At 57.1% G+C, this 133423-nt stretch overlaps 40 protein-coding genes and 1 non-coding gene across 41 annotated transcripts in view; 20 read left to right on the forward strand and 21 right to left on the reverse strand.

Moving 5' to 3' along the window:
* Window positions 1-2658: 2658 nt before the first annotated feature.
* Window positions 2659-3774, reverse strand: HRG_04081 (malate/L-lactate dehydrogenase domain-containing protein; the record flags this gene model as incomplete). The annotated part of the gene is made up of 1 exon (XM_044862552.1): window positions 2659-3774. One exon carries the CDS (start codon window positions 3772-3774, stop codon window positions 2659-2661), a length of 1116 nt encoding a protein of 371 aa, XP_044723578.1.
* A 200-nt stretch (window positions 3775-3974) lies between these two features.
* HRG_04082 (thioesterase superfamily domain-containing protein) lies at window positions 3975-4499 on the reverse strand (the record flags this gene model as incomplete). The annotated part of the gene is made up of 1 exon (XM_044862553.1): window positions 3975-4499. One exon carries the CDS (start codon window positions 4497-4499, stop codon window positions 3975-3977), a length of 525 nt encoding a protein of 174 aa, XP_044723579.1.
* Window positions 4500-4852: 353 nt separating this feature from the next.
* HRG_04083 (CFEM domain-containing protein) lies at window positions 4853-7256 on the reverse strand (the record flags this gene model as incomplete). Its single annotated transcript, XM_044862554.1, has 3 exons — window positions 4853-5131; window positions 5216-7044; window positions 7094-7256. The coding sequence occupies 3 exons, from the start codon at window positions 7254-7256 to the stop codon at window positions 4853-4855; spliced, it is 2271 nt and encodes a 756-aa protein (XP_044723580.1).
* A 2100-nt stretch (window positions 7257-9356) lies between these two features.
* HRG_04084 (glyoxalase-like domain-containing protein) lies at window positions 9357-10160 on the forward strand (the record flags this gene model as incomplete). The annotated part of the gene is made up of 1 exon (XM_044862555.1): window positions 9357-10160. The coding sequence occupies one exon, from the start codon at window positions 9357-9359 to the stop codon at window positions 10158-10160; it is 804 nt and encodes a 267-aa protein (XP_044723581.1).
* Window positions 10161-10562: 402 nt separating this feature from the next.
* HRG_04085 (BTB/POZ domain-containing protein) lies at window positions 10563-11581 on the forward strand (the record flags this gene model as incomplete). The annotated part of the gene is made up of 3 exons (XM_044862556.1): window positions 10563-10874; window positions 10948-11383; window positions 11478-11581. 3 exons carry the CDS (start codon window positions 10563-10565, stop codon window positions 11579-11581), a joined length of 852 nt encoding a protein of 283 aa, XP_044723582.1.
* Window positions 11582-13525: 1944 nt separating this feature from the next.
* On the forward strand, window positions 13526-15003 carry HRG_04086 (methyltransferase domain-containing protein; the record flags this gene model as incomplete). The annotated part of the gene is made up of 5 exons (XM_044862557.1): window positions 13526-13937; window positions 14011-14028; window positions 14104-14305; window positions 14402-14806; window positions 14961-15003. 5 exons carry the CDS (start codon window positions 13526-13528, stop codon window positions 15001-15003), a joined length of 1080 nt encoding a protein of 359 aa, XP_044723583.1.
* A 2119-nt stretch (window positions 15004-17122) lies between these two features.
* Window positions 17123-17496, reverse strand: HRG_04087 (uncharacterized protein; the record flags this gene model as incomplete). Its single annotated transcript, XM_044862558.1, has 2 exons — window positions 17123-17243; window positions 17306-17496. 2 exons carry the CDS (start codon window positions 17494-17496, stop codon window positions 17123-17125), a joined length of 312 nt encoding a protein of 103 aa, XP_044723584.1.
* A 4484-nt stretch (window positions 17497-21980) lies between these two features.
* On the forward strand, window positions 21981-22906 carry HRG_04088 (uncharacterized protein; the record flags this gene model as incomplete). The annotated part of the gene is made up of 2 exons (XM_044862559.1): window positions 21981-22055; window positions 22112-22906. The coding sequence occupies 2 exons, from the start codon at window positions 21981-21983 to the stop codon at window positions 22904-22906; spliced, it is 870 nt and encodes a 289-aa protein (XP_044723585.1).
* A 1751-nt stretch (window positions 22907-24657) lies between these two features.
* HRG_04089 (uncharacterized protein) lies at window positions 24658-25335 on the reverse strand (the record flags this gene model as incomplete). The annotated part of the gene is made up of 1 exon (XM_044862560.1): window positions 24658-25335. The coding sequence occupies one exon, from the start codon at window positions 25333-25335 to the stop codon at window positions 24658-24660; it is 678 nt and encodes a 225-aa protein (XP_044723586.1).
* Window positions 25336-26059: 724 nt separating this feature from the next.
* On the reverse strand, window positions 26060-27760 carry HRG_04090 (aldehyde dehydrogenase family domain-containing protein; the record flags this gene model as incomplete). The annotated part of the gene is made up of 4 exons (XM_044862561.1): window positions 26060-26204; window positions 26266-26705; window positions 26815-27208; window positions 27297-27760. The coding sequence occupies 4 exons, from the start codon at window positions 27758-27760 to the stop codon at window positions 26060-26062; spliced, it is 1443 nt and encodes a 480-aa protein (XP_044723587.1).
* Window positions 27761-28733: 973 nt separating this feature from the next.
* On the forward strand, window positions 28734-30364 carry HRG_04091 (peptidase family m28 domain-containing protein; the record flags this gene model as incomplete). The annotated part of the gene is made up of 3 exons (XM_044862562.1): window positions 28734-28977; window positions 29031-30169; window positions 30239-30364. 3 exons carry the CDS (start codon window positions 28734-28736, stop codon window positions 30362-30364), a joined length of 1509 nt encoding a protein of 502 aa, XP_044723588.1.
* Window positions 30365-30441: 77 nt separating this feature from the next.
* On the reverse strand, window positions 30442-31845 carry HRG_04092 (fructosamine kinase domain-containing protein; the record flags this gene model as incomplete). Its single annotated transcript, XM_044862563.1, has 6 exons — window positions 30442-30559; window positions 30623-30713; window positions 30777-31269; window positions 31350-31526; window positions 31600-31625; window positions 31791-31845. 6 exons carry the CDS (start codon window positions 31843-31845, stop codon window positions 30442-30444), a joined length of 960 nt encoding a protein of 319 aa, XP_044723589.1.
* A 2360-nt stretch (window positions 31846-34205) lies between these two features.
* Window positions 34206-35414, forward strand: HRG_04093 (uncharacterized protein; the record flags this gene model as incomplete). Its single annotated transcript, XM_044862564.1, has 2 exons — window positions 34206-34657; window positions 34820-35414. The coding sequence occupies 2 exons, from the start codon at window positions 34206-34208 to the stop codon at window positions 35412-35414; spliced, it is 1047 nt and encodes a 348-aa protein (XP_044723590.1).
* Window positions 35415-35830: 416 nt separating this feature from the next.
* HRG_04094 (uncharacterized protein) lies at window positions 35831-36976 on the reverse strand (the record flags this gene model as incomplete). Its single annotated transcript, XM_044862565.1, has 3 exons — window positions 35831-36437; window positions 36529-36742; window positions 36805-36976. The coding sequence occupies 3 exons, from the start codon at window positions 36974-36976 to the stop codon at window positions 35831-35833; spliced, it is 993 nt and encodes a 330-aa protein (XP_044723591.1).
* A 2462-nt stretch (window positions 36977-39438) lies between these two features.
* HRG_04095 (pyridine nucleotide-disulfide oxidoreductase domain-containing protein) lies at window positions 39439-41163 on the reverse strand (the record flags this gene model as incomplete). The annotated part of the gene is made up of 3 exons (XM_044862566.1): window positions 39439-40384; window positions 40445-40782; window positions 40909-41163. The coding sequence occupies 3 exons, from the start codon at window positions 41161-41163 to the stop codon at window positions 39439-39441; spliced, it is 1539 nt and encodes a 512-aa protein (XP_044723592.1).
* A 743-nt stretch (window positions 41164-41906) lies between these two features.
* On the forward strand, window positions 41907-42741 carry HRG_04096 (flavin-binding monooxygenase-like protein; the record flags this gene model as incomplete). The annotated part of the gene is made up of 3 exons (XM_044862567.1): window positions 41907-41919; window positions 42018-42260; window positions 42356-42741. 3 exons carry the CDS (start codon window positions 41907-41909, stop codon window positions 42739-42741), a joined length of 642 nt encoding a protein of 213 aa, XP_044723593.1.
* Window positions 42742-43059: 318 nt separating this feature from the next.
* On the reverse strand, window positions 43060-49126 carry HRG_04097 (DEAD/DEAH box helicase domain-containing protein; the record flags this gene model as incomplete). Its single annotated transcript, XM_044862568.1, has 9 exons — window positions 43060-43498; window positions 43547-44350; window positions 44402-45048; window positions 45103-45990; window positions 46487-46533; window positions 46690-47386; window positions 47444-48395; window positions 48444-48627; window positions 48673-49126. 9 exons carry the CDS (start codon window positions 49124-49126, stop codon window positions 43060-43062), a joined length of 5112 nt encoding a protein of 1703 aa, XP_044723594.1.
* Window positions 49127-49796: 670 nt separating this feature from the next.
* Window positions 49797-50800, forward strand: HRG_04098 (calponin-like domain-containing protein; the record flags this gene model as incomplete). Its single annotated transcript, XM_044862569.1, has 4 exons — window positions 49797-49810; window positions 49883-49954; window positions 50091-50203; window positions 50268-50800. The coding sequence occupies 4 exons, from the start codon at window positions 49797-49799 to the stop codon at window positions 50798-50800; spliced, it is 732 nt and encodes a 243-aa protein (XP_044723595.1).
* Window positions 50801-52252: 1452 nt separating this feature from the next.
* On the forward strand, window positions 52253-53338 carry HRG_04099 (PX domain-containing protein; the record flags this gene model as incomplete). The annotated part of the gene is made up of 1 exon (XM_044862570.1): window positions 52253-53338. One exon carries the CDS (start codon window positions 52253-52255, stop codon window positions 53336-53338), a length of 1086 nt encoding a protein of 361 aa, XP_044723596.1.
* A 2798-nt stretch (window positions 53339-56136) lies between these two features.
* HRG_04100 (trans-sialidase-like protein) lies at window positions 56137-58158 on the forward strand (the record flags this gene model as incomplete). Its single annotated transcript, XM_044862571.1, has 1 exon — window positions 56137-58158. One exon carries the CDS (start codon window positions 56137-56139, stop codon window positions 58156-58158), a length of 2022 nt encoding a protein of 673 aa, XP_044723597.1.
* Window positions 58159-58993: 835 nt separating this feature from the next.
* On the forward strand, window positions 58994-59086 carry HRG_12071. The gene has a single exon. It is a non-coding gene; the product is annotated as a tRNA-Gln (tRNA).
* Window positions 59087-59417: 331 nt separating this feature from the next.
* Window positions 59418-61071, reverse strand: HRG_04101 (uncharacterized protein; the record flags this gene model as incomplete). Its single annotated transcript, XM_044862572.1, has 5 exons — window positions 59418-60003; window positions 60083-60459; window positions 60624-60694; window positions 60754-60810; window positions 60879-61071. The coding sequence occupies 5 exons, from the start codon at window positions 61069-61071 to the stop codon at window positions 59418-59420; spliced, it is 1284 nt and encodes a 427-aa protein (XP_044723598.1).
* A 4606-nt stretch (window positions 61072-65677) lies between these two features.
* On the reverse strand, window positions 65678-68096 carry HRG_04102 (ankyrin repeats (3 copies) domain-containing protein; the record flags this gene model as incomplete). The annotated part of the gene is made up of 5 exons (XM_044862573.1): window positions 65678-66315; window positions 66372-66484; window positions 66541-66899; window positions 66952-67761; window positions 67821-68096. The coding sequence occupies 5 exons, from the start codon at window positions 68094-68096 to the stop codon at window positions 65678-65680; spliced, it is 2196 nt and encodes a 731-aa protein (XP_044723599.1).
* A 697-nt stretch (window positions 68097-68793) lies between these two features.
* Window positions 68794-69657, forward strand: HRG_04103 (signal recognition particle receptor beta subunit domain-containing protein; the record flags this gene model as incomplete). The annotated part of the gene is made up of 1 exon (XM_044862574.1): window positions 68794-69657. One exon carries the CDS (start codon window positions 68794-68796, stop codon window positions 69655-69657), a length of 864 nt encoding a protein of 287 aa, XP_044723600.1.
* A 321-nt stretch (window positions 69658-69978) lies between these two features.
* HRG_04104 (pyridoxal-phosphate dependent enzyme domain-containing protein) lies at window positions 69979-71591 on the reverse strand (the record flags this gene model as incomplete). The annotated part of the gene is made up of 2 exons (XM_044862575.1): window positions 69979-71278; window positions 71326-71591. The coding sequence occupies 2 exons, from the start codon at window positions 71589-71591 to the stop codon at window positions 69979-69981; spliced, it is 1566 nt and encodes a 521-aa protein (XP_044723601.1).
* Window positions 71592-77872: 6281 nt separating this feature from the next.
* Window positions 77873-79259, forward strand: HRG_04105 (peptidase family m28 domain-containing protein; the record flags this gene model as incomplete). Its single annotated transcript, XM_044862576.1, has 2 exons — window positions 77873-78975; window positions 79046-79259. 2 exons carry the CDS (start codon window positions 77873-77875, stop codon window positions 79257-79259), a joined length of 1317 nt encoding a protein of 438 aa, XP_044723602.1.
* Window positions 79260-79488: 229 nt separating this feature from the next.
* On the reverse strand, window positions 79489-79983 carry HRG_04106 (uncharacterized protein; the record flags this gene model as incomplete). Its single annotated transcript, XM_044862577.1, has 1 exon — window positions 79489-79983. One exon carries the CDS (start codon window positions 79981-79983, stop codon window positions 79489-79491), a length of 495 nt encoding a protein of 164 aa, XP_044723603.1.
* Window positions 79984-80698: 715 nt separating this feature from the next.
* HRG_04107 (chitin synthase domain-containing protein) lies at window positions 80699-81093 on the reverse strand (the record flags this gene model as incomplete). The annotated part of the gene is made up of 2 exons (XM_044862578.1): window positions 80699-80929; window positions 80974-81093. The coding sequence occupies 2 exons, from the start codon at window positions 81091-81093 to the stop codon at window positions 80699-80701; spliced, it is 351 nt and encodes a 116-aa protein (XP_044723604.1).
* A 3619-nt stretch (window positions 81094-84712) lies between these two features.
* HRG_04108 (chitin synthase domain-containing protein) lies at window positions 84713-86336 on the reverse strand (the record flags this gene model as incomplete). Its single annotated transcript, XM_044862579.1, has 2 exons — window positions 84713-85948; window positions 86151-86336. The coding sequence occupies 2 exons, from the start codon at window positions 86334-86336 to the stop codon at window positions 84713-84715; spliced, it is 1422 nt and encodes a 473-aa protein (XP_044723605.1).
* Window positions 86337-88205: 1869 nt separating this feature from the next.
* HRG_04109 (polysaccharide deacetylase domain-containing protein) lies at window positions 88206-89312 on the reverse strand (the record flags this gene model as incomplete). Its single annotated transcript, XM_044862580.1, has 2 exons — window positions 88206-88968; window positions 89047-89312. The coding sequence occupies 2 exons, from the start codon at window positions 89310-89312 to the stop codon at window positions 88206-88208; spliced, it is 1029 nt and encodes a 342-aa protein (XP_044723606.1).
* A 1352-nt stretch (window positions 89313-90664) lies between these two features.
* HRG_04110 (UDP-glucose/GDP-mannose dehydrogenase family, central domain-containing protein) lies at window positions 90665-92041 on the forward strand (the record flags this gene model as incomplete). The annotated part of the gene is made up of 1 exon (XM_044862581.1): window positions 90665-92041. One exon carries the CDS (start codon window positions 90665-90667, stop codon window positions 92039-92041), a length of 1377 nt encoding a protein of 458 aa, XP_044723607.1.
* Window positions 92042-93174: 1133 nt separating this feature from the next.
* On the reverse strand, window positions 93175-94839 carry HRG_04111 (cytochrome p450 domain-containing protein; the record flags this gene model as incomplete). The annotated part of the gene is made up of 2 exons (XM_044862582.1): window positions 93175-94344; window positions 94429-94839. The coding sequence occupies 2 exons, from the start codon at window positions 94837-94839 to the stop codon at window positions 93175-93177; spliced, it is 1581 nt and encodes a 526-aa protein (XP_044723608.1).
* Window positions 94840-95318: 479 nt separating this feature from the next.
* HRG_04112 (d-xylulose 5-phosphate/D-fructose 6-phosphate phosphoketolase domain-containing protein) lies at window positions 95319-97985 on the reverse strand (the record flags this gene model as incomplete). The annotated part of the gene is made up of 6 exons (XM_044862583.1): window positions 95319-95359; window positions 95413-96342; window positions 96397-97169; window positions 97225-97615; window positions 97681-97755; window positions 97823-97985. The coding sequence occupies 6 exons, from the start codon at window positions 97983-97985 to the stop codon at window positions 95319-95321; spliced, it is 2373 nt and encodes a 790-aa protein (XP_044723609.1).
* Window positions 97986-103377: 5392 nt separating this feature from the next.
* Window positions 103378-104442, reverse strand: HRG_04113 (uncharacterized protein; the record flags this gene model as incomplete). Its single annotated transcript, XM_044862584.1, has 4 exons — window positions 103378-103395; window positions 103457-103475; window positions 103700-104111; window positions 104163-104442. The coding sequence occupies 4 exons, from the start codon at window positions 104440-104442 to the stop codon at window positions 103378-103380; spliced, it is 729 nt and encodes a 242-aa protein (XP_044723610.1).
* A 300-nt stretch (window positions 104443-104742) lies between these two features.
* HRG_04114 (uncharacterized protein) lies at window positions 104743-105802 on the forward strand (the record flags this gene model as incomplete). Its single annotated transcript, XM_044862585.1, has 4 exons — window positions 104743-105114; window positions 105177-105533; window positions 105588-105657; window positions 105726-105802. 4 exons carry the CDS (start codon window positions 104743-104745, stop codon window positions 105800-105802), a joined length of 876 nt encoding a protein of 291 aa, XP_044723611.1.
* A 2208-nt stretch (window positions 105803-108010) lies between these two features.
* HRG_04115 (uncharacterized protein) lies at window positions 108011-108427 on the reverse strand (the record flags this gene model as incomplete). Its single annotated transcript, XM_044862586.1, has 1 exon — window positions 108011-108427. One exon carries the CDS (start codon window positions 108425-108427, stop codon window positions 108011-108013), a length of 417 nt encoding a protein of 138 aa, XP_044723612.1.
* A 7852-nt stretch (window positions 108428-116279) lies between these two features.
* On the forward strand, window positions 116280-118853 carry HRG_04116 (OPT oligopeptide transporter protein; the record flags this gene model as incomplete). Its single annotated transcript, XM_044862587.1, has 1 exon — window positions 116280-118853. The coding sequence occupies one exon, from the start codon at window positions 116280-116282 to the stop codon at window positions 118851-118853; it is 2574 nt and encodes an 857-aa protein (XP_044723613.1).
* A 1196-nt stretch (window positions 118854-120049) lies between these two features.
* HRG_04117 (uncharacterized protein) lies at window positions 120050-120514 on the forward strand (the record flags this gene model as incomplete). The annotated part of the gene is made up of 1 exon (XM_044862588.1): window positions 120050-120514. The coding sequence occupies one exon, from the start codon at window positions 120050-120052 to the stop codon at window positions 120512-120514; it is 465 nt and encodes a 154-aa protein (XP_044723614.1).
* Window positions 120515-125455: 4941 nt separating this feature from the next.
* On the forward strand, window positions 125456-127594 carry HRG_04118 (thiamine pyrophosphate enzyme, central domain-containing protein; the record flags this gene model as incomplete). Its single annotated transcript, XM_044862589.1, has 3 exons — window positions 125456-125875; window positions 125949-127278; window positions 127335-127594. The coding sequence occupies 3 exons, from the start codon at window positions 125456-125458 to the stop codon at window positions 127592-127594; spliced, it is 2010 nt and encodes a 669-aa protein (XP_044723615.1).
* Window positions 127595-128991: 1397 nt separating this feature from the next.
* HRG_04119 (cyclin domain-containing protein) lies at window positions 128992-130107 on the forward strand (the record flags this gene model as incomplete). Its single annotated transcript, XM_044862590.1, has 1 exon — window positions 128992-130107. The coding sequence occupies one exon, from the start codon at window positions 128992-128994 to the stop codon at window positions 130105-130107; it is 1116 nt and encodes a 371-aa protein (XP_044723616.1).
* Window positions 130108-132157: 2050 nt separating this feature from the next.
* HRG_04120 (tyrosinase) overlaps window positions 132158-133423 on the forward strand; it is a gene marked incomplete at both ends in the record, with an annotated part of 1928 nt that continues 662 nt past the window's right edge. The window contains 5 exons of the mRNA XM_044862591.1: window positions 132158-132330; window positions 132387-132463; window positions 132519-132601; window positions 132656-133060; window positions 133120-133423. The exon at window positions 133120-133423 is cut by the window's right edge and continues 434 nt beyond it. Coding sequence (XP_044723617.1) covers window positions 132158-132330; window positions 132387-132463; window positions 132519-132601; window positions 132656-133060; window positions 133120-133423 — 1042 coding nt within the window. The remainder of the gene's footprint in view (window positions 132331-132386; window positions 132464-132518; window positions 132602-132655; window positions 133061-133119) is intronic.

The raw sequence follows: 133423 nt of genomic DNA on the forward strand, positions 1-133423 counted from the left end.
CAAGATTGGGAGTGTGGGGAGCCCGGGGCAGCGCCGTCGCCGTCGACAGTGGGTCTATGCACTGTAGTTCGTCAGCCCGCCCGCCGCTGCAGGCCCCACCAACAGGGAACAGGCCTGTCGATGATTTCATCCGTCGACCCCATGTTTGCCAACTTCGAGTCTTTCCAAAATCATCGGCCAGACCATCGACAAATCATGACACTTGGCAAGAGCCTCGACGGTGAGCTTCCTCTTTCTTCCCACCGTATTTCCCTCTCTGCTGCCCATTGTCGAGTGCCGTGCCCATTCTCTTCTGTACCTACGCTTCTTCCTCTTGATGCCTTCACCACGCCGGCATTGCTGATTGCTAACAACCAGCTCAGCTGTCTTGAACCCGTTCCATATTCGCGACCACAGCTTCTGCCAATCGGTAGCAATTGGCTGCAGGTACACCTTTGCCAGAGAAAAACTATCGACTTTCCGCCGTCCTGCAACCGGCACACCGAGAAGGCTGGCCTAGACGAGAAGCAAGTCGGCCCCATCGCGGAGATGTACCGCATGGCGGCCTTCTTTTGTCGTAGGGTTGTGGTTCTCAAAAGCGAGCTTTCAAGGGCAAGCAGAGCCTTCCAGTGTCGTGAACCGATGGGACTGCCTGTCGTCCCCTGGTCTCCCTGCGGAACCTAGAACTGCAAGACATCCAGGTACGCGTCAGGACGCTCGCAATTGGCCCATCTCTCCCAGGAGAATGAAGATGCAATGCCTCGATGACCTTTGTCCGGCTTGACCTATTCACACGTTAAATCAACACGTCAAGTCTCCATTTAGGAACGAAACAGACATACCGATACGATGCATGTCCCATCCGTCGTCCATAGAGGGGAGGTCGTAGCCGACGTGCATAACATTGCAGACGTCGAAGCCGCTCCATAACGCCAGCTGCGACAAGAACGGGCGCTTTCCCTGATCAGAACGCTCGCTCCGGAGCCCTCGCCTTTCCACTTGTCCTCCCGCTTGACCCCGACGGCCTTGTCGTCGCGCTGACTCCCAACCTTCCACGCCAGCAAGTGATTGAAAGGTCCCGAGAGAGTTGATATAAAAGGGAATGGTGTCGCCTTTAGGGTATTATATTAGCAAGACGTACGCGTTCACCGCTTTCGCCTCGGTGATCAGGGGGCCTCTCACCGAGTCAAGAACATGGCCCTTTTCTGAGATGGTGGATTCTCCCTTGAGTTAGACGCTTCGTGGGTCATCACCGAGTCCAAAGGGAGCCTTCTCATCATGGATCAAACTGAGCAATCCCAACTAGGAGTCCTCGATGCGAACGCATCCTGGCCATGTCCGAGTTGCTCCCCACCCAGCAACTCTCCCACGCGCGCGGCCCGCCTGACGACCTGAATTGATGGTGCATTCCATCAGAGTTGCCTGCTCTTGGCGCCATATAACAAATTGTCCACGGAAACGTGTGTCAGTGTGCTGCAGTACGGTTTGTCAGGACAGACTGTCCTATCGCTCGGGCTGCTTTCCTCCAAGAGAAAAGTTGGCGTCAGAGCGATTGACCTGTTGCCGTGTTCAATTAGCATATAAAGTCTCCGCGTTTATGATGGACAGACATACAGATATCATGCATATACTCTTCGATAGCTCTATATCCATGAAGGGGAGATTGTAGTTGACGACGTGCATGATGTTGCGAACGTCGATGCCACGCGCCATGACGCAGTGACAACAAGAACAGGCTCCTTGCCCAATTGGAGGATACGTCAGCAGTTGGCATCCGGAGCTGCGTCTTTAAGAGCCAGACGGCCCAGCTGCTCGACTCGAGGGATTCAAAGGCGGGATCTTGCTGCTGATGCCGTAGCGACTAGGAGAGTTGCCGTGAGCATCTTCCTGCTCGAGCAAGCCGATGGGCGAGGGGATTCTCCCCGTAAACGGAAGAAGCCGACGACGGACAGATGCATAAAGCTTTGAAGAAAAGAAAAACGAGTCCCGAGAGGGGAGGGCGACGAAGCGCGGGTACGCGAGCGTAGAGAAGAAAGGAAGAGGGGGGAGGAAGAAAAAGGGCCGAGGAGACTTCTGAAGCCACAAGGATATTACGAACGGCTGCCGTAAACCACTGGCTGCTGCAGATTAATGGGAGAGGCCTTCGTGAGTCTCTGACAGGTGAAGGGCATGCCTGCAGCACATCTGCCACTGCGTCGTAGTGAGAGCTGGGCCTCGAAAAGGAATGTTGGGCGAACCGGACCCTCGCAGGCAAGGGGGCCAGCACATCCAGTGTTGTGTCATGCGGCTCGGAGAAAACGCCGACAGCTAGGCGGTATTACAAGGGCTTCTCATCCCACGGGCCGATGCATCGTAACGACGCGTATGAAAATTTCTAGCTGGTGCAGCCACCCCCCCTCGTGCCAGTGTCGTGGGGATTGTCACGGCTGCGCCCAAGCGGTGCGTGTTGAGCAGACCTGTCCTGGTTCGAGCCTCCAAAGGGACAACGGCAATCGCGCGTTCCAAGACGAGCAAGACGAGACTTGAATCAAGGGCAAGTCGCGTCGTGACCATCCATAACGCATTAGCTCTGTTCTCAGCTGCTTTCCATGTACATGTGTTGGCTGGCTGCTTTCCCCTGCTGGCAAGGGCCGCGCGAGAACTCGCCCGAGGAACAGCAGGACTCAAGCTCACCATTGGCTAGCTCATCGTCTTCAGCGGCTCGGCGGAAACGCGCGCGGCCTCTTGGTTCAGCGCGTCAATCTCAGCCTGCACCAGGGGAATGCCAGACCGCTCACGCTCGCGCTGAGCCAGGTGCTCCAACTCGCCGGGGAAGTAAATGCGATCGACGCCGGCAGCGGGCTCGCAGTTGACGACGCGGTCGTACAAGTGGCGCATGCGGGCTCTGAAATCCTCGGCCGACATGAACAAGTCGGGTTTGATGGCGACGAGAAAGTGGCCCACGTCGGCCGGGCGGCTGGGGTCGTAGGGGTTTGTGACGTCGCCGGCAAAGGCAGAGCCAGACAGGACGCCCGAGAAGACGTCCATCATCAGGCTCAGGGCGCTGCCTTTGGGGCCTCCCATGGGCAGCATGACGCCGGCGAGGGCCTCGGTGGGATCCTCGGTGGGACGGCCCTGCGCGTCGAGGGCCCAGCCGGGGGGTATGCGCTCGTCGCGCCGTTGGGCCTTGTAGACCTTGCCCCTGGCCGCCACCGACGGGGCCATGTCGAGGATAAAGTCGGGGCCCCCGTCGCCGCCGCCGCCGCCGGGCGCCCCGCAGGCGATGGGCGAGACGCCGAGGAGCTTGGAGCGGCCACCCCATGGCGGCATGGCGGGACTGGAGTTGGTAAAGACGAGGCTCATCATGCCAGAATCGAGAGCCTGTTGTACAAGCCAAGCGCTCATGCCAAAGTGATTCGAGTGTTTGACAACGGCGAGGCCGATGCCGTAGACTCGGGCAGCCTCAATGGCCGCCGCCATGCCGGCGTGGGCCGCCACAAAGCCGAAGCCATTTTTGCCGTCGACCTGGGCCACAACCGGGGTTACCTGCTTGACCTCCGGGATGGCTGCCGGATCCAGCACGCCCTGACGGATGCGGCGACAATACGAAGGGACGCGGTTGATGCCATGCGTGTCCACGCCGCGCAGGTCGGCGGCCGTCAGGCACCGGGCCACCAGCGCCGCGTGCTCGGCCGACACGCCGTTGCCCCGGAGGGTGTCTTGGACCAGCCGGCGGGCCTCGGGAGCGGCGACGTGGATCCGGGGCGGCTCGTGTTCGGCGCCGTTGTCGTCGGTTTGGGGGGCGGCCGAGGTCATTGCTGAGAGCTAGTTGGAGGAGGGAGCTGAAGAGCTTAAGGGAATTGCGGAGAAAAAGAGATGCCTGAACAAGAAGAGGGAAAGAGGAGGAGGAAAGAGCGCATGCATGCGGGGATTGATTATCCGACGACCGGCCGTCCCGTGACTCGGCCAATTCTCCGACTTGCCTCCAGCACCAACAAGCCATCATCGCCAGTCCGTCAGCCCGTCGTCACCGCAGGCGCCGTCCCCCTCACGTATTTTGTATGCTGCGCCAGCACAACCACCTCGTCCGCTGCCCCACCCTCACCAACCCTCACAATGCTCACCGTCACGAAAGCCAAGCTCCCCCCAACCCGCTCCGCCCTCGCCTCGACCCTCACCCAGTCTCCCGCCCGCGCCGTCGCCAGATAACTCAGGTGCATGTCCACGCTGGCCCCCGTCGTCGCCCGCCCGTCCCACGACGCAATCGCCAGCCCCGTCACAAAGTCCACCACCGTTGCCGACACGGCCCCGTGCAGGCCGCCCTTGCTGTTGGCGTGCCGCTCCGTCAACCGCAGCCGCGTCGTCACCGAGCCCCGTGACACCGTCTCCAGCTCCATGGCCAACAGCGCGAATGAGTAGATGGGGCTGTTGGCCACGAGCCGCGCCAGCAGCGCTTGCACCTGCGCCCTCCGCATGCTCTGCTCGCTGCTGGCCTCGGCGCCTTCTCGCCCTGAGGCTGATATCGGGGCATGCGATGCCATTGTCGCGGAACCGTCCCCCCTGTCTTTGACCCTGCCTTTGTGTGTGCTTGTTTAGGTGTTGTGGCCCAGCGTCGTGACCAGCAATGAGTGATGTGAATCCGAACCAAGACTGATGGCAGTTGAAGAGCTTGCGCCTTTTGGGCTCTCGAATTCGAGACCCACCGAGCGGATCCCGGCGCCAAATGGCCTTCTAGAAAACGTGCACCGACAGTTCAAATGCAAAGTAAACATCATAAAACTACCGATAGAGGTTTGCATTCCAACGCTTCCCCTGTATACATTTCAGAACCAATACATGGGTTGCACGTGCACCGGCAATCTTCATCCACGATCCCACCCCTTTCAATACCCCCTCAGAGAGCAACGACCATCGCCCAGAAAGCGCCAAAAACGCATGCCATCAGGCTAATCTCGTACCGGCCGGCAGAGCCCGCCACGACCACGGCAGGAGCCGTCTCGCCGCCCGATGGCTGAGCGCCCGTCGGGCTGCCGCCTTGAGAAGGCTTGGGGGCGCCCTCGTCGCCACCGCAGTTGGGCTTGCCCTGGCAAGGGCTGCTGGGCTGCGTCTCGATGGGCTGAGGGGCCACTGGCTTGCCGCTGTTGCCACCTGCGGGCTTCTCGACTGCGGGCGGCTGGGGAGCAACATGATCATTGCCGCAGTTGGGCTTGCCCTGGCAAGGACTGCTAGGTTGGGTCTCGATAGGCTGAGGAACAACTGGTTTGCCACTGTCGCCGCCCGTGGGTTGCTCAACAGCTGGCGGCTGGGGAACGACATGCTCACTGCCGCAGTTAGGCTTGCCATGGCAAGGGCTGCTAGGCTGCGTTTCGATGGGCTGAGGAACAGTTGGCTTGCCGCTGTCGCCGCCCGTGGGCTTCTCGACTGCGGGTGGCTGGGGAGCAACATGATCGCCAGCGCAGTTGAGCTTGCCCTGGCAAGGATACTGAGGGCTGCTGGGCTGAGTCTCGATAGGCTGAGGAGCAACTGGCTTGCCGCTGTCGCCGCCTGTGGGCTTCTCGACCGCTGGCGGCTGGGGAACGACATGATCGCCGCCGCAGTTGGGCTTGCCATGGCAAGAAGGCTGAGGGTTGCCGGGCTGCGTCTCGATCGGCCGAGGTTGAGGAGCAACCGGGTTGCCGCCCGTAGGCCGACCACTTTCGGAAGGCTGAAGCTGCTCGCCGCCGCCACAACCAGGCTTCCCGTTGCACGGAACTCGAGGGCTTTCGCTAGGGAGTCCCGTTGGCTGCTCGTCGCTGCAGGAAGGCTCGGGGCCGACCTCACTGTAGCTTGCAGTCGGCTGCTCGCTGACCGGAGGCTTGGGCTCCGTCGGCTTCGAGTGTCCGCCGCAGTCAGATCCATTGCCGGGCTCGCACGGGCTGCGCGTGGGAACATCCGTGGGCTTGGACGGCTCAGGCGTCTCTGTCTCCTCGCAAGACGTCACGGTGGCAACATTGGTCTCCGTCTTGGTAAGAATTGGACCAGGCCCCTCGGAGGCCGTGCAGTCGCCGCCGGACGGCGGGGCCGTGGCGCAAGCGCAGACTTGGCTCGCGCCTTGAATGACGGACGGGATGGCCTCGGGAGGGCATTCAGTCGCGACGCACGGGACGAGCAGCTGGGTCAGGCTCTCCTGGGCGGCAGGCTGGCATTGGCAGGCATAGTTGTTCACGTCGCAGCCAATCTTGGGGACGTATGAGCTGAAGCACTTTTGCGCGCAGCTGGGCACGGCAGACGTGGCGATGGCTCCGCAGTCAGACGCAGTCCCGGGCACGCAAGGGGCCTCCGTCGTGCCGCCCGGCGCGGACGTGACGCTGGCGGGAGAGGTCTCAGTCCCCTTGGGGGTTGTGGCGGGCTCGCTGGATCCCGTAGGGGGGGGACGGCTGGAGCAGGGCGTAGTAGGGTTGGCCGAGACGCAGGAGCAGAGAGCGGACACGGCCGGAATCACTTCGAGTCCGGTCGTGATGCCGCAGCCAGAGACCACACAATCAAAGGCGGCGTTTTGAATAACATCGATAGCTTTGCACTGGCAGGCAAAGTCGGCCTTGTCGCACTTGGCCGCCGAAACCGCGGCCTTCTCGATACAAGCCTTTGCACATTGCGGAACAGCATCGGCGTTCTTCTGGCAGGGGGATGCCGCATCACAAGTCTCGCCGGGGCGGCTTGTAACGGGCTTGGCGCTCTCCTTTGATGATTCCGAGACTATCGGTGCTTGAGTAGTCTCGGAATGAGGCGCCTCGGAAGTCTGGCTGGGTAGTGACGAGCCTGTTTGCTTAGGAGGCTGAGAAGGTTCCTTGGAGGTCTCTTGGGGCGGCGTGGAAGAGTCTGAATGATGCGGCGGCTTTGACGTCACCTCGGGCGGAACGGAAGAGTTCGTAGGAGTGGTCTGGGACGTCGGAGACGCTGAAGCCGATGAGGGCGTGGCAGTCGCGAGACAAGCACAGATGGCTGATCCGGCGTCGATGGCCGGCAGGGCCTGTTCAATGCCGCATCCGATCACACAGCCCTGGGCGGTGGCGAGGATGGCCTGTGAACTGGCAGGCGTGCATTGGCCTGCGACGGTGAGCGGCTGCTCGTTACCAGTGGGCGATGGTCTGCTTACAGCCAAGGTCCTCGCTGTTGGTGCAGCCAACCTGAGAAGCGGCGCTCTTGACGCAAGACAGGGCACAGCTAGGAAAGGCTGACGTCAAGCTCTGGCACTGCGGGTTGGCAGCGGCGAAGCGCGCGAGAGCCAAAAGGCTCAACGCCCCAAATGAGTTCTTCATGACGGAAAGGGCCGTTGAGTCTAGAGCAAAAGACGGGCGATATCAAGTGCGTGGAATCCGGGCGTCGGGGAACTCGACGAAACCTGAAGAAACCAGTAGGCCAGCCGGGCAGAAAGAGGATGGCACAGCAGGCCAGATATATCCGTCGAGAGTCCCGAGGCCCGGATCCAGTTGCTGTCGTGTTTCCCGCCTGCGCCTCCGAGCGGCCCAAGATTCCAAATTGGGCGAGGGTCGAAGAAGATGTACATACATACGAGTGGTTGCCCTTGTAAGCTTTTCAGTACCTGGCAGATTGGCAGCCGACAGAGGATCCTTGGTTCATGGTGACTTCGACCTCATGTCGACAGGCTTCAGCATAAGGTTCCATGCATTACGCAGGTCCAACATGGGGACTGCAGATGGGCAGCATCAAGACACGGGGAATGCCCAAATCGAGAGAAGGTGGCCTGGGAAACTGAATCCCTGCGATCCCGAGATGACCTCGCACGGCGACGAGCCGTGAACAGGATGACGTTGCGTGTCAAACCTCGCTTTTCAGGCCAACCGAGAGGAAGCTGGGCGACCATGGAGCGGGGTTGACTCTGCCAAGCCACATGTCGAAAGTCAAGACTCAATGCTGTGTAAAATGACACCTGCTGCCCGATAGCATAACGCGTCGATAAACAGCGTGAAGAGCCAGTACGGCAGCTACGGGTGCAGTCTGGGGCGCCGAGTTCCGTGCTAGACCGCTTGATCGACCGATGTATAGACCCACACGATGCGGAGCAGTCGTTAGTTCATTGCGGAGTGCCAGGGTGCAGGGGGTTGTAGTATCGCGACCGGGCCAGCCCGTGAGTGGTGTTGGGCGCTGGTTCAGGATTGCTTCGAAGCGGCCATGTCGAATCTGGATAGCTGGCCCGAGCCGCGTCGGAGATTTCTGGAAAGTGTGTTGGTGGACAAGTCGTCGGCGACTTGGCGACTGTGAACAGCGACGACTGACAAGCAAAGCACGGGACGTCATTATCTCATGCCTATGTGTATGGTCCGCGAGGGGGTTGAGCCTCGGCTAAGCTGATGGAACTGCAACGGCCACGGTGAGCTCGGCCGTCTCCAGGCCTGTTGGAGACTAGCTCAAAGGCTTCGACGCGGCAGAGAGCAATGCTGCCAGAAGGTCAGGCGGAGCAGGTGTGGCCGATGATTTAATCGCAACAAAGAGCTCTGCTGGTCGGAGGTGAGTAGAAGTTCCATGCTCAAAGTCCCGCTCATCGATTGCGCCACACGTGAACGAGCTTGGCTTTGTTGGGCTGCCGGTGCTGTCGAGGCAGAGAATTGAGGGGCATGGCAGGCGAGCTGCAAGGGCGAGCTCAAGATGCTGTTAGTCATGGCCCCGGAAAGGCATGGCAGGTGTTGGTTTTCTTCGCAAGGCGCAGAGAGATGCAACGTCCCGACTTGGGTCAATGTCCGTCTGTTGCAGCGCTCATTGGAAGACGTGCAGGCCGCGGCAGGTTGATGGGCTGAGAAGAGGTGGCACGTCGGCCAGGGACGGGTCGCACGCATGCGGGTTGAGGTGGGTTGAGGTGCAGAATGCAGCAATCTCCAGATTGGGTGCAACGACAGCTGAGTTGTTGTGGACAACAGTCGAGTCGTCGTCGAACGATGCGCCTCTTGTCCGCCGCTCTGCCCGGCGTCATGGAAAATCTATGAGCCGGTCAGAGTCACTGCGGCAAGTCTTCTTGCTTGTCACTCACTCCAGGCGCGAGGGCAAAACGATGCCGATGCAGCAAGACGGCATCAAATGATGGGCGGCTCAACTTTACCGTTGTCCAACATTTGTTTCGCTCCTTGCAAGCGTGTACATTGTGGTCGGACGCAGACGAAAGACAGACGGTGTATGTACAAGTCAGGGATGGAAACCAAGCGGATTGGAGCATCAAGGCGACATTTGCACTCATGAAACCATTGGCCAGCACATGTCAGCGGCCCGCCCCGCCATGTTTTCCTCTCTGACTCCGATCATCTCATCCAACACCTATGACACAGAAAAGCCGAGTCAAGGCCTTGGCTGACGTGACGACGCACCGAGCCTGGCAGTGGTGGACACTGGAAGCAGCAGCACTCGCAATGTATGGCCAGACGGGAGCCCTCCCCATTCTCGACCACATTGTCATTCTCGTGGCCCATTCGACCCTCGAAAGCCTCCCGTCAAAGCTCTCGGGTTTTTTTGTCGTGGCTCGCGGCGGGTTTCATGCCGATGGGCTTACAGCCAACAAGCTCATCCTCTTCGAGGACGGTGCATACATTGAGCTCATTGCCTTTGTCGACGGCCTGGATCCAGACCAACGACGGCAGCACCGCTGGGGCCAGCTGCCGGAAGCCGCCATCATCGATTGGGCTTACACCTTGACGCACGAGGCCGAGTTTGCAGCGGTCCAGCAGAGAGTCGCCCAGTCGCGATCGGGCCTCGTCTACAGCGACCCAGTACCCGGCGGCAGGACAAAGCCTGACGGAACCACCATCAAGTGGGCGGTAGCTGCCGCGCGAGGCTCCGACGGGAATCCAGCTCCGCCTGGCAGCATGCCCTTCTGGTGTCTTGACCGCACACCTCGGAGTCTGCGTGTGCCATACGACCAAGAGCACCGGCTGACGCAGCATCCCTGCGGTGCCCAGGGCGTGTCGTCGCTCGCTGTGTCTGTGCCTGTACACGAGGTCGCGGCTCTGGGCGAGGCTTACGATGCGATTCACGGTTCTTCATCTGACGACGGCGGCGCGTGGAAATTCAAGGTCTTCTCAGGCTCGGCGATTGGCAAACACACGGTATCTGTATCTGTGAGCGAGAGAGCGCAGAGTATCGAGCTGGTGCTGCACGGGGACTCTGCGACTTGTGTCGAGGTGGTTGCAGGCGTGATATTGCGCGTCGAGACGTGAGGTTGGAAGGCCTCTGTAATTAATGGTAGAGTCAGTGGAATTACGTAGTGTGTACCCGCCTCGGTAGGTAGGTACAGTACGGAGTACGTACCTGGTCTCAGGGTCAAGCCGGGGAGCAGCGGAGCTCATTGATTGGCCTGCTGGTTGCCGGGTGGACCTGTGTAGGCGAAAGCTCACCCCACCAATGGCGGCATAGATGGACCGAAAAGAAAGCTCCATGGCTTAAAGGAGCTAAGCTCAGGTCGGCGCTGCTCCAGACTAATTCCATCTCTGCTTGCGTTGTATGTGTTTGACGAGCGCAAAGCTGGTGACGTTCTCTTCCAACGCTCGTTTTGTCGCGCGCTTCTCACCTTCCTCTCCCTTGAATCGGTTCTTTCTCCGGAAGAGCGTGCTCCCGTCGCCATGGCTCAAGATCCTTCCGAGACCCCCGTCGACGAGACCTCGACCAACCCAGGCGGCGATGTCGAGATGACCGAGGAGGGCGCCGCTCCCGAGGTGCAAGAGGTTGCGGCCGACGGGAGCGAGCTGCCGTTCGCCGGCGAGGCCCATGTCGTCCCCCCGCGCGTCAGCTTCATGGCCTACCTCGCCAGCCCCATTGTCCACCTTGTTGTCGGCCAGGGCGAGCAGCAGACTATGCTGGCGGCGCACCAAGCCCTCCTCGTCAAGAGCCCGTTTTTCGACTCGGCCTGCCAGAGCTTCGTCGACGACGGCAGCGTAAGCCTTGCACTCTCTGCTTTGGCGCCGCGTGATGCAATGCGCTTGTGCGACACGCGCTGACCACGGCTAGCCGCGCCAAATCGAGCTCCCCGACGAAGACATTGACGCCGTCGGCGGCTTCCTCGAGTACCTCTATACGGGCGAGTACTTCCCCAAGAAGCTCCCGGGCCAGCGCACCCTCGAGACCGACGCCAGCCTGCCCGCCGTCGACGACTCGGGCGACCAGCTCCTCAAGCACGCGCGCATCTACACCCTCGCCGAGAAGCTCGGCGTCTCCCCGCTCAAGTCGCTGGCCAGCTCAAAGATCCACTGCGTCAACTCGACGGCAAAGGGCGAGATCACCTACGCCCGCTACGTCTACGCCCACACAAGCTCCAACGACACGACAGTGCGCGCCCCCATTGCCAGCTTCTGGGCCACGCGCTCGCACATGCTGCGCTCCGAAGCCGAGGACGAGTTCAAGTCTCTGTGCCTCGAGTACCCCCAATTCGGATACGACGTTCTCAGTAAGCCCCCTCCAGTCCATCTGCCATGCTGGCTTTGCTTGCCTCGCGCTGCTGCATTGCTATGCAACTCCATCGCTGACCGTCACCTCTCCAGCCCGCGTCTTGGACGAGAAGCTCAAGAGGGAGCGCAGCGACAAGATGCACCCGGCTACGGCAAGCGCTCGCAAGCGCGCACGCCACAGTAGCGGCGCTGCCTAAACATTTCAATTTTTTTTTTCATGTATCAGTCAGTGCAGTGTGTAGCAGAGTCGAGTCTAAACTGGCCGGCTTGCGTCGTCGTTTAATTTCATTTGCCTGGCATCTTCTGGTCTTGCACGCTGTCCTCTTCCCGGTAAAGCACATGGGAAGAGTGGAGAGAGCAACTATGGATAATTCTAGGAACAGGTTAAATAGATTTGAAGCCAGGCGGCCGTTATGCTGCAAATCTGGAGTCCGATGGCCCTGGTTCGCTGGCGGCGCATATTGTTCATGCGAGTCAGCCAGAGCGTTGGTCGACCCTTTGCCGCGACTGACTGACCTACTAATTGACTATACAGTAACTTACATCTCGCCGGTCGTGCTGCGGGGAGCAGTTGCGAAACGACTCTCGGGGCCGGCCAGGACGCGTCTCGTCGCCCGACGTCTTGGCGCGGGGCGCGAAGGTCGAGGACTGGTCCATGCTCGTGCTGTGGGCAATGCCAATGCTCAAGGACGTGCTTCCCCAGACATTCACGCCCAATTCTTCTTGGCTCTTCGCAATCCGCGGCTGGCCGTTGACGACGATGTGGAGAGCACCTCTGCGACCGCGATGCTAGGTGCCACCGGCTGTCTATGCACTCTTTAGAAGCCGTATGTATGGAGAGCTGAGACCTTTTAGGGCTGACTCTGTCCTTGGCACAGACGGGGGTCGCGACGAGGGCTCGGCAGCTGCTACAGGCCGAGGAGGGAGTCTCGGCACCATGTCCCCGGCTCGCTCTTTCGGTGCTCTTGGTCGCCGCTGTCGCATGCTGCTCAATGTGGATAGGCGACTGTTGGGCCCAGACGGTCAGAATCAAAGGAGACGCCGCGCATCTTCTGCAAGTCCCGAAGTTGCAGTACTTGGTCGTCACCGGTGGTCTGTCCCTGGTGACGACAGGCACAGCGGACAAGCCATTTGTTGACTTGTTGGAGACGATGAGAGAGGGTCACGGCAAGGCCTGGGACTGGGCGAATTCGCGACTGATGTAATTAAATACTGTACAGTACGAATGACGGTTGGGGCTGGGCGCTCACTCCTGGCTCAGCTGCTCTGCATGTAGGTAATTAGGTGAGTTATTCTGCGGCCGCGCATGCAGGTATGAATAATGAGTGTGCGTATCCGTATAATTATCCGTATTCCGGATTGCTTTTCCCATCCGAGGCTTAGACCGAGCTGTGGACTGAGCAGGGCAGGGAAATCTGATTACATTGTCGTCACAACTCGGATCCAGCATTGGGCCTCGGGAACATGGACAGGATGACAGGTCATTTCAGCAACGGGCCCAACAATCGGTCCGGAAAGCTGTCGTGCACCGTCTCACCTGGCACGGAGACATGCGCCCTCTCTCACCCTGCTGCCGTGTAACATGCACGGGTGCGTGGGTGCATGGGCCATGCCTTGTGCTCAACAGCGGCGAGAGCGAGCCTCCAATGCGGCTGCAAAGTGCAAGCAAAAAAGTCCGAGTCGCCACCACCACCACCACCACCCCCCTTCTGCATCCATCTGCCATCCCTCCACGCGCACACTTATTACTCCGTACGTACATGCTGTACTCCGCAATACATACCTACCTACGTACTAGGTAACTTAGTATATACACATATGTATACAACACTGTATGCCCCGGCTGCTGCATCCCGAACCATTCGAAACCCACTCTCTCCTGTCTGCGTTGCGTTGGCTGAGGCCTGGGGGGCGAAAGGTACAGTACGGAGTACACCGGGCGTCGTTGCCGTGTCCGCCATGTTGGTCCTTTGCTCCCGCCTTGTGAGATGACGGTGTCGGGTGAAAAGAAAGCGCGACCCCGTTGTAGACTTGCATACCCATACGGCCCCTTCGCCGCCCCCTTTGTTCTTCTCCCTTCCCTCGGTAACATGTCCGACACAGCCCAAGACCACCTCCCTTTGACCTCGCTTCCGTCCGCCATGTCGCCGCCTTCTCCCCCCCGCTGCGCGTGTCCCGAGGCCAAAGACGATAGACCGGCCGACAAAGACGCTGCGCCGCCGGCGGTTCCGTCCTCGCCGACGATAGAAACGAGAGCGCCGGCCATCGATGTGGCGACGCAGCCCGGGGACGAAGACGAGTTCGACATAGACGACGAGCCCTTTGGCGGCGACGGCGTCACCAGCCTCACGTCGAGCGTCTACGCCTGCACCTTCGAGCGCGGCAGACGCTACCACTGCTTCAAGAACGCGCGCTATCCAATCCCAAACGACGACATCGAAAAGGACCGCGAGGACCTCAAGCACGCCATGCTCATGGAGCTGACCGACGGCGTCCTCTTCTACTCGCCCGTCACGAACCCGCAGCACATCATCGACTGCGGCACGGGCACTGGTAAAGCCGAGTCCGCCGCACTCCCGTGCACAACCATGGGGAGCTCACCTTGGCTGACACGAGCAGCGGACAGGCATCTGGGCGATTGAAGGTCTGTCACCGTCCCGGTCCCCATTGCCCAGCCGATTCTGCATCATGGTTGACACCTGTTCGTCTTACACACCAGTCGCCGATCGCTTTCCGAGCGCACACGTTCTCGGCATCGACCTGACGCCCATCCAGCCGCTCTGGGTACCGCCCAATGTCGAGTTTCTCGTCGACGACTGCTACCAAGATTGGCTTTCCGACGAGACCGCCGACCTTGTTCACTTCCGCTTCATGGCCATTGTCCTCCGAGATATTCCGTGCGTTCTGGCTCACGCCTACAAGTATGTGCAGGCTCATGTTCACTTCCCTGTTATCCCCCTTAACGCTGCTGCCCTTGCTCCTGTTTTCTATCGCCCTTCTGACCAAGCTTTGCTTAGAAGCCTACGGCCTGGTGGATGGATCGAGTTTCAGGAGCTACAAGGTTTGCCGTACTGCGACGATGGAACCATGAGTGACGATGACTCGTTCAAGCGGCTGTATGAAATAGCCAGGGAAGCCTACTCCAAGTTTGGCATGAGCACGACAATCGCAGCAGAGCTCGAGCCTTACCTGCGCGACGCTGGCTTCACCAATATCCACTGCAGAGTGCTGAAAGTTCCCATCGGCGTCTGGGCCAGGGACGAAACGATGCGGCTCATCGGCCTTTACCAGAAGACGGCCGTCGTCGAGTTCATCTCCACATTCGCCGGCCGCCCGTTCGAGGCCTTGGGGATACCGGCGGCCGAGATTCAGTTGACGCTGGCAATGGCACGAAAGGCACTCGAGGATACCAGCGTCCACCGGTATTTTACCTACCACTTCTGGTGGGCACAGAAGCCGGGGCACGACCGGGGCAGAGACGTACGCCGAGATGACTCACCGTAACCGAGTTAGTCTTGAACAGTTGAAACTCGGCGGGCGTCCTTGGGGTGCGTGTGACGTCTGGATGGACAACAGCCTGTCTCCGACTCTTGTGGTTGAGGGAGCAGACCCTGAGTAGAACAGGTGCAAGCACTGATGGGGTTGTGGCCAAGTGGCTCAACGTGGCCTGGTGGTGAATTGTGTGGCGGGCAGGAGAGCAGACGAGACCAAGGCAGGGACGAGACGTTGGGTGTTGACGCAGGCATTGAACAGCATGTCCAGTGGTCAACCTACTGTGATTTGAACTAAATACGTGCTTGAGCATGACCAGACAAAGCAATCTAAGGCGATTCATAGTTCACACACAACCGCTGCCGGATCCTCTCACATACACGAAGCAGCAAAGCATCCGTTATTCCTTGGCGCCCGAATCAAGATCAGCAGCTGCTTCATAAACCACTTCGGGGCACAAGCTTCTCACTGTTCACCACCTCACGAATATGAAACCCCCAGCCCGCGAGGATACGTTTCTTCTCTTCCACCTCGAGAAAGGATAACCCAAAGTCCGCCGCCTCTTTCCCTTCATTACAAACGCCCACCCAGACACACGCCAACACTCAACATGCAGTACGCCTGGGATACGATTGCCGGGGCTCGAGACGCAGTGACCAACGGGGTACAGGTTCGAGCCGCAATGCCCAGCAACTGGGTGGAGAGGTTCGGGCCGCGAGAACGAACAACACGGCAGGGTCTCGATCCGCGAGACCGAACAACACTGCAGGGACTGGGTCCGCGAGATCGAACGCCAGGCATGACATCGCCAAAAAAATTCACCACCTTTGCCCGGTTGACGAGATGGTCAACAAGTACGGCACTATGGACAGCGAAGGCCGGCTCACTATTCGGTTCAGTTGCGGCAGGTGTGGTTTGAAGGAAGTTGAAGCTCTGTGTCAATGAATCGGCGCCAACGATACAGGGCGAGCACCGCACAAACCTAAATGCCATGCTCCCACATCTTGTGCGGAGCCTGCATCGATGATCGCCCTACGGGACTCTCCGATGCCGCACATGTGAGACGAGGCTGGATTGCCATCTCTGTCTAGCCAGTACTCTGCTTGTTAAGTTGCCCAAATATGTTAAGGAGCCGGGCGGTGGCGATGGATGGTGGCACAAGGTGCCCAAGCAACATGCCACTCACCGCTCCGGCCTGAAGAAACGCCTTGGCTGCAGACGGTGCAAGGCCCGAGACGAGTTTGACGACAAGATCTTCAAGAAAACCAAGAAAGTTCGGCAAGGGAATCGATCTCTAAGAGTTCGCTCTGGTGCTTGTCCAAGCGATTCGTAATGTCGAAGTCAACGAGTAGTTCAAGAGGAACGCCAGCCACCACAACGTCAGCGGCTATTTGTGGGGCAGGGATGCCGTCAATGTCATGAGCGATGATCTCGTGACAATAAAGGATGTCACGCTCGAAGATCGGCCGGCAGATTCTCGCCTTCGCAAATAGAACATTGACTGCATGAGCCGTAACTGTTGCAGCGGCCCCTACGATCAGAATCAATTTCAGGACGTGATAACGTTTCTGTCAGGACAAGAAAGGGCCTATAATACGCGTTAGTAACACCTCTATCGGGGGTGCCCTCATTTTGCATGGTGTAGCGGTATTATACCAGCTTGACAGTTTCTGATGAGGGACATTGCTGGCATTCTCCCCAAGCTGATCAAGGCAAGAGACAAATTTGTACGGGACGCTCTTCATCCCAAGATCCAGAGCGGTGGGGTCGATGTGGTCACAGCCTATTGTGAAGCAGTTGGCTTCCCTCGACTTATGTTGGTGCCAAATGGTTTTCTTGTTTCGGGCAGAATTAGAGTTGCGTCTGCACGACTGAATAGAGTATCAAACACGAGAGGAAAATTTCAAAGTTGAGACTGTTATATCTGGTGTACGTTGTAGCAACAACCTAGCTTCAGCGGTAGGGCCTATGCCGTCCGTGGCTGGGGCAACTACACCAGCTCGCGGAGACACCCATGTTGTCCAGACACCAGGTTAAGCCGCACCGTAGCCAGGGTTGCCAAAGAGGCTTGCAGGCACCGGAAGAAACAGTCTGTGAGTGATAGACTAAGAGGCCTGCTCGAGCTGTCGGCAGCAAACAGAGTCCCCTTGATATGAATATTTATTCATTCGACAGTAGGCAAACCGGAATATGACTGTTGTTCTTTCATACATTGAACAGTTTCCGGCCATCGTAGCTCGATGCCCTTAGGCCTTGCACTTGCCCGTGAAGCAGAAACCGCAGTCCTCTCTCCCCTGACCCCTTGAAGCATCCAGGCCACCGCTTCCGTCCTTGTTCTTGGCGCAGCATTTGCCATCTCGATTTTTGCTAACAGTGAGCAGTGAGTAGACGGCTCCGCCAGTCAAACATGCCCTTGAACGTCGACGTACCAGTTGTGGAACGAGTTCTGCGGCCCCAGCCTCTTTCCGGAGCATTTATCTTCGCCATTGCGCTGGCCGCTGCAGCCCTTGCGAGGCTCAAGGATGTTATCCCGCGGACCAAGGTCCTCGGGCGAGGGATTCGCGGCGGTCAAGGTCGCCAAGGTCATGGCCAAGGTAGCAAGAGTGGCGGCGAGCTTCATTGTGGCGGAAAGTTGGTTGCAAAGATGACGGACGGCGAGACTGCACTTTAGCGTACGGATGCGAGTCTTCCGACAGTTCGACCCGTCCCTTTATATCTCTTCCCTGCTAACCGGGAACCCCCTAGCTCGTGTGCTCTGAGCCTTCCCTCGGCACTTGGAATCCCTGGCTTACAATCCATGTGCTGAACAAAGCGGTTCATTGGTAAGAGTGTCTCAGTTGAGGCGTACGGAGTAAGCGTGGCGGAACCGGTAGTTTGGAACATTGCATACGCAGCACATCGACACTGGAACACTCCGTCGCGGGAGAAGATTGAAAGTATTGGGTTCCAGCTAGCAAGCGAGATTTGCAATACCACGCACGCACTGGATATGGTACCGGCGAAGACAGTCCGGGATAGAACAGGCCTCCTTCAGTTTATCGGCACTGTGGCTTATGGCTTTCTTTTTTGTCAAGACACGTTCTGTGCACGGCTTGGGCTCACAGCAACTCATTCGCGGTCCCTTAAAGGCCGCGCCGAGACAGTGTCAGCTCTGTGGCTAGTCATCACATGCCCTCTCAAGTCAGAATGGCAAGGACCTACATGCCTCTGGTATTTCATAGATACTTTCACAGACCGGAACTTGACCTTGATCGGCTTAAGTCAAATGATTATTTCGGCCCGCCGGCTGTACCAGCTCCCTTGGGAATATAGGCAAACCTCATAAGGCACTGCTATAAACAGCAACCACAATAATAACGAGGGAGCATAATTGAACAATCGCAACTTTAATTGCCTCTGTCTAAGCCTGAAGACAGCTTATCTCATGTTAATAAGTCCCGTATACTTCGAGTCAAGGAAGTTGAGAAGTGATATTGTATATTGAGAGGGCGATGACAATCATCACGACCTATGTTGGTTGGAGGATGAGACTATTAGCTCCCCCTTATGTTACGGCTTCACGCCTTGCGTTCAGTTCTCAGAAATGACAGCTTCGGGCCAAGCAGGCATGTGAAGGTTTCTTTGCGTGACCCTGCGAGTGGCTCGTAGGTGGTATTGTGGCATAAGTATCATCCCTCATGGGGTCTCATGCTGCTGACGGTTAGCGAATGTCAGTGAAGAGGGTGATTCACGGCATCTACAGCGAGTGGACGCGCTATTCAGTGATGCGCAATCAATCAGCAACGGCTTCGACAGACAGGACGCTGAAAAGGGAATTCGATCGGCACAGCCACATAGTTAGATCTCGGGCTTTTCAAAGAATATCGTTTTGTTTCCTCGATAGCATTGCTCGGGAGATCATCCCGATCTGAAAACAGGTCTAGCTTTGCGTTTCATGGTATGGCGCAAACGACGCTCTTCATCATCATCGTCATCGAGTGCTGGCTTGAGGGCATGCCCAGGTCAACATGCGATTGCCTGATCCAGTCTTGCCGCCAGTGTACGCTTGCCCCCCCTTTTTTCGCGATATGACAAGCCATGCAAGCATCACCGTCGATGGATGTGGAAATAGCCGACTTGCAAAGCTTCCGCTAACGATAGCATTGCAAATGGGTCAATATATAAACGAGTAGCCACACCTGGACCCCGTGGCCTTGGACCTGCCCATAACTAGCAGATAGGTCCAACTCGAGCGAACCTTGATCTGTGGCAGGACGAGAGCCGTCTTTCAGATTGAACGACAAGACTTTCACAACGATCCCCTAATGAAGGGTCCGGGTGCAGAATGTCCCGAATTTTATCGGTTGCTGAGCTGGATACTAAGTGCTGAGCATCTGCCGAGAAACAAACCGAAAGGACCCTGTAATCGTAGCCCTCAAGCGCGCAGAGGCACGTGCCTGTATAATATCCTAGATCTCCACAGTCTGTCGTGCGAGGCTGAGACAGGCCGCTGTTCAGTTGCGGATATTGCGCTGGCCCTGATAAAGGTCCCGCGGACATCGACCCCTGCAGTGGCGGGGGGCAGGCACGAGTCGTATCATATCTAGGCGCTGTTGTCTCGGCCCCTCTTCAAAGGCTGAAGGAATCAAACGGTTATTTCGGGAAAGACGGCCCGCACGCAGTCGCCGTGGCCGACGAGTGTCACAAGGCACGAGCAAGACTGTCTACCTCAGACCCGGCCCGTGCCGTCCTTGGGAGACAACAGAATGAGCTTGCTGTCTACGGAGAAGCATGCACCACTGGCGCATTCATAAGCCGGCACTTGGATACATGATTGCGAGGTCACGCCACAGAGCCTAACAGTGCCATCGTGTGAATCCGAGACGAGTCACTGCCCGTTGGGTGAAAAGGCGACGGACGTGACCCAGGAGGTGTGGCGATGCAGTGCCACTAGACATCCGACCGAGGCTAGGTCCCGACTCCCGAATCTTGAGGGTTCCCTGTGACGAGGCAGACGCAAGTAGTCGGCCGCCAGGAGACCGTGCTAATGAAGTGACGTCGCCAATCTAGCGTGAGCTCTCCCCTTCTACTCTCGCTTCACTGTGGTTTTCGCGAACGCAGATCGACACGAAACGCCGTCATGGCAGCTTCCTGGGCTGTTGTCGAAATCTTCCAGGACGCTGTCTTGTCTATCAAAGTCTGTCCATACAGTGCTTGAGCTGAATAATGGTCTTGCTTGGCTCTTTGGTGGTCTTGAGAATCAAAATAGCAGAGCCTAAGCCGAGACGAACTGAGAAAGAGATGATACCCCAAAATTGATATCCCTCCGGGTGTGAATGGGCCTGCTGATGAACGAAAGTCCCAGACAGCTCGACATGGCCTGTAAGCGTTCTTTGTAGCTTCCTGTTCAAAGACCCAGTGCAACGAAAAGCTCGTTTCCGCAGATTAGATTTCTATGGCATGTACTTATGCTGTCTGTTGAAGCCGCAAGTGTTACAAACTACATATAGGTGCTGGCTTCGAGGCTTTGGGGATCTCATGCATTCTTTCACATGAAACGAGGTACATGAATGCCCGCCATTCCCTGTATCTGAGCAAGGGAGCTTCTTGCCTCCCTTTGCGCCTCGTGCCGCCAATTGTTTCTCGGTAGATTGATCCGCACAGTCACTACAACTGGTGCTCAATTCAAGACCTGGTATAGGCCCTCCTTCGACGCCAGGATCGTAAGCATGGACGTCTTCAAACTGGAACCTCTCTATGTGTTGTCGTTAACCCCGGTCATCCGAGAAAGCTGCAGCTGGGCGGTGAGCGGCATCTGGGGCACTGTGCAAGTGGGCATTAGCATGAATCTGGAACCCAGGGATTGATAATAGTAGGTTGAGGTATAAAATCGAGAACTATAGTCTGTATATTATCATCATCAATAACTGGGTTACTTTTACATGTTTATGCTAAGCTTTCTGCCAGCAGGACAAAGACTTATATTAACTATACCGATGACACCTCCACTTGGGCGTGCCCCTATTTTGCTGGTAGTCAAGTGGTATTTGCATGTTTGACACTTTCGTTATAGTTCGAACCTTTGACCGGCCATGGTCACGAACTGCTACCGGATACCCGGCAGTCCTTGACCCATTTTAAGCCCAAAGTGGACAGCTAGTTTAATTATGTTAGTCCCCGCACTTGGTGACACGGATAGGAAGGAGACCAGCAATTGGCTGAAGCAACGGGGAATAATGCTTGGTGTACGAGCATAGCTTATTCCCGGCACCTTCTGGTGACCGCATTGAGACTCTCCTGGCCATTCTGTCGAAATGGCTCCGAGATGCCCCAACTCCCGTCTTCCCCTCCTCATCTCTCCCCTTTAGCTATGCCTTCGAATACTTCTATACTCTCCCGGCCACTACGAGTCAAGACCCAGACAGGCATTTGGTGCGTAGGATCGTGGGTGTCACTGGAATTTTTCCACGCTCTGGATCATGCCTCACCCACGTGAACCACCATGGAATACCTAGCTGCGCCGTAAAAAAGTATTAAAGGGAGATGTCATCTGTCTTCCACCTCGTTACACTATACGCCACGCAAAGGTGTGCTATTGTAGCCGGATGTAGCCGTTTTAATACCGTTTATATTTAAGGAAGTGTGGGATACGTAGTAAGACTGTCTATAGTTTTAATCCGCTTTACCGAATGTAGGTCACTTTCGAGCCCAGCCACCATAGGGAGGACAGCGGAGCCATTCCAAAAAACATTACTCTCAAAACCGCCCTAAGAGGTTGACTTGATATAGTCAGACAAAGGGGTAGGGTATCCTACCGTTAGCCATAAAAAGACCTCTCAAGTCCGCTTCCTATTTAACGCGTTTTTCCTTGTCTAGCATCGAAGCAATAATCACCATCTACTACAGGCGCTCTTACACTCTAGCTTTACTTTGCCTCCTAATTCTTCTCCGAGATGAGGCGCAGTATTATCACGGCGGTTTTCCTTTTAGGGAATGGGCTTACCCTTGCCGCTAACGACCTAATAGCTCCTGAGAAGTATGCAGTCGAGGAAGTTGGACGCTCGGGTACTGCTCAGGGCTCTATTAACGACGATTTGACTTCTGGGCTCAGCGGGCTTGACGACTATGGCGACGACACTAGCTATTCTACCGGGCTCCCCCCGCCCGGCCCGGCTCCAACTGAGGGGTCATGTGCTGAAGGTAAGAAACAGTGCCATGGAAAGTGCGTCGGAAAAGCCACGGTGTGCTGTGGTAAGGGCAAAAAGAGGTGCGGCAAGAAGTGCATCTCAAAGAACGAGCTATGCTGTGGTAACGGCAAAAAGAAGTGCGGCAAGAAGTGCATCTCAAAGAACGAGCTATGCTGTGGTAACGGCAAAAAGAAGTGCGGCAAGAAGTGCATCTCAAAGCACGAGGTGTGCTGTGATCACGGCAAAAAGTTGTGCAACAATGAGTGCATCTCACACGGAGAGCTCTGCTGTGAGCACGGCGGAAAGAAGTGCGGCAAGGAGTGCATCCCACACGACGAGGTATGCTGTGGCTCCAGTGGGTTTCATTGTAGCGTCGAGAACCCATTCTGCACCGACAGCCCAAGAGGATGCTCCAAGTGTTCCAAGGGAACCAGTTGCTGCGCCGACGGGTCGACCTGTGAGGGGGATACGCCTCAGTGCACCGTCGACAGCGAGGGCCAGACGATGTGTTGTGCCAACGGCCAAGTTGGATGCAGAGGGAAATGCATTCCCAAGGGATCTACTTGCTGTGCCAACGGGTCGGTCTGTGGGGGGTATACGCCTCAGTGCACAATCGACGTCAGTGTCTTCGTTGACACTTCCGGCGGCGCCGTGTCCCAGACGGTCTGCTGCGCATTTGGGCAGAAAGCTCTGGGCGGCAAATGCTATGCCGGCAATGCAAAGCTTATGCCGTGCTACCAGAATCCTGTGTGCGATTGGGGCGCCGGGTACTATTGTGCATGGAACCAGGGCAATGCGGATTCGAAGTGCTGCAAGCTGAACGAATACTACAAGGGCACCCAATGTGTTCCGAAGCCTTATTGATCGCCTTGGCTTGGCTGGGTAAATGGCAATTGGTAAGGGCAGCCCTCTTTAGGGGTCAGCCCGTCTTCGTCAGCCTATACGGGCCTGAGCTCCAGAGGCTCGGGCATATACATATAGTGCTTGTAGGTAGTTAGCTATCTTTGTATTCGTTTTGCCCTTTGTTGGGTTAGGAGTCCTTATAAACCTCTACGCTTTGCTTGAGGGGATTACCGTTACAGACTAAGGCGTAGGGATAGCTTATAGGCTAAACGCTAAAAGGCGTATCTATAGGTAGAGAATAACGGTAATAAAAGCAGCCAAAGAAATCAAAGCTAGCAGTTAATATATAAGCCATGTAGAGCATTATATATAGTTTGAAGTATCTGTTGGCGCTTCCAGCTCCTCGATGAGCTAGGACTGACGGTGGTCAAAGCCAATATATCACTGCCACCAAGAGGCTCTACTGTGGAGCATGTTATGTTCCTTTTGGCGGCAATTCAGCAGAGCAAAAGGCCGAGACAGTCATGGGTCCAAACAGCCCATCAACCACGGATAAGAAGCCCTCCACTGAACCGAAACAAGACAATGGCAACAACAGGGAGTCCGATGCTCCCCTCCAGAATGGGCGGCTTCCATTCACCTGGAGGCATAGAATCCCGGTATTGCAAGAACTTGAAGCACGCCACGGCCGTACTCCAAAATTGAGGCGTTGTTGGTACAATGGCAGCACACAAGTGCCGCTGGCCGACCAACGACGAGGGGAATATAGATGCCGAAAGCTTTGATGTCTGCATGAGTAGGCTTACAAGCTTCCATCTCCCCACCGGCGAAGCCGCCAGGTAGGAACGACTCTGTTTCCGGTTTGAACCCGAAGAGTGCGGGACCTATGTCGCAGATTACCGTGGCGACAAGACCAATGCGACGGACGCTAATCGTCTCGCTACTTTGAAAGATGTCCTATAGGTCTTTGCAGATGATTCGCCGGTTTCTGTCAGCAGGTGAGCGCTGGTAAAACGCAAATTTGGGTTTGATTCTCAGTTTTGGCATGAGGAACTGGCTTGGAGGACTCTGTGCTTTTAGACATATCGATAGCAGGTCGGACTGACAAATTCATATACAGCTTCGTTGTTGCTCGCGACTACCCCCGAAACTGCAAATAGTGTTTTATGTTTGAAAACACCGTAATTGAATTGAAAGCCTGATCAAACCCTTGTGGGGAGTATGGGGTGCTTGCTTGCCACATGTGAAGGACAACATCTCATCACGACAAGAGGCGGTTGTGCCGAGACAATAACAGGTCGACATCATCTACATGATGTGTCTGTGTGGTTGGTCAGGCGGGTTTAGTGTGGTTTTGCCTGGCAGAAACCAGGGGTATGGCATGAGAATTTCAGTTGGATAAATTCGTTATTCATACAAGTTCGTCACATGTGTGGCAAATTCGACCCCAAAGCAGGCCATTTGCGGAAGCATGAGCAGGGCAGCAGCGTTATCGGTGGAATTACTAAATTGAACCAAGCTGACGGTAAACGCCTATTCCTGGCCTTGCACCCGTCCTCATAATTATTATTGCTCCTCCATCTCAAAGGCAGAAGGTGAGCCTCGCAAGACTCCTTCATCTCATAAGGGACACCAGAAGAAACCAGGCAACAGCAGCCCTTTCGAAGAAGCGGTAACGGGAGCCTCGTTTATCAGCCACATTAATCCATTCGGCATCTGATCTTGATCTCGTAACGCGTGCAACGCGGGTAAGCGGTTCGAAAACGCGCGTCCTAACCGGGGTAGGGGCCGGGGCCGTTGGAGCACTCGGGGCGCTTATCACCATGTCGGCAGGGCCGGGGAGTGGGCCGGCACTCGGGGCGCTTGTCACCATGTCGACAGGGCCGGGGACGGGGCCGGCACTCGGGCCGGTCGTCGTCTTCGCCGCAAGGCCGGGGACGGGGCCGGCATTCGGGCCGCTTGTCGCCAGCTCGGCAGGGCCGGGGACGGGGCCGGCACTCGGGCCGGTCGTCGTCTTCGCCGCAAGGCCGGGGACGCGGCCGGCATTCGGGCCGCTTGTCGCCAGCTCGGCAGGGCCGGGGACGGGGCCGGCACTCGGGCCCGTCGTCGTCTTCGCCGCAAGGGCGAGGCCGAGGGGGGCGGGGCGTACCGCAGTTGATAAGACCCTTGAGGAGGCAAATCTTGCAGAGAGTCGCGGCGGCCTCGGCGTCCTCGACCTGCTCGGTGCCTTCGACCTGCATGAAGTCCTCGACGGACTCGAGGTTGCGCTTGAACTTGCAGCAGATGTGGGCCTTCAACTTGCACAGAGTCTGGCTCTCCTGGTCCGACATACCGCTGAGCTGCTGAGCGGTGTAGCGTTGGGCATTGACCGAGGTGGCGTCCATGTTCTCGGGCGAGGCCATGGTGCCGGCCACGAAGGCGACGGCCATTGCAAGTGCCTCAATCTTCATATTGACGTTCGGGGGTTGGTATTGCGGTTTAGTGGAAAGGGCCAAGGGATGCTTGTGGATTGAGGGCTGATGGATGAAGTTGTTCGTCAGATCAGGCGAGGACAAGATCTTTATACCTTGCGTATCGGTGCCGAGTTGGTGGGGATACTGCACACCAGCATCCGCGAGCCGCTTCATACATGCCATTGCGTGGCAACAACACGTCATAATTTTCTGATATGGACCAAGATTTTCAAGTCTCAACCTTATTGAGTGTAGGGCAAAACAAAGGCTTGAATACAAGGCGAATCACATGGGTATACCGTACTAGACCCCCAGCCAGAGCGCAAGCCTCCGTTTGTCGACTGGTAAGTAATACTCAGGATTGAACCAGTTTGCTGAAATTCCAGACTACCAGCAACGTCTCACCATTCTCGTGCTGGACAGGAACTTTGGCTCGGAAGTCGCTCGTCCTATCGGCGGCACATCGTTGAGACACACGGTCAGGAGGATTGTCTCGACCAAGACACTCATCACTTTGACGTCCTCGGGCTTGTCAACCAGGCGAAAGAAAGGATAGCTCAGCAAAAGTGGAATGCAGACTCCAAAAACGGTGGCTGCTGGCGTACTTGCACTGCTATGGACCCCGGGTCAATAAGCATTGAAGCCGATAGGACCTCAAAATCGGCGAACATGTACAGGCTCCTGCTCGGGCTCTGTTGCCGGACAACCAGGGCAAGCTTGCCTAGTCGTCCCAGGTTACGCACTTGGTGACGAGAAACTCCTCCATGCCCTCGGCGGCGTTGAAGCGGCCCCAGCCGCTGCGGTTGACGCCGCCAAACGGCAGCGCAACCTCATCTTGAACCGTCATGCTGTTGATGTGTACCGCACTACAGCCAGGCACATTCCGTCAGCGAAAGGCGCCTTGGTCTACCAGAACAGGCCACCTACCCGCACTCGAGCTTCTTGGCTAGGGCGAACCCCTTGCGAAGATCCCTAGTGAAGACCGAGGCCGACAGCCCGTACCCCGAGCCATTCGTCACCTCGACGGCCTCTTCCTCGCTTGTTACGGTGACGTAGCCCATCAGCGGGCCAAAGTTCTCCTCCCTGGAAGCATCCATGTCGCTGGAAAGGCCGCCGAGCACCGTCGGGGCGAAGTGTGCAGCTTTGCCAGGGGGATTCGGGCCTCCCGAAAAGACGTGGGCCCCCCTGGCTTGCGCGTCGGCGACCACTGACCCGAGACGCGCTGCCGAGGCTGCCGAGGCTACCAGAGGAAGAGACGGACTGGCTGCCTGGGCAGCGGCGAGGCTCTTCTTGAGGACCTGGAGGAACTCGGGTGCGATGTCTGCGTGGATGATCAAGCGATCCGTGGACATGCAGATCTGACCAGCCTGAGCTCGCATCTCGAATCAGCCGGACACGGCTATCCACGACGGATTCAGGGGTAACGACGGGCTCGGGGGTGAAGCCGGATGCAGCATTTCTTCCGCTCCCACATACATTGGCAAAACCCCCCACGATGCATGCCCTGGCGGCCTTTTCCAGGTCGGCATCCGGCAAGATGATGGCGCTATTCTTGCCCCCGAGCTCGAGCAGGACGGGCTTGAGGTTGTCACTGCAGAGGCGGGCCACTTTTCGCCCGACGGTGGCACTGCCGGTGAAGTTGATCTTTTTCACGGCCGGATGCTCGACCATGGCTCTGGCCAGATCGGGGGCGTCTGACGGACAGCTCGAGATGATGTTGACGACGCCGGCCGGCGCTCCGGCGTCGTGCAGGATCTTGCCCAGGGCCCAGTAGCAGCGCGGCGTCATCTCCGAGGCCTTGAGGACCGTCGTGTTGCCTGTTGCCATGGCCGTGGCGGCCGCGCGAACGCCAAAGACGTACGGGGCGTTCCTATCGTCGTCATCATCATCTTGGCCGTCATGGGTCCGGCACGCCTTGAAACTCCCGACCAGGCACCGTCGGGATGGAGCTCACTCACCAGGGCACAATCCCCAACACAACGCCGTACGGCTCCTTCCACACCATGGCACTCTGGCCCTCGGTCTCGACGGCCTGCACGCTGCCGCAGACGGTGGGTGCGCGGGCGGCGCAGTCGCGCAACATGGCGATGGCCAGCTCAAGCACAAGGTGGCGGGCGAAAGCGGCGTCGGCGCCCATCTCGGTGCTCATGTAGCCGCTTAGCTCGTCGGCGCGCTCCTCCATGAGGGCGGCGGCCCGGAGCAGGATGGCCCGGCGCCGCATCGGCTTGGAGGCCTTCCACGCGGGCAGCGCCGCCGCGGCGGCTTCGACGGCGAGGAGGGCATCGGCGGGCGAGGCCGAGGCGGCGTTCCAGCAGACGTTGCTGGTCGAGGGAGCGATGACGGCAAAGGTGGTCTCGTGCGTCTTTTCGGCTCCGTCGATCCACGAGGGGACGGTCAGGGGAGGGGGGGACTGGGTGGCCATTGATTCGATGTCTAGAGTCTAGGACGCGGTGCGAGCAAAGGGATGGTTTCCAAAGGGATGTGCGGGCCGTTGACTTGGGCTTCGCGTCATGAAAAGACTTGCATCTTGCATCATCCATGGACCCCGACCCGAAATAGGGCCCGACAGTATGGCAGAAGGGTCGCTTACTCTGCATGCACGATTCATGCATGCGGGGGTTGTTGGTATTAATGGGGGAAACCTTTATCACGGCATGGGGCTTACAACATGAAGTAGAGGGTTATGAAGAGGTAGAGACATATATGATCGGTGTTGATAGCAAGCCAGCTGAATTGGGTTGCCATCCCGCACTTTTCTACACGTTCAATGTTACCTTGCTATGCTCGTATGGAAATCTCCTTGCCTTGGTTACCTTGAAGCTCTACATAGTTTAGTCTGGTGTCTAACTAATAACAGTGCGCGCAATGGCCGTGTCCAAAGCGAGATTAGTCTTTGCAGACTTGCAAGACGAAACGTGCCTTTTGCATCTTATATGCTTTCACAACTCTCCAGTACATTCGCGAAACGGATAGTTTCAGCGTGCTGAAACAACTGTAGGCGGTTTGACGTTGAACATTCATTACTTCATTCCTCAAGCGACGTTGCCCTATGATACTTGTCGTCGCCAATCAGCCTCGACTTTTTCACACGAGCAAGGAAGAAACGCATCGTGAACTGATTGCTCAATAATGGTGCCAGCGGAATAAACTCCAACAGAATGAAGGTCCCGAGTCACGCAAAGGAATCATAACTTGTCGTGCATCTACCAGGCCAAGTCGAAGTTCAGGAATGTCTAGGGTAGGCCGGTAGGTCCGAGTAAGCGAGCTGCCTTCCGTCCATCTTCCTCTCCCACCAATTGATCACGAGACCCTCTGCTTCAACATCACCTCATCACCCTCAGCTCCAATCCACCATCCCGACGACGAACCGCTGCGGCGAGCGATCCCCCATCGCCATGCCCGGACCCATTCGCCTGGCCCTCTTCGGGGCCGTCACATCCGCCGCCCAAATCCCCTTGCAGCGACCCCTGCAGCAACAGCCATTGCCTTCGGCCGACTCCCTCGCGCCGCTGGATTCGGAACGCCTGCAGCACCGGATCCGCATCGAGAACCTGCGGCATCGGGCCGAGGCTCTGTACGACATTGCCCGGCGGTCCGAAGACGACTGGGGACACCCGACGCGCGTCATTGGAAGCCCAGGCGAGTCGCAGAGCACGGCTGTACGAAGAGGCCTTGCTGACCATCGCTCCCAGGCCATCTCGGCACCTTGGACTACATCCGATCCACCCTCGCCGGCCTGGGCGGCTACTACGCCGTGTCCGATCAGGTCTTCTCAGCCGTCGTCGGAAACGTGACGGAAGCCCGCCTCGTCATCGGACACACCGTCCCCAACAGCACCGCCTTTAGTCTGACGCCGCCCACCGAGAACAAGGAGCCCGTCTATGGCGACCTGATCCTGGTCCCGGGCTCCGGCTGCGACAGCGATGCATACCCCGACGTGGTGGCCGGCAACATTGCCCTCGTCAGGCGGGGCGAGTGCTCCTTTGGAGCAAAGTCAGAGCTTGCTGGCCGTGCTGGCGCAACCGCCCTCGTCATCGTCAACAACGAGGACGGCGAGCTCCATGGAACTCTGGGCACCCCCTCTCCCCACCAGGTCGCCACTTTTGGCCTGTCCAAGGCCGACGGCGACAAGTTCGTCGGCCAGCTCGAAAAGGGCCACAAGCTCGATGCAATCGCCTACATGGATGCCAACGTCGACACCATCCAGACAACCAATGTCATCGCCCAGACGCTCCACGGCAACGCCGACAACTGCGTCATGCTTGGCGGGCACAGCGATGGTGTCGCCGAGGGTCCCGGCATCAATGATGACGGCTCCGGAAGCCTCTCGGTGCTTGAGATTGCGGTGCAGCTGTCACACTACCGCGTCAACAACTGCGTCCGCTTTGCCTGGTGGGCCGCCGAAGAGGAGGGCCTAGTCGGAAGCGACTTTTATGTTGCCAGCCTCGACGATGACGAGAACAAGAAAATTCGTCTTTTCATGGACTACGACATGCTGGCCAGTCCCAATTTCGGCTACCAGGTCTACAACGCAACCAATGCCGAGAACCCCGCTGGCTCCCAGCAGCTCCGAGACCTCTATGTCGACTGGTTCGACAAGCACGGCTTCAACCACACCCTGGTTCCTTTCGACGGCCGCAGCGACTACGACGGCTTCATCCGGCACGGCATCCCCGCTGGAGGCATCACCTCGGGCGCCGACGGCGTCAAGACCAAGGAGGAGGAGGACATGTTTGGAGGCAAGGCCGGCCAGTGGTTTGACGAATGCTATCACCAAGCGTGTGACGACCTCGATAATCTCGATTACACCGCCTGGGAGGTCAACACAAAGGTGAGTGGCCGTTTCCTTCTTTCCATCTTCGGATGTCCCTCGAGAGGCCGGGAATTAATATTGCTCCAGCTCATTGCACACGCTGTGGCCGTCTTTGCCGACTCGTTCAAGGACTTCCCGGAGCGAACAGTTCCAAGGCGGGCCGTCGCGGTCTCTCAAACGCCAGCACGTCGCCGCCGGACGCCTGTGATGTGAGGATGTATTGGAGTGTGACTTGAACTTGAGACACCGGTCAAATACATGTACATGTGTTATATAGACATTTAGCGTATTTACCTGTACGATGTGGATATTTCCGGCTCAAATGTCTTGTCGTGATTCTCCCGCATCCGCTGGTCGAGGTCGTTGGGATAGAGCATGGTGCAAAGGGTTGTCATATCTTCGTAGACTCTGACGCAGGTTAAGTTGTAGGAGAGTCAAGACCCGCGAGTCCGGATGGGTGCCGTTACTCACACTTGTCGCTGAGTTGACCCGGGCACGTGTATTGCGTTCCCAATGTTGAATGGCAGCGAATAGAGGAGATTCCTGGCATCCCAGTCGTCCACTGCCAGATTCTTAGCAACTGCTGGTCTCAGAGTCTTCACACGGCTTCAAAAAAGCTACCCACCTGGCTCCGACGCCGGGAGGTGGAGCTGATAGTGGTGTATGTAGGCCTTGTTGCTGAGCCTGTGTCTCGGAGCTCGCCAGTTGCCGGTATCGTACTCGTTGTGGGCGTAAAAGCTGCAAGCGTCAAAGACGAAAGCCCGGTCACTTTGAGCATCCATGGCGCAGTTCCCGTCCCAGGCATCGCCGTGGACAAGGCATGGTTTGAGGGAGCGGCCGTCTGCTTGCAGCGGGAGAAGCAGTCGGGGAACCACCTTGTCCAACGTCAACTCTGCGATCGTGGCAAACTCGGGCCAGCTTAGGATGGGATTCGCGAGGTCAACGATGTGTTGTAGGTGGCGCTTGAATACGTTGCACCAAGAAGCATCCCACACGTCGACTGCCTGGGCGATGGGCCCGTGGCACGTCCTCATGTGGAAGCCAAACTTGCCCGTCGGCGAGTGAGAGCGAGCGTGAAGCTCCGCCAGTCCTGCGGCGAGTCTCTGCGGCTCGGCGGGCTGATGGCCTCGACTGGTGCTTAGCAGCGTCTGTCTTTTGTTGCTGGGAATGCCGGGCCTACATGCGCTGGCTGACCGACCTGGGAAGCGATATCGCGAAACTCAACCAAGAGGAAGTGTTTCTTGGGTCGTAGTTGAGAGCAGCGGCCCCAGGCATAAGGCTCGGGGCAAAACCCTGGGCTGGCGGTTGATATCGCTTTCAAAGACACAAATTCGCCTTCGCAGGTGCCTTGTCCCAGCTCGCCAAGCTCCACGACCTGAAAGCGTCAGCATATAGACGACACATCGTATCGATGTCGCAATGACGAGTTCTTCTTGGTGTGTCGCTACCTTGAGAAAATATTTGTGCCTGATTCCTGACGACAGCTGCACCGTGACCCTCGCCGTCTCTCCCCAAAGCGACTGTCCGTATCTGACACATTCAAGCAACGTCGTGTTCTTGTCGGGAAATGCCTCCGACGTTTGCCATGGCTAGTCAACAACCTCTAAGAGCTTCTAGCCGTTCGTTTCGGCAAGCTTACCCGCGACGACGTTGCCATCGAGCTCAAAGGGCCCCATGGCATGAGGCAGGGACATGGGCTCTGTGGGGGTGGTTTCAGACATTTGGAGCGCTTCGTCGATAAATTTTCTTTATGCGTATGATCATAGCCCTATTGGAAGCAGAGGATAGTCCGGATAGCACGAATGACCGACGCGTGATCCTTGAATATAAGGGTGAGAAGAAATTCAAACCTTTGGGGGGGTGGTGCTGCCTAAAAAGAAGCAGAACTGAGTGGTTGGGAAGTGTTCCTCCATGGAATACGCAAATACGGGACGAGACATGCTGTGTCACGTACTTGAAGATGATCAAGCTTTTCGTCATACCCCTTGGGCCGCCATGTCACATTGACCATTGTATCAAAGTGCTCTTGTCTGCAAGGGCTTTGAGGCTTCTGCCCTTCTTTACGATGGTCTCAGCCCGCAAAGACATGAATTCACGTGAAAAGGTACAGAGTCCATCCCTATGGATATCGAATTTGTGCAACGGGGCAACACAACACTAGTTTTGCGGCTTCAACGACTGCCTTGATTGATGAAACAAAGAGATCTAGGCGCGGCGATGGTTAAAATGACACGATAGGCTGCCGCAGCGAGATGGTTGGAGGAGAAGGTGGAGAGCAGGTGACATCAGATGTGACTGAAGAAAGTCCATTCAAAGTTTGAAAGCATCCGTAACTCGATTCTGACGATGTCTTAATTCCCGTAGATTTGAGTCAAGCGTCGTCTCATCCAAGCTCCGCATTGGGAGACTCGTCTAGGAAGTGCCCAAGGTGCCTTTACAGTGAAATATATATACGTATATATCCCGTCGTCGAGCACGTAGCCATCGGCGGTGCCCCCGCTCATGTTCTGCCGTCACTGGCAGACGGCATGCACGGAGAGTGCCGCGGGCTGCTTACACGCAGCTTTGAGTGCGGGCTGCCTGCCGGCGTTGCGGGCGGAGATGGCGTCAAGCAGTATTACCTGCACCGGCCCGGCAGCTCGGCTTCAGCTGGGCCGCTTTTTCCTGCCTGGATAGATGCGTTGCTCATTGGCTCCGGCGTCCAGAGTCGGCGGATCGATTAAGTTCAAGAGGCATAATACGGAGTAGAGCAACTGACTTTGTGATGCACCACCCGACCCCTTGAATGGACAAGGCGACGTGCATGTATGGCCCGGGGCGGAGAGAAGAAGCCCCCATGGGAATCTCACGGTTACTCTGCACCTCAGATTCCATGCCATGCACCATGTAGTAGCACTGAACGACGAGTTGGACGATTAATGTACAGGCGGTATGTAGGAACGGCGTGCCTGCATTGCATGCCGGTACCGTGGGCATCTCGCTCATGTATTATTTATATCGAGCCCACAAGAGCGAGCACGCATAATAAAGGCCATGACATGCAATTACGGAGTACACATAATACTGTAAGTTACGGATATTAATCCTCCACAGTACACACACACCTTTGCTTTGCTGGCCCGGCTCCTGCGGATCCCCCCCCAGGAGCGGCCGGAGCGGAGGACCGACCGAGTTCCAGACCCTTTCCCAGGGTGGAAGAGACGGCACGACTAGAGGCACATACCCTCGCGCCATGTCCGTGCATAAGGGGGGCATAAGGGGGGCCCGTCACAATCACAGCGAGGCCCTCAAGGCCCTCGGCGCAACGGCACAGCCCAAACAAGAAAGCATTGGCTGGCCGGGCGAACCACGTGTCGCGTGGCTCCCGGCATCGTGCAACATGACACCAGCCGCTTGGACAGGCTGTTAGGGCGCCGCCTGGTTGGCCCTTGTGGCTGACTGAGACTCGGATACTCGGCAGGCCGTCGTCAAGGAGGGAGGGGGCATGTTCCATTTCGAATCGGTTGATCCCGCCACCATACAGCATACACCAGCCTGGCCGGGGCAGTCCGGGGTCCGAGCCAGAGCCAGAGTGACGGCCAGATGCCGAATATCCGTCCCCTCGACGGGGAGCGTCAGCTTTCTTCCCCCCGTCCCCCCCCCGATCTAGTACTTGTATCTCCTGTCGACGCCGTGACTGCTGCTGCTGCCGCCGCCGCCGCCGCCGCTGCTGCTGATGTTGTTGTCTGCCGCCCCGAGGCAATGGATCTTCCAACATCTTCGTCCCTGTCCCGAGTCCTGTCTTGGCCCCAGCGAGAGCCGCCGACTTGTATAGCGCCACCCGTCTCAGCTGTCGATGCCGCTTCCAGAGCCAGAGACACGGCCATCTGAGCGGCCGAGGCGTCATTCGCCCCAAGGGAGGGGAAGGGAGAGAGCCGCCCCAGGGGCCGGCCACTCGGGCCGTCTGCCTTCTTCCCAACGCACACGCCTCGTTCTGCAGCGCGCGCGCCAACCATCTGCCCCTGGATTCGACGGCGACGACAGCGTCGTTGGCTCTCTGCGATACCCGACCACCATGGGCGAGATCCTCTCCATCACCACGGCCATCATCGGCCTCCTCGCCGTCGGCGGCCGGACCATGGAGCGCATCTGGGATCTGAACCTGCCCGCCACGAAGCACTCACCCGCCCTCTGCCACGCCCTCCAAGAAGTGAAGCAATGCCGCTCCACCGTCACCCTCCTCTACAAGACCCTGTCGCTGCTCGAGGCCGGCCGCCTGCCCCTCGCCGAGCGCGCCGCCTGGATCGCCGTCGACGACCTCGCCGCCACCTTGACCGACACCGTGCTGGCCTTTTCCGATCTCCAGGCCGTCTGCGACGAGCTCGACCAGTCGCGACACCTGGCATCCATCGCCGCGGCGCCCGGTCCGGAGACGACGTCCGCCTATGCCCAGCGGATCGGCGCCTTGTGCTCCCGGATCCGCTGGCAGTCTCTGTCGATGAATCTTATGATTACCATTCTCAAGTGGTGAGTCTTGATTCCACGCCCTTCTTGTGCTGCAACCGGTCGCTAGGGGAGAGACGATGAGACATCGAGAGGGGCATGGGCGAGACGAGGCCCCGTATGATGGATCAGCAGGGATATCATGAGTTTACCGAGATGCAAGCACACAATCTGACTCTTACCCAGTCCCGGCGAAGCCGACGCCGAAAACGCCAGGGTCGGGCTCCATCAGCGACTGACGCGAATCCTGACATCCAACACGGCACTTTCACACCGAATGCGCCTCCTCCAAGGCTCGCCCTCCAGCGGCACCATCATAGACAGAAACTCGCCTCCCCACTACTCGCCGTCCGACCCCGGCATGCCCCCGTCATCACCCCCGAGACCGACGCCGTCCGATTCCGATTCCGCCCCGCCGGGCCTCGCGGACCGCCGCCGGGCCGCGTCCCCCTTCTCGGACTACACGCTCGCCGACATCCCCGTCATGTCCATTGTCTCGCTCCCCGTCACCACCGACGAGCTGCGCGACGGCAGCGACGTCTATACGGCCGCGTATGCCCGCCGCATGGGTCGCCATCTGGGAGAGCTGGCGTGGAGGGCCGAGGCCCAGAACGCGAGCAGGACGCTTGAGGGCATCCGTGGCCGGGCAGACGCCGACCACAACCGCGACAGCACGGCTGGCACTGTGGGCAGCCACGAGGGCGGCGTTCCGGCACACGCGGCGGCAGCGAAGAAATCCAGGTTTTACAGCATACGGGTCAGAAGGCGGTGTCGAGCCTGACGCCAAGTCTTGAAGAAGCTGGAAACGGTGCGATGATTTTTCCTTTCGGGTACATATATGCAACAACCGTGAACCAGGCGTCTGGAGGAGTCGAGGGATCCTCAAGAGACTGGCACACGAGTTGTAACAGGCGAGTTCCAATGTTTACATTGCGTACCAGGATATTTTCTCCGCTCAAAATACTCTTAAAAATGGTAAATCCCAGCGTTCCTTGCTCAGCTCTCGTTGATGTACGTGATTACAAAAAGTGTGCTCAGTTAGATACAGGTAGAATGGAAGAAGTCTGCTCGGTTATGTCCAAACAAGAAAAGAGCCCGTCGTTGCGCAATGTACTCGGCGCAAAAGACGACCTGCGCCCCTCCTGTGAAGTGTAAAGGATATCCAAGCGGCAAGAAGAAGCGTCAAGCAGCCCTGGGCTATAGCAAGAAGGCGGCCAGGGCAGCCGCTGCCGCAACGAGATTGACGGTGACTCCGGCGGCGGAACCCCTCACCGTAGGGTTGGGCAGGGTCGTCTCGAAAGGGATGAAGCTGTTGGGCGGGGGACTGGAGAAGCCGCCGGCCGGGTTCCCGGAGCCCCAGGATCCGGTGGCGCCGGGGCCATACGACGCCGAAGTGCCGTTGAAGCCGGGCGTCCACGAGTCCGACTTGTCCGGCCGCGGCAGGTTCTCGTACTGCTCGCAGCGCGCGCCGGGGGCCAGCTTGCAGGACTCGGCATCGACGCAGATGGACTGCAGCTGGGGGCCCTGGGTGTGGATGACGTCGACGGGCGGCGCGCAGCGGACGTTGAAGATGGTGTTGAGCGCGTTGGCGATGGTGTCAATGTCGTTTCTCGCCACCCCGAACGAGGCCGCGGCCAGGCCGACTTGCTGGATGAAGTACGAGACCTCGGCATGGTTCAGGCCCATGTATTTGTGGACTTGGTACATCGAAGCATGGCCGTTGTAAAGGTTGAAGCCGGGCCCTCCCTGCATGCTGCATCTCAGGAGGGAGCCGAAGAAGGTGTACAGGTGGTGGAGGAGGAAGCTGTCAAGTTTGAGGGGGTCAGTGTCTCGCATTTTTCCTTTATCAAAATGCATCGAGTTCTGGCGGTCCCTCAGGGAGATGAGGCACTTACTATTGTCTGGAATTTTTGTTGTTGGCCGGCAGGTTCCTTCGCAGGGGGTCTGCGCCTCCACCGTCGAGGAAGGACACAGACTCGCCTCGACCGCTGCCGGTGTTGGTGGACTTCAAGCGGCCGTCAAAGTACGGCAGCAGGTCGACGTGAACGCCGTCGACTTGGCCGGCGGTCAGGATGCCCGGGACTTGGACACCGACATTGGGGAGAGTGTCTATCACGCAGAGGCACGGGGTCAGGGCGGCGTCTTGCAAGCCGGTGCGGGGATCTACTTACAGTTGCCGATGACAACAGTGTTGACCAGCACAGTCAGGAGCGTGGCCTGGTTCTGGGGCGTGTTCTCGTTGAGCAGGGCCTTGGTGTAGTAGTCGCAGATGGACACGTCGTCGGGGCGCTCGGCGTGGACGGCCGTGACGGCCGCGGCGAGGGCAACGCGGGAGAAGCGCATTCTGACGAGTGCCGCGAACGTCTGATTGGGAAACTAGATAGCCTCTTGTACAGGTTGCGTATAAGATGAACGTGTTCGTTTTCTCGTCGCTGGGCTGGGCTCTGGAATGGACTGATTCTCGCAATGGGGATGCTCAAGGTGGAGATGAAAGAGAGTGTTTGACCTGAGTGAGAGCGCGCGAGACAAGAGAGAGACTGACGTTGGGAGTTATCCTCTTATGAAGCAAACTATTGAACCGAGGGAAGCTATTCAACATCCAACATGCACTCGCATTGCCGCCTTAACTGCCTCTCCTCACCGTGTAAGCCATGTCTCACAGTGCCCAGCAACTCTGTGCCTACCCTTTACGAGGGAGCAACCTCCCAATCTGCGCCTCCAAGGTCCCATCACGCTCCGAGGAAATGCGCCCTGGACCCCGTGTGCTTGGACAAGGGCACGACGAGAGGGAAACCCGGCTCTGGAGAGTCCGGCCGAGACACAATGCTACTTCGGCAATCAGTGCATTGTTGTTGGTGATGCGGCCAACTGCGCGGCCTGCAGGGCATCCGGCTTGGCCCGAGACGTGGCGGCCGATCCCAGCTTGGTCGCTGTTTATAGATCAGGGCGAAGAAGTTGAGTCTGCTCCCTTGTGCTGTGAGGAAATGAGCTCTGAGGCTGCATCTCAACACGCCACGCCGTCCCATCCGGGCGGTTGGTTCGTCTGATTGGTCTTTGCAATGCACCAGGTTATTCGCAAGTCATCTCCAGATGAAGATGGCTTCTCAGCACCACTACGCCCTCTATATGTACCGTGGTTTCTCTGGGAGAGAACTCTAGGCCGATGTCTTTTCCACCCGCCTCCGGTTCTGTTGCTCACTCACCCAAGAGAACAGAGGCTTTGCCACGCTTACTCCGATGTGTTCATTGTGTCCCCACGACGAGAAAGGCGAGAGCCTGCATGAAGGCTGTACCGGGACAAGTCGTGGCTGACGAAATGCAGCCTTGCTCAACATGCCGGACGACCGCCAAGAAAAGGGCGTCAGCGTTGGTTAGGGTGAATGACCTGGTGAATCAGACCAAAGACAAGGAGGGGGCTTTCCGGATCAACAGCCCAACTTACCATCCCGTCGATCCTAATGCGGGGAAGAGTCGCAAGCCCTCGCACCAAACTGCTGCCATGATACCGTCGTCGCAGCCTGCAGACGCTTCATCACGTTACTCGACGACTCATGCCAACGTAGCCGTGCCTTTCCGAATGTGTAGACTCCGAAGGCCTCTACGCCGCCTCCCCGAGGGGAAACTGGTCCTCCTCAGGGCCATCAAGCTGCTCACTCTCGACACTCCCTTGAGACTGTCTCATGTGTCGTCGACCAATGGCCTTGATGGCGTTGGCAACCACGTCCGCGCTCGAGCCACTAACCGACCGCCGGATGGCTCGCCCTTCCGGACGCCCCTTTCGCGGATGGGGAGCTTCCGTAGCAGGCGCCGTGGAGGGGTGGCTGCTCCCTCATCACCGAGAGCCCTGTTGGCAGCTCCCTGATTTGAAGGCGCTTTGTCCAATGATCATGCTCGGATGACGAGTGATGATCTTTATCATCCGCTGTCCGATTGGAGAGGCTTGGGTGAACCAACGCAGCAGCGAGAAAGGACTTGTTTGCCCATTTCATACGGAGACGCAGCTCAGCCAACCTGGGCGGCATGAGGCAAAGGGCGAATATTAGACGGGCAGACATTGTAAAAGCTATCCAAGAGCAAGGCGTATGGCGCTGGGATGCCCCGTGCCTTGCACGCTCTCAGCCATACCCTCCACGCCTTCAAATCCTACTCGGGCCTGTTCAGAACCTGTATGTTCAAGGAACTCATATTCCCATGACCACATAATATGCTGAAGTATCGCCTACGCCACAGACTTGACTGAGGACAGCTCAGGCTCGTCTTCTGCAGTTGCGAGTCAGCTCTACATTTAGCTCTACATTTAGTATGGACTTGCTTGATGTCGGTTCAACAGCATTATGTGGCTGCTAGACGTGGAACCGTTCCTTCATAGATTCGTCCATCGGCATTGTACGAAGTGGAGCACCAGAACAAGACAAGTCGAGAGAGATGCAGTGAGCGCGAAGCAAGGGGGCGCGGATGGCCATTGATGGTCTCGTCGTATAATATGCACGCTCAGATGTAATCTTACGGCTGTATCTATACGTGGAAGCCTCAGGGATCCCGTTGTACTTTGTTTGCGTCGTGCTGTTATTGTCCTGCTTCACAGCCGCGGCACTCCTTGGAACCTGACTCCTGACAGCCTTGATTCAACAAGTCATCTGTTGCAACTGTGCAAGTGACTTGCCTTTAGCTCCTACGACTTCGCCTTCGCTAAGTAACCATATCCCATTCTCTCTTCTTTGTCCACAATCGATCCCATCACCGCCGCCTTTTCTTCATACGTGATTTCGAACATTGACCCCTGGGCACGCTTCAGCATTTTCCCCTCAGAAGCTCGATCCCTGGTCTCTTCGCCGGTACCCCTCTCCATTCAGGAGCTTCTCCTCTTGCCTCACAAACGCCTGGGGCCACGACAAGCCCACGCCAAAGAGGACAAAGACGGCCCACTTCCAGCGGAACGGGTTGATGGCGACGCAAAAGGCGAACCACCAGAGCAGCTCGAGGTAGGTGAAGAAGTCAAAGGCGCCAATGGGGCTGTTGCGCTTGAGGAAGCGCGTCATGTCGATCCAGCGCTTCATCCAAAAGGGGCTCGGGCGCGTCAGCGGGTCGATGACGAACATGAGCAGGATGCGCGTGTAGATGCCAATGTGCCAGTTGCCGACGCTGCCGATGCCGGCCAGGTACGTGCAGTTGATGGCCGAGAGCGACGGGTGCTGGGGCGGGAACGTCTGCAGGTACCAGTTGGGGCTCTGGTAGGGCTCGACGAAGCAGTCGTCCGGCAGGAAGGACAGCGAGGGCCGCTTGAAGCCCGTGGCCATGACGACGACGTCTGCGTCGATGGTCTCGCGGTGGCCCGGCCCGCCCTTGGGGACGCCCTTTGCGCGGCGGTTGACGACGACGGCGGCGTCGGTGAAGCCCTCGATGTCGCAGCGGACCCATTCGGCCGAGCCGTCGCGCAGCTTGGTCATGATGTCCGAGTTGACCATGGGGGTGTCGGTGAAGAGGCCCTTGTCGGCGGGGGCGAGGTAGTCGAGGTCCTTGTAGAAGAAGCGGCGCAGCAGGAACTCGGGGATGAAGGACAGGCTCGTCTCCTGGCCGAAGATGTTGAAGCTCAGCAGCGTGTTGACAATGATGTCGCGCGGGATGATCCACTTGTCGGAGCGCGAGAGGACCGAGACGTGGGCGGCGTCTGCGGCGTGCGCCCACTCGAAGGCCTCTATGGCCGAGGCGCCGCCGCCGATGACCACCACCTTTTTGCCCTTGGCGTCTTTTCTGCGTGGCTGTCAGAGGACCGAGAGCAGGTGAAGCTTCTTGGGCAACGGGGGTACTCACCCGGTCAGCTCGCTCGAGTGCAAGACGGGCCCGCGGAACTTGTCCACGTCGGGGATGTAGGGCATGTTGGGCTCGCCGCAGGTGCCGACGGCGGCGATGAGGCCCTCAAAGTGGCCGTGGGACGGGTCGTTGATGACCCAGCGGCCGGCGTCGTCCTGGTAGACCCTGTCGACCTTGAAGTTGAAGCGCGTCTTGTTCTGCAGCCCGTAGCGCTTCCAGAGCTGGCGCACCTGGCCGAGGATCTGATTGCGGTTGGGGTAGCCCTGCTCCCACTTGACCGATGGATGGAACCGATACATCAAGGAGTGGATCTGCAGGCCGGACGTGTCGTTGACTCTCTGGGGGGAGGCGTCAGCCCTGCTCGTTGGGACATGAAGGTGGTGGTGATGATGACGGAAGACGGAGCTGTCCAGCTCGGCAGCCCGCATCAAGGTATAGCACACAGAGAGAAGAGTCCTACTCACGCTCCAGATCCCCCCCAGCTGCTCCTCGGAGCCGGCCTCGAACAGCACGACATCGTACCCGTGCCCGCAGATGTGCGACGCGGCCGTGACACCCGTGATGCCGGCGCCGATGATGGCGATGCGGGGCCTCCGCAGCTGGCCGTTGGGCCGGGGCGGGCTCGGCGACAGGGCCTTGTCCAGCAGCCATTGGATGACTTGGTAGAGGAAGAGCAGCGGGCTGAGCAGCGGGTTGGCGAGCTGCGACTTGGACGTCATGGCTAACACGCTGGGACTCGGTCCCAAGTGGAGATGTCCCGAGGAGAGAAGGGGGGCGACGAAGAGGAAGAGGTCCCGAAGAGAGGGGACCGAGAGGAAGATGTCCCACGAGAGGGAGCAAAGATGAAAAAATGTCCCAAAGAAAAGGGGACAAAAAGGCCATTTTACTTGTTCACCATCCCTCTCCCTCCCTCTCTCCCCCTCCAAGCCAGGGGGGAAACTCTCCCTCTTTTATCAGCGGGCACCGCCAAGGACACGGCAACGGCGCGGACACGGCACGGCAATCGGGCCCGGCCAGGCGCCGGATCCGTCGGCCTGACGTCACCCGCACCACTTTCACATGCGCGCGACACAGCACACACAGCACACACAGCACACACAGCACACACAGCACATGGCAGAACGAGATATTAATAAAGAGCTCCTTTTTTCCTCTGCATGGATGACCTGTCGTGATAAGCTCTCCGACATGTGAAGTCGCCTGACGTCGGGGCCTTAATCCCCTCTCTTTTCCCCTCCCTCCGATCCCCATTGTTCGCGGCCAATTCTTGAACTAGCCTTTTTTTATTTCTTCTTCCTAGACACCCAATTCCTTCATTCATTGTAAAGGAGACTTGCTCGCCGCCGCCGCCGCCTCCTTCAATTGCCGAGCATCGACACCAGAGCCTCTCCTCGACTCTCGCTCTCTCTCCCCTCGCCATCCTCCATCCTCCCACGCATCAACTCTCCAGCACAGCTCAGCAATGGAGCATCCCGGTATGGCATCATCATCATCCACTATGGAGCACCCTCCCATATCCATGCGGGCACAATGACATAATGGCGTCAATGCAGACCCTGGCTGACCCTCGCAGTCCGCGAAATCGGCGCCGTCATCACCACCCTCACCACCGGCAGCCCGGCCGAGCAGCAGGCCATCCTCCATAACGTCTTCCTCTCCGACGCCTCCTTCTCCCACCCCTTCTGCCGCGTCCCGTCCTTCCCCAAGGGCACCATCCCGCTGCTCCCCAATGCCGACTCGCGCTCCGTCCTCCTGCAAATCTACCGCTGGTATCGGACGCTGAGTCCCAACATTGACATCACCATTGACTCCGCCGGTGAGTCGTTTCTTTCTTACGTAGCTTGACAAGCAAAGGAACAGGACTCCTTCTTCAAGTAGCTGACAACCTCCCTCCCCTTCCCACCCCCCCAGTCTTCGACCAGCGTACCGGCCAGCTCTTCGTCTCCATCCGCCAGACCTTCGCCATCTGGTTCGTCCCCTTCTACAAGGCCCCCGTCCGCCTCGTCACCGTCCTCCAGCTCCGCCAGCGCCCCTCCCAGGACTCGCCCTCCCCCGAGGCCCGCGAGTCGGCCGCCCTCGCCGGCCCCGGCCAGGAGCGCACCCGCTACTTCATCGCCAGCCAGGAGGACCTCTACACCTTCAACGACTGCGCCCAGTTCCTCCTCCCGGGGCTCGGCCCCTTTCTCTGGAACCTCTGGCAGCTCTTGAGCACCGCCCTCTGCGTCGTCGGCTCTCTCGTCTTCCTCCCGCTCTATCTGCTCATGAACAAGGATGCCACGGCCAAAAAGATCCAGTGATAGGAACAAGTTTCATACTGGGCATGCCATTTGCTAGAATAATCAAACACCGACCTTTTTCTCTTCCTCTATTCGAGCCCACCTTCCATGGGCATCTTCCAGGCCTCCGTGCTGCACGTAGATCCCGAGTGTCCAGCCATCAGCCAGACACCGCGAAGCTGCTCATCCGCCGAAAGGGCCCATCCAGTGTTCCCTGTTCTCAAGTACACTCCCGTCTATGCCTCAGCAGCCCAACCCTGCCTCGACATGCAAAACAGTCCATCCCAATCCCAGGTCCATCTTCAGCGCCCTGCCAATCGCTACACCGCCCCACAAGAATCATCGTCTCCGTTGCGCCTCGCCCTTGGCCCGCTCCATCTCTTCCAGAGCCTCCTTGACAATCGCCTCAGCCTCCACCATCACGTCCTGGCCCTTCCGCCATGTGTACAGCGCCACGCCCTGCTTGTCCAGCTCCTCGTGCGCCCTCTCAAGCCGTCTCAGCCACAGGTCCAGCTTCTTGTTCACCACCTGGGCGCCCAGCACGGGCGAGTCCGACGGCGTCGTCTCAGCGGACCGGGGGCCCGACGAAAAGTAGCTCATTCCAAAAGACGTTGGCGCCGGCGCAGAAGGGGGCGGCAGCGGGTCAAAGTCCACGTCGGAATTGGACGATGGCCCGCGACGGTGGACGGAGAGGGGAGGGCTGAGGTTCCTCGACGAGGAAGGCGTCGCGGCGCGAGATCGGGGAGGTGGCGGCGGCGGCTTTGGCGTGCCCGAGCTTCTTGCGGGAGCATCTCCAGGCCCTTGAACACTTCCGCGTGAGGCTGACCGCTGCAGTTGTGACGACGGTCGGAGGCGCCCTCCTTCGATGCCCGCTGCAGATTTCCTGGTGCGAGGAGGTGGTGGTGGTGGTGGAGGCGTTGCCGCGGTGCTCGGGCTTGAACCGTCCACTCCCGGACCAACGGCCTGGCTAGGTTCTGCAGTCGACGATGGCCTGCTCCTGAGTGCCGCCGGCTTCACCGGTCGCGGAGGCGGTGGCTTCTTGCGCTCCAGGGGTAAGTCCGTGGTGCTTGATGTCTTCTGCCGCGAGTCTGCCTGGATGGCTGCAGACTTGTCGACGCCAATCTCCTCTGGCTCCTGGGAAAAGTCGATAAGCGTCCCCATCGCCGGCCCAGTCGCCTTTGTCGAGACCCTGGAGCTGTCGTCGCTGCCGCTCACTGAGCCGCGTGCAGAGTCCCGCCGAATCATGCTCGCCCTACTCGACGACCCTTCATCGTCCGGTGTCTTGCTCGACGTCTTGTGCCGAGCCAGGTCGAGTGCGGCAGAGTCGAAAAAGCCCGTCTTCTCCGGAGGCGTCGTCACGTCCCGGATGAAGATGGCCAGGATCCGGCCTGGGTTGGCCAGGGCCAGCTCCGTGTAAACCTCGAGGTCGGCCTCTCCGCTGTCGCCCACGAGCAGAAACTTCCTCGTCGGAAAGTCCGTCATGAGGCGGTTCAAGGTCGTCTTCTTCCTCTCTGCGACGGGCTCAAAGATGCCTTGCAGCATGCCCGAGTACTGCTTCAGGTGCAGCGACCCCGGCGGCAGCCCGCCCAGCTTGAAAAAGGTGGCCAGGACGGGGAACAGCTGCCAGGGGCTATTGGAGCAGTAGTGGATGCTGACGCCGAGGTCGTGCATCTGGCCGTACCATTCCTGGACGCCGTCGACGGTGAGCTCCGCCAGCTCCCGCACAAAGGTGTTGCGGAAGATCTCGCGCGCGCCTGCCGAGATGTTGGAGTGCTTGACGGTGTCGTCGACGTCGCTGATCAAGCTGACGCCGTGCGGTTCGGTGACCTTGACGGGCTGCGTGGCCGACAGCCTCTCGTCAGCCAGCACCCTGACGTGGGTTGGCACAAAGTCAAGCTGCGCTCGCACGAGAAAGTGGCCCGCATCGTTTGTCAAGACGGTGCGCGACTGCGACTCTGTGTCGTTGTAGAAGAAGATGGTGATGGGCATGGCCACCAGGGGGTAGGTCAGAAAGGGCGCGACGCGGGCCATGAGGTTTGCGTTGGCCAGAATCAGCTCCGCCTCGCTAAGCTCGTGGACGCTCGGCCCCTTCCTGGCAGACAGCGTTGGACTCGCAGCCCCCGAGTCTGGCATGCGCTTCTCCCCAAGGCGGGCCGCGTGACTGTCGGCGGTGTTGCCGCCAGCATCGACGCTGGGGCCGCCCTTGTCCGGGGGCGGTTGCTCGCTGTATCCGCCGCTGTAGGCTACCCGCTTCTCTTCCTGGCCCCGCTGCTCGATGAGGGCCGCTTCCTTGGCAATCTTTTCTTGGTCGCGCATCTCTTCTTGCATCTGATGGTGGCCCGGGGCTTGTCGTTCGGGCTGGGCGGTAGAGGCCGCATCTACCCGGGTGGGCGCTGATATCCCGCTCAGCTGGCGGGCGAGGCCGATGAGGATGCGATTGCGCCTCGTCATCGGGCCAACTTGGGGCGAATAGATCCATCCGCGGACGTCGACATCGACAATGGCCTTTTCGTCCTCGTGCCTTTCCCACTCCTGACGCCAGTATTCCTCGTCCTTGGCAGGTCCAGCCTCCGGCACCTGGGACTGGTCGGCTTGCGTGGCTTGGTACCAATGCTTCCTCTCATGCCTCTTGGCATAGGAAGGGAAGAGGACCATTTGCTCGTCATCATTCGACACAATGGCCACGTCGGGAAAGGCGCCCGGAATGTGCGGGCTGCCGGTCGGTTCCGCCGCCTCGCCATCGGGCCCCCTGGCTCTCGATTGCGCGTAGCTTTCCCGAAGGTCGGTCACGGCCTGTTGCCCGCTCCTGTACAGATTCCCGGCCATTGCGGCAAGCTTCCGCCTCCTGTACCCCCTCTCGCCCCTCTCGCCCGTCTCTTGCGATCCATCTGCGGCGACTCCCGGCACATAGCCGGTGGTCAGTCCTGCGAGGGTAGGCATCTGTGTTGTCGGCCGCGGGCCCCTCCCATCCTTGGCCGCTCGGGACCTCGGCGGACCAAGAAGCAGATGTCGACCGTGCCTGGCAACGAGGTCGATGACGCGGCCCTTGTCGGCTCGCCGGCGCTGGCGCCGGACGATGAAACGGTGGATGCGCGACTGGACGCCGTGCTTGATGTGGGGAAGGATGTCGAGATGAAAGCTCAGCAGCCGCTCACGGTATCGATCTCGGACGGCACGGGGGAAGAGAAAGCGGGCGAAGCTTTGCGTATGGCGAGGGTGCGGCCGCAGAGCGCGAACGGGGCCGAGCCCAAAGAATCTAAAGGGAGCCAGCTTTTGCCACCAAGATGCTCGGCAGCCAGCGAAAGGGGCAAAGTACCGTGGGCTGCGCGTCTTATACTGTACACCAGCGTCTCTCCCACGCCTCCCCGGGCAGAGTCGCCCGCGTCGTCCGCAGGCAGCCGGCTTCTGGGTCGTGAGCCCGTCGTCTGACTGGCACAGGAGGGGTCAGTGGCGGTACCCCGTATGCAGACAGTCAGGCTGTGCTGGGCCGGCACATGCAGCCAGGATCGGTGATGCGCACAGCTGACTTGCAGCTTGGTGGGCGAGCAGGTCTTTTGGAGCCGAGACGGATTCTTTCCTGCTGCGAGACAGAGCTCGTGATCGGCCGTGGAGGCGATGTGCCTGCATTATGTCATCATCACGTCCGCAATCGGGTCCCCCTTTTCCATTGTGCACCTCTACGCATGACCGTACCAAGTGAGTCAGGAGCCGGCAGAAACAACCGTCGACTTGATATCCTCGTCCAACTCTTCTGTATCTAAGTTACCATCCAAGTGTCTTTCTGCAGCTCTGAGCGGTTTGGCTTTTTATAGTCTGTGCGGGTAGCCCGTTAGAGCGTCCCAGGCCATGCAACATTCAACTAAACAGTGCCACGACGCAAATGAGCCACTCGACGGCTTCACACGTTCGTGCCGCTGCCCTTCTACCGCTTCCCTCCTCTGCCCCCCCTGCTCTTGCCCCTGCTCCCACCCGGCGCCGCCCTCGGCTTCCCTCCCCCGGCCTTGGAGCCCTTGCCCGGAGCCGGCGCGCCGCTGTTCTTCCCCTTCCTCCAGAGATCGCCATCGGATCGGAGAGCCTTTGCGTCCAGCTTCTTCTTGTCCTTGTTGCTCAGCTTGCCACCGCCTTTTTTCTTCATCGACTCGCGGACCCCGTTGAGCTCGGCTCGTCCCGCCAGCTTGGCCTTTTCCTTGTCGTGCTGTGTCTCGAACCACGTGCGTTTCGGCCGCCCCTTGATCTCGGCCTCGTGCTCCAGCAGGTTCTCTCCTTTCATCACCTGCATTTCTGCGTGTGCCAGCTGCTTCTCCTCCTTCTCTTCCTGCATAATCTCCTTCATCTCGTCTTCCATGTCGTCAACCCGGTCCTGCCATTTGTCGGCATCGGCGGGGGGGATGATTCGGCTGGCAATTTTGGCTCCTTGCGCCTTGCCTGCCCTTACGGCCGCCTTGACCACTTTTCTGTCCCCCTCGGCGGCTAGAGTGACGGCCGTGCCTCTTCGTCCGGCACGAGCAGTACGCCCGACACGGTGGACATAGATGTCCAGGGACTGGGGCGCTTCGTAGTTTATAACCGTGTCGACGCCCTTGATATCCAGGCCACGAGACGCCAGATCTGTGGCCAGCAGGTAAGAAACCTTTCCGTCGCGGAAGGATTCGACGCTTTGGATACGCTGCAACAAAGTCAGCCGGAGGCAAAGAAACACGATAACCAAGCGGGTGTCACCAACCTGTGTCTGGTTCATGCTGCCGTGCAGCTCCGCACAGGACAGGTCGAGCAGGCCAAATATGACGCGCGCGCGATGGGCTTCCTTCTTTTGCCGGAAAAAGATGATGACCCTCTCAGTGTACAGCACTTTACACAGGTGGACGAGGTAGCCCATCCGTTTCTCGTCCCGGCCGGGACGCAGTCGAACAAATTCTTGTACCAGGGTTCCCACCGTCTTCTTCTGCGCATCGACCATAAGTCTGACGGGCTTGTTCATGCCGACCCGAATGAGGCGGTCCACCGTCGAAGTCATGGTGGCGGAGAAGAGCATGGTCTGGCGTGACTTGGGTAGCGTGTTGAGAATCTCATTCAGCTCGTCCGCAAAGCCATCCTCCAGCATGCGATCTGCTTCGTCGAGGACCAGAATCTCGACCGTGTCGACGTTGAAGCTAGCCGAATTCCTCATGTGGTCGATGAATCGGCCGGGTGTTGCAATGACCACGTCGGGCCGCCGCCGAAGCTCCGCCTCCTGGGCCTTGAGACTGAGACCTCCAACGGCGAGGGAGAATTTGATGTCAGTGTGCGAGGCAAGTTTCATCGCCACGGCGTGACACTGCATCGCGAGTTCTCTGGTGGGAGTGAGAACCACCACCCGAGTCGTCGGGACCTTGTTGGGTCTATACAGCAGCCGCTCTAAGATGGGAATCATGAACGCTCCCGTCTTGCCCGAGCCAGTCACGGCGCCGCCGACGACGTCTCGGCCCATGAGAGCAATGGGAATCGTCTTGGCTTGAATGGGAGTAGGCTTGGTGAATCCAACGGCCGCAAGTCCCCGGAGAATGGGCCGAGACAAAGACAAGGCCATAAAGGTCGATGCGGGGTCTCCCTTCTGGCCCGATCTTCCCAGCCCGTCATCAGGGGCGAAAAAGGCATCGCGCTTGGCTTGCTCTTCAGGATCTTCTTCACCGTCGTCACTGGCGTCAGACATTGCGCGGTCGTCGTCGTCAGGGTGGCCAACGGGCGTGGCTACCGAGTCATCATCGCTTGCCGAAGCGGAATCGCTGTCGTCATCCTCGTCTTGCTGCTTAGCCTCGTCCCCAGATTCCTCGGCGTCGGAGCTCATGTTCATGCCAAAGGCGTCCTCGGCAAGGACTTGATCGTCGTCGTCATCCATACTGACGTCCACGGCATCTTCGTCAAGGTCGTCTGCGGCGTCGCCATCCGGTTCCGCGGCCGCATTGGCGTCGTCACCGTCGTTCTTCTGCTTGTTCCTTCGCCGTTGTATTATGTCGTCGACATCAACAATCTTCCTGTTAGAGGAGATGCCCTTCTTGGCACCCTCGAATCCCCAGCCTTCGAAGTCCTCCTCTTCTTCATCGCCGCCAAGACCACCTTGGTCGATTAGGAACTCAAAGTCGGAGTCTATGGCGCCATCGTCTCCATCCTTACGTCCCCAGGGGCCCTCTGGGGCTTCGCTTGCATCCTCTTTCCCCCCTTCTTGGGATTCGTCATTTCCTTCAGAGGCTTTCTGGGTCGCCTTTTTGGAGCGCTTGGCCGGCTTGGCCTTGGCTGCCGTCTTGGTCTTCTTCTTGGGCGGCTGAGGCGGTAGCTCTTCTTGTCCGAGGGGATCCTCGCGGCCCTCGTTGTCGTCGGAGAGGGTGTAGACGAAGTCGTCGTCTTCCGTCTTTCTTTTTTGCGGCGCCATCCTGATGCTTGCCTTTGCACAGTGTAGTTGGGCCCTTTTTTGCGCAGGAGCAAAATTGCTTCACGAGTAGTTTTCTGCCGACTTGAAATTTTGGCGGTGAGGGGGCAAATGCTGTTTGGGGAAGCGGCGCTTGTCTGCTTTGGGTTGTGTACGGGACATTTACAAGTTCGGTACGGAATAAAGTCCGTATCTCTTCTTTTCAACGGCTCAGGTGCCTGTTTGCCCGATACCATTAAACAGCTGCCTGGAACATACAAATTGGCATTGGAGCATGACAAGCTTGACATATTTTCATTTCCCCTCTGCTATTCGAATTTGCCCTTCTTGCTGACGCTGAGTCTGTCACGCTCTCTGATTGGACAAGTATTTGACATGTGGGCCGCTGTTTTCCCGCCCGAAGTCCCCACGGTTGATTGGACGACCAAGTTGCTCTGCCCGCGAGTGCCTGCTAGCGATTAATTTCTCCAGCTCCCTTTTCAAGTCCATCCATCGCCGCCTCAGCCCTACCCACGCAACTCGCTTTCCCTTGGTCCTGCCCTGTCTCGATACCCGCTCGGTTCTGGCTTCTTCTGCTTTCGCGCTTGCATCCTTGCCCTCTGAGCCGCCTCATACCGTCGCATCGAGAGCGCGCCCGCCTAAACAGTCGGCCTCCTGAGCAAACACAGCAAACATGGGCGAGTCCAGGTTGGTCTCCATCGTCTGCGCAGCGTCTATCGCCACGGGGCAATCCTCCCTGACTGACGGTCCGCACCACAGACAGGAGCTTGTGCAGTGGCTCAACAGCCTGCTCCAGCTCAATATCACAAAGGTTGAGCAATGCGGCACTGGGTGAGTCTCGACGGCTACCCCTCCCCCGCTTTACAACGCACGCGTGCCTGCAGCCGCGCCAACGTCGGATTCATTGGATGCTCGGCCTTGCAACCGTCCCAAAAACCGTTGATCTGACTCGACACTCCATCTTCAGAGCGGCCTTGTGCCAGGTGTTTGACAGCATATACATGGACGTGCCCATGTCCAAGGTCAAGTTCAACGCCAACGGCGAATGGGCCTACGTTCAAAACTTCAAAGTCCTTCAAAGTACGACTACGCCCTGCCCCGGAACAATAGCCTCCTTTTCGCATGCTGACGATCTGTCCCGCAGACACGTTTGCCAAGCATCAAATCGACAAGCCGATCCCTGTGCAAGCCCTCATGAAGTGCAAAATGCAAGACAACCTCGAGTTCCTGCAGTGGACCAAGAGGTTTTGGGATCTCAACTTTCCCGATCACGAGTACGATGCCGTAACACGGAGGAAGGGGGGCACGCTTCCCAACGCGGGCGCCGCGAGGGCACCTGTGACGGCGGCAGCTGGTGCTCGTAGAGGAGGCACCACGCCTGCGGGCGGTCCACGCGTTGCCAAGGCTGCCGGCGCCGGTCCCGGCTCCGCTGCACTGCAGCAGGAGAACGCCACACTCAAGGAGACTGTTGCCGGGCTGGAGCGGGAGCGCGACTTTTACTTCAGCAAGCTGCGCGACATTGAGCTGCTCATCCAGCAAGCCGTGGACGAGGACCCAGAGCTCGAGAAGCAGGAAGAGGGCCTGGTCAAGCAGGTCCAGGCGATTCTATACTCGACCGAAGAGGGGTTCGAGATTCCCGACGAAGGGGAGGCTTTGGACGACCAGGAGACGTTTTGAGGGAAGCCAGCCAAGGCGTTGCGAGGTACCACGAAAAGGGGCCGGGGAGTTGGGGGTCGTGTAGCCCATGTTTCACGGCTGTATAACGCGTAATGAAGGATTTGGACGAGTCGGGAGGCGGACAGTCGTCGACTCACTTGGGACATTGGGAACTTGGGACCTCTTGACAGAAGCAGAGGCCCAGATAGAGCAGCTCAAGAAGCACGTTGGACAGTCGGTTGGCAAGCTTTCGGTCGCGTTTCTCCATGTGTGAAACGGATGTATGTCACAGGCTTACAACCTGCTGGGTCTGATGGATGCCGAAGCATGAATGATGTACGAAGTGGGTGGAGTTCAGTCAATACTGGCTTCGTCTGGCTATAGGGTAGCTCAAGCATTTGGGCACAGTTGAGGTTAGACCCCAAGACGAGACTGCATAAACACAATCCAGGGCGGGGAGAAGCCGTCCGTTTCCGTGTGGACTCTAGTTGCTCTTGTGGTTTTTTGTGTGATGATGGGAGGTATCTGCGGCTATGAATTGTCCAATGTCGACTTGTACTTGCAAAGCAAATGCTCGTCCCGGGGGTAAAAGGCGGACCAAACAATCAGGATGGGCGCTCGACTGGTGTGGATGGACAGGGTGCAGGGCCCAGAGAGCTCGAGAAAGCCTTGATAGTATTGTACCTTTTCATGACATTTTCATCGATTTCCTGTCAAGGCTGAGGCTCGAGTTAAAAGCCGTGACTGACAGGTATGCGGCGAGCTGGATGGCGGGAGAGACGACGGCAGGGGCTGGTTTTCCGAAGCTGCCTGTCCAAAACTTGTAGTGTTTGATCCGCGCTAGGTAGGGGTGAGCAAACAGCCTCATGGAGCCAAGCGTCTAAAAATATCATTCATGACAGATCCAAACTCGGGCATGTTAGATATTCACTTCCCATGCGTCTATACTATGTGTCCGTACTATATGTTATAGGTAGAAAAGCCTTCGGAGATAATTATAGGGAAGACAGACAATTGCGGGCAATAAAAAACCCAGCTCCACCGCGGGATGCTGCATTAGCAGCCCCGTCATTGGCCTGCAGCGCATATAACATATACGGTATACCCCATGACGCTGGCCGCCGCAGGCCTGAGAGCCATTGTGCGGCGGGCGAGTGACACTCCCCCGCGCCCCCCTGTGCCTTAGCCTCCCTCAGCTGGCCAACCCGTCATCCCGTCAGCAGCTCCCTCTCGCCACAGGTGCTCAACGGATTTTGACGCCCTTCTTTCCACACCATCCATATAACACTACCCATCCCATCATTGTCGACCGCAGTAAATTTTGCTCCTGATATCGCCGGCCAGCGGCCTCTCGGCGCCACGACCCGCCAACACTCGACGACCATTCCAACCACCGCTCCGACCTGCATCGAGACGACACCACCGCCGCATCGAAACCAAAACCCGGGGCCAAGCAGACTGGAAGCCGTGGCGATGGCTCCGCCCCCCGAGATTGCGATACCCTCGACGAGCGTCTCCGACGAAGGCGCCTCCAAGCCCTTTACGCTCTACAACATCACCCTCCGCCTCCCCCTGCGATCCTACGTGGTCCAGAAGCGCTACTCCGAGTTTGCCAAGCTCCACAACACACTGGTCGAGCAGGTCGGCAGCCCGCCCCCCGAGCCGCTGCCCGGCAAGCACTGGCTCAAGTCGACGGTCAAGTCGGCCGACCTGGCGAGGGGCCGGCAGCTCGGCCTGGAAAAGTACCTACGCACCATTGCCGAGACGCCAGACCGGCGATGGCGGGACACGTCGGCCTGGCGCGCCTTTTTGAACCTGCCCAGCTCCAGCAACGCCAACTCTGCCGTGTCTGCCGCCGGGAGGGTCGGCAGCACGGGGGCCGGGGCCGCGGACCCGGGGACGTGGCTGGACATGCACCGGGAGCTCAAGCAGGGCCTTCTCGAGGCGAGGCAGTGTCTGTCGAGGAGAGACGGCGCCGCGGACGGGGGGGACGGCACGGCGGTGGCCGAGGCTGGCGCGGCGGCCAAGCGGGCCCTCGTCAGGGCAGGGACATTGCTTGCCACGCTGTCGGACGGCCTCCGCAGGATGCAAGAGTCGAGCCGGCTTGGCGATGGAGAGCTACGGCGGCGACGAGACTTGGTGTCTACGGCCCGCATGGAGCGAGACGCGCTGGAAAGGCTGTCCAACAGCATGCCCAGCTCGGCATCGGGCGCCGGACGAGGGAATGGCGGGCAAGGACATCCGTCGGCATCGGAGAAGGCAGCTCTGCTACAAGGAGGCAGGCCGGGAGGCCGTGTGCTAGGCGCGCCGCTGCCGGAGACGGACAAGACGCGGGAGCTGGACAACCAGGGCGTGCTGATGCTGCAGAAGCGGGAGATGCATGCGCAGGACGAGCAGGTGGAGCAGCTGGCGGCCATCATCCGGCGGCAGCGGGAGATGGGGCTCAAGATCAACGAAGAGGTGGAAGCGCAGAGCGAGATGCTGGAGCGGATGGACCAGGACGCGACGCGGGTGCAGGGCAAGGTGACGGTAGCCAACAACCGCCTCAAGAAGATGTGACTGGCGGGCGCCGCGACGCGGGGGCTGCGCGCGGCGGTGCTGGCGCTCGAGCTGGCGGCCTGCTGGCTCTGGCTGGCGGCGAGGCTGGCGGGCGGGCTGTCGTGGATGGGACGGCTAGTGCTGCTGATGCTGGGGCTTGGGCGGTGACGATGATGAAGCGTGTGCTTTCTTTTGATTGAAGACGTCATGACTACTGTACTTGGCGTGTCTGGCAGCCGGCTCATTGTACATGTTGTCTCCCCCTTTCTCAAACGTTGGCGCTCTCATCTGGCTGTTCAATGTCCTTTTTCTTCTACAGTATGGGATATCCATGAGTCTCGGCGACGGGTCACAGCGAAATTGTTTCTTTTTCCCCCCTCCCTTACTTTTCTTCTTCCGTCATTGCGGTCCTCTGATGTCGCAGACTCGCATGAAGACGACGTCAACGGCGCGGGAGAGGTAATACAAGGCAGCCGAGTCGTGAAGAGAGCCCGGTTCGGGGCCCCCCAGACAACATGACACAGGCACACGTGCACGCGCGCACACGCAACGGCCGTTACATTCAACAGGCTACTGTACAGTACTGCACATACTGTAGGCAGCCGAGTCGAGTCTGTGACGCGGGCTGCAGAAAGGCGGCACGATGCTCGTCTGGTGGCGCGCGAACTACTGCTGCTTGTCGTGGCACTGCCGCGGCTCGCAGGACGCTCTCCCGGACGATCAAACCGCCCCTCTCCCTTCCCCCGCTCGCTCTCGCCCTTTCTCCTCCCCCCGAGTCCTCGGAGTCGGGGCGCGTAGTTGCACACGGGCAGCGGGCTTCCGGGTGCTGGGGATGCGCGGCGCGGCAAGCAGCAGCGTCGGGTTTCTGCCGTCAAGGTCTTTGGACGGATGAGTAGGGAGGGAGAGGAAGAGGCCAGCAGCCGTCGACGGAGAGCCAATGGGTGTCGGCGTGTGGCGAGGAGTCGAGTATCACCGCTTGCAGGTACCGAGGAAGGTACTGTAGAGCTCCGGGGACCGGAAGCTGAGCCGACCCCTGCCCTGTAGGCAGCCTGGAGCGCACAAGAAACGGCCCCACGTTTGCGGCGTTGCAGCGACGCCATCAAAGTACAGAGTACGAGCACATTGGACGTGTACACAAACTTAATGGGAGAACGACGACGACGAGCTGTCAATTCATGGATCCAATGTCCAAAGCAAAGGGCCAATGCTTGCGCTCGTGGCCCTCGTTCAAGACGGTGCGGAAGTGGTGCTGCTTAGAGGGGACGTGACGGATGCCGGTGTTGACGGCTAGCTTACTGTACCAAGCCCCTGGTTGCCAAGGCAACGCGGCGTCGGCGATAAATGGCCCAAATTTCAAACCTTTTTCGCTGGGGAGAGCTCATTAGTTGAGATGCACCGCGTCCGGGGGAGGTGAGGGGGAAGAGACAAGAGTAACTGTTGAGGTTACGTTGGGGGGGGACCCTGCTCGAGCCTTGACCGCCAACTGCAAGCATCGTGGTGGCCGCGAGGGTGCTCGGCTGAGGGGCGACGATGGGGGCGAGCGAGGGGGGTTGATTGGGGGGAACGGACGTGCGGCACCGGTCTGATTGGGCACAGGCGCGTGATGGCCTCGTGATGAATGATTGGCATGGTGTGATGCGACGACGGTGGCCATGGTAAACAAATAGGGGGAGATCAGGCGATGATTGGCAGCGAGAAGCATCGAGCACGGCGAATGATGGACCAAGACGGACGTGTGCAGTCCTTGTTGGCTCAAGGCAGCTGGAAATGTGATGCCAACGTTGGCTGCGATATCGGCGGTTGTGCTTGTTGCCAGCGCAGGGCAGTAAAGTCAGCTTCATGTACAATGTAAGCACAGTATGTTTGATTTGGCTTGCCGAATTCTCTTCACCATCGCAAATTGGGAAATGGAACCTACAGTAATACCTACCTACCCTACCTACCTATAGCACTAACAAAGGAAGCTGTGCATGTCGTCGCCAAGCTTCTTGGGAGACGTGACGCCTGTAAGCCTCCCAAGTCCACTGTGACCGTCACCTAAAATGGACCCCTCCCGATCATGGCCTACCTGCGGCACTATCCGCCGCGCGCAGGGGACCTGAACTGGGGCGCCTTCAGGCTCCAGCTCCAGCTCCCCCTCTGCTGTAACTACTGGCTGGCCATCCAATTCCCGGCAAATCACAGGCAATCAGCGCAATCTTTTTCTCCCTCTTCTTTTTCTCTCACTGTCCCACCCCCCCGCGCAACAGGTCACCAGTACTTCGTGAGGTCACGAGTAAACACTGGGGCACCAGCGACTCTCTTTTCCCTCTCCTTTTCCTGTCTCCCCCCCAAGGCCACTCGCCTCTATCCTCGGGCCTGGTCCGCTTCCCTCTCACCAACCTACTTACCTCCTCTGGCGACGTGCAGCTCATGCCGTGCGAAGTCGTTGGTCGGACTTGAAGCCTCTCTCCTTGTCAGTGTCCGTCTGCATTTTGCTTGGAGCCTGGCGTTTGTTTCCCTCGGCCGCGCCTATCCGTCTGTCTCTGCCCGTCCCGTCGTGGCCGCCTGCATCGGTGAGTTCTCTGGAGCCCAGCCCTCGGCGGCCCTGCAAGGCTGCCATCGGCCCTCGGTGGCAATGAGGTCGTCGTCGAGCGAGCTCGTCTTCGTTTCTGCCGCTTTCTCAGATCCGTCACCTTGCTGATATCAAGTAGTCCGTTAGCTTTGCTCTCCCATACGAGCCCTCCGACCGCCTCATGGCTTTCCCGTGCTCCCCATAGATCGACCGAATCTCTCTTGCTGCGGCCTCGTCGCCCATTCCTTGCTGTGTGCTCTGCAACATGAGTGGCCCTCCGCCACCGCCGCCCCATGGCCACGCCCCCAGGTCCTCGGGCCTGCCGCCTGGCAAGTACGACATCTTCGTCATACCCGAGCACTCGGCCGGCTCCGGCTTCCTCTACCTGCCCTCCCTGCGGCCCAGCCCAAACAGCTTCGCCGCCGGCTTCGCTTCCGCTCTCATCCTCGTCGCCCTCTTCCAGAGCATGGCCCCCGCCTTCATGGTCTGGTGGGAGAGCTTCCAGGGCCTCGGCAACATGGGCATAACACTCCTCATTGCCGGCGTCGGCTTCGGCGCCTGGGCTCTCGGTCGTGCTCAAAAGGACCCCCCGCCTTCGGGCCATGGGTCCGGCGCCCAACATCGAGGCGGCGGCCAAGCCGGCGGAGGATTCAACGCATCCACTTCGGCGCCACCTCCAAACCCCGGGAGCCCGCCGCCTCCGCCGCACGGCAGCAACACGGCTCCTCCACCACCCCCTCCCCCTCCTCCCCCGCCGCCTCCCGGGCCCGAAGACGCCGCTTCTCCGCCGCCGGGGCAAGAGAAGCCCAAGTCTTCGTGGCAACGGCCGCCGCCGCAGCCCGGGACCTCCAAACCCGAGACGCCAAAGGGCGCCTGGGAAAGGGCCCGCGAGGAAATGAGGAAGAAGGAGGAAGAGCGCAAGGCAAAGGAGGCGGAGCAGAAGCGGCGCGATGAAGCGGCCAAGAGACTGGCAGAACTGCGCGCCAGGGAGGCAAAGGAAAGGCAAGAACGAGAAAAGGAAAAGGAGCGCAAGGAAAAGGAAGCTCGGGATAAGAAGGCCAAGGAAGCAGCCGAAGAACAAAAAAAGAAGCTGGCCGAAGAGCAAAAGAAGAAGCTTGCCGACGAGCAAAGGCGAAAGCAAGTCGCAGAGAGGGTGGAGAAACAGCGCCAGGAAAGAGAGGCAAGGGAGCGCGAGGAGCAGAAGAAAAAGGAGGCGGCCGCGGCCGCGGCTTCCGAGACAGCGTCGTCGTCAACGGCAAAACCACCAGCGACACCTCGCGCCGGGAGCTCATACGCCTACTCAAGCGTCGGCGAAAAGACCAACATGTGGCCCCACGGCCGGCCTAACGTGCCGTCGCAGGCCGGCAGCTCTGCCTCGAAGAATTCCCCGAGCTCCGAGAAGCGACCGCCTGCACCGACGGCCAAGACGTACGTCAGCAACGACGAGGACGCGTACTCGTATCGGCCATACGATCAACCAGGCAAAAGGTCCGGGCGAAGGCCGTCGGCGTCGTCAGTCGGGGGGTCCGAATCCTCGTGGGCTCCCTCGCACACGACGGCTCGGACGTCGGCGCCGCCATCTGTCCGGGGGCCATACACCACAAAGGACCCCGACAAGATTGTCGTTCAGGCCGTGTACCTCTTCATGAACCAATTCGCCAAGACGCCGGCCAGCCAGCTCATCTCGGGAGTCGGGTCCGTTACCGACGGCCTGATCCTGCGCATTACGACCGAAGGCCTCTTCATCGATGACGACGTGCGCGGCGTGCCCCAGCGGGAATGGGACGTCAAGGCCTGGACCCTCAAGCACGTCGAGGCGTGGTGCCCGCCACATTGCCTCAACTCGGCCGCGGCTCCTTCCACCAACGCGAGCGCAAAGAGCCCGCCGCACTTGTTGTACAAGATGGCCACGGCACGCCGCAACGCCGAAAAGGACAAGATGCTGACGGGCGACGACGCCGACACCTACCTGACGGAGATGCTGCGCGCCTGTAAGGAATGCTGCCGGCTTGGGATGTGTGATCGCAAGTTCAAGGACACCAACATCCAGTCCCCGTCAGGCCAGGCCGGAGAGTGGAAGGACAAGGGCCTGCACGTCCTCCGCGCCACGATCCGCGACCAGGAGGGGAAACGCTATCTCTTCTTGCTGGACGAGACGGAGGGCTGGAAGGTTGCGGTCGGGTTGCAGCGCTTGCGGCGAGGCACGCAGGTGCGGCAGCTGGGGGTGAGCGGCATGGCGCCTTCGGAAGCTCGGGGGACGCTGGAGACGCTGGGGTGGATCGGATGAGGAGAGCGATGCCGAGATTGAGGAGCGACGACGACAGTCAACTTGTTACGCCAGCAATCGGATGAGCACGGCGAAGACGAGGAGCAACCGCGCGCAGGACACATATGCACCTTTATTGCAAGGGCCGACGAATGCCAAACAACAACAAAGGCGGTCAGGGGCACCGGAGCCCATGACAGCGTTTGAGGTGGATTCTTGAGTGCGATGCGCTAGGGGGCGGATGGAATGGAGGGGGGGGGGCAACTGCATAGCGAGACAGGAGTACCGGGAGGGCGAGGAATACTTTTGCGCCGAGAGGGACGGATTTTCTTTGAGAATGGCTTTTTGTAGCATTCCATTCGCTATTATACCCCCATGTTCATATGGATATGCATGGCAAAGGTCAGGACATGTAGCTGCATCGAGGACGGGGCCTTTTCGCTAGCCATGTGAAGCTCTGTAAGAGGCATGAAGATGATGCTGAAGCGGGTGTCGTGGTAGTCTGGCTGCTCCACGAGCATGACTCGCCAAGAAGAGTCGGCGGTTGTCTGGTGAGCCCAACGTGTAATAAGGCATCAACAGCAGCGTGCAAATCGTGGTGGATCACGGTTGAGCAGCGATTGAGTTGTTATTTCTTGTACTCGGTGCGATGTCAGTGTCTACAGCACATGTGTCTTGCTCAAATGTTTATTCCATTCAGGCACGAAGAGGCGTAGGAGAGCTTGCTGTCAACTGTTTCTCGAGGCTCGTGAGGCTCCCGAAGCAAAAGAGAGTGGACCGGAAAAGTGCACGGACTGGCGGGGAGTCCGGAGAAACAGTGTATAGCTCACAATTAATCCCTGACATTCACACTCGCGGCCCATTAGTCTAGGGGTTAGGACGTTGGATTTTGATTTGCTTGAATCATAATTTTCTTCCAAAGACGCCAGTTCGATTCTGGCATGGGCCTAGGTTTTTTTTCTTTTTCCACCGCTTTCCCTGTCTCTAGGGTAGGTGCAGCCCAATTTGATTATCATAAGCTTTCGCCAGCAGACTTTGTGAGTGATGCTTGTACCAACTATCGTCTTGTCCCTGAAGCGGTGAATAAGGGGGCATTCGGCCAAAACATCGGCGGCTAAACTCCCATGTGCTCTTCGCCCGATGAACCCGTTTCTTTTTTACTTCCAACCCATCGTCCAGATGGCCGTACACGTACAAACAAACGCCCTGCCTGACCCTGCTGGGATCTGAATCCACACCAGCCCCTGACTCCAGTCCGTTGTGGACAGTCGGCGATGCGCTCAAGGGCATCCCCTCTCCCCATACGTTACAAACGTCTCCTTGGTCACCTGGATGCCATCCGGGCTCTGCAGGCCCTGCGCGTCAAACCCGCTGCCCGTCACGGCATACACGGGCGGCCTCGCCCCGGGATACAGGTCGCCCAGCCCATCGATGCTGTCAACGTCATTCTTGGCCTCGCTCGTAGTCACCGACGACGGCGCCGCCTTGGCCTGCTCGGGCTTGCGCGCCCACAGCTGGGCCTCGTCGTCGGCCGGCGACTCGTCGCGACGGGGCATCTCGTAGCTGTGGCCGTAGAGGGTGCCGTTGCTCGACGACGCGGCGGTGCGCTCGCCGGCGCCGTCCTTGGTCATGGCGTCGGACGGCTCGGCGGCGGAGCGGTCGTGCGAGGAGCGCAGGCGCGAGACGATGAGCACGGGCAGGTAGCGCATGAAGAGCGGCTTGAGGGCGGCGAGCGAGGCGCACACGATGCCGGCGTTGACCTCGACGAAGCTCCAGATGAACTGCTCCGTCAGGTCCCACGAGTAGTCGGGCGACGACATGAGCGGGGGCATGATGAGGGTGCGCTTGATGGCGGCGGCACAGACGCTGGGCCAAGTCAGCTTCCCCTTCATCCTTGGCGTCAAGGGATCAGGTTCCCGGGGAGCAGGAAAGGGGCACCACTTACAAGCCGCCCGTGGCAAAGAGCAAGACGAGGGAAATCTTCTGCCGCAGCGGAATCTGCAGCGGCACAATGACCTTGACGGGCAGGAAGAGAATGACGAGGTCGATGACTATGTTGGCAATGCTGAGCACCATCATGGGGATCAGGTACTCGATGCAGGTGCCGCCCTTGATGGACAGGTCCCACGCGGCGGCCACCGGGTGGCAGCGGAAGACGATGACGAAGATGTAGGTGACGGTGTAGGCGGCGACGACGCCGAGCAGGGCGTAGACGGCGCGGCGGAAGTGTTGGTCGGGCGAGACGCGCAGGTAGAAGGCGAGGATGGAGAGCTTGGAGAAGGAGATGGAGATGGCGTAGGTGAGGGTTGCGCCGACGGTCGTCTGCGTACGAGCTGCGTTAGCGAGCGTATGGATCTCGAGCGGAGGAACATTAAACACATGAGAGGAAGCGTGAGTGGCAGTCTCCGGAGATGCTGAAGTCGGAGGGCTTGGTGACTCGGCTTCGACGGCTGCACCGGGGGCAGTGGGAGAGACGGATCGCGTACCTGGAGAAAGCGAGGGCTGTAGTCGGAGAAGAGCACATCCCACATGTGAAGGCCGGCTCCAACGGCGTATACTGGCAAGTGGTCAGTGGCCTCGTATGAATCTCGCCAGTCCAGCCCGGGACTGACATACGATGCCTCCCGACAAAGAAGAAGGAAATGGAAAAGACCAATGCACAGAGCACAAGATCTAGACCCGGAACCATGTCCGTCAGCACGGCCTTCAACATCCCTCTGTCTTCTCGGCGGAAGACTCACAGTCATCCCATCCCAGATCCCCAGAGACGACGTGCACCCGCGTAAACACGCGCAGCGCCACGCACACGCACGCAACAATCGTCGCCGCGATGCCCGCCGGCACCACCGCGCCGCCGCTGCTGGGCGGGTTGACCGGTGTCCGCACCTGGCCCGGCGGCGGCGCCATGAGGTAGACGGGCGCCGAGGCGGCCATGTCTGTGATGGGAGGAGTGGTTGGAAGGGGAGAGGGCGGCGGGGAGGGATGACTCGTAGGACAGGGCTCGGCGAGGGCCTGTATAAGATGGGGGCCGGGTCAGCCCTTCAAGAGAGGAAGCAAAGCTTGGAGTAAAGTGTGAGAGAGGGAGGGGAGTGACGAGACAGCCTCAGGAGCTGAGCCAGGCGAGCCGAATCACAAATCGGCTCGTGGCATAGAGTGGTGGAGTTTGTTGACTCTATGCCATCACGATGAAAAGACGGAGTCTTTCGAAACGTCCTCGAGGCGACTCTTTATTTCAATGCTTTAAAGACATAGAAACTTGGCATCACCCTCGCTGCCGCTCAGGTCTTTAAATTCACTGCACACCGACCCCCGTCCATCTGCTCCCATCCGCATACCCAGATCGACCCCCGCGCCCCATCCCCACCGGCAAGGGACGACCAGGGGGGACGGTTTAACCAGAGAATCGAAGACCAACTGTGGAACCAGGACCGGCACATCAGGCATGTCATCCAGCAGGGCTCTCTCTCCGGCCGAGTCGCAGCCTCTTGCCTCGCTGGCGCACCCCCCTTGCCCGGCCCTGCGGTCCAGGGGAGGGGAGACACTGAAGAGAGGCGAGGAGGAGAGGCTCGGAACCAAAGAATGAAGTATCCGTCCCTGGGTGGGCCTGAGCAAGGTGTCGAAGGCATCTAGGAAGCAAGGGGGAGAAGGCGGCCCAGGACAAGACGGGAGCAAGGACAGGGGAGTCGGTACTGCAAACAGGGCTACAGAATTACTCACTGCCTTTAACGCCGATGAGGGCGTTGCCCAAGGACCAGACGTACTGTACATATTATGCACGAGGGGATGAGTGACGGCCGCGTCTGATGGTTGGGGGCATCCGTACGCTCAAAGACGTAATGGGACGGCAACACGCGGCCAGTGGATTGCCGCCCATGTATGAATGACTTACTGCATGTAGAGACAGGCCTGCGCATGCCGGGCCGCATGCAGCTGAGATGCGCCCATCGACGAATGTCATCGTCACCTGCTCCGGCGGCGAACCAGACGGTTATTCTCCGACGGCCAATCCGGAGACTTCCAACAGCCTCCTGATTCTACCCGAGCCTCGGATTCGTCCAGTCCCGGTGCAATGGGGTGTCGTGGCTGTCACGGAGTTGCAGTGGAGAACAAGCCAGGGATCGAGACAACTACCCGCAGGAGCGCAGCTGCGCATGGAGAAGAAAGTACTTGTACAGTAGCATCGAGGCATCTCTTTGCTAGTTTTCAGTCTCTCTGTGGCTCTGCCAGGTGGTACCTCTGAAGTTGGCTCCCCAATATGAAAGGGTCTCTTACCACGCAACTCTTGATCAACTCTCCCTGTGTCCGGGGCACCAGCACATTCTCCATCTCTGGGGACGGCCATTAGGTGCAAGTCATATAAACAGGCTTCGACCAGAGGCGTCAGCCAATGCCGTGCCCCCCACGGTTCCGCCGGCCGGGGAGCCATGCATCGTACCTCCGGCAATGTAAACAAGGGGGGGCAGGGGAGCAAGACGCGGCCGCGGCTCAAACGTCCGCCAGCCAGCCGATCCGTCGCCCCGACCCGTGGGAAGGGCGAGCATGGGACGAGACGAAGCGGGAGAGAAGCAAAGTAAATGAATGGCGTTGCAGAGAGGCTGGCGCCGCACGCCAGAGATTCGATGTCGACGATCCGGGGGAGCGGCCCGTCCTTTCGTTAGGCTCACGTTTTTCACGCTCATGCGTGTCATTGAGAGGCTTCTTTGTCCTTCATTTTATTTTGGCGCAAGGGCTGCAAGCCATCGAGGCTTTGTCCGAGTTGTCGCAAGTTGTCGATGGACCGTCGCTTCTGTCATTGCTGCATCATTCGCCGATCAAGGACAAGACCGCAGCGCAGTGCTGTCTCTGAGTACGAAGAAACTCGATATGCACATCCCAGAGCCGCTCCGCCTCGGCACCGGCCCAGCGTCAACCGAGGTTCCGCAGCCGATCAGGGTTCTGCCATTGACACGCCTCCGCGGCCGGCGCATACCGTACATCATGCACAGTAGCTGAGGAGGTATAGGCATGCAACGCCGTCTTTACTTGGTCTCAACCAGTCATGTCCGCCGAAGATCGAGCTGATGGATAGCGTACGCAGTTCGGGCCTTGGACAAGACTCGTGTCTCGGTGACCGGCGCCCTGTCTACGCGACAGAGAGAGCAGCTGGACTCATGTGCGGCATACAACGTGGAAGATGGATGCCAACTCCGTAAACCAGGACCTCAACGACCGGAACCGTTGGAATTGACGCAGATGGAACTAGGCGTGTGTCCAATCACCTTGTGCAAGTTCCCCGGCGGCTTGCGTCCTCGAGGCGCGCCGGCACGTGCGTGTTGCCAGCGTCCACGACACATCAGCGGTTGATCCAAAAGATCAAACGCCTAGGTTCCTGACCCTGTACTTCGTCCATTATTTATTTCATTTTGCGGAGGCCGGTTGTCCGGATCCTTTGCAAAAAGGGACATAAACCGAGAAGAAAGAAGAAAAAACACGGGGGCCTGACGAGTCCCAAGCTCTCCCGCCCTCGTCCTCGTTCCGGTAACAAGGCCCATCGTATATCGTAATTCCCCATCGCTGCCGCTTCGAGCGCCCGCCCATATGTCGCGACTGAGCTTGCAACCGCCGGTTTTGTGCTCGGCAGTGGGCAGAGGGCACGGGGGTGAGAAGAGTCGAGCCGACTTGCGGCGGAGGCGCGCGCGATGAGCGAGGCCTGCTCGTCAGTTGCGATGCTCACGATACAGGTGTAAGCTCGAGGAGCTATCTGTTGAATACCCAGCTTCTCAAAAGGGCCACTCCGGCGGTGTGCCTGACACAATCTCTGTGCCGCCCAATCGATGCGCCTCGGGCCCTCGGTCGATGCCGGTGCAACTCGACGTGCAGAATCTGGCACTCGCTGCCATCGAATCACCCGCTGTGCAAGCGGGGGACAAAATAAGGAAAAAAGAGAGAAAAAGGAGAAAAGGACGGCGCAATGGGGACGAGCCCCTGACAATATAGGCCAATGCACGCCGGCGTCTCTCCCTGGGATCGTGGAACCTGCTCAAACCCCTTCTCGGGGATTATTATGCACGCAACGCTCTCGAACCAGGAGAGGCCGCCTTCTCGAGAGCCGGGTGTTTCTCGTGTGCGTGCATACGTTTCGACGCATTTCCAGTACAGACATGTTACAGCACATACGTCTATCCCGATACACAGGCACGCACGAGAAGAAGCCAGCGACTGGGTTCCCCCTTCTGGCCGTATCCCCGGCTTGTCATGGATCGTGCGAGGCCGCTTCTGTCAGCACGACGGAAAGCCGAGAGGTCGAATCATACCTTGTGCTAGCTGCTGCGAGGCGTGACCAAAGGTGTATGCGTATAAGCGAAAAGAAAACCAACTTGATGGAGCAGCGAGCTCAGGGGAGTCTCTCTTCCGTTATTCTCAAGAGGTCGGTCGAACACTCATATTGAAGTAAACGGTAAAGAGATGAGCGCCTCTACACATGTATAGCGATAAGGGAATAAAAAGGAAGAGCCGAGGACAAGAACACATGGCGCAGCATCGGGAACTGGTTTGAAGCTATTCTAAATGCACTCGAGAATGGGCAAGGGAAAACCCGCAGAGGTCGCTTGGTCTGGTGGGAAAAGGAAGCCGCATGATAAACCCCCCGTTTTCATTCTTCCTTCCACGGTCAGCGCCCCCCTGCCTTGACCAAGGCCCTGTAGAACCACTGCTTGATATGTAAAGCTCAGAGTCAAGTCGTCATTCGCCCCTTGGATCAGAACATGGCTGATGCTGGACGAAGACGCAGCGCCAGCTTCTTTCCCTTTACCAACTGTCTCTCGACGAATCCTCTTCACTCCTAAGAAATAACAACATCCAACTCCCCCGAGGCATCGGTTCTTCGTCGACAGAAGAAGCTGAATGTATGTCCTGTGTTCCAGGCTGGACCAGGCAAGCCGTTGCGACCTTCGCCCTGGGCGAGGACCAAACGACTTCGCCTGATTGCCCGGCGGTAAATATATGACCCTGTCCGTTCAGAAAACCCAAGGAGCATCGACGATGCGAGCTACAATCAAGAGGCTGGGACAGTCAATGCTCTGGCACTTGTCCTTAACGTCTGGTTCTGTCTGCGCCGAGCATCGTCGGTTCTAACGCAACGGTGATGGATGGCAAGGCCTACTCATTCATCGACCTCCTTATTGCCCAACAAGCCCTCACGGCCACCCCTTAACAGAACCGGACAGCCTTGAGCCAGACATCCGAGTCAACGGCAGCTTGTTCATCGTGCAAAGGTCATCAAGTACAAGGTCTCCGGCACTCACTCCTTTCCCGTCATCAGTCGTCGGGCTGCTCCCGTTACGCAATTGCATCCAACACGTTGCCACGGCCGTCCCCCGTATGCCCCTCGTGACTCTGCACGTCAGCCGGCCCTCTATGCATGTACGGTGCGCCTGTATATCGTTTGACAAAACCCGCAAACACGTCAACGCTCTGTCTCGGCGAGACTGCAATGTGCGACAAGGCAGAAATCGCAGCAAGGGAAAACAAAAACACGAGCCTCCCATACACTTGGTAGTCGTTACACGTCTTCCGCCCCCAACGCCTCGTACCCTCCTCGCGTGCGGATGCCCGTCAGCCGCATCAGGGGCGGGCTCTCGTACATGGCCGTGTAGTCGACCTTGCCGCCGCCCAGCAAGGCGCTGCCGTTCTCTCGCTGGCCGAAAATGGGCGCGGGATCGCACCAAAAGTCCTTGCAGTTGGAGAGGCAGCCCCGGCTGTACGGGTTCTTCTTCTTGCGCCTGTTCTTGCCTGTCGCCGCCGCCCGCCCTGCAATGGTTTCGATGAACGGGTCCACGCCGAGCATTCGGCTCCACTGCTTCAGCATGCCGCCGCTTGCCTTGTTCCTGTTGGCGGGGCCGCCTGCCGCGTCCGTGGCCGAGGCGAGTGGCGGAATGTTAGGGTCCAGCGGCGTGCCTGTCGACGTGAGCGCCCTGGATGTCGGCGGGCTGAGATGGATGCCAGTCATATTCTCATACGTCGTCATGGCGCGGGAAACTTGGAAGAACTGGGTAAAAACGAGCATAGTGACCCAAACCAGCTGCAGCGAGACCCACGCAGCAAGGATGAGTGTGTACGAGTCCGCGTTGAGGAGCTTGCATAGGCTCGCCCCAAGGACGTTGCAGGTCTCGGAGGCATTCGTCGATATCTTGCCATAGTCTGTAGATAAGTTTAGCCTCCGTCCCCAGCCAGTAACGGAGGAGGAGTGACCCTACAGTCATACAACAGCCAGTCGTAGGCAATAATGCCGAGCGTGAGGCAGATGAGATATAGGAAGAATTGGCGGTGGTTGTTGATGCCGACGCAGTTGTACACCCACGGGCAGTGGCTAGGCGGCGTCAGCATGAAAAGTCCAAGACTCGGACGAGGCATGACTCGACTCACTGATCATGCTTGGCCACGCATCGCTGACACCTACGGCAGTGCTTGCTCCGGAGCGGCGTCCTAATCATGCACGTAACGCAAAAGTTGGACTCGTCGTACTTCCACTCCTTAAGCAGCTCGTCGATGGCGGCCCGCTGCTCGGCAATGCCGTTGAGCTTGGGCACAAACCCGGGATCATATCTCATGTTTGCGGCGTAGAAAAAGGTCGTGAGGCAATACAAGACGGCGAAGACAAAGTTGAGGAAGAAGTGGGTATCTGTCACCCCGTTGCCCGACCGGGTTGTGGCTGGCAGGACGACAAAGAGCCAGTTGAGGCCCACGAGAAAGAGCGAGCCTGCAAAGATGCCGGCCATCCAGGGCTTCACCCAAGTCAGCCTCTACCCGAGTTTGTCCGTCTAGAGCCAGACCCACCGTCTTGTGAAAGTGACGCATGTCGGATGGCGCGTACTCCATGACCTGCTTGGCGCACGACATGACGCCGAAGACGATTGCGCCGGCTATAGGAAGGCCGAGGAAGATGGGAAAGCGAGACAGGGCGAAGAGGACGGCTCCAGTGAGGACAAAGGGCCAGAGGAAGAGGAAGCGGGTGGCAAACATTCTCTTGTCCTTTAAGAAATAGCTCGCACCGGGCCAGGGCGGCATGGCCGGGTGGCCGTCGACGTCGTAGCCGCACTCCCTCAGGGCGCGATGCCAGACGGGCTGCGTGTTGAGCTCGCTGGCGGTGACGGCGGGCGTCTTGCCCGTGTCCGTCTTGGCGAAGCGGTCGGCGCCGTACTCGATGAGCTTGAGGACGCAGCCGGGGTTGCCCTTGACGAGGGCCCAGTGCAGGGCGGTGAAGCCGTGCTCGTCGGTGGCGTGGACGCTGGCGCCCCAGCGCAGGAAGACGTCGACGCACTGGGCGAAGCCCTTGTAGGCGGCCCACATGAGCGACGTGTGCCCATAGCTGTCGAGCACGTCGACGGGGATGCCTTGGTGCAGCAGCAGGACAATGAGCAGGACGTTGCCGTTGAAGGTGGAGATGTGCAGCGTGTTGTAGCCCTGGGCGTCGGTGATGAGCGGGTCGGCGCCGTGGTGGAGGAGCAGGTTGACCGTGTAGTAGTGGCAGCGCTGGGCGGCCCATTGCAGCGCCGTGGCGACCGACTCGCCGCCCTTGCGGTTGATCTCGGCGCCGTGTTCGAGGAGGAACTTGCACATGGCATACTGATTGTTAATGGCTGCCCACTGCAGAGGGCGCGTCAGTCGTGCTTTTGCCTGTCGACGGACGGCTCAGGTTCTCTCACGTGCAACGGCGTGATGCCCTCGTCATCGACAAACGTGGCATCGTACTCGCCCGACTCGAACAGCTTCTCCATGGCCCCGACGTCGCCCACCCTGGCCAGCTGCATAATGTCGCTCGCCGGCTCAGCGCCGTCGGCGGCCGGCAGACTGCCCATTTCCATGTCCCTGTTGAGCCTCGGGGCCGCGGCCGCTGCCTTGGTCGAGGGCTGCGTCGGGGCTGCGGCGGCGGAGGGGCCGGAGGCAGCGGGACTGCTGCTTTCTCGGACAGGGCTTCCCATGTACGACCTGGTGCAGGGCGAGAGGGAGGTGGAGGGTCATCAACCGGGCCCCGGAGAGAGAGCGCTGAGGTTCGACGGCGCGGTCAACGGCGCGGTCAACGGCGCGCGGAACAGGGGAAAAATATGGAGACGAGGACGCGGGAAGCTCGCTACCAGCAGAGCGTGACCGCGATGCGGCTGGACCGATTGGAAATGATGCGATGAAGATATGCTCTGGAGGAAGAAGAGCAAGGAAATCGGCGGCTGCTCCATGTCAGGATCCACCGCCTCCAACCGCACTCGGTGTGCTCTCGCTGAGGCTGACCAACGAGGCTGAGCTGCTCCTGCTGCTCACGCGACACCAGATGTCCTGTTACATCTGCAGACTGTGGCGCAGGAACATCGCGTACTCCGTACACGTGGTGTGGCAGAGCCAACCAAGTACGTACCTCTCGGCAGGCTCCGTCCACCCTGGTGCTCCGACGATGCCCAGACGATGCTCGCCTACGAGCGTTTTCAATGCAGCTTCCTGCGCACAGCAACTCACGACACTCTCGCCCTTCGGGCCTCCACTGACCCGAGACCTCGGGCCTGCCGCTGCCGACTGCAGCGCGGCGCCTTGGCCTGGCATCGTCCTCTCGCCGAGTCTGGCCCACGCCCATCGACGCCCTGATCTGCTCCTTGCGCCTCTGCTGCCGCTTCTGGCGACCGTGACAGCATGGCATCCTTTACCGAAATAGTCGAGGCCCTCATGACGCCGTCCCTCCCCGTCGTCTTCTTCGGCCTCCTCGTCATCATCGGCGCCCCCGTCATCCTGCACCTCATCCTCTCCTCGTCGGCCACCTACACCGTCCCGCCCGTCGTCCTGCTCCTCGGGCCCGAAAACGCCGGCAAGACGGCCCTCGCCACCCTGCTCGAGCGCGGCACCAAGCCCGCCCCGACGCACACCTCGCAGGTCACGCAGTCGGTCGAACTCAATGCCTCGACAGACTCCGACCTGAAGCAGTCGTTTCGCAACCACGACGACGCCACCGGCACCTACACAAAGTTCCTCCTCGTCGACACCCCTGGCCACGGCAAGCTGCGCAACGTCGCCATGGGCCGGCTTGGCCGCTCGGCTGAGAAGCTCAAGGCTATCGTCTTCATGGTCGACGCCGCGGCCCTCGGCGAGCAAGAGACGCTGGCCCCAACCGCGACCTACCTCTACGACGTGCTGCTGCACCTGCAGAAACGGGCCGGCGACAAGTCCAAGCCAAGGGCTGCCGTCTCGGTCCTCGTCGCCGCCAATAAGATGGATCTCTTCACGGCCCTCCCCGCCGCCATGGTCAAGTCGCACCTGGAGAATGAGCTGACCAGAATCCGTGCCTCGAAGAGCAAGGGCCTGCTCGACTCGGGCGTCGGCATGGACGACATTGGCTCCGAAGAGCAAGACGCCTGGCTCGGAGAGTATGGCTCCGACAAGTTTTCCTTCCGACAAATGCCAGAATTTGACATTGACGTCGAGGTCCTCGGAGGCAGCGTCATGGCCGACGACGCCGACGTGGACAAGTGGTGGTGGTGGATCGCGCAGAGGGTGTCGTAAGCCGGCACAAAGCCCTGCTACTGATGAAGTGGCTGCAATCACGATGTTTTATGCAGTGCAAGTGCTCATCAGCCTCCATACCCCGATTGCCACCGCTGTCTATGGCCCATATTGTTGGGCTATCTATGCAACTGTACATAGCTGTAGATGTTGAGTCTACTAGCCAACCTTCTAATCCCATAATCCTTGGGTCACCCTCTCTGCGCATCCCCAATAGAACGCTCGGTTGTTGATGTCCAGTCGAATGCTATAGATCAATCACTTGACTAAACGCAATCACAAAATGTTACCAAAAGAACAAGACAAGGAAATACAGTCAGATCATTGCCGCCTGTTAACCATCCAGGTGAGCAGGTCAACCTTGGTCACCACCGCAATGGGCTTGGACAAGGTCTTGGAGTTGCCGTTCTTCTCCGTCACCACGGCAGCGCTGTTCCACTCAAAGAAGCTGCTCAGGGCCGACAGGGGCGTGTCCATTGTGATTTCGACAAACCGTCTCTTGCGCTCGGTCGACGACTGGCCCGTGGCGCCCTGGCGCAGGTCGGTGACAATCTCGTCAAGGCGGCTGAAGTCGAACATGACGTCCTTAACGGGGCTCTGGCCCGTGGCGCGGCCGCGTGAAATGTAGCTGAGCAGGTTGCCCAGCGTCACCAGACCGACCAGTTTGGACGAGGAGAGCACGGGCAGCTGGTCGAAGCCCTTGTCGCGCATCGTCTCAATGGCCTGGGAGCAGGTGGCGTCGGCCGCAACCGAGGTGACGGGCTTCAGACGGAGAGACGCGACCGTAGCGCCTCGGTATGGGTCGGCCGACTTTTCGTGGCCGGCTGTCTGGGCCACGGCGCTGTCGACGGCCTCGACGCCGTTGACGGGCAGTAGGCCGTTGGCGGCCAGCCAGTCGTCGTCGGCAAACTTGGACAGATAGCTTCGGATGCTGTCGGGCAGGATGACGACGACGACATCGCCCTTCTTGAACCCGAAATCCTTGATTGCCTTGAACGCGGCAGCCATGGCGGAGCCGGAGCTGCCACCCACGAGAAGTCCCTCCTCGGAAATGAGGCGCCTGGCGAGGTGGAACGACTCCCGGTCCTCCGTCTTGTACCACTTGTTCACCAGCTGACGGTCGAGGACGTCTGGGACAAAGTCGTATCCGATGCCCTCGACCTGGTAAGACTCGTTGACGTGCTCCTGGTTGAGGGAGTCGGGAAGCGCGAGGATGCTGCCTTGGGGATCGGCGGCGACAATCTTGACGTCCTGGCTGTGCTTCCTGATGCCCCTGGCCAGGCCGGTGATGGTGCCTCCGGTGCCGGCGCCGGCGACGACGGCATCCACCTTGCCACCGGTCTGCTCCCAAATCTCCTCGGCCGTGCCGTACTCGTGGGCGAGGGGGTTGTCCTTGTTGCCGTACTGGTCGAGGATGTGGGCGTTGGGCATCTCCTTTTCGAGGCGGCGAGCGACTCCGATGTGAGACTCGGGGCTGTCCCAGGCGGCCTGGTTGGGGGTGCGGATGATGGTGGCGCCGAGGGCGCGGAGGACCGAGACCTTCTCCGCCGACATCTTTTCCGGCATGGTGATGATGGTCTTGTAGCCTTTGATGGCTCCCACGAGGGCGAGACCGATGCCACTGGGGCTGTCAGCTGGGGTCGAGAGGGGGAGGCCGGCGAGACTCACGTGTTACCACTTGTCGGCTCGATCAGGGTGTCGCCCGGCTTTATCCTGCCGCTCTTCTCGGCCTGCTCGACCATCCTGAGGGCTATCCGGTCCTTGACGCTGCCACCGGCGTTGAATAGCTCGGCCTTGACGTAGACATCGCATTCGACGCCCAGCGACTGCGGCACCTTGTTGAGCCGGACGAGGGGCGTGTTGCCGATGAGCTCCGTGGCGGAGAGGACAGTCGCGGGCTTGCGGCCGGCGTGGGGCAGTACCGAGGTCGCCATGGTGGACGGTTAGCAGCGAGACGTGGGGGACGTGACGACGAGGGTTTTGGAGAGGTTGTTTCTGGCAGGTCAAGGCATGACACGAGTCACTCAATCAAGTGGCGACAAGGTTTTGCGCCCCGCGCCGAAGCCGCGCCTAGCCGCGGGGCTCGGTCGCTTGCGGAAGCCACGACGGGCAGGCGATTAATTATTAGGCGATGCCGGAGGAGGGGGAGCCAATAGAGGCGCGGACCCCCGCGCCTTTAAAGTCGGCGCGGACGTCCGCGCCTGTTATGTAAGCCCAGGCGGAAGATAGTCGGGCCGCCCCCTGACCTGTACTCTCCTTTTCTATTGCATGTGGCAAACTGTCGCACAGAGAGCCAGCCTCATATAGCATACCATCTGCGCTCAGAGTAGTTGTCCGCGGAAGCGATGCTATAATCCGCATATTAAGGTCGAGCGCCTGCATGCGTGGTGCTTGGACCCCATTGAGGCCAAAGCTCAAACGCAGGCTGCATTAAACCTCGCAGGCGGCCTCGGTTACAAGGGTTCTGCACCACGTCCACAAAGCAGGAGTTTCCTTTCCTTTGTGTATAAAGAGCTGCTCACTGTCGTGCACTACAGCTAGCTCTTCAAGATAATTCCAATATGGGGCTTACTGAATTCCCTGACGATTGCCTTCCTCCTGAGGGCCAGTTCGACTCGCGAGAGTCTCTTCTTGCCTCAATTAATGCGTGGGCGGCTCCAAGAGGCTATGCCTTCACCACAGGCAAGTCCACGAGAGACCCGCGGTCCGGAAGACGCACAGTCATATTTGCCTGCGATCGTGGAGGTAGACTTGGGGCTCATACAAGCAAGGACCAGAAGCCAGCTGATCGGCAACGGTCTACAAGCTCCCGTATCACTGGATGCCAGTTTTCCATCAATGCGAAAGAGAGCCTTGATAAGTCGTACTGGTATGTCAGGCATCGCCCAGGCGAGGAGAAGTCGGTCCACAACCATGAGCCCAGTCTGCATATTACAGCACATCCAGCTCATCGTGCCCTCTCCTCAACTGACCAGTCAGCTATTGGGAACCTCTCAAGCGCTGGCATAGCACCAAAGGATATCCGGACATATATGCGCCAGAGCTCTCAGACTGCCCAAGGAGCGACACAGCAAGACATATATAACTGTATCGCACAGCGCAGACGAGAGCTCCTTGCTGGCCAGAGCACAATGCATGCCCTTGCCAATGAGCTTGACAACGAGGGGTTCCAGAGCCGCATACAGCTTGATCATGATGGCCGAGTCACAGCAGTCTTATTCGCACACCCAGCGTCTCTAGGATACCTCAACGCATACCCAGAATTACTACTGCTAGACTGCACATACAAGACGAACAAATATAAGATGCCACTGCTCGATATGATCGGCGTTGATGCCTGTCAGCGGTCATTCTGTATTGCCTTTGCCTTCCTCAGTGGTGAAGACGAAAATGACTATATCTGGGCACTGGACCAACTCCAATCGATATACGAGTTATATGACATTCGCCAGCCATCGGTTATCCTGACAGATCGCTGCCTCGCCTGCATAAACGCAATTTCCCGGTGCTTTCCTGCGTCCAAGTCTCTGCTTTGCATCTGGCATGCGAATAAGGCGGTGCTTAGCTATTGCAAACCAGCTTTCGACCGTGACGATGAGGACTCTAATAGTGATGAGAGGTGGGCTGAGTTCTTTGGGTATTGGCACTCAATCGTGGGCTCGAAAGATGAGGAGACATTTGATCAACAAGTTGAAGAGCTCGAGAAGCGCTTTGTGCCACGATACGTCAAGGAGGTTAGCTACATACGGGAAACCTGGTTGGACCCGTATAAGGAAAAGCTCGTCAAGGCCTGGGTCGATCAATATGCTCACTTCGGCAATGTGGCTACTTCCCGGGTGGAAGGCATCCACGCATTATTGAAGAGTCACCTTAAGAAGTCAACATTAGACCTCTTCGAGGCAACGAGGGCAATCAAGCAAGCTCTCCTCAACCAACTGGCCGAGCTACAAGCCAACCAAGCCAGGCAGCATATACGGATGCCAATTGAGCTCTCTGGAACCGTATATAGCACGGTACGTGGCTGGGTATCACACGAAGCCTTGCGACAGGTTGCAAAGCAACACAAGCGCCTCAACGAGAAAAACACCCCATCTTGCACAGGCAGCTTCACCAAGTCTCGCGGTCTCCCTTGTGCGCACGCATTACAGTCTCTCATAGTGGAAGATCTGCCCCTCCGGCTACAACATTTTCATACACATTGGCGCCTTCGACGGGATAACAAAGAGATTGGTCAGGTCCTCATAGAGCCTCGTCGGCGACTAGACCAACTTGTCGCCGCATCAAGGATATCACAGTCATCCACAGAGCGAGCCAAGTGCATTTGAAGCCATAGAGTCAGATCTACGGCCAAAGGCGCCGCCTACATGCAGCAAATGCCACCAGCAAGGGCACATCATGACATCTCGCAATTGTCCTTTACGCTATAGCGACATACTGCAGCGGGCAGAGGCACGGGCGGCACAGACTGCAGAGACTGCAGCAATTGCAGGGACTGCACAGACTGCACAGACTGTACAGACGGTAGCAGTTCCAGAGACTGCGCAGACTGCAGCAGTCATGGAGAAAATGACAGTTGCAGTCACTACGGTCTCTACAGTCTCTACAGCAATTGCAGAGACTACAGAGACTACAGAGAATCTATTATATGATGACCCACGAGCCATCTATCAGAGGTATGTCAGGAAAGAGACTCTTGGTATAGAGCACAGCCTCGCGGCAGTCTCAAGACCAACCAGGCATACCGAAAGGCAATGGGCTTGCCATTGCGCTACAGCAAGACTGAATATGACTGGTGCCTCGACTGGAAGCAAATGTCAAGGAGCTGCGGCTCGAGGCAATGGACCAAGGTAGAGATGATGGCATACCTTGATTGGGATAAGGCAGAAGAAGAGCGATTAGATGCCCGGGTGGCCGAGGAAATTCAGGTGCAGCCTTTCTCACGAGAAAGAGGTACTGCAGGTATATGGGCTGACTGCGAGAGACTCAGAGGAACAGCAGGCATTTTATTCACATATATAAGTGGTGATGATGCCGGCGATGCGAAAATGTGAGGCAGATCGTGAGATCACCGACATGCACCGGCGTGTAGCACTGTAGCTGGCCAATTTTAAGGCGGTGAACTTCCGCGCACCCTCCTTGCCACGCAACAGCGGCGCCCTTTGCGTCACGTCAATCTACCAAATAGGGAAGGCTATGGGTTCGAACCTAAGGGATATCCTCCTTTGCAATTAATTGAAGCTATATGTATGCAGCAAGCATGCTGTATCAGTGAGGCCGACTGCGAGCGCAGTTGGCGGCGGCCCAAATGGCCTGCCAGGCTTACATAACAGGCGCGGACGTCCGCGCCGACTTTAAAACGCGGGGTCCGCGCCTCTAACGTAATCCACCCCTTCCCGGTCAGACCCCTACTCGGTCAAAAATTCCCACCGACTAGACCCGCACCTTACGCGAGACAAACGGAGCACAATACCACGACATATTTACTCCAAGAGACAAGTAACTCGATTAGGACTATCTATTACACGTACGGGCAGTGTGTTCAAAAGACCTGCACTTACTACACCGTGGTGGTGCACGCTGTCTTGGGACACTCAGCTCTTCTATAAGTCGTTGGTCCCTCCCCTTCTTCCCGCCGTCGCTTGGCCCGCTCATCTTCCTTTGCTCTCTGTTTCTTGACCCGCTCCTCTTCCTTTTCTCGCCGTAGCTTGAACCATTCCTCGTTCTCTTGTCGCCGTCGCTCGGCCCGCTCTTCTCCTTCTTGTCGTCGCTTGGCGCTCCTCGTCCTTCTCTCGCCGGCGCTTAGTCCTCTCCTCTTCTTCCACTCTCCGTCGCTTAACCCGCTCTTCTTCTTCTTCTCTCCGTTGCTTTATCCTAACCGTGCCCTCTGCAACCGATAGAGTACCGCCGTCGCCAATGTATTCACGGCGCTGTTCTTTCTCTGCTTTCGCCGCTGGTTTTCTGACCGAAGTTGCCGGTTTTCGTCGGCAAGGAGGGCGGCGCTGTGCATGGCCATTTGACATCCTTTGATAAGCTGGTTGATAGCTTGTGAAACTGGCGAGTCTGTATTTTGTGGCCGGCGTTGAAGAAGCCTTTCGGCGTGAGTGGTAAGCTGGTTGACGTTATGCGGAGTCTTGGCTGCTTCAGGCTCTTGTTGGGACTTGGAGTATTCTTGTCGCCGTGATCGTTACCGACTTTGTCAACCTGAACTTGTAACCGCGATAATACTCTGTTTGGGTCAAACGGAAAAAGGCCTGTTGCCATAAATCCGCTTCGGATATTCGACGGCGAAAGTGCTTGTCGGCGAGCGTCTAAGTACATGGGAAGGAAGTCCTGCTTGTCGATATGATGGATCCCAGCGAGCATTTTCTCTTGAACCTTTCGGCCGTATATGGTTTTCAACGGCGAAAAGCACCCGACATCAAGAGGCTGCAAGAGATGTGAGGAATGTGCAGGCATTTGGAGTACTACGATGGAATTGGCCGTACAGTACTTGTCAAATTCCGGCGTGACGTGACTGCCGTGCCCGTCGAGAATAAGAAGTCGATGCGTACCAACCGTACGGCGCCGTGTATTCGGATCAAAGACTTCCTTTAACCAATTCAAAGCAAGGTCGTCGGAAGTCCAGCCATTCTCACTAACGGCGATATGCCAGTCATCGGGCACTCTGATTCGTACCAGCTTGCTTGGTGTAACTTGCCCTGGAAGATAACCTTCGCCGGTAAAGCCCAACCTTGGCAGTTGATAGACTCGATCACAGTAACCCATTCTCGATTTCCAGGCTGCGTGAGTACTGCCCGACCTCGCCGGTCAGACCGGGTAAGGACTCTCGCCGTTGCAGCGACTCCATTTGAAACCCCGTCTCATCAAAGTTATAGACATCCTCGTCAAGAATCCCCATTTCTGTTTCGTCGCCGCGACTCGATCGTACCATCCTTGGATCTTTTGGGGGTCTTCGCATTTGGCTCGTTGGTAGTCGTATCGGCGAGAGTACTTTGCCTTGATTTCGCCGTGGCGGCCAACAAACTTCCGCACCCAGTTTTCCCCGACAGGATCTTTGCCTCGCTCGGAAAGCAATAAGTTGGCCATCCGACGAGTGTAAGCCACTGTCGGCGGCATCCTCGCTCGTCCATCGACAAGATCCATTGTACCAGGGCAGTCTCTTCCGTCGCCGTCAACTTCAGGTTGTTCATCTGAGCGTCGCGTCGGCGAATGACACCGCGCAGTCGATCAGATACTGTCGATTGAGGACGTCGTATGCGGCCGCAGCCTTGCGGGTACTTTTGAATTGGCCCTGCTGATAGGCCCTGACGGCGAGCAGGACCCGTTCTTCGCGTGGAACCGATTGGTCTCCCGTTGCCGTCATAGTGCTCGGTTTGTCTTGCCATAAGTGTGGGTCGCCGCGTGGAGACTTTTTCTGACCGAGTAGGGGGTCTGACCGGGAAGGGGGTGGATTACGTTATTGGCTCCCCGGAGGAGGAGCCGGCTTAGTCAACTCGTTGCACCCCGGAGCTCGGCGAAAATGCCGCCGAGCCGGAGCTGTTCCACCGACTACTTGAAATAGCCTCATTTTCATCGTCATCCATGGCATGATGGCTGGGGGCCTGGCTGCAGCCCTATGGGCACCAAGTCGGCATGGACAGTGCCACCAGGAAGCCTTGGCCCGCCTAGATGAGTTAACCTACTGTCAAGTTGGTAAAACTACCGCCACGCCAGGCAAAAGCAGTGGCACCGCCGGTGGAGGGGCTATTGAGTATTGACGCGTATTACAAGTCCATTCTCCGCTCTGGCAGGGACTTATAATACGTGTCAACAACACCGGCACGGGGGATGCCCCTGTTTTGCCTGGTGTGGCGGTAATTTTACCAACTTGACAGACCCTCCAAACAGCGACACGAGCCCTTGGACTTGCGCTGGGCCATGCATCCCGGGCTTCTCCAAACAAGCTTCTGGTTAATTAAACCTCTTCTGCCGTCTTGTGGAAGAAGCCTAAATGCTTATTCGCACTAGACACTTGGCTAAAGGGCTGGCTGCGCAGATACGACAGAGCCCACGCTGTAGTGACGTTGCTATTTAAGATATCCGCCCAATATCAGGATGGCGCTTATATTTCTTCTCCCGTACTCATCTCTTGTGTTCTTTATTCCGCACATTTCCTGTTCACCCCCTTCCTCGTCTTCCGAAGCACCCAAGCGCTCGGTTCCGCCTCATTGCCAACATGAAGCTCATCCGCAACGTCCTTTGGATCGCCCTGCTTGCCGCCGGTGGAGCCGAAAGCCAGAGACCAATCCTCTATCCTGGAGATGTGTCCAAGGAAATCTCTTGGAAAGAACTTACATGGCACATCGAGGCCTTCACCCGCTTTGCGAAAGTCGAGGGAAGCCGCTCTTTGGGAACCTTGGCCTTTCTCCTGTCTGCAGATTACACCGTTCGGGGAATCAACCACTGTGGGACTTTCGCCAAGCTTGAGATCCGGAAACACCATTTTATCTATTCAAATACAAGCAGCATCTCGCTCAAGGGCCCGGACGGCGACCCTGTGAACGTCACTTCGGTGAAATACAACACCCGCACGTGGTCTAAAGGCTTCCGCTCAGCCCTCGCCGCAGCCCCGGTCGATGAAAAGCGCGGATCCGGCTGCTTCGAGGACCAGTGGAAGGGTATCAAGTTGAAGGGGAGAATAGCTCTCATCAAGGGGGGACATTGCAAGATTGCTGACAAAGTTGCGCTGGCCAAGGAGCGTGGAGCCGGAGCCGTCATCTTGTATGACCAGCCTCCTCGCTCGGCGCTCAGTTCCGAAACAGCCGGCAAGATGATCCCTGTTGCTGTCGTCGACGTCAAAGTGGGCCAGAAGTGGAGCGAGCGGCTCGGGGCTGGTGAGAAGCTCAAGGTCAAGCTGAAGGTGGAAGCGACGAACGAGAAGCTCGAGGCGTTCAACATGATCGTCGACACAGCAGTCGGCAGCCCAGACGATGTCATAATGCTTGGCGCTCGCCTTGACAGCACGGCTGGTCCTGGGATCAACGACAATGCCTCTGGCAGTTCTGCACTCATTGAGATATTGCGAAGGATTCACGTCTACAAGGGCCACTCAAGGCGAATTAGATTCGCATTTTGGGGAGGGGAAATGGGGTCGGCACAGTATTTGGCTCAACTCAACGAGACAGAGGCCGCCAAGATCAGGATTTACATGGACATCAACACGATTGGAACTCACAACCCGACTTGGACGGTGTTTAGCGATGACGCCAAGGACAGGTTCGCCAGCAAGGTTCTCTTCAACTATCTCAAGGACACAGGAGGGGTCAACGTCACATACAGGTAGTCTCAACCCGCTTTCCCCTGAACACGTTGGTGGAGACGACGACTAATGAAGACGACTTGGAATCAGCGAGCCCAAGAACAATTCCGACTCGGCGCCTTTCCGAAGGCGGGGAATTCCCTGCACCGGCATTACCACAGGCGCCGATAGTTGCCAGAATTTGGCCTGTGATACTCTAACGAATATCAACATGGAGGCTATATACCTAGCTACACAAGCCGCCACTTTCGGAGCTGCCAGGCTTGCCACCCCGGGACGGACCAAGACGAGCTTGAGCGACTAGAGCAGGAAGAAGTGTCGAAGAGTCTCGCCGATGTACCAGGCATGTAGGGGGCGGATTTGCGCTACGACTGTGGAAGGAACGGGCAGCTGGGGGCGATGACCGGTGGTTGCGATGGTGCGTAAATGGGAACAAGCTCAAGATACCTTAGGTAGTTGATCGAGTTGCCCGTTTCCTGTCAGTTCTCTGTGTTGCGAGCCGCAAGAAACGTCCGTAACGCAGGACACATATGTCAGGTGTAGACACGCCGAAGATTTTGCGGTTTCCTCGGGTTCTTGATTGGGATTGCTTTATATGTCGGATAGCGGGCGCCGCCTGGGATGAACTCAGCTACTGGGGGCGGATAACGCGGCGTCTTGGGTCGATGCTTTGAGGACAGGCTGTCTGCAGACAAAGGCTCAGCGTAGGTGTCGCTATAGTAATAGTACGTGTAGTCGACAGCGGGCACCGCGCGTGCCTTCCGTCGATGGGCCCAGCAGATGCCGCCGGCCAGAAAGACGACGGCGACGGCAGCGATGGATCCCAAGATAGCGCCGAGCTGCAGACTGGACAGACCGGGTTGAGCCCCGTAGATGTGGGCGTCGGGACGCACAGTGCTGGCGGGGGCAAGGGTGACGACGGTGGTGAGGGTCGTGGCTTGGCGGAGAATGGTTTGGGTGACGACGTGCTGTTGCTGACGGGCCGCGAGGGCGAGAAGAGGCGATGGTTTGTCTGTGGGGGAGGACATGGGAGGCTTTACTTGGGGGGGAGATTAGGGGAATGGCGTTTGGCTGGTGCGCGTGGATGGTCTGGCCAGCGAGATTCGCTTGCGGGAGAACAAAGGGCATTGCCCCGATGGGATCGTGTCGAGCAGACGCTCTTGATGATATAAGTCAAATGGTGCTCAATGAGTCGTGACAGCCGCCTCTCGGACACCATGCAGGCTGGTGAGGGGAACCAAGCTTGACGAAGCGCACCCCTCTCTCCAGACCCAGACGCCGTTGGTTGCGCAACACAAGGCGTGAGAGCAGACTTGGTCGAGATGGCATCCTTTGGGAAGAATGTGTCATGTGCGGCTTCCGGAGCCGCACCCGCTGCGTGGTCACATGCGAGTGTGGTGGTGGGCCAATGGTGGCGGGAGCTGGAGATGCAGTTGGCTCAAGTCGCATCCAACGCCTCACGCTAGCTTCCGCTGCCTATCCAGTCGAGCTAGCCATGACGGCCCGCGGCAGAGGGTGTGTTGCTGCCTTTCAAGGCTGCCGCGTGGGTATCCAGTCCAGAGCGGTTCTTGTTGCTTCCGCCTAGAGACAACGTGGGAGGTGGTTGAAGGAGCCAGAGCACACTGGCGGCAACAGCGGCACCGGTATTTATGGAGGGACATGACGGCGGACAAGCCGAGTCTCCGAGGGCCATGGATTCTCTCCATCCGTCGGCCTCACCCCGAGTGCTGGCGCCATGATTTATCAATGCGTCCCACGTCCACCAAGAGCGTCGCCGTCACGGTCGTCGTCACCGCCCGCGACGACCTCCCTCGTCTTTCCCCATGAAATGTCGTCCGATTTGATGAGGGAATAAACCAAGACGATGATGTTCATGAATGGTGACGTGAAAAGGTGGAGGACGAAGCCGACCATGTATTGGAAACGCTCGAGGTTGTTGCGCGGAAGCCAGAGGACGATCAAGAACGAATAGACCTGCGGTGAGTTCGTTAGCCGGCCTGAGTATACTGGACGTGTACAGACGATGGATGCAGCCTCTCATCAACATGACATGAGGCCTGAACTTCTGAAGAGGAACTGGAGGCATCGAGGATCCTCGGGGTGGAAGATGAGTCAGCCAAGTAGGCGCCCTTAGTCATCACCACCCCATTCCGGGGAGCCAATAGAGGCGCGGACCCCCGCGCCTTTAAAGTCGGCGCGGACGTCCGGGAGCCAATAGAGGCGCGGACCCCCGCGCCTTTAAAGTCGGCGCGGACGTCCGCGCCTGTTATGTAAGCCCAGGCGGAAGATAGTCGGGCCGCCCCCTGACCTGTACTCTCCTTTTCTATTGCATGTGGCAAACTGTCGCACAGAGAGCCAGCCTCATATAGCATACCATCTGCGCTCAGAGTAGTTGTCCGCGGAAGCGATGCTATAATCCGCATATTAAGGTCGAGCGCCTGCATGCGTGGTGCTTGGACCCCATTGAGGCCAAAGCTCAAACGCAGGCTGCATTAAACCTCGCAGGCGGCCTCGGTTACAAGGGTTCTGCACCACGTCCACAAAGCAGGAGTTTCCTTTCCTTTGTGTATAAAGAGCTGCTCACTGTCGTGCACTACAGCTAGCTCTTCAAGATAATTCCAATATGGGGCTTACTGAATTCCCTGACGATTGCCTTCCTCCTGAGGGCCAGTTCGACTCGCGAGAGTCTCTTCTTGCCTCAATTAATGCGTGGGCGGCTCCAAGAGGCTATGCCTTCACCACAGGCAAGTCCACGAGAGACCCGCGGTCCGGAAGACGCACAGTCATATTTGCCTGCGATCGTGGAGGTAGACTTGGGGCTCATACAAGCAAGGACCAGAAGCCAGCTGATCGGCAACGGTCTACAAGCTCCCGTATCACTGGATGCCAGTTTTCCATCAATGCGAAAGAGAGCCTTGATAAGTCGTACTGGTATGTCAGGCATCGCCCAGGCGAGGAGAAGTCGGTCCACAACCATGAGCCCAGTCTGCATATTACAGCACATCCAGCTCATCGTGCCCTCTCCTCAACTGACCAGTCAGCTATTGGGAACCTCTCAAGCGCTGGCATAGCACCAAAGGATATCCGGACATATATGCGCCAGAGCTCTCAGACTGCCCAAGGAGCGACACAGCAAGACATATATAACTGTATCGCACAGCGCAGACGAGAGCTCCTTGCTGGCCAGAGCACAATGCATGCCCTTGCCAATGAGCTTGACAACGAGGGGTTCCAGAGCCGCATACAGCTTGATCATGATGGCCGAGTCACAGCAGTCTTATTCGCACACCCAGCGTCTCTAGGATACCTCAACGCATACCCAGAATTACTACTGCTAGACTGCACATACAAGACGAACAAATATAAGATGCCACTGCTCGATATGATCGGCGTTGATGCCTGTCAGCGGTCATTCTGTATTGCCTTTGCCTTCCTCAGTGGTGAAGACGAAAATGACTATATCTGGGCACTGGACCAACTCCAATCGATATACGAGTTATATGACATTCGCCAGCCATCGGTTATCCTGACAGATCGCTGCCTCGCCTGCATAAACGCAATTTCCCGGTGCTTTCCTGCGTCCAAGTCTCTGCTTTGCATCTGGCATGCGAATAAGGCGGTGCTTAGCTATTGCAAACCAGCTTTCGACCGTGACGATGAGGACTCTAATAGTGATGAGAGGTGGGCTGAGTTCTTTGGGTATTGGCACTCAATCGTGGGCTCGAAAGATGAGGAGACATTTGATCAACAAGTTGAAGAGCTCGAGAAGCGCTTTGTGCCACGATACGTCAAGGAGGTTAGCTACATACGGAAACCTGGTTGGACCCGTATAAGGAAAAGCTCGTCAAGGCCTGGGTCGATCAATATGCTCACTTCGGCAATGTGGCTACTTCCCGGGTGGAAGGCATCCACGCATTATTGAAGAGTCACCTTAAGAAGTCAACATTAGACCTCTTCGAGGCAACGAGGGCAATCAAGCAAGCTCTCCTCAACCAACTGGCCGAGCTACAAGCCAACCAAGCCAGGCAGCATATACGGATGCCAATTGAGCTCTCTGGAACCGTATATAGCACGGTACGTGGCTGGGTATCACACGAAGCCTTGCGACAGGTTGCAAAGCAACACAAGCGCCTCAACGAGAAAAACACCCCATCTTGCACAGGCAGCTTCACCAAGTCTCGCGGTCTCCCTTGTGCGCACGCATTACAGTCTCTCATAGTGGAAGATCTGCCCTCCGGCTACAACATTTTCATACACATTGGCGCCTTCGACGGGATAACAAAGAGATTGGTCAGGTCCTCATAGAGCCTCGTCGGCGACTAGACCAACTTGTCGCCGCATCAAGGATATCACAGTCATCCACACAGCGCGAGCCAAGTGCATTTGAAGCCATAGAGTCAGATCTACGGCCAAAGGCGCCGCCTACATGCAGCAAATGCCACCAGCAAGGGCACATCATGACATCTCGCAATTGTCCTTTACGCTATAGCGACATACTGCAGCGGGCAGAGGCACGGGCGGCACAGACTGCAGAGACTGCAGCAATTGCAGGGACTGCACAGACTGCACAGACTGTACAGACGGTAGCAGTTCCAGAGACTGCGCAGACTGCAGCAGTCATGGAGAAAATGACAGTTGCAGTCACTACGGTCTCTACAGTCTCTACAGCAATTGCAGAGACTACAGAGACTACAGAGAATCTATTATATGATGACCCACGAGCCATCTATCAGAGGTATGTCAGGAAAGAGACTCTTGGTATAGAGCACAGCCTCGCGGCAGTCTCAAGACCAACCAGGCATACCGAAAGGCAATGGGCTTGCCATTGCGCTACAGCAAGACTGAATATGACTGGTGCCTCGACTGGAAGCAAATGTCAAGGAGCTGCGGCTCGAGGCAATGGACCAAGGTAGAGATGATGGCATACCTTGATTGGGATAAGGCAGAAGAAGAGCGATTAGATGCCCGGGTGGCCGAGGAAATTCAGGTGCAGCCTTTCTCACGAGAAAGAGGTACTGCAGGTATATGGGCTGACTGCGAGAGAGACTCAGAGGAACAGCAGGCATTTTATTCACATATATAAGTGGTGATGATGCCGGCGATGCGAAAATGTGAGGCAGATCGTGAGATCACCGACATGCACCGGCGTGTAGCACTGTAGCTGGCCAATTTTAAGGCGGTGAACTTCCCGCGCACCCTCCTTGCCACGCAACAGCGGCGCCCTTTGCGTCACGTCAATCTACCAAATAGGGAAGGCTATGGGTTCGAACCCTAAGGGATATCCTCCTTTGCAATTAATTGAAGCTATATGTATGCAGCAAGCATGCTGTATCGGTGAGGCCGACTGCGAGCGCAGTTGGCGGCGGCCCAAATGGCCTGCCAGGCTTACATAACAGGCGCGGACGTCCGCGCCGACTTTAAAGGCGCGGGGGTCCGCGCCTCTATTGGCTCCCCCCATTCCGGGAGCCTCAACTTCATCCCACATCATCACAACATCTCTTCAATCAAGCCTGAACGACTCACGTATCGAAGCAGCAACACGCTGATGAGTCCCAGAAAGAGGCCTTCGCGGAACAGCTCTCGGCCTCGACGGACCACATGCACGACGAGCTGGGCCACGGCCGCCATGATAAAAGGGGTAATGGCCCACGTGGTCACGGCAACCAAGCTCTGAATCCTCTCCACGAGAATGATGCCGGGCCGGAAGATCATGACCCACTCGTTGCTGACGCTCCCAAGGGCCCACCTCTTCCGCTGCTACAGAAAGACGCGCCAGCTCTGCGGCACAACGGTAAAGGCCTTTGCCCCCAGAGCCTGCGCCGTCTGCCGGTCGGGGTGGAGGCTGAAGATGAGGGACGCGTGGATGCTGTCTTCCGAGTAACTGCCCATGATCTGCTTCGTGAGGACGTCGTTGGGCTTGGGACAGTAGCCGAAGCGCTCGCGAAGCACGGCATCGCCAAACGTCGCCTCCTGGACTCGCAGGAGCTGGCAACAGCCGGGCAGGCAGTTGACCTTGCCTGTGATGCGCGACTGGAACATGCGCCGCAACCCCTGAGTCTGCGAGTACTCCACCGATTGGTACAGCGACCAGAGCCCAAAGTTTCTCCCGGCGTAGTCGACGCAAACATGGCCGCACACCCCGACGAGCTGCGGCCGCCGTCGGATGGCCCGCATCATCTCGGCCACACAGTGCTCATCGAACACGGTGTCGGCGTCCATGCCTACCAGGTAGTCGACCTGGTCCACGCCATTCTGCACCAGTGTCTGGCAAACGTAGTCGAAGAGCTCGTTGCTGAACATGGTGACGGCGTTTTGGGTCCTCTGCCTAAAGTGAAAGAGCAGTGAACGCGCAGCGCAAAGCGAATCTCGCTTCCCCTGGCGATATCTCTTGGCCATCAGGATATACGGCACACCCTTGTATCGACCCGTCTGTGTCTTGACCGGCATCAAGAGTCCGTCCCGCGCTCGGTATCCGTTTTCGAACATTTTTTCTTCGCCGCGCTCTAGGACGTCTTCCGTCAGGTAAGCCTGAGTTGTCTTGTCCATGCCCGGCCCCCGTACGTTACCGTCGACAACGACGAGTATGACCCTTGGATGAATATCGAGACCATTTTGTGCGACGAGTGAGTCCAGAGATCTCGTCAGCTCCTCGCGCGTTTCATTGTAACACGGGAGAAGCAGCACCAGTTTCTCCGGGGCCGTCGGTCGTGCTCCCGCCCCCCTCCTCTCCCGCCGGCGCCGGCAAACGCGCAGGGTCCTCGTGAATAGAAAGTGGCCCGCGATGCAGACAATCATGAAGGCCTGCAGCGCCGTGTTGGTGCTGAGGAGGACGACGGAGAGGTAGTAGACCTGCCAGAAGCGCAGGGAGACGTATATTAGGGCTCCGTTTAACAGCGCCAGCCCGACGATGAGGCTCCATTTCTGGAGGCGAAGCAGGCCCTTGGACACGCGCTCCAGCTCCTCGTCGGCATTCCACCGCAACTTGGCCTCTTCCTGCGAGAGGGATGAGGAAAACGACAGGGTCGAGTCGGCCCCTGCGGACGGCCACGAGACGTTGGAGAGGGGAGTGTGTGATCGGGGTTGCAGGCTACTGTTGCTTCTGCGTCCAAGCGACTGCAGCAGTACAGACAGGCATGGAGCCTTGTCAACCGCTGACCTCGATTGTACCGTCAAGTTTGTGGCTGGGCCTACATACCGAGTCCCGAGAGCCGGGATACGTGGCGGATCTCAGCTTTCCGAGAGAGACTGGCGGTGGCAAATGCTCTCGCGGATTATCTTTCTCTGGTTGATTGTCTCTCTCCAGCGGCCTGTCCGTTTCCAACGGTGTCGACGGTGCGAGAGGAACGTCCTTTGTCTTGGGCGACTTGGTGAGCTTGGCCATGATGAGTTGTATATATAGTCTAGGGTTGATGTCTAATTCGAAAAAAATAGCAAACGAACAAGAACAGAAGCGGCTGAGTTTTAATAGTGTGTGTTATCAACGAAAGATTACTGCGTGAGGGACGGAGCAGAAAGCGAGGGACGAGGAAGCAAGTGTCAAGCTTCAAACGAGCGATGTCCAGACATGCATGCCCAGATCGAATGGCACGAAAGACAAGTGATGATCCAAAGGGCGAGGTCTTAAAGCTTGGAATAGTCCCATTGCTCCAGTTGAATGGCCTCAGTTGGCTACACGACATGAATCTATCCAAGTGCATGTAATGGGAAAGCCTAGTCATCCTTCGCGCCGTTGTGGACGGATACACTGAGCCCATTACGAAACGATATGCTCTTTTTGGCCCCCTTCCCGGAGCCCTCTATGCACTGTATCGGGTCTTGAAGCCACGGCGGTGAGAGGTGCGCTTGACCAAGCCCCTGATATGAGCGGCGGCATATTCGAGGGAGTAGCATGCGAAGAGGCTGCAGCTTCGGGTGAGTGTCTATCAACCGCCTTGGAGCGATGGCTGGAAGTGAGGGAGAGTCTCTGGTCGGAACCCGGATGGATACGACGTGACGCAAGTGAATCGGAAGAGCATCTGTTTACCTGGAAGGCGGAATGACTTTGTTAACTGTGGCTACGCAGCTTTCGGAACGAATCTCGGGAGGACGACATGGCCCGGTCGACCTTGGTTTCCGGGCTTGCTGCAAGGAGGGCTGGCACAGGCTTGACTGGCCGGGCGAGGCCGTAGAAAGCTCCGCACATGATCCATTCACTTATTGGTGCGTCATCGCGGGGAACGAAGAAGTTGTCGTGGGCCTTCGTGTCGTGATGGCGTCGACGAACTGGGCTCTTGCCACCCGGCTGCGTTGCAGTCGTTACACGGTTCGTATCATGCACGAAATAGCACCTGAAGGCTGCTGTTGGTGGCGAATAGGGTGCAACGAGAACATGCAAGCCGTGGTATCCCGATGAATGCTGCGACTTTGGTGTTTTGGTTCATACAAAGGCGAGGAGGATGCGCTGAGAATACGACAATATCTGCATGATTCAAGTCACCACTGCATAGAGTGGTATCTGTGCCTTTTGTCTCACGTTTCAGTTAAAGCTATGGATACAAGACGGAAATCTGTGCCATGCTCCAGAGATGCATGATATCTGCTGCAACCGGGGCCGAGGCCGTGTAAGACAGGTCAAATCCCACAAGCACCTTTTGCGCAGACCCGCGGCGCAAGTCTGCAGATGCTCGCTCAGCGATACGAAGGACTCTACATATCAACATGCAAGTACCGCAGCCGGCAGTGCCGTGTCTCTGGCTCCAACTCTAGTGACTTACACGCCGCTCTTGAGCCTTTCGGAACCGCAACCTGTCGGGACGGTGAGCTCCGTACATTCTGCACGGCGCCGGCAGCTTGTTGAACCCAAGAACGCTGCACCTCGACCGTTCTGGCCAAGGCATCGCTCGCATGTGCAAGCACCGCCGTGACACAGCAGGCCTGCGGGTGAGACATGGTGCACAAGACGTCGGCGTGATCCGGGCTGCTTGCGGTCCTGTGCCACGGGTGTTCCGGCCAAGACGGGGAGACGAAAACGGAGCGCGTCCACGAGCTTAACCGGCTCAGACTGTACCAGGTAATTACTGTGCAAAGCTCCATTATCCAATATCCTCGACGTGCTCGTAGGCCTGCCCCGGAATGAGGGAGAAAACAAAGTTCCGACCAATGCTTCGCTCGACTTGCACACATCCACCATCGTCTGCGGTCCGTAACCAGTCAATGAGAGCTTCCGCATTCCCATTCGCCAAACTTTCCTTGCTCCTTGGATACGACCCCCTCACGCCTTGCGGTACCAGTTCTCTTTCGGATCGCCAAGACACTCGCCCACCGTCAGGAGCTCGTAGCCCCGGTTCCGCGCCTCGTTGACCATGTATGCCGTGAGGTTGGCCACGCTCTGATAGTGCACGTCGTGCGCCAGCACAATGTACCCCTGGGCATTCGCGTCCCGGCCCACGGCGTCGCTGAACCTGGCCCTGGAGTTGGCGATGAGGGCCGGGTCGTCGTTTTCGTAGTCCTTGGTGTCGCTGTTCGCCGAGATTATATGGTATCCGTATTCCTCAAGAAAGGCGCGGCATGAGCTGCCGCAGTCCAGATACGGCGGCCGAAAGTACGTCGGGAAGAAGCCGAGGATGTTTCGAAAAGCCATTTCGTTGAACATGACTTCCGTCCTGCGAACCGCCGGGCCGAGGTCGCGGTTCTCGTGCCGCTCAAACATGAGCAGCGCGTCCAAAGACCGGTGAGTCCACGTGTGGCTTCCCAGCTGGTGCCCTGCGCCGTGCATTCGCCTCAGCACTTGGGGATAGCCGCTGCTCTCCTCGTCAATGTGGCCCTTTCCGTTTCCATTTCCCGTGATGAAGAAGGTGGCCTTGACTTTGAGCTCGTCCAAGAGATCGAGCAGCTGGCTGGTGTATTCCCCCGGGCCATCGTCATAGGTGAGGGCCATGGTCCCCGGCCTGCACTGGTCGATGATGGCGCCATACGGGACGTTGCCGATCAAGGGCCGAGGGATCCTGTCCGTGTCTGCCCCCTTTGGAGCAAAGCTAGCATCACTCAGCTGCCTGCCCCTCCTTCTCTGCGTAAACTCGGTGGTCCCGGCTCAGAGGCTTTCGGTTACTTACAAGGTATCGCAAGAATCGCTATACTCGAGCTGGCATTGTGATCCTTTGCAGTAGTCTTTCGAGTCGCCGCAATAGCCCGCCTCGGAGCAGCATTTATGAGGAGGGCAGCGTCCCGGGCTTACGCTGTCGAGGCCGCACCGATTGTACGGATCTGGAGGCGTCTCTCCATCTTGGAGAGGCACGGGTGGCTGGATCCCGACAACGACCGTGGATACGGAGGAGAGGAGGGAGACGTATGTGAGTCTCTGGGCGAGTCCCAACCTCATGGTGACGCTGAGCGATTCACTCTCTGATGGCTTTGCCGGCGAGGGACCAAAGAATCGTTGTAAAAGGGGGCCAGGCACTCAACTCGAACGGTGGCGACGAGAGAGAGAGCCTCGCCGAGGAGACAGTAGCAAAGTGTATTCTGTATTAACCTTGAAAATGGCCGCGGGACAATTTGCCGTTCCCTTTGGCGTGGAAAAGTGTCCTCAGCCGGTCTTTAGGTTTCCGCCATCCGCCTTGAAGCCCCTCATGGCGACCCGATGACCACACCCAATGCAGTGCGCGGGATTTATCTCCAGGCGAAACTTGGTCGAATGGTCGAGTAGCCTCTGCGGCCCTGAGGCGGACATGCATGTGCCGAGCCGCTGCGATGTGATGTGACGTGATCAGAACCGACAGAGCATGGATGAGTGTTTCCATCCTGATGGGCGAATGCTGCCTCAAAGTTTCAACCTCAACTTCAACGAGAGCTCCCAAGCGCCGCTCTACACATTGACGGCATGGCGGAGACCTGCCACGGTCGGGGGAAGCCTTCGTCAAGCCCGCTGGCCTCAACACTCCAATCCCCGTACGAAACCGTCGTGGAGGCCTCAAGAAGGTTCACGGCCAAACGATGCTGTTCGCGTCGTACAGCAGCTTTTATTGGACGCCACCTTACCGATCGCGCGATGGCTGACGCCGCCGTGCCGTATTCAGGCCTGAAGGCACTCGGCAGGGGCATGCCTCAGCCGGCTTGGACCCCAAGCGCCTCTTGACTGGGATCTCGTGGCAGTTGGGCCCAGATCCCGATATGGTGCGACTCCATGTACGGCCTGCTCGAATCGGGCCCTGCCTCTCCGCACAACCGTTATCGTATGTACATCTAGCCCGCATACACGAGGCGGAACAACAGGCAGTGACGCGAGTCGATACTGTTCCATCTTGTTTGCATGAATCGTGCTGCATCCCCACAAGCACCACATGGTCCCCAGCATCCAGCTTGTGGGAGCTGGAGAGCCCAAACGACAACATGGATGCTCGATCCAAATCACGGCATTCTGGCACCGCAGTAGCGGCAGCCTGCATCGCAACCATGGTCAAAGGGCGTCGAGCTTGGTGGCTTGCCCTCGGCTGCCAGCTCTGCCAAGGACCAGTCGTTACAATGCCCGAGTTGACGGCGCAACTTGGCACGATCTTGTTCGCGGCCTCACAGCCATTGCTCCAAAGCTGGCCGCTGGCGAAAGCAAGTAGACGTAGACGTACAAAGATGACTTGTCCTCCGGTAGAATCGATCCGGCACTTGAATGGCCAGATGTCTCCTTAGTTGACGCTTGGGTGTCTCATACGATCAGTAGGATAATAAACCGGCATCACCATGCTTCCTCTTTTCAGGCAAAGCAACTTGTCGCCATGGATAGCGGTCCAAGACGGAGGCCAGAGACACAAGCCACGGCGCTTCCAGGACCGTGGCTACTACGACCTCACGCCCCCGAGCGAAGTTCCGGAACCAGAGGCCGAGCCTGACAACAGGAGCGCCACGACTTCGACTTGTTCAGAAGGCCGTCTCTCATCGTCCCTCCCACCTCCTGAACCTCTGGTTGCGGTCATCGGCGTTGGCTATGTCGGCGAGCACCTGGCCAGGGTCTTTTCCAAGTGTCTCCACGTGCTCGGGTACGACGTATCGGAAACGCGAGTCAAGGAGCTTCGACGAAGCTTTGAGCACTGCGAGAGGGCCAGATTCACGAGCTCGGCCCGGGACCTTGCGGCAGCGACGCACTTTCTCGTCTCGGTCCCGACGCTGCTGCTCCCGGACAAGGCCATTAACTCGTCGTTTCTGCGCAGCGCCCTGACGGCCGTGGGCAAGTACGCGCGCCGGGGCTCCGTCGTCGTCATCGAGAGCTCGGTAGCCGTCGGGATGACGCGTGCGTTTCTCGGCCCGCTCGCGAGGGAAAAGGCCTTGTTTGCGGGCATGTCTCCGGAGCGCGTAGACCCGGGCCGGACCGAGCCGGCGGCCCAGGCGATTCCCAAGCTGGTGTCGGGGCTCGACGACGTCGTTCCAGGGTCGCTCGAGGCGATCCGAGCGCTCTACTCGCGCGTCTTTGACCGGGTTGTGGCCGTGTCCAAGCCCGAGGTGGCCGAGCTCACAAAGCTGTACGAAAACTGCCAGCGGCTCCTATGCATAGCTTTCGCAAACGAAATGGCCGACGCGGCGCGCCCCCACGGCATCGACCCGTTCGAGGTATGCGAGGCGGCGGCAACCAAGCCCTTTGGCTACATGCCGCTCTACCCGGGCCTGGGCGTCGGCGGCCACTGCATCCCCGTCAACCCTCACTACCTGTTTGCCAACAGCGACGACTTTCCGCTGCTGAGGGCGGCCACGGAGCGCATGAGGCACCGGCCGGCCGCCGTCGCGCAGCGGGCCGTCGACAGGCTGCTCGCATCTGGACGCCAGCAAGCTCGGGTTCTGATTGTCGGCATGGGGTTCAAGCGCGGGCAGGCAAACCTTGCCAACTCGCCGAGCCTCGATCTGGCCAGGGAATTGGTGCTCTCGGGCCTCGAAGTCATGTGGATTGATCCGATGGTCCAACAGGAGGCAGTCCCCCAGATTCAGCGCCTGGACATGAGCACCTGGGACGCGGGCTCACTGGAGCGGCGGTTCGAGCTCATCGTGGTAGCTTTTCGGCCGCCTGGCTTGGAGCTTGGCGTCCTCGACGAGCTTCGGGGCGTCGAGGTGGAGATGTGGTGTGCGTGATGGAAAATGGCTATATTCCATGCCGCATCGACAATGCTTTGTCTGGCCCGACGGTTGTTCGACGTCGGAGGGCTGTCATGTAAATGCCGTGCCGTTTATAGTCGAGTCTGGGAATAGTTGGCCCCCTTTTCATAGGCAAGTAACGTATTTTAAAGAATAGGAATACAAGTAATAGGAGGTACTTAACTAAACACCCCCTTTCACTTATTAAACTGTCTAATATACCTAAATTAGGCTAGTATAGTTAATTAGTTGAGCTATGAGATGCAGGTTTGAAGACACATGGCGGTGTTTTCCCCATGGGTTCCCATCCTGAGACTGAAGACACCCTCTTCGTTTTCCAATGCATGAGAATGTGTTCGAGGGATGGGGGTATCGTCGCTAACGATGAGAAACTCCTCTTAAAGCAGGCAAGGCTCATCCATGGCAAGCTTGCAAATGGAAGGTCATCGGTGCGTTCTCTAAACTATCGTATGTAAGAATCCACGCGTTGCTTTAGACTTATTTCGGCTAATTCAATATAAAAAGATTCAAAGCCCTCTTTCTATCTTTACCTCCCTATTATAGAGGACGCTAGTTTATAAGCCCATTGATATAGTTTTATATATCAAGTTGCCCCTGAAGTACCTCCTTGTCGTATAAATGCATAATTAATATCTCAAAGGCGAAGCTGTTTTATTATTAGCTAAACCCATAAGAATAGTCTGGTCGTCTGTCCTCTAAGACTGGCCGTTCTATGATACCAAGACTCTAATATCTACCTTGCTAAATATACTCCGCCATAACTCACTGTCAGAGCACAGAAGAGACTTATAATACACGATAATAACGCCCCCAATGGGGGTGTCCCAATTTTGCCTGTTGTAGCGGTATTTTGGCAGCTTGAAGCTTACCTCGTAGCTTAGTACATCATTCTGCTTCAAGCATCATTTGTCAAACAGGCAGCAGCTTCCAACACTTTTCGAATTTATCATCACATTCTCTTATAGCTCGTAACAAGTGACTGATGTCTCACTCATGCTGATGCATTTCTTCCCATGCCACATGCCGCCACCCGTACAAGTGTACACCCTCACGCCTCCCATGCTCATCCCGGGCCCCAGCTACCGCGCTGGTCCATCAAGGCGCCGCCCTCAGCTCGCGGCAAAGTGCAGCCTTACGTTGACCCCGTCCGCCGGGCAGTTCGTCAGCGTCAGCCTGTGCTTGACGGGGCCTATCCTCGACCCGTCCATGGCGTCGATCCTCTGCATCAGCCGGATGACGACGTAGGCAATCTCCGTCAGGGCAAACTGTTGCCCGATGCAGATCCGAGGCCCCCCGTTGAACGGCAGGTAGTCCCAGCCCGGCCGCCGGTCCTGCCACCGCTCTGGCCGGAAGACATGCGCATCCGGGCCCCAGAGGTCTTTTCGTCGGTGCATCACATGGACCGAGTAGGCGACGTCCTGTCCCTTCTGGACGTAGACGGGGTCCAGGCCGTCGGGTCCGCCGCCCGTGGGGAGGCACGTGTCTGTCTCTGCCGTCCGCACATTGACGCTGACAGCCGGGTAAAGCCTTAGGCACTCGTTGATACACCACTGCAGATACTGGCAGCTCTTCATCCGCTCAAAGGAGATGTCCTTGGGGTTGGAGTAGGTGCCGAACTCATCGACGATGACCCCTCTTAGCCGCTGGAAGATGTGCTGGTATTGGGCATCGGCCATTGTGTAGAAAAGCCAGCTCAACGTGGAAGCCGTCGTGTCTCGGCCGGCGAGCAGGATGTTGAGGAGTTGGGATCGCAGCTCCTCCGGATCTTGAGTCTCGCGCGCAAGCGCATACAGGAAGACATAGTCTCCCTTTTCCGACCCCTGCCTCTTCTCGCCACTCCCCTGCACCATGGCAATCTCGACAAAGTGATTGACAAAAGTATGGACCCTGGCGACTTGCTTCTTAAACGCGGGCGTGTGCACCAGCCAGTACTGCGAGCCCAGCCGCGCACCAAACGACAGCGTAAACTGCGAGCTGTCAAAGGCCTGCGCGAAGCTGACGTTGCCCTTGGCCGCGGGGCCCTGGGCGCCGTGCTCGAGCTGGCTATTTACACTCTCGCCAAAGAGGAACTCGGTGGCCGAGTCGAGCGTGAGGCGGAAGAAGAGCTCTTGCAAGTCCAGCAGGGTTGTCCAGCCGTCTCGGAGCAGGTGGCGCTCCAGCACCGTCATCAGAGCCTTGACGTGGGCCTCCTCGAGGTCCAGATCGCTGACCTGGCTTCTCACAAACTGAGGTCGGAGCAGTGCTCTCGAGTGCTGCCATTGCTCCCCGTTGGCGGCGAACTGTGTCAGGGTTAGTTACGTATTAGGCCACGGATTTTGAGCGCAGATGCGGCTGAGGGTTCAATGTGAGAGCAAGCAACTTACAATTCCATTCCCGAGCAGGGGTCGAAAGTTTTCCGTCCTGTTGACCCCGAGCTTGAAGTCTTTGAATTTGGTAGCCAAGATGGCCTGGACATTCCTGGGATCCAGCGTGAAGATGGAATCTTGGAAAAAGGGCGTTCTCATGGTAACAGTCCCGACTGGCCGCCCGACATGCTGCTGAAGGGCTTCCATCTGCTCCTCGACAAAGTCGGGAAATCGATGCTTGCGAGACGCCCGGATCCCATAGAACACCCCCAAAAGCCCCGTGGGCTCGGAGGAGAAGCCCCGGACGGGCGGCTTGCAGCCGAGCTCACGTGCACGGGCGGCATGGCGGAGGGCGTCGCGGACGCGGCTGTAGATGAGGGAGGCGGCGGCGGCTGCCAGCGCGATGGCGAATATGGCTGACAGCTGCATCTCGGCGTCTCCAGATGGCTGGACGCTGGCTAAGAACAAGACGAGCAAGGATGGCGGCGATGACGAAATGCGTCGCTGCAGGTCTTATGCAGGTAGTTTTATAGAGTAGGTGGCAATCAATCAGGCCATGATCCGGGATGCAGGCTATATATGCATGCGGAGTATATCTATACAGACATGAACGGAGAGACTGCCGGGCCCGGTGCCGCCCGACCGGGACGGAACGTTTCACAACCACCCCGGCTCCGTCGGGCCAACTGTGCCACCCCGGCCCCATCCCGCTCAGACTGCTCCACAGACGATAGACCCCTGTTTCTGCAGCCGCAGTGCGTAATGACCCCGACTTCGGCTTCGAGCGGCGAGCGGCCGCGGGTGCGGAGAAACAAGCATGGAAGCAACGGCCTTCAGTTCGGTTCTATCCGCCCCCTTCGACCTTGACCATGTGCTTCAATGACAGGATGCCTTCCGTCCCCTCGGCGCTACTGATTGAAACGTGGCATCTCAAACAAATATTCGGGGTCTGCGCAATGGTCAGCACGGCTCTACTTCTTGAGAAAAAAAAAGTGTCGTTACCCTTGCCGTTCGCCGCAATGTACTCGGCAACCTCCTTCGTCTGTGCATCGACCCGGCCCAACAAATCGTCGAGGTTGGCCCTCACTCCATGGCTGTGCTTGGCCGCGGCCCTGAGCGCTCTCCTCGAGACGTCGAACCGGCTGACGCGGTTGACGAGCATCATGTCGAGCGGCGTCGTCGTGCTGCCCTCCTCCTTGTACCCCTCGACCGTCATGCGCTCCAGGGCCGGGCGCCCAAACAGGATGCCCTGCAGCTCCGTCGCGTAGCCGTGGTAGTTGAAGCACACGGGGCGGTCACTGGTAAAGAGGGCGTCAAAGTCGTCGCCCGTCAGCGCGTGAGGGTGGCGCGACTCGGCCGCGAGGACGAGGAGATCTGTCACGTTGACGACGCGGACGCGAAGACTTGGCATCAGCTCTCGCAGCAGCTCGGCCGCCTTGACCACCTCAAACGTCACCTCGACGCCGATGCCGACCAGCACCACGTCCGGGTCCGCCGCCGCCTCGTCGCTCGAGGCAAACGCCCAGACGGATGCGCCCCGGCGACAATGCTCAGCCGCCTCGTCGGGCGAGAGGTAGACGGCCGTCGGCTGCTTCGCCCCAATCATGAGGTTGACGTAGTTGGTCGACCGCAGGCAGTGGTGCGCCGTGCTGAGGAAGCAGTTGGCGTCGGGCGGCAGGTAGACGCGAGCCGCCTCTGCCTTGAGGTTCAGGACGGCGCCAATGAAGGACGGGTTCTGATGGGAGAAGCCGTTGTGCTCCTGCCGGGCCCATGTGCTCGTCTCGATGTAGTTGATGGAGCTGAGGTCGCCCCTCCACTCTATGCTGCGCGCGACCTTGTTAAACTTGGAGTACTGGATCATCATGGTGTGGATGATGCCGAGAAATGCCTCGTACGTTGGAAAGAGGGCTGTCCTGCCCGACAGCGTATAGCCTTGCATAAACGCCTGACAGCAATGCTCGGATAGTATCTCGATGACGCGCCCACCTTGAGCCCGCGAGAATTGATCCCACTGAAAGTTGCGACCGCTGTTTCTCAGCACCGCGTTGAGCTTGTTGCTCTCGAGCTCGTCGGGCGAAAATATGCGGAAGCTGTTTGGGTTGTCCACCGTGACCTTGTCGAGCCACTTGCCAGTCTCGCTCATGCTGCTGGCAACTTGTCCCTTGGCCACCGCAAACAGCTTCCAGTCGGGCACCTGCAGCTTCTGACGAGCGTCACGGGCTGCTTTGATTTGACCGAGCCTCTTCTCGTTGTCTCTTGGCAAGATGTCGAGAATGCTGTCGACAGGCTTGCCGTCTCGAAGGAGCGTGTCAATTTCGTAGCTCTGGAGCCAGTGCTTGAGCATCTTTAGATGGCTCTCCTCTTGATTGGCTTTCGGCACCGGAATCTGGTGGGCGCGAAAGGAGCCCTCGATGAGCTCGCCGTCGACCCTTTTTGGCCCTGTCCAGCCCTTGGGTGTTCTCAGGACCAGCATCGGCCACCGCGGCTTGACCACAGGACTGCCGCTACGAGCAGCCTTCTGTATGTCCTTGATCTCGCGCAGAGCCCACTCGAGGGCGCCGGAAAGCTCGGCGTCGATGTCGGCCAAGTCTTGGACTACGCACACCTGATAGCCGTAGCCGGAAAAAAGGGTGATGAGTTCCTTGTCGTCCATGCACCCGAAAATGGTGCGTTCGGATATCTTGAAGCCGTTAACGTGCAGAATGGGGATGACGGCGCCGCTCTCGGCCGGGTCGAGGTACTTTATGGAGTGCCACGCGCTGTGCGGCATGTCAGCCATGAACAAGTGGCATTGAAGCAAGTGGCCATACGTACGCCGCGGTAGGCCCGCTCTCAGCTTCTCCGTCGCCGACGACGCACGTCACGATCAGGTCGGGGTTGTCCATGACGGCGCCAAAGGAGACTCCGAGGGCGTAACCCAGCTCGCCTCCCTCGTGGATGGCGCCGGGAACCTCGGGATTGATGTGGCTGGGGAAGCCGCCCGGGACGGAGAAGCCCGAGATCAAGTTGCGCAGGCCGGTGTCGTTGACCTGGTATCGATTCGGGTAAAAGCGCTGGAGAGAGCCCTCGAGCCAGAGGGCTGCCAGAGCGGCGGGCGCTCCATGGCCAGGCCCGATGACGAAGATGACTTGCAGCTCGTGCTTGCGTATGAGAAGGTTAAGATGGGCCCAGACCAAGATGAGACCTGGGCAAGTGCCCCAGTGGCCTTGACAGCGTCTGAATCAGCTTGGTTGCTTGCGTTGGGCTCTGGGGGTGGACGGGTGGACTCACCCAGCAGTCTTGGCTTTACGTGCTGGAGCGTGAGCTCTCTTTCAAGCAGGACATTGTCTCGGAGAAAGATCATGGCTGTGGGCGTCAGCCTATAGCACATGATGTGGACTCTTGACAGCTGCGCACGGGGCTGGGGACGTACAGCCCGCAATGTAGCATGCTGCCCGCTGGAAATCTCGCAGCGACCGGGCCACGGCCTTGTCGAGAGGCTTCTTGTCGGGCTTGACGCCCAGCTCCAAGGCGCTGTCGGGCAGCTGGCTTGGTAGCGGAGGCGGATTGGGCTGGTCGATGACTTCGCCGGGCATGTCGGACGCGGCGAACCAGTCGGGCGCTGTAGATTCGGCAGCTGGATTCTGCGAGGCAAAGGCAGAGAGATGGAGTGACGCTGCTCGGTAATTGGAGGCGGGGTCGATCTTCCGATCGCTGACCCGCCGATGACGTTGTCGCGAGTCGCGACTGCCGCGCAAGAGGCCGTGTTCGTTGTTCCAGCTGGCACGGTGAGTATCTTGACAAGGTACGTACTTGGGTCGGTTCGGCACCTAATGATGGCCTTGTATGATATATGAATCTTCCCGTGGAGATGCCTGGCAGAACAGGGGACTCTTTCGAGCCCGGACGCAGCCACAAATATCCCACACGAATAGGCAGGCAGCCAACTCGAAGCCATCAAGGGTGGAGAATTCTGGCGATGCTGCAGGCGCAGGAAAAATTAAGACTGGGCTTACGCGGCCCACGCCGAGGATGCGGCTTGAATATACCATAGACCACTGTCCGGCTCGATCTGGTGCATATGCTACATTGCTACCACTTTCTGGGAGCCGCAGAGGAGGAGGCAGAAGGTGTCGTGAGTTTGGATTAGGTGTGACTTGCACAAGGGGAAACGACGCAGCTGCTTTATGCATATGGGTATGGACTCGTCCAGGCAGATGTCAAGGCAAGCAAAGCTCACGATGAAGCCGCCGGGAACCGGACAACACAGCGGCGAAATATACGACTCGCTGAAAAGAAAAGAATCGGACGTGCTGGATCAGCTTCGAACCGGCATGATGCGACTAAACAGCTATCTACACAGGATAGGAGCAGTAAACTCGGAATTCGTAAGCGAACTTCTTCGAAACCAATTCACCGTCCCGAGAGCTCTGGCTAAACTCATATCGTCGTCACCTTACTATACCCGATTCCACAGCAATTCTCTGACTGGCCCGCTGGGGTCACGTGGTCAGAAGCGGCCAGCATCCCGGCTCCGGTCCGGTACCCGCCAGAAGTCACCGCTCGTGAACCACCTCGTACCTTCACAGCCTGCTCGCCCGTCCGCGGTTCCCCCTATGTACTTGACGAAGCTGCGCCCGACGCCCGCATTGCATCACCAGGCCCCCTTTCATCTCCCTGCTCGCTGGCCGACCAATAGCGCAACTGCCGACCGTGGCAACCGCCCTCCTCGCGACCTGAAAGCCGTCCACCCGCTCGCCCGCTCGTCTACTCGCCTACCGACACGCGGTCATCGTTTGTACGCGAGAGAGCGACGGGCGTGGATGCCAAGGACGCCAAGCAGGCAGATTCAGGGTCTCATATGCCATCTTCGATCCTTAGTCGCGCAACCCGTAAGGGCGACGTGAGGCGCCTTCTCCCTCCAAACATCTCGCAAGCGACAAGAAAACCGTCCCTAGGTCTGGCCTCGTCCCTCGATTTCATGGTCCCGACATCCTCGCCACCATGACCCCACAAATCCTATACCGCGGTCAATTACTTTCCATCGGGTCGGCGGCCGGGCATGAAAGCAACGTGGTCCTTTGCATCCGACATCAACGTGCCGCTGTAAGGTTCTCTCGTCTGCTCTGGGACCAGAAAGAGTCAATTGCGGCGCTGGTCAGAAGTCATCTCGATCTACCCAAGAACGACCCGTGCATCGTTCTTCCACCCGATATCTGGATACCCGGCGGCTTCAATCTGTGTGTCCTTGTTGAGGCCACAGTTGCCGGTAGCTTGACTAAGCTTGTCTTCCGTTGTCCAATGCCTCACAAGCCAGCTGAACGACAGTATCCTGGGACAATCGACGAAAAGGTCAGGTGCGAAGTCGCCGCGTATGCATGGATGCAGGAGCACTGTCACGAGATTCGAATCCCGAGCCTTTACGCCTTCGGTTTTACTGATGGAAGTTAGGCTCGCTATCTTCGGCCTAGCCACCCTTGCGTGCCGCCATCTTCATAGCCCTGCGCCCATCTGTGAAACTCCGCAGTCTCCAAGTCGTAAATGTTACACGGCGGCACCTCGTCCTGAGTATGCCGGTTTATGATAGAGCCTCAATGCCAAGGCCCCCGAAGGTGCCTGTTCGGAATAAGAGCACAGCGAATTTCCCAAAGCCCTGGTAGACGCATCCAGAGATTGGCTCTGTGATTCTGCCCACTCCTCTGTAATCTCCTGGAAGGTTCATTCTAGCATCTAGATTTTGAAAATATGCAGCGGCCACTCGGTTATTCTTGTTTGCTAAAGTGCTGTCGCAGTTCAGAACGCGAACGCCTAGCTTCTCGATCGCCAGCGCGTTGTGGCTACAAAGATATCTGGCCCCCTCTTAGGAGGAATTGTTTGAAGTGTTTATTGTGTTCTTCACACCTGAAAATGTAAATTTCTCCTCGGTGAAGTTCGATATTGTATTTTTGATGGGCATTTCCGTCCTCGTAGACATTGTTGAACTCGATAGGGTACTAGTTCCGCTACCAGCTATCTGAATAAAAAGTCTTCAACCGACATTCCAAATAGCCAAGTCCCCAATTCTGTAAAAGCATCGATGTCGCTTTTCTTCGACGTAATGGTGACCTTTGGATCGTGCCACCCATGGGTCCGCTTCGTCCCAGGCCCACCCTCGCCGTGTAAATCTTCTCCGAGCCAACGACAGCTGTCAAAGTCAACAAGAACCATCTTCCCATCTTCATTGAACATAATGTTGGCTGGTGTAATGTCGTTGTGAACGAGACCAAGAGAATGAAGGTGGTCGATAGCTCCTTTTAACCCTTCAAGCCGTTGCCTCATATCGTCGTTGACAAATAGCCGGCCGCTCCGGAGAAATTCAGCTTTGTTGAGATGTTGAGGGTTGACTGTGTTGGCAAGCGTGCGTGTATACTTTTCGAAGCAGAGACCAGATACCCTTCCCCGAGTTTCCAAGCAGCCAAGGTAGTGGGCAATATTTGGATGTGGATGGCGTCTGAGAAATTCGCATGTCTTGACTTCTTGGCGGAGAAGTTCCTCGAGGTTGGCCTCATTGGCGTAGGAAAGGAGGCCGGGCGTCTTAATGTAATGATCCTGCCCTTCTGCTACCGTCCAGTCAGGCTGCATCCTCGGGCCTCTGTCTTCTGTATCCACCCGCCGCTGGTCGTAAAGGGTAAGGGGAGGTCCCTCTCGATTTTTCCATTTTGCGACAAATAGGCGATCTTCCAATCGTATAAAACGTTGGACGTACTGGAACCGAAATTTGTTGTCAATCCACTTAAACGCTTCATTTGACTGAATGACATCTATAGTTGTGTATGAAGTTGGAAAGAGGTAAGAATGATAGGGAGTAACTTACAAGTCGAGTGAAAACGTGTAAAAAGCCGAAGCCCGTTTATATAAGCAATGGGTCTATCCCCGCATTACGAAAGGCAGTGAAAGGCACTAACAACCCCACTACCAAAAGAAGGACAGCAGGCGCCGACAGGATAAGATAAAGTATTAAATCAAAGGAATTAGCTTAATCAAAGGGTTCATATTAATGATAGCTTTAATTAAGCCTTTAAACTTAGCCCAAGGACATTATATAGGCCTAACTTAAGTATAGGGATATCTCAATGCCCTATTTTGGTTAGCTATTTATAGTCACTGTACCTATATAAGCCTCTCCCTTGTCCTAATAGATAGACCAAGACATGCATCACTAAATTCACCTTTCTATGCCTTCCACTATGCTCTTAAGCCTCTGCTTGAGAGTATCTTAATAAGGTACGTACTTAGCTTAGTTCTATACCTATTAATAGCCTTATATAATATATAAATCTTTCCGTAGAGATACTTAGTAAAATAAATAGGGGACTCTTTTGAGCCCGGACGTAGCTATAAATATCCTATACGAATAAGCGGGCAGCTAACTTAAAGCTTTTAAGGGTAGAGAATTCTAGCGATGCTATAGGCGTAAGAACGATTAAGACTAGGCTTAAGCGATCCACGCCGAGGATGCGGCGATAAGTAGAAACTAGATATATAGCCCGTATATACGGCCATTAAATTTATAGTCGCGATAAAAAGGCTCGACACGGATTAACGACTATTATCGGCAAACTTGCCTTTAGCGTGCGACTATACTAACAAAATACAACCTTACCGTAAGCAGACAGTACTTTAGTTACTGAGGATAGGATGCTAAACACTCAGAGAATTTGGCCTTCAAGTAGGCCTGTCATAGAAAAAATAGCGAACGAGGTTGACCAGCAAGCAATAAGACGACGATCCGTAGGGCTTAGGTGTTAGGTGCCAAAACAAATAGCTAAAACGTAACCTAGATTGTCTCAAGGCCCCATAGGGACTTTCCTCCGGGCGAAATAAAATCCATCCATCCGTCCGTATTACGCCCCGCCTAGGCTTGAGCCAGCTGGTAAGTACAATTTTCTGTTTGCATGTTGCTGGCCAATTTGCTGGTAGCGGCCCCCTCCCGTAAAGAAAGGGCTGGATGGACTCGAACCCCCCATCAATAACGAACATTTTTCGTCCAATCTTGCATCACCATTTGGTCCTAATCCAAAGCTGTGCACTACAACATTTTTCTATACCTTCTGACACCCCATTTCTTGAGATGATCCATATAGGACCGTCGACTGAGGGGGCGGTCAGATAGGGGAAGACCGGGACTATGTGTCAGCAAGACGTTCGATCTAAACTCGTTCTACTTATCTTGCGTTTTCCCCTTGACCCCCTTCTTCTTTGAATAGGGAGATCAAATAGGGGAAAGTTGATAAAAGCCCGGGGAAGGAGGGGGGGGTTAGGCTTTGAACGTACCTCGCAGTAAAGCCATGGCGCGAGCGCATTATTTCCCTAACGACTTCGAGCGGCTCGTTCTCGTGGATATAGAGCCGAATAATCTCCTCGCGGTACAAGTCGAAGGATGTCGTGGAAATTTTTTGGCCGGGTTCAAAGCGCCTGGATATGTAAGGAAGCTCGCTGTCAACGTCGGGGAGATTCTTTTCCTCGTATTCTTGGCTTGCCATTTCGCCACCCTCTGGAAACTCGTCGTCATTCTGGCCTGTGCTGTTTTCACTATGATGGCGCACTTCGTTTCTGGAATCATCTTCATCCATTTCTTCATCTCCCAGGTGGGATAAAGTAAAGAGAGCGAGCTGTTCGAGATGCCCTCCAATGTGAGAATCGTAATGTTTGGCCGAGGTAATATGGAAATCACAGCAAAGGGGACATGTCCCTTCAGCTTTCGATAGGTCAGAACCGGTGCTTAGTCTTTCCAGAGTATCCATCTTGTCGGGAGGGATTGTCTGTCCATGACTCGTCTTGGTGTGCTTTCGGAAGTCCTCGATAGTAGGAAAATCTTCTGGACATCCCAAGGGGCAGTGCCAGACTATCCAATGTTCGCGTCTCATGTGCGTGGACCAGTCACCACGGCGGGAAAACAGTTGATCTGGTGTTCGGCAAGCCCCCGAGAGGCAAATGTAGGGTTGCAGATCACTGAAGACATGTCTTCTATGTTTCGGGAATAGTTAGAGTTATCCTCATTTAACTGCCGGCAAAGGGCCTAACGTACTTCCAGCCATGTCTTGTGTCTATCGACATAATCATGTGGCAGAATGGACACTTGAACGGCCCGTCGACGTACTCCTTCGGTATTGGGGGTACTCGCATTTGGCCAGAATTTGGAAGTGACGGAGCGTATGAAGTTCTCGAGGTATTAGACTGGCTATCATCCAAACCAGCAAAATCCTTGCTGGCAGATTCGTGGGATTTCTTCAAATGTCCAGGGAGGGTGGAGGCAATTGTTGTTGCATACTCATAATTATCTGGCTTATCGCTGTCTAAGCCCTCAGCCAGCTTGTTAGAGTGATCCTCTCGGTACTTGAAGTATAGATGTCGCCGCGCCATGGCCCTCCCGAGTCTCTCTACCCTCTTTGTGTCCACCTGAGTAAACTTTTCCAAGACGTGCTTCATGTACCAGTCTTGGAATATCTCGGCCGTGCCTAGCCCGACTCTCGATTTGAATTGGTCGTGAGGAGCTGGGTTGCTGATCGTTATAGATAGCCTGAGGAGACAGTCGACCACATGTCCGATCTCTTCGAGAATCTGGTCAATGTCGGACCCAGACTTCTCGTCATGCTGGAAATACTCGACAAGTTCACCATCGATAGAATCCAAACTCTCATTCCTTCCAACTTCGAGATTCGTTCCCTCCGCTGCTGAGGTACCTGAGTTGGATTAGTGTGATATTTCTTCTGGGAGGTAATGCCAAATCCTGCCTTCATCGATGGTGCGGTAGAGGTCTCGGAGAAGGGAAATGATGTGGTTGCGAATGAAGGACGCGTCGCGAAGGCGATATTCAAGAGAACGACTTCCGGACGGACGATGAGCTCCCAAGCTGCCAGCCCATAACTTGAACCGTGCTAAGTGAGAGCTAGCTATCGGGATCTGTGTCCTGCGATCCTTCAGGGCTAAGATCAGGGTCTTGAACTCTGAAACGCTGCGGACTACAAGCGTGGCAATTTGAGGCTCAGTGCCGCCTCGGGGGGCCTCTGGCATCTTGGAGATGGCGATGGCGACCGCTTGAAAGGGGATGAGGTAGCCAACCCGCTCGAAGCCACAGATGCCCAGAACATCGGCCTTTTCAGAGGCAAAACGTGCTTACTTCATCGAAATATTGATATGTTATTGGCGGCCAATGATGCAATGTCATCGGGCTGACGGAGTATATGGAAATCCCTCTACGCTCATCTCGAACGCGGGGATCGCATCGCAGTCTGTCCTTGATAAGCTCAAACCTACATCGCGATAACAATTTGTCAACTTTCGATTGACCCGGTGCAGGCTGTCAGATGCATCATGTCTGGCCTAGAAGTAGTCGGCCTAGTTGTTGGTATTCTACCCCTGGCGGTAAAGGCTCTCAAGGGCTACCGCACCATTCTTTCGGGAGTGAGAAACGTTGATCGTGACCTCAACGCTCTCATACGTGACATTGAAACCGAACACGTTAGGCTCCGGGCTACCTGCGAGATTCTCCTCGACGGGGTCGCACCTTCACTTGTCATGGACAAGATGATCCAAGCTCCCTTTGGACCTGCTTGGAAACCATACAACGACCAGCTTCGGCTCCGGCTCTGGACGGAATGCGGTCAGTTCGAGGAGCTAGTTGCAGAGATGTGGAAGACCGCTCAGGGGTTGGAGGCCAAGTTGGGTATCGAAGAGGACGGCAAGGTGCGTACAGCCGGGTCGAGTACTGTGGAAGCTCATCAACTGACGTTGGACTTATTCCCCAGACGAGACTGACGGACCGCGTTGCGATTCTCCGGGAGCTCCAACGGCGCACGATCTTCACCTTGAAGAAGAAGGACTTCGAGGAGACTATATCCAGATTTAAAACGGCAAACTCTGTTCTCTATGAGCTCGCTGGGAGAAACTGCGGGCTTGAGCCCACTAGACGGCGCCGCTCCCAGGCTCGGGTTATTAAGCTTGTCCGAGGGCTGACACTGGGCATCTTCAACGCTCTTCGAAGTGCGAAAACTTGCCGATGCGCCGACTCGCACAATGTCGGCCTGGAGCTGGCCCCGAGGAACGTGGTTCTAGTGCCCAGCGACGATGACGATCAAGTCGCCAAGAAATTCAACTTCCACGTGGTAATGGGGTCAAAGCATCCCGCTCCTGATGAAGGCGCTGCTGGAACAGCGCAGGGAGTTACAGATACGCAAAAGACGGCACCGAGCTACTGGCAGAGTCTCTTGGTTAGACCCGCAGGGTTTGGTAAATCGTCAGCGCCAGCGCAGTCTTCAACTATTCCCGTAGCTTCTACGGCCCGGGAGCCATCACAGAGGGTCAACTGGCCTATGCCGTTGAGCTTCAGGCCTGCCAGAGAAGCATCGATGTCAGCAACGCAAACACTTCTTGAGGTGTCCCAAAGTGTCATCATTCCCCCGACACAAACCCCAACCTACGACCCATCGGAAATATCGAACCTCTGTCAAGATGTGTTGAGACGACAAAAGGAGCTTGCAGGGGATTGCTATGGATACATCACAGACGTTGGGGGCAAGTTCGGGCTCTACCCGCGGCAGAACCGGTCGCAATTGTCTATCGCGGCCACGCTTCGCCAAGTCCTCGGAGGAAAGGGGCCGGATCTCCCGCGATTTGACTACCCAGAAAAACTCACGGTTGCGCTAGCACTTTCTGCTAGCATCCTCCATCTTTACAAAACTCCATGGCTGGGAAGGATTCTTACACTGGACGACGTAGTGTTCCTTCGAGAGCATGGCCCTTTAGCACCTCACGCCGACTCCTCTCTATACCGACCGTTCCTGGTCAAGGTTTTCCACGAATTGGATTCTTCGACTTCAGAGTCCCAAGATACCAGGGCGTTGAACACGCCGGGACCAATCAACCTAACCGTGTTGTCCCTGGTGGCCCTGCTGATCCAGGTAATTATAGGAAGGACGGATAACGAGCTTGACGTAACGGGTATTATGAACAGCAACTCGATCCTCTCGAAAATTAAAGCTGGGCATCGGTTTGGGGACCAGATACTACAAAGCGGCGGGATAAATTACGCGGAGGCAGTAAAGTGGTGCTTGAAGAGCACTTTTGGGGCAGGCGGCTTGGATAACGATAATTTTTGCCAGAGCTTTTATGTAGAAGTCATGGCGAGGCTGTCAGAGGATATGGAGCTACTGCTAAGTAACGATCAATAACCGAACCCTTCAAATAAAATGGGCCCCTCTGTGGACAGGCTCTTCACTGCAGTGAGGTTATTCGAACTGGTTCAATTGGTTATATCTTGTGTAACTAGGGAAACGTGTCCCATACAAACTGTGTGCAAAGACCTTCCTCCCTGTGTCTCACCTCTTACTCGCACGTGACTAGCGCGGTCGATTAGTTATACGTGCGCGATCGGTGCCTAGTGCACAGGTGGATCCAACACTGGAACCTCTTTCTAAATCGATGATCGCGCACTAATCAATCCACCAAAACACACCAAACACAGCGAATTAAGATGAGATAGGAAAAACACGAACAAGAACACCAACAAACTCCTACCACGATGCATCACTATGTTGGATAGTGTGCTCTGACTGTAGCTCTCCCTCCCCCACACTGGGTGTGTTCTGCCACACGCCATCATGGGCCGCATTTCGAGCGCCGGATGCGCTAGCTGATTCCATCGGTCCCACGTTGGAATATGGACACGAGGATCTCCTCGTTAATGTGAATGGAATAAAAGAACGACGGTAAAGCAGAAGAAGGAACGAAAACCGATTAAATCTCGTCGAGAATTGTTGTGTTATTGCGATGAACGAATCCTTCCACCCTCACGTTTAGCTGATTGTCGCTAATAAACTGCGTGAGGGCGCTGTTTGTGATGCCTTCGTCATAGCATCGGCAGGGTTATCTGCGCCGTTGACCCAACGGATTTCCGCAATATCCCTTGATTCATATGCCTGCCTCAGCGCCATGATATCTATCATGAGTCGCTTCTCTGTTGTGGTGCCAAGTTTGACGAGGCACTCATAGAGGCTATATGAATCTGTGCAAATGACGAGCGGGATTTGCTTCAGATCAAGGCGTTGTGCGATCGTATTGACCGTTTGCTTGATCACAAATGCGAGATCGAAGCCCGATGTCAATCCATAGATCTCTGATGCAAGAACGCTTCGAGTAACGCGCTTGCATTTAGTTGAGCTCAATGAAGAATGTTTCCGCGGATGGAAAATGAATCGGTTGATTGCGCGGTCTCATTGGCGATGATAATCACAAAGCCGATTTGAGAGCTTAAATCCTTATTGTTGGCGAATGATCCATCGGTGAACACAAAGATCTTCGCGCTCTCGAGATCGATGGGTATGTAACATAGGCCACGGTCGGGATTGTTGATCTGCCATTCAATCCGCTTGTTCAAAGCCTTGAAGTCGGTATTAACGGGCTCTTGGGCTTGTGCCGCAACGGAACAATCGTATGTTGCTTCGGGTTGGCAAATCGAAGCGATATATGCCCCGGGCGCGTTGAGCAGCATAATCCTGATGCCTACTTGATGCCTGAAGATTGATCTCCTCGAGGTTTTGGGCTTGGCCCTTCTGCCTGACGATGACACAGCCATTTTGTATGGTCAGGCGGCTGCCGTTAAAGTCGCAGATGGAACCTTCTTGGAGAATCTCTTTGGCTTGGCCTTAAAGCAGAGTTCTTTCTCCTCGATCTTGAGAAATGCATCTGTGCCAACAATGAATGTGTCATCCGTTTGCAAGGCCGCGATGCCAAACAGGTCCTTGTCGGCGATGTTGTTTGCCGTGATCAGAAGGCACGGGTCAAACGAAGAGGTTTCCATATTAAGCTTGCGGCAGTGATGGTCGTGATATGTGTTGAACCAGTGGGCTCCTGCCTCTGCGATGCCATATAGCGGCTTCACGATTCGCAGGATTGTTCCCTCTGGATATCTTCTTTTGAGTTCTTGAGGAAGGGCTGCAAGGATGACACGGGCCAGCTTGGTCTGGGATTGTGTGTATGCCATCGTGATGTCTCTGATCATGATGAACATATCCCGTGTGCAGAGAAACGGTGCTAAGGCCAAGGCCACGCGTTGTGCGGGCCGGCTGATGGTAGGGGCTTGTGTGAGGATCCCACGTTTCCCATCATCATTGTATCCTTGCACAACGAGGCGTGATTTCTCGTATGGCGTTGCAGTATTTCTTCCCTTAACCTCTCTGACCATTCGTGATTTGAAGACACGATATCCACCATGTTTATTCGCATCGAATTCTTCGGGTACAATGACCCCAGCGGCGAGGAGGTTCGTGAGCTCGAGTGTGTCGGAAGCTTCAAATGGGAAACCGGTGCTTGTGATCTTTCCTTCAGCTCGTAGCCGCTTGGCTAGGCCGAGATGTTCCATTTCTTTTCGAACAAGAAACGCATTAGCTTCATGATGAACGATAAATTGAACGGGTGAGCAAACAATAGTGGATTCTGATGTGCCATTTTGTGCAGCATCCTTCCTAGGTCGGCCACGCCTGCGCGGCCTCTTTGGCTCAGGGTATTCGAAAGGTTTGGGTTGGTCTTCTGTGGTAGGAAGAGGAAGAGGTTGTTGAGTTGTGGGTGGAAGGGAAGAGGGTTTTGAAGAGGATGTTGTTGATCGGATTGTGTTGAGGAAGGAGTGATTGTTGTGTTGATGGGTCTGTGCGGCTAGGGCTAGGGTCGGGTTGCAACTGAGGAAGGAGCGATTCCGGGTGACGATAGTACGGTTGGACGCATGTACTGCGAAATTTCGCTGGTCCGTTGTCCAGGTCAACTGCGATTTCCGTATCCGTCACCTCGAGCACTTTATATGGGCCTTGCCATCCGTGCTTCTCGCGAAATACGCGAACTTCGCTTCCTAGCGCCAGGGATAGGGGCAGGCGCAACGCTGTATCAGGCCCATTACGCGTATTTAACGCGGTCTGAACCTTCCTCTGGGCGTTGATCTTCCTCAGCTCTGACATCGTTCGCCACACCGCCTTAGCTCTTGCCATTGCGGAAGGTGTAGGCGGCGAATCCATCGTCATTCGAGGCAGAGCACCGAAGACGAGGAGGGTTGGAACGAGGCCATCCGGACCGGCTGTGTCGTTGACAGCCTTGAAAGCCATTTGAAGGACTTGATCAGGGCTCACGGTATCCTTCAGCTCTGCCTTTAATATATCATATGCTCTTCGGACGGGCACATGATACTTCTCAACCTTCCCAACAGCCCAATGTGCTTCCACAGGCACCTGATGACACGTTATTCCCATCAATTTCGCTTCTGCTTGGAACTCGGCAGCAGCGAAATTCGTGCCTGCGTCATGAGTGATCACATCGGGTGGTCCAAGGTATGTATCCATCCAACATTGTTTCAACGCGAGCCACGTTTCCTTGGCCGTCATGTTGGATAGGAATCTCCCTGCCTGATAGGCAGTGGCTTGATCAACAACATGGAGGACTGGTCTGCCACCCAATGTCATGACATCAACGATGACTTCGTAATTGAAGTCACAATCATCCTTCAAGCTGAACTTGAACCTTCGTGGCGGGTCGGATTTCATCTGACAGTAGTGGCAGAACTTCTTGATCATTTCCAGAGCTTCGATTTCCACATCATGGCCAGCCGAATTCAGCAGCTTGTGCAGCCGATACACGGATGGATGACCAAAACGCGTGTGGAGGCGCCGCAATTCAGCCTCCGTGAGATATGCCACTGATGCCTCTTGTTTCCGCAAGAAGAACCACGCGTGACCCCATCTTCGAATCACTGGAACGCTCACACCATTGCCAACGAGCTCGTTCGTGACGTTATTTAAATATACGCCGAGCCGATCCATATCAGCTAGGCATAGGAGGAATGGCGTTGGCACGTTGACTATATGAAAATCAACCTCTCCCACTGGTGTGTTCAAGGTGATCACGCCAAGTGGTGTTTCCAATCTTCCTGCACCAAATCTAACTGGTTCGGGCTTGCGATCATCACGGAATTGGACTGGGGGCATCTCTCGTTGGAGAGCACGCAGTTGTTCGATTCCTCCGTCGATATGCATGCCGCACCTGTGTCCGGCATGATTCCTTGGAACGAGTCTTGAGAGTAACGATCTAGTATGAATTGTGTGGGTTCGTCACTGTTGAATAACTTGATGCCTACTGGAGAGATCCGATGATGGAAAGCTTCGTTGGACAGAAAGGTCGCAGCAGCGTAGAACGATTCATAAGGGTCAGAGGAGTCAGAATCATCGGATTCCTCGGTTCTCGAGTCATCCTGATCCTGTGATTCCCCTTCATAGTCAGCCAAGAACATAGCATACGAACGAGATTGACCGTGGAAGCCTCTCTCTCGTAGATACTTCTCTTTGGCTGCTTTTCTCTCGTTTTCAGGATGTCTCGTTGAGAAACAACCTTCCTTGCCGCAAACGTAGCATTTCTTCTTCCAATTTGGCTGACGCCTTTGTGATTGACCTCTTGTTCCGCCGGAATTTCGCTGAAATTTGCGATCCACGAAGTGCTGATCATGTCCTCTATCCAGGTCTTGGGGATATTGGCCACTGGGTTGTTCAGATCGTTCATCTTGCATGGCAGATAGCGATGATCGAAGCTGTGATGCCAATCCTCAAATGTAGGTGCGGGAGAGTATATCGCGAGTCGGAATTCAGGCACACCACGGCACGCCCTGAGCGTTGCATCGATCAGGCCACCTTCGCCGCCAGACTTATCCCCGAGTGCTCTCCTACAGAGCCGCAATTTCGTAAGAAGGGCCTGGAGGACCTCGTCAGATGACTTACCGGGCATCTCAGCCCGAAGTCGGCTGAAGGTGAGGTGCTCCAGTGGGTATGATACATCTTCTGGTTGATTTCGGTGTCAAAGTGCTCTTTCATCTTCTGATACATCTCAGCGAAGGTTAAATCAGTGCTGATTTCGTGTAGAAAGAAGGACTGAGCTTCCTTGGCCAGAATCGAAGGAAAACACCATGGAATTTAGACGGAGGAATGTTTGCTTGACGGCACACGCTCATGAATTTCGGATCTTGTCATCGAAGATATCGTATGGTTCGCCGGTATAGGCTAGTTTCTTGTCCCATATCTTAATGAATCTAATCGTGAGATCGGCCTCAACTTCCTCGTTCTCGAATCGAACAGGTGGAATGCTCGTGTATGCATCTCGGAAGTTGGTAGTCCGTACGGGGAGCGTCTGCTGATACCGAGGGATTCGCGCCATTGATGCTGAGGCTCTTGCTGAGCGGGTTGATGGGTCTCAATGATCTGAGGGATTCCGGTTCCGCCGGTCGGGTAATAGTTGGCTGCTGGATTACTACCGGTGCCGGTGACGATATAGCCGCTTTAACAGTTCCTTGGAGCAGCTTCTGTTTCACCTTATATGCCACGGTGTTTTCAGCAACCTCTTGACCAAGCAACTCGTTCTCATCCCATTCAGGAAGTTCGTTACTTGTTAGAAGGCCACATAAAGCTCGAGAGATGCTAGAGTTGGCCTTGCCCATATAGATCCCCCTAATTCTGAGAAGCGTCCGGAGTCTTGATCTAAGGCGTGGGTTGATTAGTTCGAAGTCATCATAGCTCCATCCCGTGAAGTCGTTATACAGATCCCCAAGCAGGGCAATTCCGTGGTTACGTTTATCCACCGTGTATGTTGCCACACAGCCTAAGAAGAAGCTGTTGCGGTGGACAAGGAGGAGCTCTGGGTGATAGGTTCGTTGAGGAAATCCGCGTCGAAATGCCTGATCGGGAGTGAAGGAGCTCCACGATCGTCAGGTTCCGTTCAACGAGTTGCCTGTCTTCGAGAGACACGTTGGCCGGGGTATCCTGGGCTGTTGCCGGGGCTAGTGCGGCAGATGAATTGTCAGACATATTGACAGGCTGTGTGCTGAGAAACAGGGCACAGGGTGTCAATGAGGTTATCAATGTGCGATAGGGCACGCCTAAGGGTCGCTGATGACAGCAAAGCTTAGGCACGGTTGGATAACTAGAGTGGGCTCTGATGCAGAGTCTTCGTAGCAATCCGCGCGTTGTAGCAACTATCCTACCGTCAGGAGCTCGCTTTGCAGAGCGTGACGATAGGTTAGCTCTCTTCCGTCTTGCTGTTCTGTGTCACCTTTGCCGGGCGACACTGATCAGTGTGGACAGGCTCTTCACTGCAGTGAGGTTATTCGAACTGGTTCAATTGGTTATATCTTGTGTAACTAGGGAAACGTGTCCCATACAAACTGTGTGCAAAGACCTTCCTCCCTGTGTCTCACCTCTTACTCGCACGTGACTAGCGCGGTCGATTAGTTATACGTGCGCGATCGGTGCCTAGTGCACAGGTGGATCCAACACCCTCACTTGATCTCCCGGAATCATACCAGTGTGTTCCAGACTATAGCCACGCTTTGTTAGTAAATTTGCCTTGCTTTTATAATTTATAGAAAGCACCCTTCCTGATTAATTAATCACACTAGACAAGAAGCCCTTTCCGTCTACGCTATACCTGGTGCCAAATGCTATATTGTGTTCCTTTATTTTTATCCGCGCCTTCCACCGTTATCGGCAGGGCGACGCACCGAGGGTCGAGGGGGTCACAGCTAAATCCTGTCATTACGAATACTAGGTGATGCCATTTGGGCTGGCCAACGCTCCCGCCTCGTTCCAGCAGTATATCAATGACGCGCTAGAGGGTCTGGTTGACATTATCTGTGTTGTCTACTCATCTTCAGTGAAGACCCGGAACAGCACAAAAGTCAAGTTAAAGGGGTCCTATAGAAATTGCTAAGAGCAGGACTATAAGCTAGCCTGAGCAAATGCGAATTCTCGGTAAAGACAGCTGCCTTCCCCGGCTTCGTAGTCGACGAATAAGGGATCCACATGACGAAGAACGAATCCACGCTATCGCAGAATGGCCAGCGCCCCGTTCCGTTGAGGACATATAGATTTTCTTAGGTTTTACAGGGCTTTATAGCCGCTTTATTAAGAACTATAGCAAGATCGTCTCTGCGCTCCCTATGTTCCTAAAGTCATCAGCGGCCAATGGCAAGAGGATATGGTAGGAGCCCATCATGACAAATGCGTGGCCAAACATATAATTCTTACCAACCTTGTACAAATTAACAGGCGGAGCATACGGATGGGGCTTGGGGTAGCTCGCATATTCGTTTCTAAACGCGCCACGGCGTATGTATCTGACATAGTTCCTTTTAATTGTAATTTCGACTCTTTCGACATCCCGAGACATGAATAAGCGTATAGCGTGATCAATGAGAGCCTTCGCACAGTGCTTAACATCACCAAACTGACTCTAGCCAAATTCGTGAAGCAAGGGCTAGGGGGTAGCATCGCGGTAATTGTGAGTGCAAAAGCTTGCTCGCTTGAGTATAGTTTGCCGTGAGCATTGATGTCTGATGATCACAACCTATAAGCACAAAACGGGCAACTTAACGATGAGCTTGTGGGATTGATCCGGGATCTTCGCCCATCAATAAGGATTTTTTTAGTCACAATGTACGGCGTTGCACCGCCGCAACTATCTCCAAGCTCTTGCCGAATAATAGTACGTCTCCAATTATACAGGCTGGCTCTCCAGTGAGCAGTGCCTACCACGCCGGTCTAGCTATGGCATTACTCAGCTACCGCCACGGAAGCTCGCCAGGTCGAACATTGTGGAAAAGATGACCCTAAGGAGGTACAGTCGCCGGGGAGATAGAACGGCCGCGTCACTCTCACGCTCGGAGACCGCCGGACCGAAATGAAGGAGGCTATTGCCTCTATGAGAAACCAGTAGCTCGACGAAATATAATACTCAGAAGACGGCTTTTCCGCATGTTCACGAAGGCGCAAGGTCCTAGACGACGTCAAAGAAGAGAGCCATCCATTCTCTCTAGGCTAAGAGGATGTCTAGGGCGAAAGTAAGTTTAGACTGGTGACTCACGACTTACCAGTCCATGGCTGACCGCTGGGAGTTTTAGCTTTGTGCAAATGGAGGCTCCTTCTTGCTGAGATGCTCCAGACATATGATCTAAATCTTTTGAACGAAAAGATCGATTCTATTAACGCTATCAACGATAGCCGGGTATTTGGTATGTGGTGGAAGCTAGAACTCATGGTCGGATTTCAAAGGAGGGGTTCGACTTCCACTCACTTAAAGAGCTAATCTAACCTCCTACAAAGCAGGAACACTGTATAAAATTCTCTTAACAGGCGTCTTAAAATTTATATAAAAGTCAAAAGTACATTAATAGTGTTATGTATAGAATTACTAGCTAAGAGGGATAAGACTATATATATGTATAGCTATTACTGGTATGCCCCCTTCACTTTAGGCCTCTATGGGAGCTTGGAGAGAGGAACGCTGGAGATGGTTGCCCTGGAAATGTCACTATTACGGCTCATCAGGGTAGGAAGCGATGCTTGACTTCAATGCTCAGTCACAGATACTGTTGAGGAGAGTGGACATAAGAGGCCACAATCATGCCCAGTGGACCCAATAGTCATGCACAAGGAAGCCTGCCTGACCAACATGACCTGACTCAGGTATAGGAACATCTCAATACCCTCTTTTGGCTAGCTATGTGTGGTCACTGTACCTATATAAGCCCCTCCCTTGTCCCAATAGATAGACCAAGACATGCATCACTAAATTCACCTTTCTGTGCCCCTATTTCTTCCACTGTGCTCTCAAGCCACTGCTTTGAGAGATACCCATCCTGAGCTCGAATGAGATGATTGTATAGTGCGGGCTTTCACGGGGCAATCCGGGCTATTCCATTTCTTCCATAAAAGGGCAAATTCTGATAAACTTCCGATCACATGGTAATGATGCAGTTCAAGATGATTAAATATCGTGTAGTGCTGAAATAAACAACCATTAGACGAAAGACGCAGGGGATGCTCTCCAAGTTAGAGTCTCTCAGTTGCAACGAAGGGAATCCTGTAAATATAAAAGCTCTCTATGTGACGACGCAGCGAAGAGGAAAAAATGGGAGCATATGATGAGCTTCCATTTAACAGAACGAAGACCGCCGTACTCAACCGGAGCCCCTTTTGCATCCTTTCGCCGAAGTGTGTGCTAAAGCTAGTCTGGTAGTGTAGTCACGAGCCACCTAGAGCGCATCTCTACGGCGAAATTGTGCCACAAATTACTGCAAGAACACGAAGCACGGCGATTATGCTTCGGCCGGACGTCAAGCCTCCTGCATCCAGGCCATGCAGTTCCAAATCTTGGGCTTTTTGAGTTCCGGTTTGCGCCATGGCTTTGTGAATGCAGGCGATAACCAATGGTGAGAACTGCGCCATCAATCATCAATGATGGCAAAGCTGTCTTTCTAATCCACGAGATCAAAATGGGGAAAGCTTCGTTGTTTCATTGTTCAATGCAATATGATTTGCAAGTGGCTGCTGCCCGCTCTGCCCCCTCCATCACGACATACAGGGCTAGAACTTCGCGTCGGCCGCCCATGGCTATATGATTGGACGGCCCTTTGATCACTCCCGTGGTGGTCGGTGTTTTGATAGTGCCAGCTTAGAGGAATCCGGAGAACTGGCGCTTGTTGGACATGAGTCTGGTCTGAAAGCGTAAGGGGGAAAATCAAGGCAATCGTGATCAAAGACATTTATTTCATCGAGAGTTCAAGCCTTGTTTAAACTATAAGCCGCCGGCTGTTTGTCTGTCATGCCGTCAAGGGCCCACCACAGTAACCACTTCTCGTTGTGTTACTCCGTATTTATACCGTATTCACTTTTCGCCCTTGTCTTGTCAAATCATCCACCTTTACTGACGTTTCTCAGGCTGGGGTAAAGACTACATGGGCGGAGGGTGAAACACCTTCCTGGTCCATTCTCGACCGAGCAAAGCCCCTACCACACATATTGGCATCGCCGCCAGCGTAACCACGACCGCTCATGTCGTCTGAGAAAGAAGCTGACGATGCTGCCAAGCACGGCGGCACCAACGATCCGCCAGCACCGGCCGGGCGCCGCTCGGGAGACAAAGAAAAGACAGCAAGCACATCGACATGCCCTTCATCGTTGTCGACGGACGAGGACCTGGCGACCTCGCTCAGGCAGCTGCTGGTCGAGCACGAGCTGGATCAAAACTTCCCGCGCGACATTCTGGCCCGGGCGCAGCAGTTCCTGCAAAGCCACAAGGATGGTACCGTCGATGTGGACGTGGCGCGGCAACTGGTCGAGGACTTTCGCGAATACAAGGAGCTGAAGCTCAACAACTCGGCGTACGTCGAGGTGCGAGCCGTTGTCGAAACAACAGACGACCCGAGCTTGCCCGTGGGTACGTTCCGCGTGCTGTTGATCGGCACGCTCTTCGTTCTTTTCGGCACGGCCATGCATCAGTTCTTCTCGTTGCGCATGCCGAGTATCTCCCTCTCGACGTTCGTTGTCCAGCTGCTGTCGATGCCCCTGGGCGCCGGGATGGCCCGGTATCTGCCGACGCGACGCTGGGGCGGGAATGGTCGGTTCTCCTTTACCCTCAACCCAGGCCCCTTTAACCGTAAGGAGCACTTACTCGTGGTCATGATGGCCAACGTCGCTTTCGGCAGCCACTACAACGGCGCGTACATCGTGTCCATTATCCAGGTTCTAAAGCTTGAGCGCTTCTACGGGGAGAAGGTGCTGGCCAACAGCATCCCGTGGCAAATGCTCACCCTAATTAGTACGCAGATGATGGGCTACGGCTGCGCCGGCCTGGCGCGACGCTTCCTGGTGTACCCGCCCGCCATGATATGGCCCAAGACTCTTCCCACCCTTGCGCTGACAAGGACGCTGTGCAGGGACCAGGACGACCAAGGGCCCAAGGGCCGAGAGGGCGAACGGGGCGCCTCGGCCGGCGGTTGGACCATGTCGCGATACCGCTTCTTCTGCATCTGCTTCGGGACCATGTTCGTCTGGTTCTGGGTGCCAAACTACCTGTTCGAGGCCCTCGCGCTCTTCAACTGGCCGACGTGGATCTCCCCCGGAAACATCACCCTCGCCCTCATCGCCGGAAGCACGTGCGGGCTCGGGTTCAATCCTTTGCCAACCCTGGACTGGATCACGGCGACGTACCTCGTCGATCCAATCGTGACACCTCTCTTTACCCTGGCCAACTTTGCCTCTGGAATGGCCATCGCGGGCATCATCGTGGCGCCGCTGCTGTACTTTAACAACGTGTGGAACGGCGCTTACATGCCCATCAACAGCATCCAGTTCTACGACAACACGGGCTCGGTTTACAACGTGCACCGCATCCTCAACCGCGACATGACGCTGAACGAGGAGGCCTACCGCGCCTACAGCGTCCCGTGGATGGCCACGACCATGGCAGTGAATTTTGCAGCCTGTCTGCTCCTCTACTCGGCCGTGCCCGTCCACGTCGCGCTCTGGTTCCGGCGCGATATTGCGGCCGGCTTGCGCTCGTGCTGGAGCCGCCAGAAGCGCTCGGAGCAGTTCCGTGACGTCCAGAACCGGCTCAACTCGGTCTACAAGGAGTGTCCTCACTGGTGGTATCTGGTGGTGCTGGCTCTTTCGTTTATCCTTGCCTGTGTCTCCGTGACGGCCTGGCCGACAGGCACCCCTGTCTGGGGAATTGTCCTTGCCGTCATCTTCACATTCTTGCTGCAGATCCCCATCGGCATGTTGGCGGCCATTTCCAACTTCGAAATAGGCTTGAGCCTGCTGGCCAATATCGTCGGGGGCTTTGTCTTTGAGTCTCAACCCATCCCTCACATGATCTTCAAAGCCTTCAGCTACATGGCGACGTCCCAAAGCCTCACGTTCGTCGCGGACCTCAAGCTCGCGCATTACGCCAAGATCCCACCGCGATGGGCCTTTGCCGCCCAGGTCTACGCAACCGTCATTGGAGCATGTGTGGCGTGGGCCGTCAACCACTGGTCGCTGCGCAACATCGAGGGCGTGTGCCTCGAGGGCCAGCGCGCACGCTTCACCTGCCCCGGAACCCATTCATTCTTCCTCGCCAGTGTCTTTTGGGGCGCAGTCGGCCCGCGCCGCCTGTTTGGCCGGGACAGTCCGTACCATGTCTTGCTGTACTGCATCCCCTTCGGCTTCTTCCTCCCCATTGCCGCCTACTTGGCCGTCAAGCGGTGGCCAACGTCGTGGCTGCGCAACTTCAACGCGCCCATCTTCCTGGCCGGGCCGTTCGGATGGGCGCCGTACAACTGGAGCTACATCCAGGGATCCGTCGTGCTGGCCATCTTCTTCAACTACTTCATCAAGCGGCGCTATTCGGGCTGGTGGGAGCGGTACGCCTACGTCCTTACCAGCTCGTTCGCGGCGGCGACGGGCGTGGCGGCCCTCTTCCTCTTCTTTTGTCTGCAGAAGTGGGACATTCGCCTCAACTGGTGGGGGAATGAAATCGCCGGCCGAGGCGTGGATCGGGGCGGCTTCGTGGATGGGGACGGGGATCAGGTTCGGTGTGCCCACTTGAAGCTGCCCCCTGGAGGGTCGTTTAGCTCTGGTTTCTGATCTGCCCTTGGGTTTATGGTTTGCTGTCTCGGCGTCAATAAGGCTGAAAGGGGGTTCTTGGGAGCGGTGTCATGTCCGTCCGACCCTAATCCATGCGTCAGTTACTGGAATAGAATTGGAAATGAAGTGTCATGAGCAAGCTTGATTGTTTGCAACCCGTAGTGTACTCTTACTCTTGGCCACTGCGTCATTTGGGGCTCTGTTGAGGCAGCATACCATTGACATCCGCCATTACCAGCTTTGATTCTGCTCGCTGCGATACAAAAGACCACCCCGTCATTGCTTCCCAAGACCAAATCACCCCGACTTTGGCTCAAAGCAACCAAGCATGGCCCTCTCCCTCGAAAATAGCGACCTCAGTGGGCTTGGATTATTACACAACCGAGCTCTCTCGCTTGAGCCATGCTCCCCCAGCCATATATCAACCACCCAGACAGCAGCTCCAATGGCGTTTCCTTTTTTTTATCTTTGGTTGGGAACATGTCCTTTGCATGTCCTTGCTGGAGACATCACACATGGAGATGTGCTACGCAGATAACCCGTAACAAGTTTCACATTAGCTTGCAACACCCAGAGCGATGTCGACATCGCCGCAGTCTGTCTGCCTGGCCGTCAAGAAAACACGCTTCTGAGCTCCTCCCCCGCTTTGCCTCCATGTACAATCTGGAGGACCAAGCATAACTAGCCCTTCTAATGGCTTTGAATCTTCTGCTACATAACGAAACCTCGTCCACGGTCAAGCTACCTCGGCCGTTCCTCAACAAGCAGGACACGCAACTGGTTTGGCATGCCGCTCTCGATCGAGAGCACAGCAATCTAGCGCGTTATATGACTTTCAGCTTGAATACGTTCAAGTCAATGTGCTTGACATGTCGTAAGCAAACATGTTCTGTTTGCTGTCGCGAATGCAAACGGACGTCGACGTTTTCCATTAAATAGAGCACCGGGGCAGGGCTAGCCCTCCAAGTAACGCCCACGAGCAAGGATCGGCTGGACACATGCACCTTGTACTTGACCTGATTCGCTGCTATAGTGCACCCCTCCGGTGCAGTTCTAGTTTCCCCATGCATAGGAACCATGGTCCTCCTGACATGCCCGTCCTTATATAGAGATCAGACCATGTCCCGTTTCTTCATCCAAACTCAAAACGGCGGCACTCTGCACCTTGTCCGTTCGTGGCTGGTCGTCACGATACCATGGCGCCCGTCGACCACTCGAAATGGGACAACATCGGCACGGATTCCGAGCCTGAAGTGTCGCCTCGAGAAGCCAGGCCAGGCCCATGCCCTACACCACAGCCGCCTGCACCCACTTCGACGACAACGTACGGCGCTGCAGAACCAATTCAAGCCGTCATCGTTTGGGGCGATGTCGAGAAACGCGGACGCTCGCCTTGGTCCGTCACCAGAATCGCCGCAGACCACCCAGCGTTTTCGACCACGGTGCCTCCCATCCCAAGCCTCATCGAAGTGCCGCTGGTCCTCCACCGCGATGGCTTTTCAATCGACGGGCCTTTGAACAGTGATGGCGAGATTGTTATCTGGCACAGAGATACACTCGCCCCGGGGAGGGAGGTGGGAATGATCCGGATGATTGGAGAGTGGTCAGGTCTCCTTATGAAGTATGAGACTTCTGTACGGCTGGACCAGCTGCCGCGTTGACGTGCGCAGAGCTGAAGCATTGAGATTACAGTCGTTAACCAGCAAAGCGAGACATATACATGGTAATATCCATTCTGTTCCGGCGTGTCGTGGCCCTTGATCCTGATGTACACGTCTCGTTTCTGCGGCCAGGTCTCTCGAGGCATTTGAGCCGTTTACCGGCGCCCGCCGGGCGAGTGATGCTGCTGCTGCAACGACGGCGTGGCCTCCAGTCGGTGCTCACGATCAGTCTGATGAATCATAGGCCTTGTTCATGCACTAAGTGGTGGGCGAGACTCAGACATGGCAAAGCATGTTTGGGGTTGACTCTTTGAGCATGGCCGCACTTGAACATGGCGAGAACTTGAGATGGGCTGGTCATAGCCTCGACAAGGCTCGAATCCCCCGAAGGTCTTCTGCAGACAAGAACTCGAGGGCTGGGTCACAGGAATCGGCGCAAATCTCTTCTTACTTCTGTGCTGAGGAGGAGATTGATTGTTCTTGTGTACGGAGCCTGTGGGTGGTGAACTGGGGATGAAGGCTGTGCTGGGCGGAGTGTTGAGTGCAGCCCCTGATTGGGCTAGGGAGCCAATAGAGGCGCGGACCCCCGCGCCTTTAAAGTCGGCGCGGACGTCCGCGCCTGTTATGTAAGCCCAGGCGGAAGATAGTCGGGCCGCCCCCTGACCTGTACTCTCCTTTTCTATTGCATGTGGCAAACTGTCGCACAGAGAGCCAGCCTCATATAGCATACCATCTGCGCTCAGAGTAGTTGTCCGCGGAAGCGATGCTATAATCCGCATATTAAGGTCGAGCGCCTGCATGCGTGGTGCTTGGACCCCATTGAGGCCAAAGCTCAAACGCAGGCTGCATTAAACCTCGCAGGCGGCCTCGGTTACAAGGGTTCTGCACCACGTCCACAAAGCAGGAGTTTCCTTTCCTTTGTGTATAAAGAGCTGCTCACTGTCGTGCACTACAGCTAGCTCTTCAAGATAATTCCAATATGGGGCTTACTGAATTCCCTGACGATTGCCTTCCTCCTGAGGGCCAGTTCGACTCGCGAGAGTCTCTTCTTGCCTCAATTAATGCGTGGGCGGCTCCAAGAGGCTATGCCTTCACCACAGGCAAGTCCACGAGAGACCCGCGGTCCGGAAGACGCACAGTCATATTTGCCTGCGATCGTGGAGGTAGACTTGGGGCTCATACAAGCAAGGACCAGAAGCCAGCTGATCGGCAACGGTCTACAAGCTCCCGTATCACTGGATGCCAGTTTTCCATCAATGCGAAAGAGAGCCTTGATAAGTCGTACTGGTATGTCAGGCATCGCCCAGGCGAGGAGAAGTCGGTCCACAACCATGAGCCCAGTCTGCATATTACAGCACATCCAGCTCATCGTGCCCTCTCCTCAACTGACCAGTCAGCTATTGGGAACCTCTCAAGCGCTGGCATAGCACCAAAGGATATCCGGACATATATGCGCCAGAGCTCTCAGACTGCCCAAGGAGCGACACAGCAAGACATATATAACTGTATCGCACAGCGCAGACGAGAGCTCCTTGCTGGCCAGAGCACAATGCATGCCCTTGCCAATGAGCTTGACAACGAGGGGTTCCAGAGCCGCATACAGCTTGATCATGATGGCCGAGTCACAGCAGTCTTATTCGCACACCCAGCGTCTCTAGGATACCTCAACGCATACCCAGAATTACTACTGCTAGACTGCACATACAAGACGAACAAATATAAGATGCCACTGCTCGATATGATCGGCGTTGATGCCTGTCAGCGGTCATTCTGTATTGCCTTTGCCTTCCTCAGTGGTGAAGACGAAAATGACTATATCTGGGCACTGGACCAACTCCAATCGATATACGAGTTATATGACATTCGCCAGCCATCGGTTATCCTGACAGATCGCTGCCTCGCCTGCATAAACGCAATTTCCCGGTGCTTTCCTGCGTCCAAGTCTCTGCTTTGCATCTGGCATGCGAATAAGGCGGTGCTTAGCTATTGCAAACCAGCTTTCGACCGTGACGATGAGGACTCTAATAGTGATGAGAGGTGGGCTGAGTTCTTTGGGTATTGGCACTCAATCGTGGGCTCGAAAGATGAGGAGACATTTGATCAACAAGTTGAAGAGCTCGAGAAGCGCTTTGTGCCACGATACGTCAAGGAGGTTAGCTACATACGGAAACCTGGTTGGACCCGTATAAGGAAAAGCTCGTCAAGGCCTGGGTCGATCAATATGCTCACTTCGGCAATGTGGCTACTTCCCGGGTGGAAGGCATCCACGCATTATTGAAGAGTCACCTTAAGAAGTCAACATTAGACCTCTTCGAGGCAACGAGGGCAATCAAGCAAGCTCTCCTCAACCAACTGGCCGAGCTACAAGCCAACCAAGCCAGGCAGCATATACGGATGCCAATTGAGCTCTCTGGAACCGTATATAGCACGGTACGTGGCTGGGTATCACACGAAGCCTTGCGACAGGTTGCAAAGCAACACAAGCGCCTCAACGAGAAAAACACCCCATCTTGCACAGGCAGCTTCACCAAGTCTCGCGGTCTCCCTTGTGCGCACGCATTACAGTCTCTCATAGTGGAAGATCTGCCCCTCCGGCTACAACATTTTCATACACATTGGCGCCTTCGACGGGATAACAAAGAGATTGGTCAGGTCCTCATAGAGCCTCGTCGGCGACTAGACCAACTTGTCGCCGCATCAAGGATATCACAGTCATCCACACAGCGCGAGCCAAGTGCATTTGAAGCCATAGAGTCAGATCTACGGCCAAAGGCGCCGCCTACATGCAGCAAATGCCACCAGCAAGGGCACATCATGACATCTCGCAATTGTCCTTTACGCTATAGCGACATACTGCAGCGGGCAGAGGCACGGGCGGCACAGACTGCAGAGACTGCAGCAATTGCAGGGACTGCACAGACTGCACAGACTGTACAGACGGTAGCAGTTCCAGAGACTGCGCAGACTGCAGCAGTCATGGAGAAAATGACAGTTGCAGTCACTACGGTCTCTACAGTCTCTACAGCAATTGCAGAGACTACAGAGACTACAGAGAATCTATTATATGATGACCCACGAGCCATCTATCAGAGGTATGTCAGGAAAGAGACTCTTGGTATAGAGCACAGCCTCGCGGCAGTCTCAAGACCAACCAGGCATACCGAAAGGCAATGGGCTTGCCATTGCGCTACAGCAAGACTGAATATGACTGGTGCCTCGACTGGAAGCAAATGTCAAGGAGCTGCGGCTCGAGGCAATGGACCAAGGTAGAGATGATGGCATACCTTGATTGGGATAAGGCAGAAGAAGAGCGATTAGATGCCCGGGTGGCCGAGGAAATTCAGGTGCAGCCTTTCTCACGAGAAAGAGGTACTGCAGGTATATGGGCTGACTGCGAGAGAGACTCAGAGGAACAGCAGGCATTTTATTCACATATATAAGTGGTGATGATGCCGGCGATGCGAAAATGTGAGGCAGATCGTGAGATCACCGACATGCACCGGCGTGTAGCACTGTAGCTGGCCAATTTTAAGGCGGTGAACTTCCCGCACCCTCCCTTGCCACGCAACAGCGGCGCCCTTTGCGTCACGTCAATCTACCAAATAGGGAAGGCTATGGGTTCGAACCTAAGGGATATCCTCCTTTGCAATTAATTGAAGCTATATGTATGCAGCAAGCATGCTGTATCGGTGAGGCCGACTGCGAGCGCAGTTGGCGGCGGCCCAAATGGCCTGCCAGGCTTACATAACAGGCGCGGACGTCCGCGCCGACTTTAAAGGCGCGGGGGTCCGCGCCTCTATTGGCTCCCAAATGGCCTGCCAGGCTTACATAACAGGCGCGGACGTCCGCGCCGACTTTAAAGGCGCGGGGGTCCGCGCCTCTATTGGCTCCCATTGGGCTAGCCTAGCTTAGTCAGTCTGAGCGGCACGAGCCCTAAAGGCTCGTGTCTGGGCCCACAGCCTGGGTCCGTAATCCTTGCCTTCTTCTTCTGCCTCTTTCTCACGGAGTAACTAACTTACTTATATATAGATATTACCTAATTACCCGTGTGCTGTACGCACGCACGTGACAAGCCCCCACCGACCTGTTGCACCCCCGCGCAGCCCGCCCGCCAGCGGGCCAACCAGAAGGCCGCCGAGGCCGGGGGCTGGCCCCACCAGCTCCCCTCCGTCTGCAACGGCCCCGCGACATTGCACCCCGCGCCATCCCCTGGCCCTCCCTCGGGATATGCAATATGGACAGCTACCCCGGACTCGGCCAGATTCGGCACAACGCTGAAAGGGGGCGCCAGTCACCAGGGCCGTAGCTCATGCTGTCTCGGCCAACAGGGAGGTCACCGCTCCCGCGTTGTCATTTGCTAGCAAATCCGTACCATTTATTCCGCCCTTTGGCTGTGTACGTCAGTCAGTGTCTGACGGGAGGAACCGACTTGACTGGACTTTATTGGCCGTACCTGATGTATCTCGGGCATGTATCTAGATAACGGCTACACTGGGTAGTTGCATCGCCTCCATTGCCGAATACAACGCTTCCTTCCCTGACCTCCATCAACCAACTTCAGTCAACCTCATCCTCTTTTCTCCCTTTTCTCTCCCGGCAGTTCATTTCCTCGACTCTGCCCGTCGTCTTTGCTTCCGCCAATCATCGCAGTCCTCCTCTTCCTTGTCTCCCACCCCGACATTTGACCCTGGGCTCTTGTCAAGGGAACCGAGGGTGCGTATTTCCACTTTCTCTACCTAAAGCCCCTCATGTGCCTCTTTGTGGACCGTCAATCGTGGCATGGCGGCAAACATCCTGCATCTTCCGTCTCCCGTCGCCATCTTCTCCCCCAACCCAGCGTGATCTTGCGCTTCAGCTAACGTCCTCGTGGACCATCAGCCAACCAGCGCCGGCCCCATCCCTCCATCTTCTTCCCCTCCCCCCCCCCCCTCCCACCTCCCCATGGCACTGCTCCGGAGAGCTGGACTGGCCGCACCAGCCATTGCCAGATGTCGTGCGCCCATCATCGGCTCTGTCCCCGCTTCCCTGTTCAGCACCCGCTCCCGTAAAGCGCCAACCCCGGCTGAAACATCTGCCTCTACCCCGCCTGCCGCCTCCGCTTCGGCATCTTCCGTCCGGCACCCCGGCAGAAGACAAGTCATCACCGCCGCCCGGCATGCCTCCACTTCAAGCTCCATCGCGACGGGCCCGGGCAACGTCTACACGGCGTCGTTTGCATTTTTCGAGGCCATTTGGGAGGCTGGTATCACCCACTGCTTTGTCAACCTTGGCTCCGATCACCCCAGCATCATCGAGGCCATGGTCAAGGGCCAGCGCGAGGCCAAGGGCAAGTTTCCACGCATCATCACCTGTCCCAATGAGGTATGCCTCGGTGGTTCTTGATGTCCCTGTCGCCGAGGTTCAAGCTGACTAGAGGCGTGCCTGCAAATCGTAGATGGTGGCCATGTCCATGGCGGACGGCTACGCCAGGTTGACGGGCAAGCCGCAGTGTGTCATTGTCCACGTCGACGTCGGTACACAGGGCCTTGGCGCTGCCGTGCACAACTCGTCCACCGGTCGCGCTCCCGTCTTTGTCTTTGCGGGCCTATCCCCCTTTACCCTCGACGGCGAGCTCCGTGGAAGCCGTACCGAGTTCATCCACTGGATCCAGGATGTGCCTGATCAGAAGCAGATTGTCGCCCAGTACTGTCGCTATTCTGCCGAGATCAAGACAGGCACCAATGTCAAGCAGATGGTCAACCGCGCTCTCCAGTTTGCAAAGTCCGACCCTCAGGGCCCCGTCTACCTCTGCGGCGCCCGCGAGGTTATGGAGGCCGACATTGAGCCTTACTCGCTCAAGCAGGGCGACTGGGATCCCGTGCAGCTCGGTAGTCTCCCTCAGAGCGGTGTTGACAAGATTGCCAACGCCCTCGCCTCCGCCGAGCGGCCCGTCATCGTGACCGGCTACTCTGGCAGGAACCACAAGATCCCCGGTGCGCTTGTAGAGCTTGCCAATACAGTAAAGGGCCTGCAGGTTGTCGACTCGGGGGGCAGCGACATGTGCTTCCCGGCTGACCATCCAGCCTGGAGAGGCTTGCGCTTCGGCGTCGACAAGGCCATCTCCCAGGCAGACGCCATCCTCGTCGTCGACTGTGATGTGCCGTGGATTCCCACTCTGTGCAGGCCCCGCGAGGACGCAAACATCTTTCACATCGACGTCGATCCGCTCAAGCAGCAAATGCCTCTGTTCTACATCGAAGCGAGCGCCCGATTTCGTGCCGACGCTCTAACATCCATTGAACAGGTCACCGCCGCCCTCAGGACGGGCCCCGCCGCCACCAAGTTGCAGGAGAGTGACACGACACAGGCCGCCGATCGGGTTGCGCGCGAGTATAGGGAGCACCTGGACGGCATCGCCCAGAGGGCCAAGCCGTTGGAGGACGGCAGCTTCGGCACGGGCCATCTGTCACGGACTCTCAAGAAGATGTGCCCCGAGGACACGCTCTGGGCCGTCGAAGCCGTCACCAACACCGTCTTTGTGCACGACAATCTCCAGCCGTCAATTCCTGGTTCGTGGATCAACTGCGGTGGCGGCGGCCTCGGCTGGTCCGGCGGCGGTGCTCTGGGCATGAAGCTGGCGACGGACGCCGAGAGCGGCGGCAAGGGCAAGTTTGTGGTGCAGATTGTCGGAGACGGCACCTACCTCTTCTCCGTACCGGGCAGCGTGTACTGGGTCTCTAGGCGATACAAGATTCCCATCTTGACCATTGTCCTTAACAACAAGGGTGAGTTGTAAAAGTATCCATTTTGAACCTCGGAGCTGACGTCGTGCTCGATGCAGGCTGGCATGCCCCCCGGCGCTCTCTGCTGCTGGTGCACCCCGATGGCCTCGGGTCCAAGGCGACCAACGAGGAGGCTAACATTTCGTTTGACCCCGTGCCAGACTACTCGGGTATTGCCAAGGCAGCCGCGGACGGCGACATTTTTGCGGCGCGCGTCTCACAGGCGTCCGAGCTCGAGGGCGTGCTCAAGGAGGCCATCGCAAAGGTGCAGGCCGGGCAGACGGCGGTGGTAGACTGCAAGGTTGTGCCGGGCTGCTAGGGAGGGCACGCGGCGACGTCGGCGGCCAGGGGAAGCATGGGGCGCTTAGAGTGTCCATTTTGTGTCTCCCATAAGCAGCATAAGCGGCAGTGGCGTGATAGAGGGATATGGTACACTCATCAACGGTGCATTGTTTATGCTTATCATGGCTGTGCAAGATATGTCGGTTGACACCCACAGGCATCGTGGGGAATGGCGAGTTCTGAGTCTTGAAGCCGCGCTCGGGGTGGGAACATTTCAGACGAGTTGCCGAGGTAATCGCAGAATCGAATCTGGTCTATTGTGTCCCGGGATAGACACGGCCAGGGCCAAGCCTCGTCGTCGTGTCGGATCGAGAAGAGTAGGCGTCTCCCTAGGACCACCCCATGGCGGCTTGTCGCCGCAGACCGACGTTGACAGACGCCTGTCGACCGGCGATTCCGTGTGGTGACAGGAAGAGGACGACATGGAAGCCACCAGCCGGCCACTTTGTGAGGTTGCCAAGTCGAAGACAAGACGGCAAATTCAAGGCCTTTGTCTCATGCCTATTTGGACGGCAGCACAAGGCTTGCTTACGTATGCAGGGCTGTGGAGTGAGTGGAGACTTGACCACGGGGAGCACGTGCGCTCCAGTTGAGCGTGCTGATTGGCTCAAACCCCCGTCTTCTTACCCGTTGCAGCGAGGCACATATCTTGTGTTGTGTACCAAGACAAGGAGCGTGCACGCAAGCAGGTACCCGGCAGGGCATTCACGTGCGTCGAGCTACCACGGGCAGAGCTGGGTGGGAAAATCTGTACAAGCAACGAAGGCGCCCGCTTTCCTCCTGACCTTGCCTCGCCTCGCCTCGTCTCCATCTCCATCTCGACCTCAGTCTCGACCCCGACCTCGTCCTCGTCATCCATCGCGCTGCCGACACTGATCCCGCCTCGCAATGGCCGCCATGCCTCGCCGCCCATGCACATGATGCCATCCCGTCTCGCCGCCTAGCGCCGCCCAGCGCGCCGCATCGTGGGCTGAGCCCTGTCGCCGGAATCATCAACGAGTCGCCCCGACAATCCATCTCCGCCAACCCGCTTGCTCGCCGCACTCGTCCGACTGCTTGTGCGACTGCGCACTCTTTTCAAGCCCGCCCCCGGGATTCCGACCGCTCCATCCATCTCGTCACAGCCACCTTGCACTGCATCACGTTGAGTCGGAACCGATTGAGAACATGCATGTTGGCGGACGCCGTGATACCTTGCCTGCTGCAGACCTCAAATCACAGCTGCCGGCATCTGTGACGCTGCCTTGGCTGCGCTGAAGCCCATCACCGCTCAGTCGCCGCTCCCCGTCAACGACGCCGCTGCCAACCGTCGCCATCCATTCGTTTTTCCCTCCCCATATCTGCCCCAAGCCGTGCTCGCTCTCCACGTCAATCATGGCGCAACCGAGCGACTCCGAGATACCGCTGCCGCCGGCTCCCTCGTCTGACCCGCGCCTCGGAATCGTCCTCGACGGCGCCAGCATGCCCATCGCCGACCAGCACGACTTGTTCCAGCTGCTGCCCATCGACGCCCTCCACCTGCTGAGCGCCAGCGTCGAGCTCCTCGTCCGCATGACGGGCGATGTGCCCCCGACACCCCCGCCCAAGACGCCGACCAATCCGCAGATGAGTGACATGCAGGTCGAAAAAGAGAACATTGCGCGCTCGCATTCCGAAAAGAGCCTCGCAAAGCTGTTGCGCCAGCAGCAGCAGCAGCAGCCGACAGGGCAGGTCACTGCTTCAAAAAAGGGAGATGCGAGTGATGTGTCTCCCAAGGCGTCCGGCCCGGCTGCCGCCACTCAGAACAAGCTGCTTGCATACAGCGCATCCATGACAGCCCAGCTCAAATCACAGCAGCAGCGGCAAATGCGACAGCACGAGCACGGCGGCATGGCCTCGTATCCGTCGCAAGGCCAGATCGACGGTGTCCAGCTCCGCCAGCGCCCACCACCAGCTCACCCGGGTGTCTCTCCTCCCGACGAATCCCGACCGTACATTGTTGTCGGCGCCGACTCGCAGCCCGTCAACCTGCAGCACGGCGCCATCACGCGCAAATTCTTCTCCAAGCAGATCCCCCCCATCCCCATCGGCCAGTACCTCCTCCGGCTGCACCAGTTTTGTCCCATGAGCACCGCCGTCTACCTCGCCACGTCGCTCTACATCCATCGCTTGGCCGTTGAGGAGCGCGCCATCCCCGTCACGCGCCGCAACGCCCATCGACTCGTCCTCGCCGGGCTACGCGTTGCCATGAAGGCCCTCGAGGACCTGTCGTACCCGCACACTAAGATTGCAAAGGTGGGCGGCGTCAGCGACGTGGAGCTCGCGCGCCTCGAGATTAGCTTCTGCTTCCTCGCGGGATTCGAGCTCGTCGTCGGCGAGGAGCCGCTGCGTCGGCACTGGGAAGCGCTCCGCGACGGCAGGGCGCAGCAGATGCTTCGTGGCACCGAGGTGCCGGCGCTCACGCTCGGGAGGATGCCGAGGGAGGTGCCGGTCACGCCCGCGGGCGGTTAGGAGGGCAAGACTATTTCTCGGTTGGCGGGAGAAACCGCAGAAAGGCGAGACGAATCAATGACGAGCAGGAGGGAGTCGTACTTTGGGCAGTTCAGCGTGGACGAGCGGGAAATGGATGGGCTTGTTGGGTCGGGGCATGGCGGTTTCAACATGGGCATACATGTATATCTTCACGGGACGGCGGGCTGTACATGTACTGGGCTGGCTTGGAGTTTTTTTCTTTCTACCCCTTACCCCTTTTTTTTCTCTGTAGGCTTTCGATACCCAACCCCCTCCGAGTTTGATCATCGAGTAATATAATGGCGCTGGGAGGAATGCTCCTACGGTTCATTCATTCATTTGTTTCGTCGCCGATGACGGATCGAGGCTCGTGTGCGCTTTCCACCGGCCAGTTCCCAGCTGCCGCCCTGGCAGAGCGTGCAATCGACTTGGAACGACCAATACATCTCGGGCGTCTTAACCCCCCTCCCGATCTCGTCGCATTCAAGAGGCCATTGGTTGCTCGTCCTGGGACAAAGGTCGCTGGACATATCATGCCACGCAACTGGATCCCCTATGCATCCCGTCAATGAGGCCATCGTCTGCTACCTACAATCGCGTTTGGCAACCTCGGCCACAACTTAGCCGAGACTCGCCGTGGCAAAGCGTGCCGAACTTGCCAAGAACACAAAGAGCCCTTGTGTAGCGAGGCTTCGCACGTTGCCTCGCAGAGTCGCAGTTGAGCGCTGACGTGCATAGACGAGGAAACAGCGACAGGGGGCGGAGGCGAGGTTCCAATCGAGTAGCCTGGCGTTACAGTCGACTAAGACGGCATCCATCTCACCGGCGCGGAGAATGGGGCCGTCCCTAGTCTCCGTGCTGCAGTGTGGAAGTCGGATGCCGCGTCCAGGCCTTTGTGTGGGCTGCAGATCGGGGATCGGTGCAACTCGAAGAGTCGATAGCCTGTTGTATGCTGGGTGTCCCGATATATTATATGCACTGCTTTGAAACCATCTTTTCTCTCTTCGTGTTGATTCAGGTGGTGTGGTCCTGTGTGTTGACCTCAGTTGATGCATGGAAATCGTTGACCGTCCCATGTTGGGTACTTTGATCTCTTTTGCTCCCCACCCAGTCTCTCCAACTGGTCGGGACATCCCATAAAGACCGGTACCCATGCCTCAATATCCCCAGAAAGACTGATGACCGTGCAGACGCGAAGAAATCTCTCTAGGCATGAATGTCCGCTCCGGGATGCCTCGGGCGGCTCGGGTGTCCCCGGGTTCCGCGCGCACGTAGGTGGACAGCCGGGACGCATTGAAAGAAGTCCTGACTACTGGGCTACAATATGTTTACGTCGCCGGATGACTGCAGGATCCCTTGCCGTGCCGCTAGCCCGAGCCCATGCAGCCACGGCCCGGCGCCTGCATCCAGATGGTTCACCCAACAACGGGAGCAGCCACTTGGACGCGAGCTCGGGCGGCGGCAAGTTGTCGTTAAGGAGAGTACTGTTTGTTTTGCCGATGATCCGGAGCCGCCACTTTGTTTATTGGCCGAGGGGTGGCAACCTTGCTCCCAGCCAGCCGTCCATCTCACAATAGGAGCAGCCTTCTCCACGCCCATACTTTATCTCATGCTCACAACTAACATCGGAAATGACGTGTAGAGACTGTAATTGTCCGTTTTGCTCGCCTTCCTCTACTTTCAAAACCCGTCTCCACCCCTTCCGCCGGTGGGCATTGATGTCTGTAGCTCAAGGGGGGACCTTCTTGCAAAAGCTCGACCAAATCCGTCACAATCCAAGGTCCCGCCGTCTTTGGAGCTTCGAGTGGAGAGAAACATGACACGACGGCCCGCGTCCAGAAGAGTCTACATGTACAGGGGCAATGCAGTATGGTGGAGTCGAGATGGAACCCCTACTGGTTGCATAGAGCCGTTTGTCCCGAGATCAAACGTTCCATGCCAACTCGATGAAGCGTTCAATGGAGCGAAAGAATTCCTTTATATTTCCAGCCCCTTCTCTATGTGAGCTGGCCACCGCTCCTCGGATTAGACCGCACCAGCCTCAGCGAAGATGGTGTCCAAGGGTGTCACAGCGCTTTTGATTCTGAGCACTGCTCTGCAAGGGCTCGCTCAAAGCCAAGCCCGGATTCCCGTCACCGGCGCCCCCGTCAGCCAGCAACCCGGGGTGGGAGCGCCTCTGAGGCGGTCCATCAATGACCTCCAGGCGGCTGGAGGGCCTCAGTGGTATGCTCGACTGGACCCAGGCTTGAACTCCTTCTTGATGTTTAACGCGTCGGTAGGGATTTATATATCCTCGCCCTTTCGTCTTTGCAGCTGGACAATGACGAACAAGAACTGAGCTACTTCCAAATCGAGGGTACGATGGATACACGTCTCTCACTCATGATGTACTTGCTTACCTGCCTCTGAAGGAATCCACGGCGTGCCGTTTATCGAATGGAACGGAGCCGGGCCTCGCGTCAACGGCAACTGGGGGGGATATTGTCCTCACAATGTGAGAGCTTCCCGCCACTTGACCTGGTCTACCGATCTGCTAACGCCCACCCAGGAGAATATATTCCTATCATGGCACCGAGCCTACGTTGCTCTCTTCGAGCAGACCCTGGTCGCGAGAGCCAAGCAGCTGGCGCTGATGTACCCGCCCAACCTTCGGGCCCAATACGTCCAAGCCGCAGAGTCCCTTCGACAGCCCTACTGGGACTGGGCCAGTGATCCCAGAGTGCCCCCTTCAACTGTCTCGCCATCCGTCACCGTAGTGCACCCCTCTGGAGGGCAGCGAGTCAACATTGAAAATCCGTTGTACAGTTTCCGAATCCCGCCAGCCGTGTTGAACGGCAAGTACGGAACATTCGACGCTCAAAGGAGGCCGCAAACTCTTCGCTGTCCAGCTCCAAACTCGTATCCCGCCTCTGCAAACGCCCTGATGTCGCAGAGGCCGTATAGGCAGTGGATGGTAAGCAGCGCATGGCGTACAGCCGCCATAAACGCTCCTCACTGATGCCAGTCTTGCAGTATGACGTCTTGACCCGTGCTCGCGACTTTACCGAGTTTTCCTTGGGTGGCAACATCACGAGCCTTGAGCAAATCCACAACGCGGTTCACTGGGACGCCGGATGCGCCGGCATGTTCCTAGACACGGGGGTCACAGCCTTTGACCCTCTATTCATGCTTCACCATTCATTTGTAGATCGGATCTGGGCGTTCTGGCAAGCCCTGCGGCCAGACCAGGATGTCTTTTCAACCCCGTATGCGGCGCGGGCTCGCTTCTCGACGGCGGCGGGAACTGCCATCGACTTCAACTCGCCGCTTCAACCCT

The sequence above is a fragment of the Hirsutella rhossiliensis genome, assembly GCF_020360975.1.
Source record: "Hirsutella rhossiliensis strain HR02 chromosome Unknown scaffold00003, whole genome shotgun sequence".
Lineage (NCBI taxonomy): Eukaryota > Fungi > Ascomycota > Sordariomycetes > Hypocreales > Ophiocordycipitaceae > Hirsutella > Hirsutella rhossiliensis.